At 37.5% G+C, this 121568-nt stretch overlaps 4 protein-coding genes across 9 annotated transcripts; 2 read left to right on the top strand and 2 right to left on the bottom strand.

The window, feature by feature from the left end:
* The first annotated feature begins 2779 nt into the window (after positions 1-2779).
* LOC124387789 (phosphatidate phosphatase LPIN2-like) lies at positions 2780-19019 on the top strand. Of its 5 annotated transcripts, none has more exons than XM_046852360.1 (20): positions 2780-2962; positions 4574-4762; positions 6268-6363; positions 7475-7668; positions 7861-7959; positions 9596-9719; positions 10274-10799; positions 11293-11392; positions 11508-11680; positions 12541-12634; positions 12735-12804; positions 12911-12994; positions 13097-13170; positions 13524-13665; positions 13764-13912; positions 15425-15511; positions 15667-15819; positions 15931-16045; positions 16814-16917; positions 17206-19019. In XM_046852360.1, the coding sequence occupies exons 1-20, from the start codon at positions 2795-2797 to the stop codon at positions 17354-17356; spliced, it is 2892 nt and encodes a 963-aa protein (XP_046708316.1). In that variant the 5' UTR covers positions 2780-2794; the 3' UTR covers positions 17357-19019. The 5 variants fall into 5 exon arrangements, with proteins under 5 accessions (XP_046708316.1, XP_046708317.1, XP_046708315.1 ...); XM_046852361.1 differs by having other exon boundaries at positions 9593-9719; positions 11296-11392; XM_046852359.1 differs by having other exon boundaries at positions 9593-9719.
* Positions 19020-19403: 384 nt separating this feature from the next.
* Positions 19404-36507, bottom strand: emilin2b (elastin microfibril interfacer 2b). The gene is made up of 8 exons (XM_046850777.1): positions 36297-36507; positions 35741-35863; positions 33326-33513; positions 31615-33120; positions 24245-24406; positions 24074-24121; positions 20528-20659; positions 19404-20451 (listed from the first exon to the last, which is right to left on the bottom strand). The coding sequence occupies exons 1-8, from the start codon at positions 36440-36442 to the stop codon at positions 20135-20137; spliced, it is 2622 nt and encodes an 873-aa protein (XP_046706733.1). The 5' UTR covers positions 36443-36507; the 3' UTR covers positions 19404-20134.
* An 816-nt stretch (positions 36508-37323) lies between these two features.
* smchd1 (structural maintenance of chromosomes flexible hinge domain containing 1) lies at positions 37324-75580 on the bottom strand. Its single transcript, XM_046851566.1, has 49 exons — positions 75168-75580; positions 73323-73398; positions 72805-72963; positions 72581-72663; positions 72347-72480; positions 71395-71509; positions 67811-67930; positions 67517-67683; positions 67340-67430; positions 66693-66909; positions 65201-65306; positions 64634-64817; positions 60487-60558; positions 60227-60352; positions 59614-59727; positions 57832-57938; positions 57228-57310; positions 56527-56637; positions 56340-56414; positions 55412-55537; positions 55149-55293; positions 54931-55030; positions 54708-54780; positions 53769-53905; positions 52854-52988; positions 51735-51968; positions 51492-51637; positions 51303-51388; positions 49896-50014; positions 49304-49465; positions 48822-48950; positions 48236-48315; positions 47781-47941; positions 47584-47699; positions 47438-47499; positions 47172-47259; positions 45672-45803; positions 45275-45427; positions 45021-45156; positions 44421-44540; positions 44228-44313; positions 42829-42951; positions 42529-42710; positions 41340-41449; positions 40513-40583; positions 39387-39561; positions 38305-38472; positions 38018-38128; positions 37324-37670 (listed from the first exon to the last, which is right to left on the bottom strand). The coding sequence occupies exons 1-49, from the start codon at positions 75327-75329 to the stop codon at positions 37663-37665; spliced, it is 5976 nt and encodes a 1991-aa protein (XP_046707522.1). The 5' UTR covers positions 75330-75580; the 3' UTR covers positions 37324-37662.
* Positions 75581-77162: 1582 nt separating this feature from the next.
* On the top strand, positions 77163-85666 carry mettl4 (methyltransferase 4, N6-adenosine). 2 transcript variants are annotated; one of them, XM_046852631.1, is made up of 8 exons: positions 77163-77538; positions 78708-78773; positions 78916-79276; positions 80611-80680; positions 81551-81719; positions 82459-82565; positions 83181-83263; positions 85374-85666. In XM_046852631.1, the coding sequence occupies exons 1-8, from the start codon at positions 77218-77220 to the stop codon at positions 85523-85525; spliced, it is 1329 nt and encodes a 442-aa protein (XP_046708587.1). In that variant the 5' UTR covers positions 77163-77217; the 3' UTR covers positions 85526-85666. The 2 variants fall into 2 exon arrangements, with proteins under 2 accessions (XP_046708587.1, XP_046708585.1); XM_046852629.1 differs by having other exon boundaries at positions 77170-77538; positions 81551-81725.
* Positions 85667-121568: the final 35902 nt, after the last annotated feature.

Genomic DNA, 121568 nt, shown 5'->3' with positions numbered 1-121568 from the left:
GTTTTGCATATATAGGGAAAATTTCTGCCAAAAACCTATCACCCTCACTTTTTCTGAGGCTGTGAAGCAGCCAGTAATCACAGCCTTTGTTTAGGGTCAACTACCTCATTGCCCACCAGACATTACATTCCACACAGCTTACCCAGTGTGGGGACAAGCCAGATTCGAACCAGCAACCTCTGAGCTCAGAGGCAAGGCTTTTATCACAAAGCCATCAAGTCCCACAACACACCTGCTTTTTTTGGGGGGTTTATCATTTGTTTCAGGCTTCAAAGCAAGCAATTCAGAAACAGGATTCGAACCCTGAACCCCACCAACAGCAAAATACCAGTCTTAACCCACTGAACCATCGGGAAGGACTGGCTGTGATGATTGTTTAGAGCAGGTCTATCTTTTCTTTCAAACCAACAACACACGAATATAATGCTAAAGACAGACATAGGAAGCAAAACCATGACGTGACTAGCAGGGTTCGAACACCATTAGCAAGGCACCAGCATTAACCCACTGAACCATCAGGAAGGACAAGCTGGGAAGCTTGTTTAGAGCAGGTCTATCTTTCTTTTTAACCCATCAAAACAAGAATATGAAGATGTAGGAATCAGGAATTTAACCTACCTCATGACTAGCAGACAGAAAGCCAGGTTTGAACCCTGACCACCAACATTAGCAAAATACCAGCCTTAACCCACTAAGCCATCAGGAAAAAACAGGATAGGAATCTTGATTAGAGCAGGTCTATCATTCTTTTCAAACCATCAACACAAGAATTTAACGGTAAAGAAAGATGTAGGGAGCGAATCCTTATCGTGACTGGCAGACAGAAAGCAGGATTCGAACCCGTAACCCCACCACCAGCAAGATACCAACCTTAACCCATTGAACCATTGGCAAGGACAGACTAGGAAGCTTGATTAGAGCAGGTCTATCTTTCTTTTCAACCAATTAAAAACTAAATTATATCGCTAAAGAAAGATGTAGGAAGTGAATCCTGATCGTGACTGGCAGACAGAAAGCAGGGTTCGAACCCTGAACTCCACCAAAAGCAAGAAACTTGGTTTAACCCACTGAACCATCAGGGAAGACAGGCCAGGAAGGTTGTTTAGAGCAGGTCTATATACCTTTAAACCATCAACACAAGAATATAAAGCTGAAGAAAGATTTAGGAAGCAGGAACATAACCTACATCGCAACTAGCAGAAAGCAGGATTCAAACCCTGATCCTCACCATCAGCGAGGTACCGGCCGTAACCCACTCAACCATGGAAGAGATAAGAATGGAAAGCATGTTTAGATGAGGCACAAGCCTTAAACCACTGAGCGACCACTGCTGAAAAGCATGTGTGGTTTTTGGAGTGTTCATACTTTGTTTCATGCCAGCGCAGTAAGAAAGAAGGCATGTAGGACTGGCTTTGAAACCTTATCACCAGCGTGGACTATATTAAGGACCATGTTCAGGCACAAGCCTTAACCCACTGAGCTACCACAGAAGTGCTTTTTTTGGTGGAGTTATCTTTTATTAAAGACCAGGAAATCAAGAAATTAATCCAACACAGAAAGGACAGAATTAAAATGTTTTCAGAGTGGACAAGGTCCAGAAGTTTTATTTACCAACACAGCAACCAGGAATCAAACTCTCAAACTCATCCTTGTGGGGATACTGACATTAACCCACTAGGCTATCACATCCAGCCATCCATCCATCCATCCATCCATCTATCTATCTATCTATCTATCTATCTATCTATCTATCTATCTATCTATCTATCTATCTATCTATCTATCCATCCATCCATCCATCCATCCATCCATCCATCCATCCATCCATCCATCCATCCATCCATCTATCTATCTATCTATTAATGAGGTGAGGTCCAGTTAACAGCTAAAACAGGTGGAAGTAATAACTACTTTTTTACTTAAGTACATGTCAGAGCCAAGACTTCTTTACTTTCACTTGAGTAAAAAAGTTTAATCAGTACTTCAACTTTTACCCGAGTATTTTAAAACATGAGTATCTGTACTTCTACTTAAGTAAAGGATGTGTGTACTTTTGCCACCTCTGGTCTAGAGCACACCGATGTAATGGAATAATGGTTTATAAATGGTTTAGAAAGATTCTAACTGAATGCAATTTACGCACTTATTTAAAAAAAAAAGTACTCAAGTTCAGTCCAGAGTTACCTCCAGGTTATTCAATATACCACTATACTCCTGATCACTATATTAAACCATACTAACCAGAGTGGAAACTTATACAAACCACATTGTTGTTTTTTATCCTGAAAATATTTTTTCCTTATTTAGAACAAATTTAGTTTATGATTTTATTATGGGGATTTCAGGGAAGGATTTTTCTCACATTGTTGATATTTGTTGGATTTTATACTGTACGTGTTTAGATGCATTCATGATGTTATTACTTGTGATTCAGAGAAGGTTCTCAGGTTCTCAGATGGTTGATATTGGTGGGATGTAAATAATAAATTAATCAAAAGCTAAAAAAACATAATAAATTAATCAAAAGCTCCTTTGCACAAACAAATGTCAATATTTCCAATCAAAATGGTAATACTTATAAGAATATGAGCAATGTGCAGACACAAATGTAATAAATACACACACACACACCTGATAGTCGCGTGATCGCACAGCTCTTTATTCCCAATCCGCACCCACACTTCGGTACTTCAGTACTGAGCAGAGCAGGGCGCTACCGTGGCCTCTGTGGCACCCAGCACACTCTTCAGTACAGTAGTATGCGGTGTGGTACTTAGCCTCAAGGTTGAGTCACATGCTTTACAGTCAGAGTAGTGTGAAAGCTCTGACACAGAGCACAGGAGCTAAACAGACTCTCAGTGACAGGTTTTTCTTACAAAAAAAAAAGAAGAATGTAAATGAAAGAACCCTGAGGAGGCTACAGGAGTACAGGAGGAAGGTGTGCAACAAGTTGGAAAACCAGGTGAGATGAAATTCAAGAGCGTTCTTGTGAATAGATTGTGATTTTAGTAGTTTGTGAAAAAATAAACCAGTTATTATTGTAAAGATCATATTATATTATTCTAATAATGTTGGTCGTCATTTTAGAATTGTACATTATTATAAACTAAACTATAATATGACTGGTAAGCATCATATGTGGAAGATTAGATTCTTTCCTCTGGAACAACATATGATCTGCAAGATAAATAGAGAAAGAGAAAGAGAGAGAGAGAGAGAGAGCGAGAGAGAGGGGGGAGGGGGGTCTGCTTAATCTGGATAAACAGTCTAATGCTCTTGAGAGGTTTCCACTCGCTCACCTGATGCTGAAGGGCTTATAAGCCCAAGGTCACCCAATTAATCTTCACAGAAATGACACTTCTGTCAATTTCAGCCTTTCTACTTAGTGTGAATTTTAATTTATAGCTGCATGTCAGGTCTTAAATGCCTTACATAGGTCTTAAAAAGTACACAAAGTATACTACGTAAAATCCATTACAAGTTCACACAACACTGCAGACAGAGACAGGATGTGGTTAGTGCACAAGGCCTTTTCTGTACATGTCTGTGTAAACATGCCAGACGTGCACATCTGGCATGCAAATGCCACTAATGTATAGTGTGTATTTAAATTAATACAATCAAAATGTGGTGGATTACTGATATCAACTGGTCAAGACAACAAGATGTCTTTCTGCTAATAAGAGTGTGTGGGCAACATATATGGCTTGGTCAGAGCATTCACTATTATTGACTCCTTGACTTCAACACTCCAAACTGTTTGTAGAATCTCAGATAGAAAATTCACTTTTCAATACAAAAGCAAATGAAATTCGTCCAACAAGAAAGCCATTTCATTGAAGGAGAAAGGATGTGGGCGTAAAAGATTTGGAGTTTTAGTAATAGTTAGTTTCACTTCTCATGAAAACAAGAAGGTGAGTTATGGTCTCTACTCAGTAGATTTCAGGGGATTTTTTTAGCGTTTTAGAATTTGTTTAAGTTTTAACTTTAGTGTTTGTGATGAAATGTATTTTCTTGCTCCTTGCACTTCTGGCATGTTAATGTCTATTTACTTTATTTAAGACTCATAGGGCATAAGGTTGTGTTGTGAGTACTGACATACACAAAACACATATGCACATGTGTCAAAGTCATCTCCACTGTTCAGAGATTAGGGATTAGTTCATTACACTTTTGGGCATTTGAGCAACTGTAGCAATTACACTATTTTGCATTTTATTATACGCCAATCTACACTCCGCCAGGATTAAAATAGTCCACACAATATTCTAAAACAGTTCAACAGACAACATTTAAGTTCTATTTGTTTTCAAATTGTTTTGGTTTTATAACTCAAACCCTGGTTTGTTTATGAGAGATAATAATCTGAGCGCTTTAGTTAATTTATACTTCACAAAGGATATTTCATGAGCCTTTTACAGCTGAATGGTGTGCGTTCATGGATCTGTCATGACTTGGAGGGGAAAACATTTTACTAACAAATATGCAAGCAGAAATTTGCATTGAGTAGCTTCTGCTTTACTTGTTCCAATGATCCAACGTCTCTCTGGCTCTTTTCTGCTCTGTTTTTCAGGTGGTCAGAATGAACTATGTAGGTCAGTTGTTGGGGACAGTCAGGAAGCTGTATAAAGGCCTAAATCAGGCTACTCTTTCAGGCTGTATCGATGTGGTGGTTGTGAAGCAGCTTGATGGATCTTTCCAGTGCTCACCATTCCATGTCCGCTTTGGCAAGCTGGGAGTTCTGCACTCCAGAGAGAAAGTGGTGAGTGGATTGCAACGGCATGATGAAACAACATCCATTTATGAACTATTCATGTTTGTTTTAGTCACAGCAAATATATAAGATTCATTGTGCATGTATAATAGCTCATATTGATTGAGGACCTTTTTGTAAATAGAGGGTTAGTTTGGTTTCAACAAAAACATTTTTATCCACATAATATATTATCTATTTATTTTATTTAATGGGATATAGTCTAATAGGTTTAAGAGGTCAGTTTTACACTAAAGTGTCTGTATTGTTCTAATGGTAAACAGATTCTCCATTTAGCATAAGGTGCGTTCACATGGAGCACTCGGTTTAAGTCCAATCCAATTGAAAATGCTTCATAGAAACACCTCAATAAGAAAAAGAATGCCCAAAACTAATGTAATCGTTATTTGGTTTGAAAGGGGTGGGATAAACCTTTCTATAAACCAAACAAAATAAAATGTATGCTATGTAAACGCGTAAACCGATTTATTTTTTAAACCCTTACTTGAGAGACAAAATTCAAATTCAAATGCCTCCTCTTAACCTGGCATCTGTATCAGATCTCATATCAGCCAATTCATCATTCCCTTGCAGAGGATATACACAAATCTTTTACTGTGCTCTTGTGAACACCGAATTGATTTGCCATGACACATTATTCAGCACAGCTTTCGAGTTTGTATGAAACAACCGTGACACGCATAAACAGGGGAATTGGATTTCTGATGGTCTCTTCTTCTAGGGCCATAAATCCGAACAAACGTTTAGTTTCCAGTCCAGGTTACTAAATCCCAGCAATACAATCCCTCCCACCAGTCCTTACTACAGACCCTCATCCACACGCTTCTGCTTTGCTGCTTTTTATTGAGATGCTCCTTAGAGATGCACAGCCACCAAAAAGCTCAGCTTCTAGCACGTGCCTTGTCATAACTTCCAGCAGAAGTATGCCTACAAATTCATGCTGTTGCTTGTTTAAGAGCAACACTTTATTTCAGCTAACGTCTCGTAAACAGTCCACTGAATCTTTCAATTCGGAATGATTTTAATCGGAATGACAGAAAGGTGTACATGTAAACGTGGCTATAGTGTACACGCTGTAAATAAAGTTCTCCAAACTTCAATAATTTGCTTAATTAAAAATAGCACAGTGGAACCTAGGGAAGCACTGTGGTACAGCAGACAGTGTTGACAGCTCCAGGGTCCCCAGGTGAGTGTGTTTCCTCTGGCTTTCTTCCACCTGTCATTACATTTTATAGTGGCTAATATTATTTAGAGTGATTATATGTTATTTAATGTGATATTGCTATAATTAAATAAAAGCAATTAGCTTAAACTTTTTAGATAAAATTGCGAACATGAAATAAAAATGTCGGTATGAGGCTACACTGTAAGAGAGCTCTAACTATTTCAGCCTAACATACATATGCAATGATGAGTTATGTTTAGGATATATAATAGATGTTTCCTTGTCACTGTATTTTCCTTTAGACTGTTTATTTCCTCTTAATCTACAGATTGACATTGAGGTTAATGGGTCTCCAGTAAATCTGCATATGAAACTGGGTGATAACGGGGAGGCTTTCTTCGTCCAGGAGACCCAGGACACTGATGTAAGCCAGCTTACAAAGTCTGTGTATTGTAAAGGACCCAAGCAAATGTTTTAGATATGTAAAAGTGAGTGAGATAACTAGCTGGTAAAGCAATAAGCATCTATATACCGTAATGTCCGGACTATTAAGCGCACACATATATAAGCCGCACCCACTGAATTTGACAAAGATTTTTATTTTGAACATAAATAAGCCGCACCTGTCTATAAGCCGCACAAAACTAATGAACTAATGAACTTTACACAGGCTTTAACGAAAGACAGTGACTGTTACACGGTGTAACGGGTGAAATATGTTGCGCTTCCTTTAGGAGCAGAGCGGCATTTTGGGAAAAGCCTGGAGCCGTATTTTTCCGCTATTACCGCATGTGTAGAGGCCGAGGAATATGTCCTTATTATTTTCTGATGCTCATTTCTAAGTTTCTTTGACTAACCCGTAACGCTGTTGCCAAGAATAATAAAAAAGCACGAGTTTTGGAAACCTGTCTGTGCTTACATGATTTCTGTTGCAACTGGAGTTAGCGAGCTCTCCCTTCACCCAGACTCAACGCGTTACAACGGCTTGTATCTAAACAGTAGCCTACCAAGAAAGTCATTGTTCACTGTCTTCCTCCTTCCTTTCACAACTACTGTAATTCTCTCAGGAGTTTATCTTTGGCATCCTCGTGCATTTAAAAAAAACGTTTTTTCTCCCGATGCCGTGCAGCTCAGAACACGGGCGAGGTGCGTTTTTCCCAGTTTCCGTTCGGAAATTTCATTGGTCTAATGTTATGGGCTTCAGTTTTTTGGCTTGAAGTTTGTGAAACCGGGAAAAACCCAGGAAAAATTCATCAATAAGCCGCTTCGTTGTTTAAGCCGCGGGGTTCAAAACGTGGGGAAAAAGTAGCGGCTTATAGTCCGAAAAATACGGTATTCTATAGCCACAACTACCAGAAAAATTGTCAATGTCATTTTCAGGGCAATTCGACTAACAAGTGTAGTCTTTATTTTGCACAATAATCATATGGCTTAAGTTTTTTTTATTTATTTTTTGCTTTTAGCATCTTATAATTGAAATTAATCTTTAAATTCATTTAACAAATGAAAATAGTTTTATGGTTTTGTAACTACAGGAATTGGTCCCTGACCATCTGGTTACATCACCGATCCCAACTGAGGAACCAGTATTCTGGAGCCATGACTCTCACATGTGTGAATCATGCTATGAGACAGGAGTAATAGAGGATGGAGGGGGTGCTATGATGAAAAAGAAGAAAAGAAGAAAGCGAAAACACAAAACAACTGAGCAGAGGAGAGAACAGGCAGAGTTGAGTTATAATAATTAGAATAATAATTATTATTAATAACAATCATATGCTGAGCACGGTATTAAATCAGACAGGTAGACGTATTCCAGGGACATAGGACATGTGTTAGCCAAAAATATATATTGTATTACATTATCCTGTTATAGTTAATACTGTTAAACAAAAACTTAGCTGTGCTTTTGTGCGTGCAGGATGCCATCAATCAGGGATTCAGCTGAACTCAGACAGCAACTTACTTCTCACTACATTGATAACTACCCACTGTCTGATGGTGATTGGGCTCCAGACAGGTATACACACACACACACACACACACACACACACACACACACACACACACACACACACACACACACACACACACACACACACACACACTAGCCTTGTAACTAACTAACTAGCTTCCTCACACACACCCTTCCATACTCCCTCACTGCCTTTACTGAAATTTAGCATATGGAAGAGTCTCCACAAGGTGGTGCTCTAACCTTGCATACAGTCCCCTCTGAAGGTATTGGAATGTCAAGGCCATACTGTAGTTTTGTCAAAAGGACAGTTTGGTTTGTGATAAAAAAGAATGAATATCACACAACAGATCAGAATTTATTTCTTGATATTTACCTATTTACATATCTAGATGTGTTTCAGTAATAAAAAAATAAGCGATAAATCATATAACAACGTATTTAATAATGTGTATTCTTGGTTTGAGCCCAGGGTTTTGCCTGTGACAAAAACATTTATAAATCTAATGGATAAACCAACATAAAGACCAGAGAGTTTTTTATGGGAGAAAACCAAGCCATTCTGAAGCTAAAAGAGAGAAGAAGAGAGGGAAATGCACTCAGACCTATTATTTATCAGGAAACTAAATTTTTCATCATCTCCTGATCTTAAACCCAAACATCTTCAGTGTTTTGGTTTTAACAACAGAACCAGTTATGCTGTATCAATACTTTGACATGAGCCTCTCTCTATATATATTTGTCTACTTTCTTCATTATAATTTCAGTAGATCTTCGTCATAACAAGCAGAGAAAGTTCTAAATGTGAAAAATGATTTTTGTTCTTATATATCAAGTTAAGTTAATTTGCTGTGAGTGTCATTTCATCCATGTACAGTACAGTATACAGTGAAATCAAACAGTAGTTTTGGTTGATATGCATTGGGTTGATATGCGAACTGCAGCAGCTCCAGTGAGAAGGGCGGCAGGGTCTTGATGTACCTCCTGACTAGCATCTCGAAGAACTTCATGATGATGTGTGTAAGTGTGATGACTCGGTAGTTATTGAGGCATGACACTGAAGTCTTCTTTGGCATGGTGACATTGTTTGTTGCCTTCCAGCACGTTGGAACGATAGCACTGCTCGGAGAGAGGTAGATGTTGGTAGGAACAGTTGGTCTGCACATCCTTTGCGCACTTTGCCAGGAATGTTGTCTGTTCCAGCAGCTTTCTGTGGGTTGTGTCTGTTTAGAGCTTTCCCTACACAGCATCTGGTCGTTGGGAGGAGGGGTGCTCTTTTGCTCTTCAAACCGAGCGTAGAAGCTGTTCAGATCATCTGGAAGGGAGCCATGACTGTCACAGGCAGGGGATGTTGTCCTGTAATTGGTGATGGCTTGAATATCATGCCGCATGCGCCCCGTGTCACCTCTGTACTTGAAGTGGTTGTGGATTTTCTGTGCTTATGCATGCTTTGCCTCTCTGATAGCCCAGGACATTGCTGTTATTAGGACCACTTTGTCACCTGCTCTGAAGACACAGTCTTGTGTCCTCAATAGGACATGCTGTTGCTTTAAGCATGTTTTAATGCATTCATATCAAGGTTTGTTATATTATCCTCAGAATCCAATCTAGTAAAAACATTTACATGCTCACTGAAAAAACCTATATACAAACACAAATGTATTGCATATTGTTTCAGTAGGAGTGTTTCAGAGCCCAGCTCTCCAAAGAGTGATTCAGAACTGGCAATAAGGTCATCCAACAATGTCAACCACCATGACAACCATATGCAGTGGACTTGGGGAGAACTTCCAGAAACCACCAAGGTACAAATTCAGTGAATCTGGCGAATCAGTCAGCATGTTCTCTTTATAGACATATCAATCTAGGATGTCTAGTGGATTAGTTTTGTCTACTTTTTTTCTACTTATAGTCTGAATACATTACTGGTACATTATTTCTGTCAGAAGCTTTTATTATACATCTGGGTGTAACTCTGATTCCATATGATGTCACTGGGTGTAACATGGCATGCTGTATTTTTTGGATGTAGTTGCATGTGAACAGTTAGTGTACAGTATAAATTGCAGAAAAGCATGTTCCTGTATGCCATCACACTCATGAACAGTTAAACATAAAGTAATAATTGCACAAAAATCCAGAGTTTTTAGTTTCACTTATGTATCTTGTGACTTACTGTGTAACAAATCTGTGTAAGAATACTTAAGACTAAAGACTTTGTATTCTGATTCTGATATTAGTATGAGATTTTAGCATAATATAGGTGTAAGGGGAAATGGTTAATGTGTGAAGTGTTTTTTTTACATTTGTGTCTAAGTAATTCATTTTATTTTTCTTGTTCCTTCACAATGGCATTTAGTCAAGTAGTAGAGAATGGATGGAGTCTTTGAAGACAGTCAGCATTACGCCAAATGACAGTACTCACTTTCGGGTCATCGACAACATAAAAGCCTGGGCAACAGAAATAGAGCACAGAGGAGAATCTGTCCAAGCAATCATCAAACCTCAGCCTGAACCACCCACCACCAAACAAGAACCTCAGCCACAATCCACAATAAGCCAAGCAGACGTTAAAATACCTAAACAAACACCTTTTCCAGATAGATCAGAGAATCACGCTGAACCTAACTGTGATCCACAAACACAAGTAAACGAGTCTTGTACCTGCAATTCACAAACTCATGTGCAACACATAGTGTGTCAGACATGTAGACGGGACCAAAACACGCCCACGTCTGAACAATGTACCTTAAAGTCTGATTCCTCAGGGTCAAACCATGATTCTGTTAATTCACTTGGGGGAGGCCTGCTTCCTGTTTGTGTGCTTCAGACTGCTGCTGTTCATCCCTTGGGTGACAAAACAGATCCAAGCTGCAAAAGGAAAGGTAAAATTGGTTACAGTATGGTACAATACACACACACACCAAACACATTTTTATAGAATAAATATATTACTGATCACTGCTCCATTTCGAATATGGATGCTTATTCAATAAAAATATTCCCTTTCATATTTGCCTGCAAATGTGTGTGGACATCGTGTGTAGTTTATTACATCTCAGATATCTAGAGATCTCGTTTATTCATAAAAACGAGCTCCATTCTGCAAGAACAGGGATGTTGTGATGTGCTAATTTAGCCACAAGAGCATTAGTAAGGTCAGGCACAGGTGTATCTTGAGGAGGAGACATCTTCATGGAGTTTATTCTGTGTATAGTAGACAGATTTTAGCTTTTTAGTACCAAAGAAGGGAAATTATTAAACTTTAATATATCTGTGTGATAGTCCGGTGTCTACAAACTCTTCTGCATATACTATAGACACATCCATGTGGGTTTGTTTGTTTGTACAGTTAATATGCATCTGTGTGTAATAAAGTAGTGAGAAAAAGGAGTCAGCATCAAGGTCCAGAAGATATCTACCTGGATGACCTCACAACACTAGAGCCACATGTTGCAGCTCGCTACTTCCCCAGAAGGTACACTTCTTTCAGCATTGCTGTGAAATTATTGTATTTGGGTTTTCTATGACATTAAAAACAGTTTGCCTATATTTATAGGTGTGTACAAATAGTTTTGTATATGTGTGTGTAGTGAGTCATCGGAGCAGTGGCAGCAAGGGTGTATTCGATCTGGTTCTCCTCAGTCAGTGGGCAGCGCAGCGGCAGACAGCGGGACAGAATGTCTGTCTGACTCCACACTGGAGCTGCCACCTGTATCGCTGTCTCTCTGCGGAGGCATTGGAGACAGTGATTATGTTAATAAGGGTACACATGCATTTCGTACAATATTTCATTAATGAAAATCATTTCAAACGTGGGAGATTTCAACACATTGTGGTAATGGCACCAATATTTAGCTGGCTGTCCTTGCTTTAGAAAATATATTTTTTCCTAATAAGTCTATGTTGAAAGTTGAATTATAACAAAATAGCAAAATGGTTTGTGGAAAGGTACATTTTATACTCGCCATATAAGTGTGCTAAGCACAAGAATCAGTATAAAAGTAAGAATCATAACCGTTGAAGCTTCACTCAGATGCACCCAGATTTGCCCAAGCATGTTCCAGAACCTGACAAACTGTGCATCCTTAATGCTGAAATAAAGGTGTTTGATTTGTGCTAAATTGTTCAAAGTGAGTAAACTTGTTGACCCAAAATTACAAATGACTTATTTATTTTTAATAAACAGTTAGTTGCACAGTCTTTTTTTTTTTATTATTAAATACAATGATAGTATTTTACTGTGCAAGTCGAAATAACTTTAGACCTGTAAGAACATCTGCATTACATTAAGGATGAAAAAACATCTGATTCATTCATGTAAAGCAGTGCCTAATTGTACTGTTTAAATAAGTTGCTCATAGGGTGGATGTATGTCATTTTGATGCCGGCTTTTTTAATTTATATGTCAAAGAAGAATGCAAAACCGAATTTTCCCACATTTCAGGGTGACAACTGTAACATGCACAAAGCCACATCTGTGTGTGACTTCATGTCTATTAAAACAGAGGCATAAAGTCCAGATGCAGACGTTTCTCTTCTCACAGGGTGTATGAATAATTGTGCTATGCCATGTGTTTTGCAGTTCACATTTTTACAGATTGAAACTATGTTATTATATTACAGAGAAGTTTTTTAAACATATAGTCACCTACCAGCAGTTTGTTGACAACCCAGGCATCATTGACAACCCAAACCTGGTTGTAAGAATTGACAACAGGTCAGTTAACAATTAAACATTTATAGTTGGAATTATTTCATTATATATTTAAGATTAGAAGTATACCTGTGGCCTCCAAGCTTTCTGGTTATTCCCTCAGATACTATAATTGGACTCTGGCTGCTCCACTTGTTCTCTGTATGCAGGCTTTTCAGAAAACCCTGCCCAAGGTTTGACATCAGTACTCATTATGCAAACATTTTTACAGCTCTTAAACTCAGTAGAAGTCTTATATCACATATTACACATGAGTGTTGTGTTTGTTGTGTGATGCAGGCAGCTGAGGATGCCTGGGTGAAACAGAAGATGCCGAAAAAAAAAACCCGCTGGTGGTTCTGGAGGAAGAACATTGTACAACAGGTATTTATGTGTTACATATGTGTATAAACAGTACTCTGTTTAGTTTTGTAGTACATTTGAAATAGCTGGATTTTTTATTCAGATTTTTTTATTCTTATTTAGTCCGAGATCAAACAACCAGCATGCAATGCATTTCGTGGAACCCAGCACCATTACCATGACAGTCCTGATTCACAGTAAGCACAGTTGCTTCTGTGTAGATGCTTAAAAACATTAATTATTATTATTATTATTATCCTTTTGTTAAAAAAGGTAAATTAAAGCATGCATAATCTTATTTAGAGCTCACATCTTTGCCAGTCTTTTGACACCTTTGTCACGTACTGTTCCAAAAATGGCTTCCATATAAAAAAATAAATCATGCAAAACTATTATAAAAAAATAATCTGAAAATTTTTTTATTTAAAAAACATTCAAATAGATTTTTACTACTCTATATACGATATAGATATACAGTGTGGTTGCAAAGCGTATGTTTCCATAAATATTTAGCATACAGTACAATGAGCGATATTCCAATATTTTCCAGGCAGATGGCATGTGCAGACTCATCCACTGATGAAGACTCTAAAGAGCTGAACACAACTGCGTTTGCTGGGTCCGTCCAAGCAGCAGGCCACACACACACGCACTCTTACAAGAAATCATTACGGCTTTCATCCGATCAGATAGTAAGTGGCAAATTCCAAATTCGTTTCTCAGACATGTGAAGTAATCGAGAAAGTGATTGAGTTTTCCTGATCTGCATAATTTCTTATATCTATGAAAGGCGAGTCTGGGCCTTAAGGAGGGGCCGAATGATGTGGTGTTCAGTATCACGACGCAGTACCAGGGCACATGTCGCTGTGAGGGCACCATCTATCTGTGGCATTGGAATGACAAGATTGTCATCTCCGACATCGACGGCACCATCACTAAGTATGCTATCATTATCATAGTATTAATGCAGATATCAAGGGATATGCCTAGCATCATTGTTTCAATAGTCCTCAGACTACAGATGTTTAATTTAAAATGTGGATTCTCCTCGCTGTTCACTGAGTATTATCAGTGCTCTACAAGCTTTCAAAAATATCCACAAAGGGTAATTTGATTATTTTTATATATTGACAGGGCTTGTAGGACGTTTTGGAGACAAGGTGAGGAAGCAAGATTGAGATGGTTTGGACATGTGCAGAGGAGGGACATAGGGTATATTTCGGTAGGAGAATGCTGAGGATGGAGCCACCAGGTAGGAGGAAAAGAGGAAGACCAAAGAGGAGGTTTATGGATGTGATGAGGGAAGACATGCAGGTAGTTAGTGAGAAAGAGGCAGATGTAGAGGACATGGGGGAGACGGATGATCTGTGGTGACCCCTAATGGGAGAAGCCAAAAGGAAAAGAAGTTGTTTAGCACTGCTTTAGAAATAATATATGAGTTCATGTGTTAGAAGTGTGTCTATTGCTACATTAATGACTTTGTTTTGAAGATGCATTCAAATACTATTAAATATAAATAGGAAAATTCTTTGGTGCAGTGGCACTATGATAGGATTAGACCAGTTTCTTTATTTCAGGATCACAACACAATTTAAATTCACAACTATTTTTTTGTATTATTTAATATGACATCTACCACTGTGCCATCAGAAACACTGGCAAACCCAGATAAAACAAGAGCTTCAAAATAATCTCAACTGTCTTTTACAAATTTATTTATTTTTGTTAACAGATTTTGATCGATCAGTTACCTAAAATACACCATGTGACCAAATGCGGACACCTGACCAACCATACTTATTTATTTGTTGAACAAACTCCAGATGTGGTCAAAAGAGATCAGTGGACAAACTTATTAGTGGGTATTCCTCAGTCATTTGTTACAATGCGAATTACATTTTCACTTCCCTGGAACTAAGGGCTTTTCCAGCATGACCATTCCCCTGTGCACAAAGCAAGTCATGGTTTGAATGTTTGAAGTGGAAAAAACTGACATGTCCTGCACAGAGCCCTGACCTTTTGAAGACCTTTGGAATAAACTAGAATACCGACTGCACCCCAGATCTCCTTGTCTAACTTCAGTGTCTGATCTAGCTAATGCTCATGTGGCTAAATAAGCATAGTTGAACACAGCCACATAATATTGTGCATGCAACTTTCGCAGCAGCATGAATGTTACTGTAACAGCAAAAGGGGACTAAAAATTGACAACTACGTATGGCTGTGATGGTCCGGGGTCCACAAAATTGCGTGCCATATAATGTAAATGTCCATACAATTTAAATCTCTTGGACCATCTTATATTCAAAAGCAGGATTGGGCATGTCTATTAATTTATAGTCATGATTTTTTTTCATGTGAAGATTTAGTTTTCTAATTAAGTAGTTTATGTAGGAGTTGGTATAGTCATGTGAACACTGTTTTACCATTGTATGGAATTGCTTCTCTTAGGTCTGACGTATTAGGGCATTTCCTTCCACAGTTTGGAAAAGACTGGACACATCAGGGCATTGCCAAGCTCTACCACACTATACATGAGTAAGATACTGTATAACACCACACAATATATAGCAGCCATGCAATTAATTCATAATATATCATGGATATTTTAAAACATATGTATATAAGGATAATCCGGTACCTTATAATCCAACTTCCTACAGAACGTACAGCTTTTGTGTGTTATTTTACAGGAATGGCTATAAGTTTTTATACTGTTCAGCACGTGCGATTGGGATGGCTGGTATTACTAGAGGATATTTGCAGGGGGTTAATGATAGCGGCACCATTTTACCACGAGGACCTCTGATGCTTTCACCCAGCAGTCTGCTTTCAGCTTTCCACAGGTAAAAAAACCCCACACAAACACTTCCCCAAAATAAAATTAAATCAAGCAGTTTAGTATGAAGCCTTATTATAGTACAGCTTTTGAAATGAACTTTTACTCTGTTTCCAAGGGAGCTGATCGAGAAGAAACCGGAGAAGTTTAAGATCGAGTGCTTAACTGACATCAGAAATCTGTTCCCTTTGAACACTCAGCCGTTTTATGCAGCCTTCGGCAACCGCAGCAATGTGAGCTTTTAGTGCAGTGTTCCTTTTCTGAGGCTTCTTACAGCCGCATGGTTCTTTACAAACCATGTTATACGTCCTGTTGCGCAAGTGGTCTTTAATCTCTCGCTTTACTGTGTTCATACTAGTCCGGAGTCACAAACACAAGCTGTTTAATTGAAATGATAATGCAGCCGCAGAGAGGACTTGAGCAAATTAAATTGTTCAAATGAAATGCTAAACATTTTAAATGTATTGAATATACTGTAGTCACTTTATTTTAATTCTGTAGTGTTCACCCAGTGAATGCTACCTCACTGTTAATAGTTTATGTGATGAAGAACCTGTCCTGTTTTTGAGTGAGTAAGATACAAAATCAGATGCAGGTATTGGACATCTACAAATAATGTATGTCTCTAGTGACCAGTTTTTTTATTGAAGGCAGGGTGATGAGATATATTATTATAATGAAATTGTGGGTGTTCTCTGTACATTACTTTTAACACTGACAGGTGATTAGAAGGTAAAAAAATATTTCTACCAAATCTATTATTTGAATGGTGCACTATTGTTTTGCTGGCACTTGCAGGTATATTTATTACTACACATTGTGGATATTATAATGTTAACATATTTGTTATATTTACCCACTTCATGGCAACATATTAAACAAAAGCAGGTGTTCTAATCAACTGAGGATTCTCTGTACCATATTTGCATCTAATTTAAGTGTATACTGTATTTCTTTTGCGAGACATGTAATAATGCTCAGATTTGTCAATGAACTTCCAGGATGTGTTCGCCTACAAGCATGTGCAAGTTCCTGCATGCCACATATTCACAGTGAACCCCAAAGGGGAGGTCATTCAAGAGCTGACCAAAGGCAACAAGACATCGTAAGTTTATGACTTGACATGAACTGTCTTCTAAAACTCCTTCTGCTTTAAGGTCCAGTACAGACTGAATTAATTTATCATTTAAATTCTAACCACGATAACTCAAAGCATTTCAATTCACTGCCTTTAATAATGTTGAGTATACAAATGTATGCAATAAATTACAGTATAATTTTACCTGTAAAAAAACTGTTTCTTTGAAATTCATTGTCACGTTTGTCATTTTATAGCATGATGATTCTAAACATGTGGCCTTGGTGATGAACTTTTACTACGTATGTTTTACAGGTATAGTCGCCTCAATGAGCTTGTAGATCATGTTTTCCCTCTGGTCGCCAAAGAACAAAGTGCTGCCCTGAATTTTCCTGACTTCAGTTCATTCTGCTACTGGAGGCAGCCTGTCGCTGAGATCAGTCAGGAAGACATCCTGTTACTTTGATTGATGGAGACTGGAATAGATTTTGGAAACAGTTACTGTTTGTAAGGATTCAACCATAAATAAAAAAAAAAAGGTTATGAATATAATTAAATGTAACAAAGAGCTCTTCTTCAAAGAGCACAAAAAACTCATTTTAAGCTTGATTTTAGATGTGAAGTTTGATATTTTAGAAACTGTAATAATGCCTTGAAACAGGTTTAGAACATGTATTTGAGGATTTGACAAATTAATCTATAATAAAAAAAATATTTTTTAATATAAATGTTTACAGCATGTATGGCACTTTAAAGGTAAAAGCCTTGAAGTCTGTAAATGTGATCTTAGTTCAATCCTAAAATCTGAATAGTGTCAGCGTGGGTTTATTCTGGGTTCCCTGGTGTCTTTCCTCCTCCAAAGAACATGCCGGACTCAAGTACACACACAAAAAAGTACACATACCGTTCACTCAAGCAGAAGTACAAATACTAATTGTTTTAAAAGACTCTGGTAAAAGATAAAGCTCTGACTACATTTTTATACTCAAGTTAAAGTAAAGAAGTTTGGACTCTGACATGAACTTAAGTAAACAGTAGCCATTACTGCTACCTGTTTTAGCGTCACACTGGTAACAGTATTAATACAAAACGAATATCAAATTTTGTTATCTTATGAATGAATCCAGGCTAAACCACCACCATATAGAACACAAGCAGAGAGAAGATGATGATGATCAGGTGATCAGGAATGTGTCTGTTCTCAGTCATGTTTACATCACTGACTCCCTCTGTCTCATTCACGTCAGCCCCATAATTCTTGTTGCCTTCAGCCCTGCTCATTTTTAGTTTTGTAAACTAGTCCACATCTGTGGTGTGTGATAACCAGGAAATGATACAACAGTGGTAGATTGAAAAACCCCACAATGACAGGAAATCGGTTGATGGGCTGAAAACGGCACACAATGAGAAGAAAAAATATTGACGTCACCAAATATTGAAAGTAAAACTCAAGTAATGAGTCTGGTTTGAAAATGTAAGAAATAGAAAGTACAGATATTTGTGTAAAAGATTTGAGTGAAAGTAAAAAGTTGTAAAAAAAATAAATAAATAAATGGTAAAGTACTGAAACCAGACAAATTTACTTAAGTACAGTAACAAAGTATTTGTACTTGGTTACTTCCCACCTCTTTCTGGACCTCAAGAGTGTTCTGGGACAAGCGTAAAGTAGCTACTAAAACTGAATGTATTTAAAGGCAGCTTTGGGGATAAATGTTCATGTAAATAGCTGTATTTAGTTGTATAGTAGGTCTTATTTGTATATAAATTAGTTTTTTTGTCAAGTTTCATGTTTCCATGCTGTTTAAGTTCTGTGTGTAATTTTTTTTTTATGTTAAGTCAGAGTTCTAAATAACAGTTTCTGACTTACTGTAGGACTGGAATTTTAATGTGTAAATATATATTTATTAGACCAAAAAAAAGAAAAAAAAAAAAACCAAACTATAAAATGCTTAATTTGCAATAGGAGGTTTTTTGGACAGTTTCTTGTGCTTGATAAAAGTTGGATATTTTACAATGTGCTCTCATTTATAGTAACATGAAAACTGTCAAATTCCTATAAATGACACCACAGTTAAAAAATAAATTAAAGTTAATTTATATTTGTATTTGGTTTTACTATTGCAATAAATTGCAATTTTTGAAAAACTTTCTTTACGTAATATGCTTTTTGCTAATTTGTTTACCCCATCCGGTACTGCAATTTAACTAAATTACAGTGAGAAAGGGTAAAGATGGATATATTTTACATACAATCTATTACACAGTTTAAACAAGTACCTTTACACACCCACATGATGACTCAATTATCATCTATAAATGAAAATTGTTTTAAAATCTTTAAATGAGATTAACTTTTTTTTTTCTTTTCTTTGACAATTTATTGCGTGGGTAGTTCAAATAATGGAGAAGCCCCCCAAAAAACATCTTGAAATGTATCCTTTAACTATTTTGTTTGCAACTGCTTGTTCAAGCATTGAACTTTTATAAAAACACAGACAAGACTATTTAAAAAACCCACTAGTGGCATTTATTTAAACAGGAACAAACCTATATTTTATCTGCGCATTTTTTGTGAAAAACAAGATCACATTAAACCTGGTGTACACAATATGGTGTAAAAAAAAAAAAACCAAGAAAAACATTCTGTGATCTGAGGCATTGATGAAAGAGATCAGAAAAGAAAATCCACACATCTTAAAAGCATCATTAAAAGCATGAGTTGCAATTTGCCTGGTAGCTCGAACCAATCTGGCGATTTTCCTTGAACCTCTCTTATCAACAAGGTTTTCTTTCAAACAGAACAGAATTCTGTCTAAGCCAGTTTAGTGTAAAAAACTCAGGAGATAACAGTTTTTAAAATACTCAAACCAGCTCATTTGGCACCAACCATCAAGCCACAGTTACAGTCACAAAACAGTTTTTCTTCCACACATTCTGATATTTGATATGAAAATGAACTAAAGCTCTGCATTGTGTTGCTCTCACATCATTAGCTGATTGGATAATTGCATAAATGTGCAGGTGTACAGGTGTTCCTATTAAAGTGGACATTGAGTGTAGTGGTTTGACACTAAGAATTAAAATATTTATGGACACTGACATCTAGTCTCTTTAAAATCTTTAAAAAGTGATATCTAATATCTGACCTCTACCCTGATCTTGGCAGAACTATTCGCACTGTGCATTTCTATGGCACTCCAATAATAAAAATCTGACTCGTATGATACATTCTTTTAGTTTTACGTTATCTTTTAGCCGCCAGGGGATACAGTAGAACACCACTAAATGTGGAAAAGACCTCAGTGGACGATGAAATTGCCAGAGTCCCTGATGTCTTTACAACGCCCACTTTCTGACCTTGTCTAAGGTCAAGGACGAGGCTGGCAGAGGCAGAGCCTCCACAGAGGCACCCTGTAGAGGTGTCCCCCTCTGCTCCTGCTGTCTCGAGCTTCTGGATGCTACGATTGGCCACTGAGAGCACAGCTTCCACTCGTTCTCCTTTCTGGGCCGTTATCACGACACTCAACAAGTACAGGCCATCACTTGGAACAGTGAATACACCTAAAACACAAACAGAAGTTTTTATTTGTCTATACAATAGTAATATACATATACTACACTATGTATGGGTGCACACCTGTATGTGGGTCATAGTGATTCCCATCGTTCAGCAGCACTCTGTTAAAGCGGATGATGCCGACCGCTTCAGAAAACGGTAAGAGGGACAGACCAGTCGAAAAGGACACAGGACCACTTAAAATTATAGGACCTAGTCAGAAAATGTTAGTAACACAATAGAAAAGATCATATTGGTGTCCTTTTTACACAATACCCTATTAGTAGCAGTGTAGGTACAAATATACATACAAAATAGTTATGTTTTATAGCAACCACTAAATCTATTAAAATTATCATTAGTAAACCATAAAACTAAACATTTTATGTATCAGGTTGCACATGAAACCATGTCACAATATGCTAAACTTAACATTAAATATATGTTTTATATTTGCTCAATAGGTTTGTAATGATTTCACATTGAGTCAGGGTGTATATCCGAACAATTACCTCACCGTCAACTTTTTCCAACATATCGAAATTTTGGTGTTCATTTTTCATCTGTTTTTGTGTCTGGCTTAAAGAACCTTCTGCAATCTTGTCCCTCTGGACTCTCCCTACATCGCACTATAGCAATCTTTGTTTCTCTGTGCAGGGGATGCGAATTACACTGAAAGGTATTTCGCTATGTAATCCTCTATAGTTCTGAACACATTATGTTGACTGACAATTTTTTAGCATGTTTCAGCTTTGACCATACACAGCACCAATTAAATGTACAGAAGAACATGGTATGTTTGGCTAAGTGCCATTATAATGTACTCTGCTGCACAAGAGAGATTTTTTTTTTATCACTACACTGCCTTTCCATGTATCACTCAGTTTTCAGCTTTTAACAGCATTATGATAATCATAAATAAAGACATTATGTAAAATATTTTAAAATATTTTTATGAGAACGAACTTCTAATTCTTCTTTCAGCTTCTCCCATTAGAGGTCGCCACAGCGGATCATCCGTCTCCATACCCCCTGTCCTCTACATCTCCATCTTTCACACCAACTACCTGCATGTCTTCCTTCATCACATCCATAAACCTCCTCCTTGGTCTTTCTCTTTTTCTCCTTCCTAGTGGCTCCATCCTCAGCATTCTCCTACCGATATACCCCATATCCCGCCTCTGCAAATGTCCAAACCATCTCAATCGCACCTCACCTTGTGTCCAAAACGTCCTACATGTGCTGTTCCTCTAATAAACTTGTTTGTAATCACTCGCAGTGAAAGTCTCAGCATATTTAGCTCTCCTACCTCCAGCTCCTGTCTTTCAATGCCACTGTCTCTAAACCATACAACATTGCAGGTCTCACCACAGTCCTATAAACTTTCCTTTTCACTCTTACAGATACCCTTCTATCACAAATCACTCCTGCTATCACTCTTCTCCACCCACTCCACCCTGCCTGCACTCTTTTCTTTACTTCTTTAACACACTCTCCATTACTTTGCACTGTTGACCCCAGGTACACCTGAACTCCACTGCCCTCCCTCTCATTCACACACATGTACTCTGTCTTACTCCTACTAACTTTCCTTTCCCTTTTCTCCAGCGCATACCTCCACCTCTCCAGGCTCTTCTCAACCTCCTCCCTACTCTCACCACAAATAACAATATCATCTGCAAACATCATAGTCTATGGAGACTTCTGTCTGACCTCATCCGTCAACCTGTCCATCACCATTGCAAACAGGAAAGGGCTCATAGCCCTTCACTGCTGTCACACTGTCCTCATACATGTCCTGCACCACCCTCACATACTTCTCTGCTACACCTGGCTTCCTCATACAATACCACAACTCCTCTCTCAGCACCCTGTCGTAGGCTTTCTCTAAATTTACAAACACACAATGCAATTCCTTATGTCCTTCTCTATACTTCTCCATCAACATTCTCAAAGCAAATAATGTGCCCGTGGTGCTCTTCTCTCAGCTTCCACCACTCTTTCCCATAACTTCATGGTGTGACTGATCAACTTAATTCCCCTGTAGTTACTGCAGGTCTGCACACCTCCCTTATTCTTAAAGATTGGTACCAGCACACTCCTTCTTCCATCTCCTTGTACTCCTGTCTACTTTTCTTAATACTCTGTCGATCCCAACCTTTTTCTCCTTATGCTCTCCTGCACTTCCTCATTCCACCACCACGTCTCTTTGTCTTCCTTTCACTTTTCCAGATGTCACACCAAGTACCTTTCTAGCTGTCTCTCATCACTTCTGCAGTAGTTGCCCACTCATCCAGCATCTCACCACCAAGCCCCTGTCTGACCTCTTCACTGAACCTTACACTAGTCTTACTCCTTCAGTTTCCACCATCTTACTCTTCTTTCAGTCCCCACTCTTCTCCTCCACCTACAAAACCATCCTACAGACCACCATTCGATGCTGTCTAGCTACACTGTCCCCTGCCAACACCTTACAGTCTCCAATCTCCTTCAGGTTGCATCTCCTACATAGAACATAGTCCACATGTGCAACTTCCTTCACTCTTATGCGTCACCCTATGATCCTCCTTCTTCTTAAAATAAGTGTTTACCACTGCCATTTCCATCCTCTTAGCAAAATCTACCACCATCTGCCCTTCCACATTACTTTCCTTAAGACCATACCTACTCATCACCTCTGTTTCCTTTACCAACATGCCCCAGTCTGCCCCAATCACCAATCGTTCATTCCTAGGTACACCATCTACCCCTTTATCTAACTCACTCCAGAATTTCTCTTTTCCCCTCCATCTCACAGCCCACTTGTAGAGCATAGGCACTGATGACATTTTTTTAATCACCCCTTCAACTTTCAGCTTCACGTTCATCACCCTAACAGAAACTCTCTTTACCTACACTCTTACTGTACTCTTCCCTCAGGATCACCCCTACACCATTTCTCTTTTCATCCACACCATGAAAGAACAGTTTAAACCACCTCCAATGTTTCTGGCCTTACTCCCTTTCCACTTGGTCTCCTGAACACACGACATATCTACCTTTCTCCTCTCCATCATATCAGCTACCTCTCTCCCTTTACCAGTCATAGTACCAACATTTAAAGAACCTTCCCTGCTGCCTTTGTAGACGTCTTCCTCCTCTCCTTCTTCTCTTTCTGCCAACAGTAGCCCAGTTTTCACCGGTACCCTGTTGCATAACAATACCGTGGAGGTCGTTGGTAACCCAGGCCTCAACCGATCTGGTATAAAACTCTGGTTCATAATCCACACGTTTGATTTGGCACGTTTTACACTGGATGCCCTCCCTAATGCAACCCTCCCCATTTTTCCGGGCTTGGGACCGGCACTAAGAGTGCACTGGCTTATGCAACCAGAAACTACTTTGGGGAATTAATTTTTTTTTTTTTGCTCTATATACACACAAGTATGAACATACACATTCAATAACATTTTCATATAAATATATTAATAAAAAAAAAAAAAAGAAATTCATGAAAAACACTTTTGAAGGTCAATGAAATAATACCCTATAAGTCAATTTAGCTGATGAATGTCTATATTAACTGTATTGATCTGTATGCTGCTACTAGGCCACAGGCACTTTGCAAAAACAATAAATAAAAAGTACCTGGACGTATATGAGCTGTAACAGAAACTGTGGATGATGGAGAAAAGCCTGAAGCACACACACAAAACATGTCATTAACACTGCCAAAGCACACTAAGATGCCATTAAGACAAATGGTAGTAACAAATTATGACACAAAAAACACAATAATGAAGTGTAAAAGCTACTTACGTGGAGCTATAGCAGAGCCCTTAACAGGTGTCTTCTTGTCATTGCTGCCCTGAGGGGGGCTTGATGAAAGCTTGGTTCCAGGTGGACCTGCTTCTCCAGACTCTAAAACTGAAGCAGTTTTCTCTAGGACAACACTAGATTCCTCCAAACCAGAACGAGCACCTGGAAAATTAGGAGAAAGCAAGCAGTGAAATATAATAGCAGTCATGATGAAGCTAACAGATGTTGACAGGACTAATTTCACTTTTGCCCATTTATTTCCAATAGATCCAAAGTTCCAATCACAACTTCACGCTGTTTAATGTGTGTATAGTACAGTGTTTCTACACTGTGTGTAAAAAAGGACCAGTTTGACCAGGGTTGCCAGGGTTGGGCAAAGATGCATCGAAATTTATTTTTAAATAAAATACCAAATACCTCAACTTTAAGTGTATCAAAATAAACTAGAAAATACAGCAGCTACACCATGTATCAAAATAGACTACTGTATTTTTGTATTTTAAAAATACTAAAAAAAAATACTTCTATAAGGGAACATGACATTTTTCACAAACCTTCCATTAATTGGCCTGTTTGATCTGTTCTTTCACCATTACACTGAGGTGATTAATTAAACAATGTTTGATAGAAATGGCTTTTCTCTGGCCAAGTCACATAATAAATCTGACATGTGCAACCATTTAACAGATCAAATATTCACATTCATATCCCTGTGAACTCCCAGATGAAGGTACATTTTAAAGTAACCAACAATTTAATGTTTAACAGTTTGCAAATTACTAATAATTGTATCCTGATTGTATTCTTGGTGTTTGGTAACGAAGGGCTACTTTGCATCAGCAACACTGACTCAATGACAAACAAGCCATTTATAATAAAATAACTGATGGCACCTGTATTTATAGCAATTTGTTTCTAACTAATTAATCATTTGATTGTTAATTATAAATATAAAAATTGGCTATGTGTCAGGCACATGTGTTCATTGCAATGGTATGCAAAATCATAATCCTACATCAGCTACTTCAATTATGGTACAATATTCAGCAATCAAATATTTATTAATCAATAATTGTACACCTATTTGAAAGCTGCCAGCCTGCATGTTTCTTACCTTCACCACCTTCTTCTATATGGATCATTTTTCTGTTCTGATCTCAACACGTCTGGGCAAACTACTGATTAGGCACCAATCAGAGGCCGCATTTTTATGATGTCATTATGTAGACTTCTTACAAAGTATTTTACAGCATATTAAAGCTACAAAAATACAAAACACTAAAGCGTTTTGATACAAAATATGAAGCCATTTTAATTAACCCTATCAAATACCAATTGCACAAACATTTTATATTTGATATATGTTCATAAATACTGCCCATTCTTGCCCAGTGCCCCCACAACTGGAATGTACAGTTTAGATCCTGTGACAGTTTCTATAAAAAATATATTTTACATATAATTTATATTTAAACATTTAAAGGAAACAAATCTGACATTTTTTTAGTTTCATTATAAATGTGATATATTCCATGCCATATAAAATATAAAGAAAAAATTGTCACAATCTATTTGGATCCAATTGTCTTGTAATGTAATATGTAACATGTAATATGTAAACTATTTTGTGATGGTTATTTTAATTTTTGGTAACAACTGTGCATTGGTTTACTGAAAATATCAAGGATACATACTGTATATATGGCTATTTATTTAATATGGCTTGTTTACGTACCTGTACATTTAATTAAACTGTGTGGGCATCTGGAAACTTGCACTTCAGCAAGAACTAGCATCTAGGTTTCTTAAATTCAGGTGTTTGTTGGCATATTGCTAATTCGTATTTGTACATGGGATTCTCCAGCAGTTACTTACAATATAGTATCTTTTATTTGTTTGCACATCACAGGACATTTGCCGCTTTAGACAATAATACGACCCGATCATAAAGCTACACTAAATGGACAAAGGTTTGTGGACACATAAGCATAAGATTTGTATGTGCTTTCTGAACATCCCAGTTCTTATTTGCTGTTAAAATGAATCTCCACTTCCTAGTTCAATTGAAGGAAAAATTTAATTTATGTAAATGTAATCTTAAACATTTTTGTGGTAACAGTTTGGGAAAGAACCATATATGGCTGAAAAGAAAAAGCATATGTTAATACTTTCTTATGGTCTACTGCTCTGGTTGACACCACTTTAAAAGTAATAAAGGCAAAAAATAGTTCTGGCAAACCAACATATTGTACTCCCATGTCGTCAAGCCACAAAAAGCAAATCTAAAATGCTTTTTTCTGTTTAAAAAAAAAAAATATCTAAATGATTGTGGGTATATTCGGCCCACACACGTCAGGTTGTTCTCTAACTATCCCTGAGCCAGTACTGAACACACCACGATCAACCACAGTTAGCAAATTGTGATGATGTTCACTGCTGCTTGCTTTTCAAACAACACTTACTATGATGTAAGGCTGAGCCAAACGAATGACCACATTAGGGCTTATTTATAGGTTAGTCTCGCTCTATATCTTTCCCTGGAGGCTATGAGTATGTATTTGGCATGGCTATAATGCAAAAGTTAAGAAATAGGAGAGGCTCAGACAAATTAAGTGAAAGGTTTCGAGGAGTAACTTTGCAGTTGTGCTCCTCGATGATGACAGTATTGAGCACACAGCTGGACTAAATTATTCTCCATACACCTAAACACAGATAGGGTTTAAACATTGATTAACAAAAAATAAAATAAAAAAAAAAGTTTTATATTCTTGACATTGTTTCAGACATTTTCGGGTCAAAGAAAGAAGATATTTCTTCAAAGGAAAATATCCTGTCATATAGTTTGACTGCTTAAAAGCAATATAAAGCTTGGATATATATTGTATATGTAGCACACTTCCAAGAAATGATAAACACTTCACTGGTTAGTTTTGCGGCTTACCAATTGGTCCCCACAATCTGTAGCAATGGATCAGCTGCTACTGAACGGTTGTGGTTAATGATCTTGTCTGTTTGTCACTCACATTCTCTCTCTCTCTAGTGCTTTCATTCTTTCTCTCTCTCTCTCTCTCTCATGTATATACAATGAACAGCCAAAACATTACAATCGCCTGCCTAATATTGTGTAGGTCTCACTTGTGCCACCAAAATAGTTCTGATCCAATGAGGACATGACTCCACAAAACATTTATTGGGCACCAAAATGAGCAGCAAAAATGTTCTTTAAATAGTGAGGTGAAGCCTCCATAGTTCAGATTGTTTGTCTGGCACTTCCCACAGATACTCAGATTGAAATCTGGGGAATTTGAAAGGCAGATTCAACACCTTGAACACTTTTTAGTATTCCTCAAACTATTCTTGAACAATTTTTGCAGAAAGCATAGCTGAAAGAGACCAGTGCCATTATGAAATACTGTTGCCATGAACTGGTGCAGTGTATGACACCTGATTCAATGTTTAAGTAGGTGGTATCCATTTAAGTAGCATCCATATCAATGTTAGGTTCCAAGGTTTTCCTTGGAACATTGGCCATTGCATTGGCCATTTTTTACACCGTAGTTTATCCTGGTGTCATTTCTGCAGGTAAAAGACTTGCATGCAGTCAGCTGCCCACATGAGGTAAACCAAAATGTGATTAGGCCATCCCACCTTCATGTATTTCTCCAAGGTGCAGATCTGATATTCATATGGCAATTTTAAGTCTCTGTGTTATGGACAGGACCCAGCATTGGCACTTCAGTGGGATCAGACCAGCCCGGTCAGCCTTCACTCGCCATGCGCATAAAACAAGTCGTGGTCGCCCATGACCCTGTTACCAGTTAACGGGTTGCCCTTCTTTGGACCACCTTTGGTAAGACCTAACCACTGCATACCAGGAAAACCCCACAAAACTTGACTCTCTCGCTCACACACACACAGCTTTTGGAAAATGGATTTTCGTTGTCCTGCAAGGTTTATATCTAAGCCTCATGTAAAAACCATCTGCTCCTGCAAATTTCTAGTCCCTCTACTTTGAACAAAAGAAGCATCTGTTTTGATACTGCAGTGGGATGTAAGAAGAAACACACAACTTCTCTACCTTTCCATCACCATACCATCAGTTTTCATCACTGACTTGTTTAACACGTCATGTCATCGGGTCACTAACCATCTTAAACCTTGAGGTCATTTAGCTCTTCAAAAAAGCCACCTTACATCCTTACAACCATAGACATGCAGTGTGTATGAAATCACACCAGTATTTCAACCCCAATTCCCAAAAATGCAAAATATAAATAACTGGATGCGATGATGATTGGTACAAATCCCAAACTCGTATCCTAATCACAATAGAACATAGAAATCATAGCAAATGTTTAAACTGAGGAAATTTTGAGGAAAAGTGATTTCAAGTTTTATGACTGCAACACGTCTCAGAAATGTTGGGATAGGGCCACTATGTAGCATCCCTTCTTCTTTTAACAGCAGTCCATATATAGGGAACTGAAGAGACCAGTTGTTTAAGTTTTGGAAAAGGAATGTTGGTTGTATTTTTCACGATGTGCCAAATGTTTTCAAATGGTGAAATGTCTAAACTGCAGGCAGGCCAGTTCAGCACCCAGACTCTACCATTAGAAAGCAGTGCAGCTGTAATAGATGCAGTATGGGATTTAGCAATGTCTTTCTGTAATATGCAATAGCCCACCCCCCGTCATCTGGATGCATGTTTCTTTAAAAGCTGTACAGACCTTTCAGCATTGATGGTATGGGGCTGCATTCGTGTTTATGGAATGGGCAGCTTCAACACCTGGAAAAGCACTATCAGAAATGCAGGCTTTTGAACTGAGAGCTGATAAGACAGATGATCACTCTTCTCTTTAGTTTAGAGGAAGCAGCATCCATGGTTTCCAAAAATGGAATTTGAAATTTCAATTCATCAGACCGAAGAAGTTTTCCCCTTAGCCCCAGTACATTTTACCTTTGGCCTAGAGAAGACATTGCCATTTTTTGATCATGTTCACATGTAGCTTCTTCCATGCATGATAAATTTTACCCTGCATTTGTGGACGGCCTGATGAACTGTTCACAGTCTTTGGTGTTTGAACCCATGCAGTGATTTCCATTACCAAATCATGCTTGATTAAAAGCATGAGGGCCTGAAGATGACAAGCATCCAATATTGATATTCACTTGTCCCTTTTATGCACAGATTCTACAATTTTTTACATTTTTATGTACTTTATATGAGATCTACTAATGAGATATTTAAAGTCTTCGCAACTTAATGTCGAGAAACATTATTTTGAAATTGCTCCACAAATTAACGACTAATTGAAGATTTTTTTATAATGTTACTGAACTGTTGCCAATTTTAGTATAATCTTTAGTAACCCTTAGTTTTCAGTCTTTTGTTGCCCAGTCCTAACTTATTTGAGAGATGTCCAAATTCAAAATGACATTAATATTCCTTACAATTTGACATTTTCTTAGTTTAAACATTTGATGTTTTCTTTGTTCCACTATGAACAAAATGAGATTTGCAAATCATTGCATTCTGGTTTTTTTTTTTTACATTTTATCCAATTATTTTGGAACTGGGGTTGTAAGCTTTTCAAATAGATATTCATATTTTGAACAGAGAGGTCTAGATTTTAAACAAGGAGTTATTGTGAAACTCTTTGTCTTACTCACATGCTTATTATCAGGGCAAAGCTGATAGCTTTTCTTGAAAATGAAGTCTGGTAATCAGGTGACTCCAGTACTTCAGATAAAATGTCTATATATAAATATTCAACTGAGAGTGGACAAAGCAGACAGCACAAAGAAACAACAGCAGCCATAGTTCAAAGGTCAGGAAGGATCTTGGCGAGAACCTCAACCTCAGTACCTCAAAAACTTTCAACTGACTTCAGAGCAAATAAAGTGCGCACTCAAACTAGCAAGTGGCTCTCATTTAGCAATTTTAAGTTATGCACAAGATGTAATCCACAAAACAGAAAATAAAAAATGATAAATAAAAAAAGTGAGTGCGACCAATTCATTTGTAACACAGCCCACTAAAACAAAGCTCTAAATGGTTCGTTTACACTCTTAGTGTTTACTAACTGTGGGGTTATAAAACTTATACAGGGTGCAATAGCAACGTGTTCTTAAACAATCATTACAGTCCAAACCTAATTTATACTCGCTATTAAATTTGGTTAAATAAAAGCGGGGGAAGTGTAACTAAGAGTGAAGTAATTATCTTAAAATGAGAACACCACCACAAATGACCCCCAATTCTTCAAATGCTGGAATACTGCCAAGACATCACTGGCTTTTTATGGTTTTAAATGCCCATTGGCTAATCTTTACTGTTTTTATAATCCAGGTCAAATGAGAAGCAGATTTTTTTCCCCTCTCGCTCACATTCTCAAGCTCTCTTTCACAAAATAGAGCTCATGTTTGGCTCAGCTCTGGGCTACATCTTGTTAAAAGCAGGCGACATGTGTCCAATCAGAGTACACAGAAAACTATCTACCTACTTTATAAGCACACATGCACTCCCATTTATTCCAACATATTTCCTAGGCACTTCGAATAACTGTAGCTAAAAAGCTAAATGTCCTTATAAAATATTTGGGCCTCACGAAGGGTTAAATACATTTTCACAAACACATTAGAGGCACACAAAAACCCAAGTAAAATAATTTTCCAAGTAGTAACCTTTAGGGGGGGATTCCTAAACATTATCTAAGCGTTACTTCCAGGTGGTGCACAGCTGCTGTTCAGGGTCTCAACTAAATAGTGAAAGTTATACAGTCTGAATGAATGTCATTATAATTTACGGACACATTTAAAATACCGACATTGTACAAGTAGATTATACATTGCAATATCAAAGCTATTAGCGACTGTTCCAATTAATTGGATACATTAATGTGCTGGTTGTCATATTCTTTTTTTCTGCAATAAACAGCTTATTTAATGTTCAGCTTACAGAAAATTATATATAAATAAACATTTGTTGAAATAAAGAAAGAGTATCGGGGGGATTGAGGGTCAGTGCTTTGTAGTGGTCAATAAGTTTCCCAATACAGGACAGCAGGATTTTAACTGATACCAATGACTAGTCTTGTAGATCCAGAACATTAAGAGTATCTAGAAATGGTTAAAAAATGAAATAAAAGCATGACATGTCATTTGTTAAAATTTAACATTTGGAAAACTGTTTTGGTATAACAGGAATAAAGAAAACGTATGGAATGCTGTTATAGGAACATTTCCATCATTTCCAGTGAGCCACATCATACAACACCATCATTGCCTGTTTCTTGTTTGTTTCACTGTTGTGTTTCATCCCCCTTTTGTTCGGTCAACTTCCCCATACTTGTTACTTATTTGATACATACCTGTGTACTGCGGCATGTTGGTGGTTCCATGCTGCGTGCCCACTGTGGTGTGTGTATGTTCTCTTAGTGTGTTGATGTCTGTAGAGTGAGTGAGGACAGTACTATTGAGCTTTCGGACACAATTCCACAGGCCATTGACATGTTTGTTGAGTCCATCTTTAATTCTCTTAAGACTGTCTGACATTGGCTCCAGTCTACCGCAGACCCTTTCAACAGTGGCCACCCGTCCATCCATTCCAGACAACATCTCTTCCACTTTATTGGCTGATTCTTGATTCTTCCCACATGCTTCCTCCAGTTCACTAAGTTTGTTATACAGACCGGCCATATGACTTTGGCTTATGGACTCATTAAAAACTTGGACCGAGCTCTCCAATTGCGTAACATGCTGCATAAGGGAGCTCACCTCTCCCCTCATACTCTGCATTTGATATTCCATCTCTAATATATTTTGGCCATCAGTTGGCATGGTGTGCAACTGCATGTCGCCAAAGACCTGTACAGCTGCGCTGATCTTGCTCTCCAGAGTTACGTTTAGTGCCGCTTGTTCTTTTGTTATCTCACTTCTCAACTTCTCCTCAAGTTTGAGGCAATGCTTTTCTGCACTCTTTTCTGCTATGTTAAACCTTGTGTTCAGTGCCTCCTCTAAAGCCTTCTGTTTCGTGTTTGTCACATTTATAGCACTTGCTAAGCTCTGATAGACATTCTTCAAGCTCTGGATCTCATCTTGAAACTGTGCCACCTCCAATCCACTGGAAGTGCTGTTTGAAACGAGGTGCCTGAGGTCTTGAATGTCCTGGCGCAGTTCGGCCTCTTTAGATTCAAGGAGCTCAGTAAGACTTAGGTAGGAATTCTCCTGCTCCTCACACTGCTCTTTGACTGATTCCACTTTGTAATAACAAGAGTTTTTCAAATCAGCCATTTTAATATCCATTCCCTCTAGCAGCTCATTACGAAGAGCTTGAAGTTTTTCATCAATGTAAGACTGGCATGAGCACTCAGTGGACAAGGTCGAGGAAGGGATTGGAACCGGGGTACCACTGGCTGCACCTTTCAACTGGTTCATCTGGTCTTCAATCTGCTGGAGCTTAGCCTCCAGGCCCTGAATGGTGTGGGTGTTGGTGCTAATTGCATTTGAAAGTTGGGTGACCTGGTTCTGAAGCTCATTAGGAACTGAAGGAATTGTAAGGTCTGGGGGCAGAACAATGCTCTCAGTGACTCCAGCCAGTGCATCCTGTGGCTGCCGCAGATGGCCAAGTAGGTTCAGGATGATCCTACTTGCATCTTCTTGGAGATCTATACGCAAGTTAGCATTGGCAGTAGTCATGGCAGACTGCATGTCAAAAACTGTTTGAGAAAGTCGCTGTACTTCTTTTTCTAAATCTTGAACTCGATGACTATCATGTTGACCCCAAAGATTTCCCGACTGTCCACCTTCAGTCCATGGGTGCCTGGTTTGTCCACTTTGCCCAGGTTGTGTCATAGAATGAGAACCAGGGGAAACATCTAACCCAAATGGGGAAACAGAATTTGCATTTTATTTCTAAATAAATGTATGCTTAAAACATCATCATGAATAAAACCACAAAACCTTTACATACTCATGCATTGTAACAAAAACAATTAACAAAAGTCTTCAGATCTCCTACATGTCCTACTTTCTCTGACCTTTATAAAATTTCTCAAACTTCTATAGCAGCACAAGTCCTACCAAGTACATTCTGTTGCGGTTTGTGGACTGGTAGCAAATCTGGCCGTGGTTCCTGGAGAACTTGAGGTGGCAGCACATCTTTGGACTCCATGCATTCATAACCACGGTAACCTGGGCAACACCTCCACTCCAGTTCAGTTACCTGCTTGTAGCCAACTTTGTACACTGGTCTTGTTATAATGCGGTATCTAAATACACAAATGGGAAACTATCAATTAAAGACAGACATCAAAATATGAATGTTTACGACAGTACATATTCCAGTTAAAGTTAGCATGTCACCTGTAAATTCTAATATTCTAATATCCCATGGAGGATAATTCTGGGGTTTTTGGTCTTTGGGGAAATACAAATTGCACCTGATCTAGTATGGATGATCGCTTGGTCAGCATAGGCAGTCGTAAGCCCTTATACATACCAAACGTTTTTAAAAAGAAACAGTGCATGACAGCAATACATAGCCCGTAATTCATTCTGATTTAATTCAAGTCTAAAGCACATCTGGAGAAGCTTGCAAAGCAGGGGGTAGTGATGTGTGTGTTTGAGAGAGAGAGCATGAGCTCACACACAGCACATGCAAAACAAATGCCAGAAGTCAACCATAAACTCACAGAGGACAAGTCATTCTGGATGCCTTACATAAGTGCTTCCTATAATTTTCCACCTCCGGGATCATTTAACCAATCAGTTTTGACTTTGAACACCACCCAGAAAAATGTATATAAGCGCTAAAAATTCAAGTAAATTAATTTGACATTAAATAGGGAGAGATCATTGTCGTTTGACAAGTAACCAATAACTAGTTCTCATGCATTGACGTTGTAAGCTGGGTGTAATCCTTTACATAATTCCTAATGTAAAGTTTTTTCCTCCCAAGTGTACTGACGTTCAAATTTCTCCTTTTTTCAATCCAGTATTGCTGCAACAATCCCTGGCAGATCCCATGACTTCAGTGTACAATTGGCTGCTTTAGCTGAGGCTCTACAGTGTCCTTTTAATGTTATCGTAAATAAGCTTCTAGAAGACATGAGCAACTGCTTCTTGAGAAGTAATCAATATGGCTGACGCGGCTGTACCGTGCTGCCTATACTTAAACTAATGTCTTGGTGATCTACGGTGACCTCAACTTCAGTCATTTCCTGCAATGAAAATGATGGAATCTGTAACGTGTTGCACATATACATGTACTGGGTGAAAAGACATTTTCCGTCTTTTGTCAAACAGCATGTGGTAGCAAGTGTGTGCGTGTGTTTGGAGATGGAGAGGAAAAAGTGTGTTATAATTTGATTACTTAACTTTGCACAATATTTCTGCTTACCCCAAATGTAATCAATCAATGTAGTAGTATGCCCAAGACGTGCACAAGGCTAATGTAGTTAAAAAGGAATAAGTCGAGTCTACTAAAAAATAAAAATAATTATTTAAAGTCCTAGTGCAATTCTGAGGTAATATGATTCAAACTTGATAGCAATATGGTCCAGGCTCTTCAGATGGTGTTTAGGGACCCCCTCCCCCCAGGGGTCCAGTTGTTGTTTTTACCCCCCTTTTTTTCCCTGACAGATTTTTCCAAGTTTCTGTTCCAAACTTTCAGCAGCAAAGTCAAAACAGTAGTGTTTTATGCCATTTTTCTAAATACAAATAATAAAATAATCTTCCTGCACATCTTGTTATGTTTGTGTGTGAAGTCCAAAAAGCTCTCTGAAAGCTTTATTAGTCAGAAGGGCAAACAACAGACATTTTCTATACATTCTTTGAAATTTCAAACAGCTGCCATTGCGTAAAGGCTCTGAGGTACAGAAGGCAGTGGAGAAAACTTTAGAAATGCGGTACCATATTGGAATAAAAACTTGTGTGAACTAACAGCTCACATCAATTGAAGCACAGCGATTTGACTTTTGCAGTCTAACAACTTGGACGCAAATAGATGAAAGCAAGCGGCAAGTGGAATTTATTGTTAATTTGATTTCTTGTCATCCTGTTCCTTTACTGATTCATGTAATTGTTCATGCTAGTACGAAATCGGTTTTGCTCCGTCTACTATGAAGTATAGACGACTTCTCCTGTGGGAGGTGGTAGCTCAGGGGTGAATTCTCTGGTTTACTGATCGGAATTTTGGATGTTCAAGCCCCGTAAATGGTGGCCACTCTCGGGCCCCTTGAGCAAGGCCCTTAACGCTCTGTGCTCCAGTGGCACTGTAACACGGCAGACCTTGAGCTCTGACCCCAGCATCCTAACATCACTGTGCTGTAAAGTACAATTGACAAATACAAAGCATCTTTCTTTCTTTCCTTCCTTTCTGTTGCCCGACTTCACAGTAAAGTCGGAGCCAGCATGAATCTCTGGCCTTTTCATTACTTGAGAACCCAGGTGAGCGATAAAAGTGTGTACCTACGCATATGTTCTAGGTGAACTTACATTCCAGTTTGAGTACAGTGGGGCTGATGTTCAGGACAGGGTGCACTGTCGGACTCCACACTTTCGGTCACTTCACGCACAGCGCACGTCACATTCTTGTGCACTACGAAGGCACACCAGTTTCTGTCAAATACAAACAAAAAATAATGCAAAAATAATGATTGAATAACTATGAGCATTTAGCTCTCTTATGCAAATGCTCCTCAAATTAAGATGAATATATGATGTGCTCATTCAAATTGTGGATATGAACCAAACACATGGATTAATAGGAAATATAGAAGAAAAACACCACTCTCATAAACTTGACAAACTTTCATCATTAAGGTTACTATAGGATCAGGTCGTCAAAATATTTCGTTCCTTAGGAACACATAATTTAGACATTATTTCAACAAGGTATAAAAAGACAGAGTAAAGGAACAGATGATGCACCCAACCAGTCGCGTAAAGTAAAAAGCAAAGTTGATAAATAGTTAGGAAAAAGGAGAAACACGTGTTCTAAGGGTCAACATCTGGCTAAAACCTTTCTGCACTCTGAAGAAAAGACACTCACTTGTTGCGTTGTTTCGGGATCGAGGCGGAATACGGAGCGCCTTGGAATAAACTGTATCTGGAAGGAGTCGCGCAGGTTACCGAGAAAGTCAGCAGAAGAAGAAGCGCTGCAGGCGGTGACCAGAAGTAAAAGCACCCACGCTTCATCTTCAAACAGCTTCAAGATCCAGTATGAAAGAAAAGTCCACGTTGCTGGTGGTGTGTGAGGCTGACTGCTGTTCTGAGCGCGCGCGCCAGTGAGTGAGTTGTACAGATGTTAGCCCCCGACACACCACCCCCTTCTTCTATATAAACACAAGCCATGATTCAGACCTGTTCACATGATCTCAAGGTTTCCCAGTAAAAACTCCCATCAACTGACCTGTGCAGTTTTCACAAAAAGCCAACATTTCGTTAATTAGATTCTTCAAATCTACCCACCGTAGATAAATTTCCATGTGCGCATGCGCGAGAACAAGACCAACCTTTAAATGTCAACCACTGCATAATAAACTCTGAAAATCTACCAAAGTGACTTAGAAATTCTTCATTTATTTTTCTCGATTACAAAAAAAAAAAAAATAGAATAAGTGCTTGTACTTTGATCTAGGAATGAATTATATATCAAACTCACTGCTCAATTTCTATTACTAAGCAGCTGCTACGACTTAATGATCTGGTTCCTTGAGTTACTGGATCATTGCAATGCATTAGGATCCCGTTCCCACAAATTCGTTTTTAATTTTGGAGGAAATCCCCAGCTGGGCTTCGTCATGAACACCCCAACACATCACTTAATCCTGAGCAATCCTGTGTATGTACGCAGAAGGAAAAAAAAGGATTGAAGAACGTTCTTTTAAAGAAACCAAAATCACCAAAACAGAAAGGTGTTACTGTGTGTACAAATGTCCCCACGCATGCCACTAGAGCAGTTCACAATAGTGTTGGTGGAAATGATTTCAACAAACAAAGCTGCAAAGTTTGACTCATGTTGAAAATATAACATATGAAGTGTCATGATTGTGTTCAGTAAAGAAACGGAGCCTGAATCAAGTAAAAACATATATTTTTTTCCTGCTTTAAATACAAAAAAACATAAAAAGGTCAGTGTGGACATGGTCCATAACGTAAAAAAATTCTCTTTCTGTTCAAGGCAAAGAGAAACAGTTTGACATGTAGCAATAGTAGTTCCTTTTACACATATATAGATAGATATAAAAATATAAAAAAAAAAAAGTGTTCCAACTAAAACAGATAGACTGCACTCCCGGATAGAAAATACTTCACATTTAATAAACTGTTTTGTTTTCTGTTTTCAAACACCTTCATGCTGCAGCAGTCAAAAAACACACTTTATTTGGCACTTATTGTACTTCTGAGATGGTCATTTAAGTATCTGTAAAAGAAAAGAAAAAAAAAAGACGTATTAGTTATTACAATATGAGTTTGACATTCAAGGTTACACAAATCTCCATTCAATGAAAACTCAGGTGTTAAATCTTGCACAATTTTGACACTAAAATCACAGTCTAGTAATGTGTGTCACACAAGGAATGGAATTTTGCTGGAGACCCCATTAGCTGCAGTTGTTTAGCTTTTCTACCACCAAAAATAAAGAAATCACAGAGTAGCTAATCCTAATGTTGATAAAATGTTGCACACACTGGTCTACTGTTGAAGCTCCCGATCACATGATTAGAATGGCCGGACTGAATGAACGAATTTGTATAAAAAGCTTTATACCCAGTAGTCTGCGGGATTTACGTCGAGGCCGTTTTACCGAAGGAGACCCCTCATCCTCGTCTTGAAGGTTCCTTTTTCCTGACCCAGGGGAGGTACGCACAGGAGAGCTGACTGTAAAGAAAGCAAGTTTTAACATGCAAATCAACTAAACGCTTCGAAATTCTTTTCTTTTTATCGGTCTGTCCACCATCTATTTTCCTGCAGGACCAACCTGATCATTAACCCGTGGCTCCTTTAGAACCCAAAACGCATACTACACATATCACTCGACAAAATTGTCCACTCACTTTCGTTCCCAAGCTCTTTCTCGATTTCTCGGAGCGCCTTCTCTTGTTGTTGGAGCTCCTGCTTCTTCTTCTTCATCTGAGGACTCTGCAGATACTCCATGTGCATTTCATAGTCAGCTTTGACTTTTAATGCATTCTCTACTGCTACAGAGTACTGCTGTAGAAGCTCTACACAAACACAAACACACACGTCAGTTCTTCTGACCTCTTTTCCAAATGTGTTGACATTTAAAACGGTTTTAATTCTGCGTAAGCACGTTTCTCGGTTGATGACGCATCATGGACGCTTTTCTATCGGGTGTCTGATCAGAAAAGTTTAGAAACGGAACGAGAAACACGTGAGAAATCACAATTAGCTATTTGGTTTTCTTTAAGCACACTGTATTTCTTGCTGCGTTTATAAACGAGCACCTTACCGTGCATGAACTTTGCATGCAGACACCCAAGGCAGAGTTAGAAAGTGGCCTATACAAAACATCCCCATGCATTTCTTCCATCTTTTTCAGAATGAATAAAAAGCTGAATGGTGTGTAAATATAATACGAACGGTGCATGAATACACCATATTGTCCACATCATAGAGGAATTCTCCCAGTTCAAGACAGACTCTGCTCTGATCGTTTCCTTGAGATCCCCAATATGTAATGCAAGTTAAGCAGAAGTGTTCAAATTTGCCATTTCAGAAACTACAAACATATCTAGATTTTGGCAGAACACACACACACACACACACACACACACACACACACACACACATTTCTACTAATAAAACATGAAATAATTCCCTAATAGCCACACATGAATGGTATTCATGAACAATTAATTAATGTTTTGTTAAACTAAGTATAGAGTTAAAATGGTGCCTCTGTCCTAAATAGGACTGAAATACAGCCATGCACTGAAAAATTATAAAGGATAAATCATAGACATTCATAAACAATCAACTTGAATTGTGCAATTCACAAAGGGAAAAAAAAAAAATCTAATAAAAGATTCAAGCAAGGAACAGTGTAGGTTTCGCAAACCCTTTACACAGAGGTGACGAAATGCCACGAAGCAAGAGTAAGTCAGTTAAGAGTTACCCTTCTGCTTGCAAATGGTGTGATATTCCTGAGGCAGTGGTGCTCCAAACACGTGTCCTCTCAGCTTCTCTATTGGTGGAGCTTTGTTTTGTAAACCGCCAAACTTGCCATTGCTACGGATACGTTCCCCTTTCCGTGTCAGCAGAGTGGGACACTGCATCTTACACTGGACAACCTGGACAGCAAGACACAGCCGAAAACTTTGGGTAAAAAGTAATTGTGTAAATGCTTCTATAGCAAGCAATAAAATGTTACTATATTTTTGATGTATATTTCCAGGGTTTTAAACATATTCCATCTGTATGTCAGTGTTTACAGAACTAATATTCTCTCATATGTGACTGTTCTTTGGACACTGGTTTCACTGGTCGATGGTGTTTATGAGCTCTGTTAAAGGGGACCCCTGTAATACGCTGTTGTCGGAGTTGTAAGATCTGGCACATGTTCACATTTGTGTGTGTTGAAATTCTTATATTTAAAAAAAAAAAAAAAAAAAAAGGTTTGTTATTTTTATATAATCCAGGCTACCCATAGGATGCTTTTGTATACGGGAGGCAGGTTACTACAAGGGAAAAACACAGGGCCTCTGCTTTCCACAATGCTTTCAAGCTGTGTAGTTCAACTGCTGCATTTTTAGGACAATCTCATTAAAAGAAAAAATCAATCATTGCAAAAACTGCAAGGAAAATCCTCTAGCTTATACTGGACACGAATGGCATTTAGGTTTGCAATCAAATGAAGATTTTCGCTACATAATGCACACATCCGTAAATACATTGATTGTCTCACGTTCACTTTTTGAACTAGTGTCTGCCTGAGTTTTCCTTTAAACAGGAAAAAACATTTAACTCTTACCAGGATCTGTGGAAACTTCTTTAAATATCACCAGGCACAGGCCAACGTGCATTCAATAGAACTTATATTATAGCTCTGAATCGTTTTTTTTTCTCCACTCAGGTTAAAAATAGCCCTAGTTACATCAATCTATTGAGTCAAAATTGCATCTTGTTTGTGGCATCATATTTAATGTCAGAAATCATCCTTACACACACACACACACACACACACACACACACACACACACACACACACACACACACACACACACACACACACACACACTTACCCCCTTGCGGTAATGGTTAGCGGAATCCAAATCGTCCACTATTATGGTGTCACCAAGAATATTGGCAAAGACTGGAGAAAAAAAAATAAAGATTTTTACCTCAATCATACAGTTTTTTTTCCCCTGTTTGTTTTAACTTCTCTTTCTCCCCCACACACACACCCCTGGTGGCAATTTGGACTCTGAAATGTAGTTTATAGAATGATCACACACAAGGATTACCTTTGGGTAGTGGAAAAAGAACAAAGTGGGGTTTTGCTTACATAAACACTGTGCAACCTTGTTAATACCAAACATATACGCATCTGTAACAACTGAAATCTAATTTATTTAAAAATCTAAATTCCCCCCCCTAAAAAAATGGAACACATACAAAACACAAATCTAGATTTAAAAGACAAAGGGAACATTGTACTGTGTGCACAATCCAGACTCCAGGGGTTCCTTCACAGTAACGCATATACATGCAGCATTTTCTAGTTACAGAAGTCATTCCCTGCACGCGGCAGAACACAACTACCCCCAGCCATGGAAGTAAATGATGGCAGCCCCCACGCTGAAACTGTCATCTGGAAACAATCTGGGAGGGGAAGTTAATCTACTCACACAGCAGAACATCATGCCGCATAACATCATGGGCCACTGCTATGAAAACCCAACACAGTGGGAACACTAAAGCTACTAACCCACTCACCACCCTACATGACTCAACCTGGAATTAATGATTCAGCTCAGACTTAAATCTGTCCATCATTAATGGCTTTGGGGAGGATAAAGAATGCAGGAGAAGAGTCATGTGTGACATGTGTGTTGCTCTGAGAACTTACCCATGGTGCAGCTTTCTGCATGTTCAGGAAAAATTAGCAGATCTCTGACAAACACGGGGTTTCCTAATGGACGGAACAAAGTTTGACCATTCCGGATGTGGGGCAGTGGCCTAATGCAGAAACACACATAAAACCAGTCACGCGCACACACAAAAGCAGCGACAAATAATATGAGGAAAAGCTGAAAAGCTCAGTGACTAAGCCCACTATATACACTTTTAAACCTCATTCACCAACTTGTGATGAACATTCCCTTTAATCCAAACCTACTAGTAAATGTGTTTTTTGTTTAAAACCAAAAACTCCCCCACATAAATAGTTAGATGATTTTTAACAATGAATAAGATCACTGAAGAAATTTTTATTTATTTTTTTTAAAGAAAAAACAAGTAAAATAAAGGGGGGGTGGGGGAGGAAATATCAGTTTATGACCATCATAATTTTACTTAGAGTTAACAAGGAACTCCCCTTACAGGCTTTACTTAATATTAAATCCAATTATATCTATAAAAGTGCCATATTTGAACATTTTCTACACTATAAAATTAAAACTTGCTGGAATGAGAGGAAGAACACTTTAGTTTCTAACTGCAGCATGTCCTTTATCATTATCTTGTGAATTGTTGTACATCTGCGATAGTATACACTCGACCTTGACCTTAAATCTACTAAAAAAATAATCCTATGCACAATTGAAAAAAAAAATCAAATAAAAAAGGAATACATCATAATGCATTACAAAGTCAAAAGGATGTGGATACTCCCTTCTTAAATGAGGTTTTGGCAAGAAGCATAAGCTCTATCATACACCATAAACAGATCCATAAACAGATCTGGCAATAAAATGTATAATACTGAAAACTAACTACCAGAGTCGTCAATGTCAACTGTATCTCCTGTCACTGTAAAGTTCACCGCTGCTTTGTTTGCATGGCTCAGTGTTATTCTCTGTATTCAATTCTAACCCATGTTATGCAATACCATTGCAGCGTTATATATAAACATACATTCATTACACACCTCTCTAAAATAGCAGCTCGTGATTGGTGTGTAATTGCAGGATAATGCATCTGAATATCTGAATGCGTCTTGCAATTGTTTCACATCTCATTTACCCATTTCCCTACCTTTATTCACTTCTGCAAAATAGAACCCGATGGATATTCATTGTTCATTATATTAAAGGCACCTGTTACTTTGTTTCCAGAATATCGTCTCAAGGGGCATGACTTGTTGTCGTCCTTGTGTTTCATCGTAGATTTTTTTCGCTGCAGCTGTGGTCACGGTGACCACGCAGTCCATGTCGCCAAGAATATGCCAGGAAATGACCTTTGCTTCGTCGTCGTCCTTCACCAGTGCCAGGTGTGCGATCTATAAACCAAAACAAATGCTTCTAATTACTTTTCTAAACCAGAGTTAGAAATAAATATGATTTGACCATCCCATACAAGAGTTTTAGAAAACGAGTCTACCACATGTACAGACACACCTTTCCTAGAACGCCTTGGCTGCCTTTGAAAGGATCAGGCATGGTGCATTTTCGCTGAGGCAGATTCTTCAGCCTCTCCAAATCTGCAGTCATCTGAGCAATTAAGCCATCAATTGATGCCACCTAAACACAAGCATACAAAGAATGGTTTAAGCTTTTTTAGTATTTGGAGTCGGGTCACACGGTTTTAAATAATTAAACAATAACAGCATTCAAATTTAAAACAAAAGATATAACAGAACTGTAGAACATTCTACATGAACACTGAATACAAATACTCAACTCAAACAGACTCACACTCAAATATTTTCCCTTATATACAAAGATACTTGAATAATAAATGAAGGTAAATAAGGAGACCAATTGCTGGATTTGGGGGAAAGAAACATTTTGGCTGATACAGGATTCTAGCTGCTCATCACTCCTGGGTCTTCTTTGTCATATTATTTGTTTCATGATACGCCAAACGGTTTCAAATGGTGAGAGGTCTGTTGCTCTAAAACCTGTATAAACCATTCAACATTGGTTGTGCCTATCCAGATGTGAAAGCTGCCCATTCCATAGGCACCAATGCAGCCTCGTACAGTCAAGAGACGCTAGCTTTTGAGCTGAGCACTGAAACTCATGGTCCTTCTCCCCTTTAGTTCAGAGGATGTGACGTCCATGAGTTCCAAAAACAATTTCACATTTTGTTTCATCGAACCAAAGAACAGTTTTCCACTTTGCCTCGGTGCATTGTAAAATCTCTCTGGCTTTCTGGATCATGATCACATACGACTTCTTTTTTGCATTATAAAACACAGTGTCCTACATTTGTGGATGACATGGCAAACAGATATTTCCGGAAGTGTGCCCAATTCAGGGACTTAAAAACAGCATGATTATGTAATGTAATGCAGTGTAGCCTGAGGGCCCAAAAATCACACACATCCAATATAGATTTCCGCCCTCGTCCCTTACGCACAGAGATTTCTCCAGATTCTCAGAATGATATTAGGTAAATTAAATAAGATATGCACATTCTTCACAATTTGATGTTGAGGAACATTATTCTGAAATTCTTCCACAATTTGCAGCCACAGATATTTGCAGATTGGTGAGCCTCTGCTCAGCTTTACCTCCGACTCCAAAATACTATTTTGATAACCAGTCATGTTACTGACTTTTGCTAAGTAACCTAATTAGTTGCAAAATGTTCCTCGTCATGTTCTTTATAGTAACTAACATTTCAAGCTCCCCCCCATCCCAACTTCCTTTGGAACGTGTTGCAGCGATCAAATTAAACAATACTTAATTTTTTTTCATTTTCCTTAGTTTTAACACTTGATATATTTACTAGGTTATATTGTGAGTAAAATATGGGTTGTAAATGTGCGTAAAGAAATAGATGTTATCATACATCAGTTAATTTTGAAACATCTACGCTGCTTTTCTTGATCTCCTGTTTCAGCTGAGCTTCTTTAGTACTCGCAGCTTGCACTTGACCTAAAAATAAACACAAACAAAAACCGAGAGTAGTTCAGGACATAAAGAGAATACTCTACAAACAAGACATTAAAACAAAGCAAGTGAACAAGGAATTTAGCACGTACCCTTAAGCTCAGCTGTGAGTTGTTTGTTGGTCTCCAAAATATCTCTGTAGACTTTAACAGACTCAGACAGACGGTCTTTCTTCGCACTCATAGCAGCCATTAATTTCTGCTTCTCTGCATCTAAAAGACCCAAAATCTTAATTGCATTTATGGCACTAATTTGTACATATTTACATACATATAAAATAAAAGGTTAATTCGTTTATTTCCTGTTACTTGAGATAAAAAAATTGCTTAAACAAACCTGGTTGAAGAAACCATTACAGAGTAAATGCTCATTTGATTACATCTGGAACAACTTTTACTTATTTTAGCCTTTAAGTCATCCAAGTGAGTAAAAAAAGATTAAATTATAATGGGATGACGAGGTACGGTTTGCTTGAGACCATCATAAAATTTGAATTATTGTGAGAACCCATGATACGTTGCACTTTGAAACTCTAAAAGGTCACCATGATACTAGTAATATGATATTTATTAATAATCCACAAAACTATTAAATATAGCTTCAAAACTAGCACTAACAAGGCCAAAATCAAACAAACAAACAAAAAAATACAGGTTAAATGCTTCAGCAGATGCGAAGATCTGCACACTGACCATTGCAGAACCTGAAATGCAAATTATAAGGAGGGATGGTGTTGGCTTTTGATTTGGGGCCTTCAAGCACGGGACGAAACTGGAGTGCGTACTCGGCTCCATCAGTTCCTGGACTATTCTCCATAAGCGCCAAGGCCTAGAGACCACACAATCAAATTAGCATCAGATTCTCCCATGGTCATCACTAATATTCCCACAAACAATGTGTGTTTCAGGGTGTGTATTTTCCATTTGCCACACACACACACACTTACCGTGATAACAGTCTCCCCATTAATAAGATCGTATGTTAGACTCTTGGCCTTGTTTTCGAACAGAGGAAGATCTGCATCGTCATCATCAACAGCTGTCACAGTCAGAATCACCTTTCCTTTAATCCCCATACCTGCTGGGTTATTGTGTTCATCCTGTTAAGCAAAACACACACAAAACCTGTTCAGTAGGGCTGCACGATTTGGGAAAAATTGTCACGTTGCGATTATTATGGTCAAGATTGTGATATGCGATTGCGAAACAATAAATGGTCTAATGAGTCCACTTGATTTGTTATTAAGGAAATTACACAGATTAGTAATAATGCTGAAATGTGTATTTGTGGAACTATAAAAGATTTTCAAAACGAACTGACTGAAAAAACTCAAAGCAACTCACCATAACTTTCAAGCATAGCCTTTCAAAAAGCGTACGGTCAGCTAGATTGCTGCTGTTGGAGACCACAGGAGTTGAGGGAAGTGTGTCTGGGACCAGTTTAAATGGCTTATTGGCAACAATACTCAGAGCAATCTGAAGAAAGAAAAAAAATATATAATAAATCTCATTACACTGTGCCGGAACAATTGGCTGATATAAGACAAAACACAAACAAGGCACAAAAATACACACAACATAAATGTGGTCAAAGCACAGCAATAGATACAGAATCTAGATCTAAATCCAGAATATGTGCTACAAGTTGCCAGCTGTGTCTTATACATACACAACTTTGTGCTGAGGTGAGCGCACACATTAGACTCACTTGCCTTGCATCAAAATTCACCAATTAGACCTGTAAAGGTTTATGTTGCATATAATATCTATTTACAAGAAATACTACAGTGTGCCATGTGCATTTTTGACATTACCCTAAGGAGAAATAGTTGTCATTAACCCTGTGAAGCCTGATATGAAATAATTAACAGAAGATTCTATTTTTTGGAAATTTAAGTGCTTATGGGGTCAAACAAAATGTAAACAAAATAAAATACATTTGTGACAGTAAATGACAATTTACTGATCACAACAAAATGTACTGTATATTTTATAACAAACAAATAATGATAATGGTTTTTGGAATGTCCACTCCTACTAAGGAGTCACTTGAATTGCCATCCATAAGCATGCGGATAATTTCAACAATGTTTTTTTTTTCTTTTTTCCCCATCTGAAAAATAACGTTTGTGTATTCTGAATTTCTAACAGATTGTGATAATTATTTGTTTTACTGAACAGACATTAGCAAGCTACAAAATTAAATTGGATGTACAAAAATCAAATTTCCACTAGTATGGAATCAGTAAAAATTAATTCCAAGATGACCATTTAATTCTTAGTTTAACAAATAATTATAAATTATTTATTTGTATTGTATATTGTATTTGACATTGTAGCAGGAATAATGCAGATTGCATCATGAAATACATTGATGACTAAGCTAAATTACCTTTTATATATATATATATATATATATATATATATATATATATATATATATATATATATATATATATATATATATATATACACATATATATATATACACACCTGCTGTATCATATTTGATACACATTTAAAAATTTTACTATAACATTCTTTAAAAAATATGAATTATTAGTTGCTTTAAAAAAAGTACATATTCATAAAAAAGAAAAGAAAATAGGTAACAACTTTTTCAAAATCTGCAAAAAATCTAGCAAGTCAATTTATGAAGGCAGCCATATTGGAAAAACCTGCCTAAAGCCTGCCACTGACTGCAGAGCACAGATAACTCCAATAGAGGGCAGAAGACAAGTCTCAGATTGTATTCAACAGGTTTTTGAGGAAAGTATTGTTGATGATGCAGGTGGTGCAGAGGTCTCAGAAACTAATGTATCAAATATAAATATCAAAGCTTACCTGGCTGCTCCAGATGGGCTTGTTTTTGTTTACAGCAAAAACAAACTGCACCATGTACTTTCCTACACGAGAAGGAATCTCTTTATCTCTGTGAAAGAATGAATAATGCATTGTTCATTTTCAAAACAACAAAATCAACCCCTAAAAAAATTAAAATAAATCACAAATAATAAATAAAAAATTTGCTGATTAACATCAGTTATAAGAGCTGTTGCTTTACACAAATGTATTTAACAAAAAAAATACAAATTTAGGGTCCAAGTTACCTGAAATAAAAGTGGTCATCGTTTTCCTTTTCTTCGGGTTTGCTGCATTTAAGTGTTATTGCCTGAAATCATCAGTGCACTTCAGATGTAAATCATTATAATCGACTACAGTAGCAAGACAACTAATAGGTCTGTGTGTAACTCACGCCTGTTGGAGGGCGAGCTCCTGAAGCCAAGCCTGGCCACAGCAGCATGGACAGACTGGATGGACTCAAATTCTTCACAGGTCCACCCTCTTCAGAGAGTACAGTTACTTTGAACACTGTAAATAAATAAAGCCAACAGCCAGGTCAACTTAGAATGTGCATTTTAAATACTTAATCTCTTCAAAACCTTTACACACCAGGGAAAACCTCTCCGGCTTTTAAGATGGCATCAGTGTTATATTCTACACTGAGCTTAGCTGGATTGTTGGGATCAGGCATCACACACAGCTTCACAATTGGGCCAGGAACAGTATTACTTGGACTAAAATATCCCCGAAACTCCAGTGTATTCTCTCCGCTGCAGAGAGAAAAAAATAAATTGCATAAATTTAGTCGTTAATTACACAAAATATTCAGAATTGCTTTGCTAGTTCTTTATACCTACATTAGCACTTTCCAAGTTTGTAGAATTCGAGTTATAGTTATATTGAGTTTGTAATCTTGCGTACCAGTGTAGATTTATTCATTACTAGAGATTTAAAGCACGTTTGTACGTCGCTCTGGATAAGGGCGTCTGCCAAATGCCGCAAATGTAAATGTAGTTCAACAAAGTTAAACGAAACGGCTTTAAGTGATGCCGATTTCTACTCACATTGTTGCCGTTACGGTCTTCAGTATGAAGCTAACTTTTCCTTCCGTATCCACAGGCTGAGACATCACAGGAGATTTAACCTATAAAACCCACACACATACAAACATGTACTCAGTTTTAGAAAAAATTTAAATCTGACTATACAAAAATGTCAATTTCTGTTAAAAAACAAAACAAAAATGCTGAATTACTTTGAAAGGGAAAATAACATTACACAATTCAAAGTTATTTTAACTAAAAGTAAAGACTATAGCATGAGCATGTCGTTGGAAAACTGCAACACAAGTTCGTGCTGGCATGAAAGTTCTTTCCCCTTGAAATTATGATGAAAATTGAAGTTTATATTGCTGAGAAACATAAAGCATTAGGCCCTCTCATCTGAGGCTTTTCCTGTGGTGGAAAACATACATGCTCGCTTTACTTGTTTATAAACTTGCAGCCAGAATAGCTGTTTGAGCGATGCTTGCATTGTGTTTTACATTTGATCTCTGAATCTTTGAACACTGCTATAATAATTAATATTAATAATAAAGGATAACAAAAAATAAATAAATACATTTTCAGTGCATCAATATTGAAGCGCTACCTTGAGCTGAGGTGTGAGAGTTTTTATTGCTATGACAACACGCTGATCTGGAACAGGATTCCCCCAGTCATCACACAACTGTAGCACGAATGGAGTGTCCAAACCATGTCCATTGATCACATGTGAGGGCTACAATCAAACATACACACAACATCTAAACTGTGGAGAATTTTAAGTGAATTAATCTACATTTAAATCTCTTAAAAAAAAAAAAAAAAAAAAATTTTTTTTAATTTATTTACAAAAAATTCAATCTTGCCAATAATTGTTTCAAATACTGTTTAATAAATAATGTTATAATTAAATACTGATTTTTAAAATTTTTACTACGGCCTGTGAATTACACATTCAACCTCAATTACTATGATCACTAACAATGTATTTGCTAAAATCGTCAAAAAGAACAAGGTCAAAAATAAATCCACGGAGAAAATACAAGAGGCGGGTAAAACCTTTATAGCTTAATAGCATGTGCAACTTACCTCTTCTGGTGCCTCCAACAGATTGATTTTTGTTGGGGGTCCAGCAGTGACTTTTACTCTGACTAACTCCTCAAAAGTCTGGTACTTAAAACTCAACTCCCTTACACCAGGTAAGCCTCCTGCAAAGCGAACGCCAGTCACCACCATCATTCCTGTGCTGGTCTACACACAGACAACGTGCAAAATAAGCTTCATATACAAAATCATTCAAGAATTCCTAAATGGGTCGAAAAGCACAAAAGCATATGACGTACATGTTCTCCTTTAGCATTATGGTCTTATTACAACAACAAAAACAACAACAAAAAAAGCACACTGTATTAATACTGTTCATTATAAAATCCAGTTGTTACAAGAAAACAGCTTTTTATTGTCATATGATTTAAGAAATTCTTTGCAGTTAGACACTTACAGCCTTTTAAAATGTATCTTAGAGCCTCAACAGGACTGAGCACATTCTTTTAGTTGAACATAAACTTTATTAATCCTTTGTATTGCAAACAGATTCTTGAATCTTAATCCAACAACAGCTTTTTTATTTTATTATTGTAGCAGCAGTAAGATAATATATTTATTGTTTAAGTCTGTCTACCTGCCAGTCGAAATTCAGGGCTGATTCATCAAGGTTATCTGCAGACACACTGACTGCGTTCATGCGCTCAGCACTTAGAGCATCTGTCTTATTGCCATACTGATCAATCACCTCAACATCTACAAAAAGGAAGAGAAAACTAGGGTTAAATAACTAAAACTGAGAACTTTGGGACAGGGAGGTGTCTATGGTGAATCACCATGTTTACTAATGATTCATTATGATACAAGCATGTAATAGTTGATCATTTTAAACTTGGTTTTGGTGAAGCAAATCCATTCATTAATTCAACTCATCCCAGAAAACAAAACAAATAGAATAGGGGTGCCAAACTAATTTTAGGTAGCAGGCCTTAATACACTCTGTCCAATTTGATGTAGCCAGACTGGGGAAAAGAAAAAAAAAACTCTAATTTGCAATATTTAATTGCACAACCCTGCACAAAAGATAATGAACATATGAAAACACAACTGAATAAAAAATTAATAAATAAACCCCTAATTAATTCATTTTTCAGATGTTTAAAAATTCTTGACAACTGCTCAACGTTTGTCCAGATCCCTTGTTTACTGCTCTATTTTGGCCCCACTATCAAAGACCTTTCTTTTCTCAAAATCTTTTATTAAAATGATGCTTTAGAAAACAAGTTTTCATTAAGAATAGAGAAAATCATAAAAAAAATAAAAGCATTATTCTTTATCTCCCCTGGTCAACAGACCATATGTTCGACACCCCTACAATAAAAATTTGGGAAACACTGGATAAAATGTGTCTGTAATACAGTTTAAGCATTTAACAATTATTTGCAGTCTGGCAAAAACCTGTCAGATGTTGCAGTCCTGAAATTCTAGTAAACAGCCAAAAACTATTTAGAACATACATTAGCATCTCCACGGAAATCTGCTAGATCAGCATTTGGCTTGCTAGTGACCCAAACGTTTTACATCATATTCTAGCTAAACTAATATAGATAGAGTATTATTGAGGATCCATATAGATAATAGCAATAATTCCAATTAATTTTTCTCTTAAAAAAATAATATTGTATAAAATATAAAATGACTATTCTATAGGCTATTCAGAAGTCTGGCCCATTGAAAAAAAAGTGTTTTTCTGGGATACCCAAAAATCTTTTTAAAAAAGGGAATCTCTATTGAAGGTCATTTTGTAGTGAAATTCTTTATTTTATTTTTTTATTTTTTTATTTATTTTTTGACTGAAACAACTAAGTGATCCTGAGGTAAATAACTGATCCATTTGAATCTAGAATTGCATAACGGTGATTAACGCATGAAAAGACAAAAAAGATGAGCATTAAATGATTATGCACTACCTATAATACAGGAGCTTATTTTATCAATGAATCAGTTATAAATCTGGAATTTGGATGACTATGATAAATCTTACATATATTTCCAGATAGAGTCTCTCCCATCATGACAGTTGTCTCACTCAGAACAACCCTCAAGCGTTCAGGCTCATCTGGCCGTGGGCTATAAAACACAAACACAATGTATTTTTGGAAATACTATGACATAGCAAAATGAAGATGAAAGCTATGGAAAGAAATTCCTTGATTTCAGTCATCAGTCTTACACAATGGTAAAGGATGTATCAACCGTTTGCTGATCCTGAAAAGCCACCTGATAAAATTGTTCTCCATGTACGTTTGTGGGGACAGACACACATGGTAGTCTTCCCTTCACCAATTCTGCAGCTTTAACATCTGCAGCCCAGTTCACCTACATGCGTACAAGGATATTTAAACCATTTCATCAATTTCTTTACCACTCTTATACTTATTCATGAAGAAAAGTGAAGAAACACTCAAACACCTACCTTTATGTTATTGACAAGTTTGTGTGTTAAAGCCACCTGCCTGCCCCCCTCATCATAGAGTTTAAAGCACAGACTCCCGAGTGCGTCACCTGCCGTCCAGTTAATACGCTCCTTATTCTGAATTACCATCACATCGGCTGAATCATCCTCCTTTCTGTAGACCTCTATACGGAAAACACGGGTGCTTGGCAAAACACGAACTGTTCTCTCAACACAAGCCACTGACTTCTGATTCTGTAAATATATACACAGACAAATTCATGAATATCTGCAGAGATTTAACTTCAGAACTAACCACATACAGTGCCATCCACTAATATCAGCACCCATGGGAAATATGAGCAAAGAAGATTGAACGGTTTTGACGACCCCCAACTGAAATGAATTGATAGGAGTGCTACAAATAAATAAATAAATACATTTTTTTTAAACCCTGCTGTGTTTGTTTAACCACTTTTTTTCCCCCCCAACAAATGATCAAAGGGTTGAAATACAGACATTTTTTCACAACCTATTTTGCTCATATTTAACAAAAGGTACCAAATATTAGTAGAAGGCATTGTGAATAAATAGCTACAAGCTGCCATTTTGTAACCCACAAATTGCATATAATATTGGCTTATTTATATAAAAATCAGTTGGAAAATTGTTTATTAAATTCTTTTTTTTTTTTTTTTTTTTTTTTTTTTTTTAAACAGGGGAACGAGTGGCATCAGAATAGACCAAGTTTTAACACTGGTACAGTCACACCAATTTAAAGCAACTGCGGGGCTAAAGAATAATAAATCAATACAAGTCAACTATCATCTTTTTCCTTTTAGTATTTTATCTAGAAACATTCTTGAATGGCTGGCGGTTTGTGCTTCTCACTTATAAAGATTTGGAATACAGAGAATATAGAACACAAATATGATTAGATTTGCTTATATTATATATAAATATACACACACACACACACATATATATATATATATATATATATATATATATATATATATATATATATATATATATATATATATATATATATATATATATATATATATATATATATATATATACACACACACATACATATACATACATACATACATACACATACACACACAAAAGTCTTACAGGAATGCCAAATTTTGCTGTGAGGGTACGCTCTGTTGTGACGTTCTTCAGCTGTATTGGTTTTGCTAGCAGACAACCAGTTCCGGTATTACTGCAGTCAACCGTGTCAGCAGGCAAATCAGAAGTTCCAAATAACTGCACAAACACACAAAAAATAGATTTAAGGATTTTATGTATGCTGTGGTTCCACTTCAGGGACAAAAACCTTTTACTTTTACAAGTTAAGATAACAAATATACCTTTATTTACCTTCCCTGGTTTATTTGCTACAAACACAGAATAACGCAAGCACTAAAATCCCTGAATCAAATACAGTAAAACCCTGTTGTACGAGCAAACGGAGATAAATTTGAACCTATTTCACGAGCAAATTTCAAAGGCACCAGCAAACCCGCGTTGCCGGTTCCCCGCTTTCGGCAGAGGGAAGCATCAGTCGCTTAGTTGATGACGTATCACTCGGTCACTCTCGTTGTTCAGTGCAGCAAAAACATAACTTTTATTTTAGCGTTCTATTTTTTATTTTCACTAGAAATCTTGAAAATGTCTCCCAAAATTGACCTACGAGCAATTTTCAGGAAGGAATTATGCTCGTCCAACAGGGTTTTACTGTACTCGACAACCACATTTTCTATAAACCCTATGGCTATGATAAGAGTAATTGTAACAATAACGTGAAAAATCCAGCATGTGAAACAATTTTATTTGTAATAATATTCATTTGAAACAATTTTACTTCAAGGCATTAAACGCTACAAAGCTTTGGTTGCTAAGCAACAAATTGAGAAAGGTAGGGGTATTCCTTGAGTTTTCTTAATCTTAAGTCTAGAATAACAAAAATGTAAGTATTGAGATTTCATTTTACAATGGTTTAGAATATCATGTTTGGCGAGTGTGTATGCTTAGACAGGATGTTACCTGGCAGCGGACAATAAGTTTGGAATGCGTTGTGATATTCTGGAACTCATCATGAACTTCTACTCTGAATTGTGCTGGTGTACCATTCTCTATGCAAACTTCTTCTTTTGGCGTCACCACCAGCTGATGCGGGGGGCCTTGTGAACACAGAACATCACGAGATCTTACTTGAACAACTTTTTACGAAAGAATCTTTATATTAAGAGTGTACAATAAAACATCTTAATTGTTGCTTGAAACTACATATACATAAGTTTGATGCTTGCACTTTGTGAATGTGATATTTACAAGGACAATCTCTTTTGAAATCCAAATTACTTAGAAAAAAAATAGAACATTTCTTATTTTATATTACCATCTTAGGAAACGATCGGATGATCCATGAATGACTGAGCACTCGAGAACTTTGAGGATGGATTTGGACTGTAATTCATATAAACAAAACAGTCTACTACAATTGCTCAGAATCCCAGGTTGCATTAACAGTTATGCATTTAAGCACCCATCACTGCACAGCTTAGCTATGATGGAACCGTAATGAACGGACATTCGGTGCCACCCAGATGAGGATGGGTTCCCTTTTGAGTCTGGTTCCTCTCAAGGTTTCCTCAGTTAATCTCGGAGTTTTTCTTTGTCCCTGTCACCACTTGTTTGCTCATTAGGGACAAACTAACAATTATAAGGAACAAACTTAAAGGGACGAGAACTATACTATACTAGAGCTTTTACACAACTTTATTAGCGCGTTATACCTGTAAAGCTGCTCCGAGAAAATGTCCATTGTTAAACACGCTATTGAATATATTATAATATCAGGAGTGCTCCACATTTCTATAGTTAAGCACATACTATACATCATCCATGGTTTCATTGTTTTTATTGAGCATTTCACTTTGTGTGTGTGTGTGTGTGTGTGTGTGTGTGTGTGTGTGTACTTACCTGGACGGACGCTAATCTGGAAAGACTGGCAGTCTGGGGTGAGGCCTGTGATCTTTACCTTTACAGTGTGTATCTGTCAATGGTATGTGGGTTAAATATCAACACAAACCCACCATTTAAATTCTGTGGTACCTGATAATAAATCTGCATGCTAATAATACTTTATGTTCAGTTTAGAAATTATGTAAATCTAATCAATTTGGATAAATAAGCACACACTGACCTTGTCCTGATGGTTGGTTAGTGTACCCATGGCTCTCAGGTCTTGTATGTTGAAAGTAGCTCCATTTATTGTTGTCTGTTCATAGCTCAGGTTCAGTGAACTTGTGTTTATTATTGAGAAAGGAAAGAAATACCGATCTAATGAATCATGGGTTCTTGAACCACAAAACTCATTAAGTTACAAACTATCTTTGTAGAGAATGATTTTCTGCACCCTACCTGCACTCCAGCTGGGGATTGACGCCGGAAGGCGGCTGAGTTGGATGATTGAATTCATCTGTAAATTGCAGTGGCAACACGAAGGGCACCCCTACCTGAACAGGTGACGGAACAAAGCCCACTGAAAAAGTAGCTGCAGTGCTCTCTGAAAGTAGAAACCGACACATTCTGAGCTTAAAATCTCCAAATCTGCTTTATATGCGATAGTTCAAATAAATGACAATAATTATTCAAATGCACAGAAACACTTAAAATTGTGTTACCTTTAATACCGAAGTTGAGGGTAAAATTAGGCAGTTGTCTTCCAGCCCACTCGCTCGTCGGGGAATCGCCATCACTCTGTATAGCCTGCATCTGAAGTGTGTATGACCCCAGCTTATTAAGATTTTCTGAACACACAAAAACACAAATAAGATCCAGCTAAAAGCAAAACGAGTAAAAATAGGTTATTTATTTTAGGAAAAGTACAAATGGGCTCTAAATGACATCCAGATTAATATTCCAGATCTTTTCTTTGCTTTATCGGCTATGCGTATTTTCACTTCCATAGCTTGCGTTTCTTTAGCACTCTGCTTCATATTGGATTATTCTTTTTAACACCACATGCAGTCTACATGTGAAACACACAAGCTCAAAACAAGAGTTGACATTAATTTAGGGCTCTTAATGGGTTAAACAATTAATTTAACAATCTTCAGCTACATGCTTTAGCATTTTTGGTCAAAAAATAAAAACAGGTCTGTTTAAACACATGATGTATTTCTAACTGACCGACCTTCAGATCGAAATGAAGGCTGAAATTCTGATTTATTTCCATAAATTATTATTTAAATAACTTTTCAGTCCTCAAACCCAAATATCTTCAGATGTTCCAATACTTTGGAAGGAATGCACTGTCTCACATCCTGCATTTAGTTAATTTTTAATTACATCTGAGAACGATTTGGGTTTGAAATAAAGGATGTCATTGTAGGGGATACTTTCCATTCGTTTTAAAAGGTGTGAAATGCTACAAATTATATGGCAGTTACATTATAATCATAAGCTACAATCAGTATTTTTGAGCCCGCAAAAATGAAACCTGATACAAAACTAAGCCAGGGTTTAACCAAACAGGTTCCAACCGAGCAGAAGTCAACCCTGTTACTGAAGGTGTATGTGTCAATTCTGATGGTGGAATTAGGTCTTTACCCATTTTTCTGAACCAGTACCCCCACTTCGAGTGCACACCAGTGTGGGAGTTGGTTTTAATATCCCCGTTAGGAGCTGAGAGAAAACAACAAATAAGAACAGACAAACAAACAATTATTACTAAAATATCGAATATGCTAATAATTTACATAATTATAATAATAGAAATCATTATAAATCCACTCACAGTGCCAGATCACCTTGAGGTCGATCTGTAATTTCTTGGAATTTGCATTTTGAATCGGCAACCGGGACATCGTCTCCCCTTTTTTATTCAAAATCTCAACCTGGATTGGACCTGATATTGGAAAAGGGAAACAAGTTACAAAAACATAACCACACTAAATTATGGTTCTTAGAAGCTAAGAATCGTAACGACAAAGTACACTGCGTACATCGCCAAAGGTTTGTGGGCACCTGACCATCTCACCCACTATGTGCTTTTGAACAGCATATTTTAGATTTAGTCCCTATTTGCTGTTATAACAAACTCTATTCTTCTGGGAAGGCTTTTCACTGGATTCTTTTGTGAATGTGGCTTTAGTAAAGACAGTCACTAATGTCAGTTGAGGAGACCTGGGGTGCCGTCTGTCTTCCAATTCATCCCAGAGGTGTTGAGTATGGTTCTGGTCAAGGTTTGTGTGCAGGCCACGCTAGTTGTTCCACACCGAACTTGGCAAACCATGTAGGTCGTGTATACAAATTGGTCATGCAAGAGCATATTTGGACTGATTAATTTATTTCCAAAAGAAATGGCCAGTCTACAGAATACAAGACATTCTCTACAACTGTAGCCTTCCAACTCTGGGTCAACACTTTAAGGAAAAAAAAACATATGGGGTGATGATTAGGTGTTTAAATGTAAAACTTTGGTGTGTATGTGCATACCCATGTGAGTCCCAGCTGGTTTAACAGCTTTCTCAGTCCATGGGTTTCCCTCGGGCCAAACGATTCTCAACTTATCAGGAAGTCTATGAGGAAAAACAAATGATTGGCATTATTAAAGATTGGATTTCCACATGTTCATGCTTTTCCTGCATGACAAATGAGTGCTGCATTTTGTAATAGAATTAAAAAAAATGTTATTGCAAAACTGATCTCATTGGAGAAGGAAACTGCAGATTAAATTAAGGTTTTATGCACTTGTACATAATGCAAATACACTCAGCACTCAACAAAACATTTCAAACAGGAACACCTGTACACCTGCTCATTTAAGCGTTTCTCCATTCAGCCAATCACGTGACCACAGCACAATGCATACAATCATACAAATACAGGTCAAGAGCAGTAATGTTCACATCATAATGTGATCTTTCTGAAATCAACCGTGGCATGGTTGGCCACATGATTGCTACAGAATTGTGCCAGTATTCACAAAATGGATTGCGACAATTACAATAAGTGCCACATGGTAATTGGATGTCTTTACACAATCCCAGTAAAAAAAATAACCACCAACATGCAAAAGATAAATAGTAAAGTTTCTTACCTGTCTAGTTCATTCTCAATGCTTTCTTTGATGTCAGAATCTGTAGCCTGCCTGTCAATCTTAGCAATAGGGATGATCCTCTTCTCATTGCACAACTCCTTAGGTTCCTACAGACACGTGTTCAGGGTTACGCTCGAGACGTTGCAAGTGGTGCTGCACTCAGGCGGCATAATGATACCACAGTATATTTTGTCCCAATAAAAAGCTGAGTATTTATTTCTGTTTTGAGAAATAACACTTTGTCTAATAAGACTACAGCCTTATAGTTGGGGAAAGGAAAGAGCAACAGAAACAGAGAAAAGACGGGTAGAAGTAAACCAGCCTCCGAACCCTTACAATAAATATTCACAATACAAAGGATTACGGTCTGATAACATATATTCAAAAAGTGATTACACAGTTTAATAAATTTTTTTTGAAAAACAAATTAATTTGAATGGTTTTATTCATTTTCCCTGATCATTTTATGAATGGATTTATTTTTATACTGAAGTATTAAAGTATGGATTGTCTAACCATTCAGATTGTTATTTACTGTTTCTGCAAAAAAATATCATCACTGGTCAAGGCTAAAAATGTGATCATAACAGACACTGATTTATTCTTTCATTGGTGATTAATTTATGTTGGCATGTGGGCTCTTAGAGTAAGCTTGATTTCGTGGGTATTCACCATGACAACCGAAACGATTGATCGACCAATTGATAGACACGTGATACTGAAACCAACAAAATTCCAGTGAAAAATCCAAGTCAACATAGAAATGCCTACACAAGCTTTTGGAATGACCCAGTCTATCTAAAGGAAGAGTGGAATAATAATAAAAATTAATAAATAATTTTTTTTGCTAAACTGGTACACTCATGCTGTGTTACAAGATATTAGTGCTTTATCAACATATAAGGTACTGTATTTTCCGGACTATAAGCTGCTACCTTTTTCCCCACGCTTTGAACCCTGCGGCTTAAACAACGAAGCAGCTGATTTATGGATTTTTCCCGGTTTCACAAACTGCAAGCCAAAAAACTGAGCCCCATAACATTAGACCAATTAAATTGCCAAACGGGTTCAGGTGAACCAATGAAACTCTTTATAGTAAATCAGATGTGCTCCCACTGAATCGGGCCGCACCACATCATAAATATGGATGATGTTCCTCTGATGTTTGACCTGCCGCTCACTCGGACTGTCTACAGGAAATGCGAATCATTCGTCACGCTGAAAACAACCGGGCATGAAAAAACGCACTTCACCTGTGTTCTAAGCTGCACGGCATCGGGAGAAAAGCTTCACCGATGCTGATTTTTAAACGCACGACGATGCCAAAAGAAAAACTCCTGAGAGAAATTGTTGTGAAAGGAAGGAGGAAGACAGTGAACAATGACTTTCTTGGCAGGCTACTGTTTAGATACAAGCCGTGTAACAGACACTGTCTTTCATTAAAACCTGTGTAAAGTACATTAGTTTCAATGTAGACAGGCTTATAGACAGGTGTGGCTTATTTATGTCCAAAATAAAAATCTTTGTAAAATTCAGTGGGCTTATATTTGGGTGCGCTTAATAGTCCGGAAATTACAGTAAAAGGTTTGCACACTTTGGTTAAAATCTCTGTTTAAAATTGTTGCATTTTATTGCTTGCTTTCTCAAACACCAAAACAATACATTTATAATATATATATTAATTCAAATGCAAATTGATTTCAATGATATTAGGAGACATTTTGAACTGTTAACTGACCATGATTATGCCTTTAATTGTAATTATTTAACAACTTCTCTTACCAGTGCAATTTGGACATGCCCCCCAGTGGCAAAGACATCATCTTCATAGTCCCCATAGAGCAGAAAATGAACCACTGTACCATATAGAATAGGCTGAGTTTTTATTGTCTTCACCTAGGAACAAGGAACTGGTCAATAAAGTTATACCAATGCTATATTAACAAACAGTGTTTATGAAGCAGCATGTGCAGAATAAATGCTGATTCAGTAAATTTGTGCTATTCTAGTTCATGGCTGAAACCTAATGTGGTCGTTTGCTGTTGGGGTTTGTTTTATTGTGCTTTCTGGAGATACTTTTATGCGCACTATGGTTATTGTGAACTTAAACGTTATAGGAAATCAGAGATACCTCAAAAATACTTAAACCAGCCAATGAGTTCACATTTTGTTCCCTTCTTTTGCACGGTCAGGTATGGCTGATTTGAATATGCAACTGTTCCAAATCAAGTAAACATTTAGTGCAGCCACATAGAGACACGAACATTTTATTTAAACGTAAAAATTTAAAATGACCTAATCGCTAATCTCGTTCATCGATTCCAATCACCCGTTTCCATTTTTCATTATCTGTAGCACATCCATGCTTTTACCAATGTTTACTTTAACTCCTTACCTGCTGTCCAGTTTTGTAGGTTTTACCATCCCACACAATGGCTTTGTACTTAGCCCATGGTGACTGCAGGCGTTTAGGCTGCACATCTGTGCGTGTTATTGTACCTTGGAAACCAAGGAACTTCACCTATAATCCATAGGAACACAGCACACATGCCCAAGTCCAGAAATTAAGTAATAAAACGGTTAAAAGCATCAGGTCCTAGCATTCATTCAGTGTCTTTATGGAGTATTAAAGGATAAAGGCAAACACCCTCATACCTGTTTATCGAATTTTTCATGGCACTCTTTCAACCAATTTGTGAACTCACGGTTGATCTTCACTCTTTGCTCCTGTAAGAAAGACAATGGCATCATTACAAAAATATAATAATTAAAGTTTCATTTCATTTTAAGTAAAAAAGGTAAATGAATTTACACAACATTCATAGTGTTATGTATGTAGCTGACAATGTTTGAGGGGGAAAATTCAATAAATCCAGCTTTACTTTCTGAACTCTTAGGCAATATACTTGTTTAAAAATAATAAAAAAATAAATGATTAAAAAAAATGTGCTTTGCAACAGGGGCACGTTGGTCAGGCCGAATCTTAGTCAGATGATATAACGGTAAACTAATATTCTTTAAGTAGGCCGCTCAATGCCTGCTCATTTATAAAAAAATAATTGATTTAGTTACTTGGTCATAACTTGCTAAGTCAGTGATGGTCAAAAATCTGAATGTCCCAGACATTGTGCTCTATGCTCCATCTGTTAATGAGCCTTCAGTCTCTACTACCCTGGTCATAGATTTGCAGGAACACCAGGCTACATAACTAAATATAAATTAATCAAGAATTTGACAATTATTTGCCAGGCAATTATCAATAAACAAATGTCACATCTAAAACAAATAACAGAAGAAATGTACACAATATGATCAACATAAAACCAAATATTTTAGAAATGCAGTTTACACAAGAATTGTTAAAGAGTCACTGTATCTGGCAATAGAGACACACAGAGAGACTGTGTGGGAAGTTCTGACTACAGAATGTTTTGCCAAATTTCCTTAAATACCCAAAACATCATAAAACACTCGTAACTCGTAAATTCAAATTATTTAAAGCTTTGCAAACCATTTTTAGGGACAGAAATTGACCTAAAAACACAAATGTCACATAGCGTAAAACCAACACCTAGTAAGGATCTTCTCAGGGGCAACCCTCATGTCAGTAGGACAGAATTTCCCCAAACCTGAGGTCTGTTCTACTGAAATGGAACTGGGATCATAATTCCAATCACACTGAAACCTTTAAAATGATACCAAATATGGGGAGGTAAATTGCAATTATCACATTATGCAAGTAAAGTAGCTTGAACTCCGGGAACTCCTAAGTCACATTTCCATGACCCGGCCATCTCCCCAGGAGGGGAAGAGGGGGCTCAAGGATGGGTAAACAGGCAGTTGAACAGACGGCTTTCTCTCCTCAGATTAAAGAGCTCCTCTCCTCAGATTAGAAAGTTTATTGTTTTGTAGCCTGGCAGTTTTCAGGGTCTGGGATCATAAAGGGATCTGACCAGCCTCACAATACCTTATTTTAATTATAATTAATATACAACAGTAGTAGTATTATACTCAGTCAACTAAAATAGGGCTGCACCTACGATCATTTTTAATCATTAGTCAGGTAAAAAAAAGTTTTTTTTTAATTAGATGTTTGCTTATTATAACAATAGCATAATTCGGGGTATTAATGAATAAAAGCATACTTAAAATAAAATAAAAAAATGCAAAATCCACATATCGAGTTTAACTCTCTAATTTAGACATTTAAAAAGTTTATAGTGGCTGCTTGTTGAAGTGCATGGGGAATTCCTCCTTTGAACAAATTCACTCCTGCTGGGTTTTCTTTCTGTAAAAAAAACCTTGAGTAAACCTTCATTTGAATTGTATTTTGCAGAGATATATATATATATATATATATATATATATATATATATATATATATATATATATATATATATATAAAGATTCAATAAAAAATATAGCTGCAAGCAGCGATGGCGGCCTCGCACATTTGTGTATCGCTATCGGTGCCTCCCAGAAAACAATGCACGGTGGGCAAGTGCATCAAGTGGGTAAATATCAGTGGACTATTTTATGTTGTTACTGACCTATTTGGGGACTGTGGGTAAAAGAAACCCCACATTTTAAACAAACGGGGGCGCTAGTGAGACACTTAAGAGACACACTCTTGTCCGACCTTTTTGTCCACACCCAACAGCCGACAAATGTGATGTATGTGTCAAATTTCAAGTTAATCTTAGCATGCCAAAAGCCTTAAATATGCCTCAAATTAAAGTTAAGTTTGACGCATTGCCATGAGAACAGCGTTCGAGATATCAAAAATCACGTTGCAGTTTATCATCTACAATGTCTCGGCATCATGTTGCTTAAGTTTGGTGTCAATCGCATGAATATTCTAGGAGGAGTATTTAAAAGTTCACCGCATGCACTTATAAAACAACCCAACATGGCCGACTTCCTGTTGGGCGGAGCTAATAGGTTTAATTGTGAAAGTTGTTCGGGTCGATGAGATCTATATGCCTACCAACTCTCGTACATGTGCGTACATGTTTGCCTGATCTGTGCACCAATATTTGTTTTACATTACAGGGGCGCTACAGAGCCCTATTGCCACGCCTATGTTCCAGCCTTGACCGGTCCTAATGGCAGACGATTTTGACGTCTGTGCCAAATCTCCGGTGTTTTCGAGCATGTTAAGGCACACAAAGTGCATGCCAAATGCTTAAATATGCCTGAAATAAAAGTAAAGTTTGAGGCATTGCCATGGGAACAGTGTTCGAGATATCAAAAATCCTTCACAATTTATTATCTACAATGTCTCAGCATCATGTTGACCACGTTTGGTGTCAATCGCATAAATATCCTGGAAGGAGTATTTAAAAGTTCACCACATGCAACTGTCAAAAAATCCACCTTTTGTGACTGACACACTTCCTGGCGCCTGTTGGTGGCGCTATGTCCGAGATTCACAATAGGCACATCGATGCGATCGGAATCCTTGGCAGAACATATACACAGCGTGTCATCTGAATAAGACATTTTTGCTTTAGATATTAAACACTTCCTGTTCTCCGACCGCCATAAATTTGTCGCCGCCATGGCAGCACCGTTCGAGATATCAAAAATCCTTCGCAATTTAGCAAGTCCAATGTCTCGCATCATGTTCGCCACGCTTGATGTCAATCGCATGAATTCTAGGAGGAGTATTTAAAAGTTCACCGCATGCACTTATAAAACAAACCAAAATGGCTGACTTCCTGTTGGGCGTAGCTCATAGTTTAGAGGGCGAAAGTTGTTCGCTCGATGAGGTCTATATGCATACCAACTCTCGTACATGTGCGCATAATTGCCCGATCTGTGCACGAATGTTTGTTTTTAATTACAGGCGCTACAGAGCCCCCTGCCACGCCTGTATACCAGCCTTTCTAAGGCCCTAGTGACAAAGGACTCTGACGTGTGCCAAATTTCAAGAGTTTTCGAGTATGTTAAGGGACCTCTAATGACCAATGTGTGTAAAAAAAAAAAAAAAAAAAAAAAAATTATAAATTTAAGGAAACCAATAGGGCTTTGCACCTCTGGTGCAGGCCATTCTGGCCTGCTCCTCGGTGCTCGGGCCCTAAATATATATTTTATATATAAATATGTTAATGTCAGAGATAATGGAAAAATGCAGCAAACTAACAGGTTTAATTAAATAAATAAATATGCATTGGTGTACAAATGCATAAGCATTTGCTGAAAACCACAACAGTGACTAAAAATCTAATCGTTTACTGCTGCTGTTATTTGCTGCTTTTAGATTTAGTGTTTGTTCACACGGTTTAATTGAATCAATCACTATGTCGCGAGCTGATTGTGCAATCTCGTTACAAACTAACAGTTTATACAATAGCACTTCATTACACTATACCATTTTCACATGATGACGATTATACAGACTTACCGTGCTGATGTTTCGCCTTCATCCGTGACTCCAGAGTTTTCTTTTCATGTGCTCGTGCATCACTGTGGTACTTCCATTCCACACGAGCTCCACTTTGCATAACTTCCAGGTAGTTTTCTTTGAAGCGTTTTAATATAAATTGCTCCCATGCCTTGGATGAATTAGGACACACACTTCTTCTTGCTACCAGTAGACCTGTACCGTCTGTCGTTTTCACACGTAGCTGTGTTATCTTACCGTCATGCTAACCCGTAACGTGAGCAGCCCAACTAATCGAGATCGGCATTCGTCGACATCGAATTTTATTATTGAATATTATCGATTTTATCTATTAGTTGTTGCAGCCCTAAAAGGAAACAGAATGAACAAAGAATCTTGTGTAGAGTTGTACTTTACCTGGCCATTGAGAACTCTTGTAAAGATGGTCTCTTTATCGCGTAGCTGTAACTCCAGATCCATAAATGTTAGTTTGTTGGTGCTGACTTGAAAACGATCATTAGTGAAGAGGACGCCTGAGATCCTATTATAACATTCTAATGGGACTGAACTGCCCTTCTTGGGTCTTGCACACCAATCAAACCTAAAACAAACAATAGTTTACATTATAACTTACATCATAGTAACACAAATAAAGACAAATTGAAGATACAAAAACATTCATAATGAGTTTTACATATAAATTTTACATTTACAGACCTGCCAACCCCAAAAAGTAAAATCACGTGTTAAAATCACTCCCGATTCATACAGTATTGTTGACTGGACAGGGTTGTTTCTTACTCTTTGTTCAAAATATTCTAAGAATCAAGTTAAATCAAATTTTAAAGCCAGTTCTGAATTAAATCAGATTAATTCAGTAATAACACTAAAGGCACAAGAATTAGCAAAAATGCTAAATGTATTAAGGTTTGCAGGCCTGATTTTATTATAATGGTATTAAACAAATGTAGTAAAGGTCATTACTCATTAACAGAAGAATAAGGAATTAATCGTCCATTCCAAAAGCATTCAAAGATGGGTCTTTTGCCTCGGCCCTCAGCATGTGAAACAAAACAGTCTTCATCAATATCTGGAGGTAAAAGAAATGTGGAATCAAAGGCATGGGTTGTTAGTAGATCAAATATTAAACAATGTATTCAAACTGCCAGCCACACACCCTAAAAATGGACTATGGATGTAGGAAAATTGACCGTGTTTCTTCTTAACAGTGACATGATTAAATACCCACAATCAGCTTGGCAACCTCGTGGCATTTTCTCATCAGCTTCATCAAGTAGTCACCTGGAACGGTTTCCAGTTCACAGGTGTGCCTTGTCAAGATTTAATTTGTGGCATTTCTTGCCTTCTTAATGTGCTTTAGACTATCAGTTGTCTTGTGCAGAGGAAAGGGTGAGTTAAAAGTCAATAGCCCGATTAGTTTTACTTCTGCTTTACAAATCCATATTGTGGCAAAGAATAGTTAAGTAATATGAAAAACAGACCATCATTATTTAAAAAAAATGAATGTCAGTCAATTCAGAAAATAACTTAAAATGCATTCCCAATTGCAATCTCCAAAACCATCAAATTAAGACCAAGAGCTACCTCTGCTGCAGAGGACAAATAAATTAGAACTACCAGCTTCAGAAACTGCTAATTTACATATATTCTTCTCAGAGTGCAGGTGACAGACATACATCCACTGTTCAGAGTAGACCGTGTGATTCAGGCCTTCATGGTTGAATTGCCAAAAGCATAACTTTAGAAGAACAAACAGAAGAGACTCTCTTGGGCAAAAAAAAAAAAAAAAGGAATAGAGCAGTGAAAAACTGTCATTTGGTCTGATGAATACAAATTTGAAATGTTTGCCCACGTCTTTGTTAGAAATAGACAGTTAACAGTTCCTCAATGTGCAAATCCTACTGTGAACCATGGAGGAGGAGTTGTGTTGGTGCTTTGCTGGTCACATGGTTGCTCATTTTGTTAAAAGTGAGGGCACACTTAACCAGCACGGCTTCCATTACATTTTGCAGCAGCATACCATCTGGTTTGCACTTAGAGGGACCATAATTTGCTTTCCAACAGGACGACTCCAAACACACCTCTAGGTTATGTAAAAGCTATCTGTTCAAGAAATAGAGTGATGGAGTAATAGATCAGATGTCCCAGCCTTTACAATTACCCCATCTAAATCCAAGTGAGATGGTTTGGGAGGAGTTGGAGAGTAAAGGAAAAGCAACCAACAAAAACCTCTAGGAACTCCTCAAGACTGTTGGAAAACCAATGCCAAATGCATGTGAAAGGTATAAAATATAGAACATATTTTAGGTTACTCAACATGCTTTTGTTTACCAAACAATTCCATGTTCTTTCATAGTTTGGATGTCCTTAGTGTCAACATTGAGGGGGTGGGGGGAACAAAAAAAAGTAATACAGTAATACAACATAGAGGTATGTTTACAACCATGAAATATACCTGGTGTTGCTGCATATGGGTCCTCTGGATAGGTTTCCCTATCATAAAGGAATGGATGATATCGAAGCAGTCCCTCTACTTTGGCATCTCCTTCTTTGCTGGCTTTAAACTCAAACTCTGCCACACTGGAGTTTATATACAGAGTTTGCATGTCATCATCAATCTCTTTTAGATTGAGAAACCTTGGCAATCGAGGAGATCGGTCATTGAGACAGATCTGTGGGAAAGGGGGAAAAAAAAAATCCTGGTCTTATTATTTAGTTAACTGTTATTCAATGAATTAAGCTTTAAGTAAATATTGAAGTACAGGAATACTAAAATTCAATTTGATGAATTTTATGACCATGTCTGCTATAGCAGGCACATTTGAAAAAAAACATTTTATTTCATTGATTTATTTTTTTATCTAGTTATTTTTATATTAAACTTTATATTAATTTAGTATCCACAACATAGTAAGAGGAAGGAAAAAAATCCTGATGACAATATTACGCAGGTTTCATTAAACAATAAAATGTGTGTGGCGGCGGGGGTGCGGACAAGAGTCAGTTTGTGAATGGATCCTATTGGTGATCTAGAAAGGAGAAAAGAGCCTTATAGGAGAAAGATGCTGAACTGGATGTGTGTATCATTTAAGATTTACATACCTGAATGTCAATGTTGGACATATTTTCTGAAGTTCGTGCATCTCTCATGTTATTTCCATGTATGCCATGAACATAGTAATGATAGATATGCCTTAAATTGAAAAAGAAAAGAAAAAATTTAATTGGAATCGACGGTATGAATCAGGGGCGTGTAGGTGTTCGTTCTCTAATACTCACGCCAGCTCTCTGGTCCATGAGATGAAATCCTGTTTTAGGTAGGCCACATGTTCTGGCTGGACTGCAGTTATGACTATAGTTGTAAAACTGTTCTTGCCGGACTCTTCCAGAACCAGAGATTGCAGGAAACGCTCTTCTTCCACTCTGACATGAGAGTCATCTCCTGGCTGTGCATTAATGTGTAAAAAAGAGGTGTTAGATAAGTAATTAAATCACAAATACACACATGATAATGGAAAAATAAGTAATATGCCATTGAGCTTAGACATCATTACATTACATTACATCGTTTACCTTTCTATTCCGAATAACGCCGGAATAGATTTCTTTGTTGTTTTTCTCCTTCTGCTCAAAGTCATCTTTGGACAGTACAAACTCGTGTACATCTGGAGAGCCAACTGGCTTGCTTATAATCTATATTAAGCAAAAGATATATGTAGAAAACGGTCATGTCCACTGACATTTTTCAGTTGGCACAGATAAAATTACACCGTATTGCATTTGGAAAGAAACATGAAGGGTTTGAAATGATCCCACCTGTTTTACATAAATTATAGATCAAAAACAAAAACAAATATTAAAAGTAGGAATTAAACATTTTTATGAACAATGATTGAGGGTCCTATATGTACAGTATCTCACAAAACTGAGTACACCCCTCACATCTTTGAGGATTTAAGAATTAGAATGGTTGCTTTTCATAAAGAGTTCTTTGCCATGAGTTGCCAGTATGAAAGAATTGTACTCAAAGCACCAAATTCTAACTGCCCTTATATATGATACACAAATTTGTATGGTCCTGTCAAGCAGAGAACAAAAACAGGAACATGGTCAATGATGTGGCTTTGCATGGTTAAGCGACGTACAGCTGATATTTCTTCGAGTGTACACTTTGGTTGCCAGATATTAGACAATAATGGCTGTATGTTGAGTTATTTTCAGAGGACAGTAAATCTATACTTCTATACAAGCTGCACATTGACTATAAAATATATCCACGTCTTATTTCTATAGTATTGTTCCTTGAGAAAAAAAATACTAAAATGGTTGCTGAAATGTGAGGGGTGTACTCACTTTTGTGAGATACAGTAAGGGATAATTCACAGCTCTGTGCGGTAAGACTCGCGGCGGTGGTCTGTGTGTGTTTACATCAACATGGAATGGTGTAAGAATTCACCACTGCTATTGTGCTCTTGAGTGTAAATTCCATCTAGCGCTAATGCTAAGGAAGCGCTCAGCGTACTCTACGGGACCATTAGCGAACTAAAAAACACACACACCCTGACGGACTGTTTATTGTCGCCAGAGATTTCAACCATGCATTTCTCAGGACTGTGCCCCATAAATTTCACCAGAATGTGGACCTTGCAACCAGAGGAGAAAACATGCTGGATGTTGTTTACACAAACATCCCAGGCGCATACAGAGCGAAGCCCCGCCCCCACCTCGGTTACTCGGACAACGTCTCTGTTATGCTGATCCCAGCATACAGACCACTCAATAGGCGTTCAAGTCCCGCTCGAAAGCAGGTGAAAACCTGGCCAGCAGGATCCATGTCTGCTCTCCAGGACTGCTTTGAATGCACTGACTGGGACATGTTCAGGGAAGCTGCAATCAATGGCAATTTCATCAACTTGGAGTACACGTCAACAGTGACCAGCTACATCGGCAAGTGCATAGATGATGTGACCATCTCCAAGACCATCACCACACGCTCCAACCAGAAGCCGTTGATGACCGCTAAGGTGCGTGCACTGCTAAAATGAAGAGACTCCACCTTCAGAGCAGGGGACAGGATGGCCTTAAAGACAGCAAGGGCCAAACTGTCCCGTGCCATTAGCAAAGTGTGCACACGCTAAGAAAATCCACAACCACTTCCAGGACAGCAGAGACACCAGCCACATGTGGCAGAGCATCCAGGCAATCACAAACTACAAGAAAACTTCACCTGCTTGTGACCGTGATGCCTCCCTCCCAGATGCGCTGAACGACTTCAACAGCTGAAGTGAGGAAAACTCAGCTAGCAAAACAGCTAGCGGATGTCTTTACAGCTAGCTGATGCCTTTACCGACATCTTCAACATTTCTCTGAGCAGCGTCGTTGTTCCTACATGCCTCAAGACGACAACCATCATCCTAGTGCTGAAGAAGTCAACAGTCTCCTGCCTCAATGACTATCGTCCCATCGCACATACACTCATCGTGATTAAGTGCTTCGAGAGGCTCGTCATGAGGCACGTCAAGACCCAGCTTCCACCCTCACAGTCCAGATCGGAAACAGCATCTCCAGCACCACCACACTGAGCACTGGGGCCCCTCAGGGCTGTGTGCTAAGTCCACTGCTGTTCACTCTGCTGACTTATGACTGTGTAGCAATGCACAGCTCGAAACACATCAAGTTCGCTGATGAGCAAGAACGATGAGTCAGCATACAGAGAGAAGGTGCACCAGTTAACAGCCTAGTTTGGAGCCAACAACCTGTCTCTGAACATTGGCAAAACTAAAGAGATGGTTGTTGACTTCAGGAGAACACAGAGCAACCATTCTCCACTGATCATCAATCAAAACTCCGTGGAGTTCGTCAGGAGCAACAAATTCCTTGGTGCTCATCTGGCAGAGAACTTCACTTGGTCGCTCAACACCAGCTCTATCACCAAGAAAGCCCAGCAGCATCTCTACTTCCTGAGAAGGCTGAGGAAAGCCCATCCTCCCTCCCCCCATCCTGACCACGTTCTACAGAGTGACCATTGAGAGCATCCTAAACAGCTGCATTCCTGCCTGGTTTGGGAACTGCACCGTCTCGGATCACAAGACCCTACAGAGGGTAGTGAGGACAGCTGAGAAGATCATCGGAGTCTCTCTCCCCTCGATCACGGATCTTTACCCTCCTGCCATCAGGGAAGAGGTTCGGAAGCATTCGGGCTGCCACATCCAGACTGTGCAACAGTTTCTCCCCTCAAGCCATCAGGATCCTCAACACAGAACTGAACTGAAACTCACGCGCACACACCCGACTGTGTGACTGATCTGTACAACCCGGACTTAACACACACTTACTTTACACATCCATGTCTTCAGTACCACCCATATTATATAACACATACAAACTGTTCACATGCTGTTTTTGTGCATACTTTTTGACTGCTACTAATCCTGTTTTGCACAAAGCTTTTTGTTTATATTTTGTTAATTACATGTTCACTCCTGTACTCGGTTCTCTCCTACACACTGCACTGTGTAATATACAGCAGGTTTACTGGTGGTGCTATTTTGTGTATTTGTCCTACACTGTCTTGTGTTGTCTTTGCACTGTCTGTTTTGCACTGTTTGCACAAGATGCACTTTATGTGGCGAGGACACTTACTAGTCCTCATCTCTGTTTCCTGTTATGTAGCTTTATGTTGTAAATGCAGCACCAGGGTTCTGGAGTAATGTAGTCTCATTTTGCTGAGTCAGCTATATGACAATAAAATTGGACAATTGCCAAGAAAGACAATGTTAATTCCTTCTCTTACTTTTTATGTTGTGAGAAATAAAGAATCAAGTATGTCAGTGGCACAATTTACTAACAATGAAAGCTGTTTGTGGTAACGCCTTGTGTCATTTTTCATTAAATTTCTCAGTTCAACATTATCATCTCCAGTTCATCCAAATCAATGTGCCTTAACTCACTTACCAAAATTTCAATATTCACCATAACAGTAAAATGACATGGAAAAATAACCAATTTAGATAAGTAGGGTCATTAGAAAATGTTTACAATAGCTGACTTATTCTGTGTGCAATGTTACCATGGCTCCAGGTGTTTTAATTCATTTAGAAATGCTGATCAGCTTTTATATAAGAGAGACAGAGTAATGCATGTGGTGTGGCACTTACCCGTACACTCTGGCCTATATAAAACACAGCCTGTTTGCCTCCAACGCCAAAGTAGGAGATGTCACTATTCAGACTGCGAGGGACTGCACCGGGACGCACATATCTTAATTCATCACTATTAATAAATAAATAAATAAATAAATAAATAAATAATTTGCAAAACATTCAAGAAAAGAGTATTTTATAAGAAACACCACAATACAGCAAGTAATATGGTACTTGCTATGACAGGTTACTGAGTATATATTAAGAATGTATTAAGACAATTATTTTACACAATTTATAATACTTAATAGAAATAAGAAAAAAAAATTACAAAACAAAAACGCTACAGCACCGATTATTACATACACTATCAGACTCAGAAAAGTTTGTGGACACCTGACTATAAGAGTCGTATGTGCTTTTTGAACGTCACATTCCACACTTAATCCCCATTTGCAGTTTATAATAAACCTCCACTCAGATGTTACAATATTTCGGATTGCTGGTGTGAAGATTTGTGCTTTTTCAGCCATAAGCATTAGTAAAGTCAGGTACTGATGTATAGTGAAGTGGCCTGGGGTGCGACCCAATTCATCCCAAAGTTGACGTCTGAGATCTATAGCAGGCCACTCAAGATCTTTCACACCAATCCATGTAAACAATATCTTCATCAAGCTGGCTTTGTACACTGGAGTACATGAGGAGAAAACTTTGTGCTACAGCCTTTAAAGACTTTACAATTGCATGCCTTCAACTATGTGGCAACCGTTTGGGGAAGAACCACACGTAGTTAAAAAAAAAATAATAATAATCATGTTTCCGAAAATAGTTGTCATTTTAGCTGAATATGTTAATTAATAATAAATAAATACATATGCAAAAAGCTCGGCTAGAACCCGTTAGTGTCATTACCATGATTATGAAAAGTTTTCATTAATAAAACTGTGCTTTCCAGAGTACTGTTTACCTTCGAAACGTGCGGTCATCTCGGGTGAATTTGGAAAGGCGATAAACTGCCCAGTTATTTAACTCTTTAGAGGTCATTCCACGGCCATTATCCATCACTACTACTGCCGGCCCACCCTGAGACTCATCAAAATACTGACACAGAGACACATTGAAAAACAGAAAGCAAAAACAACAGTCAATGAAATCCAAGTTTAATGATTAGAGTCTTTTATTATTCCAAATAAACCTTTACCAATCTTATGTCGATGTTCCTATTTCCTGTGTTCTGCGAGGTTGCAGAAAGTGCGTTATCAATAAGCTCAGCAAAGGCGTAAGCTAAAGAATTAAAACACACACACACACAATTAACAAACACATTCCATTAATACAGAAGAAAAAAAAAGTTTAATTTCAAATGACAACGAAAAATTCGAATGCTATCAAATGCACAGGAAAAAGAGGGAATAATGTACTTACGTAGTGCCTTCTGTCCTTCGCTGGCGTAGTACTCGTACTGGCCGCTCTGCACAATAGTGTGGAAATGAGGAACGTATTTAATTCTTTCTTCAGTTGCCACAGCCAACTCCTGATCCACAGACTGTAGCAGGTGTAAAGTTTTCCCATCTGACAATTCATCTACAAAGTCAGAATAAATGAATGATTAATAAATCTAGACATTTCTTTTTACTTCGTTGCTCAAACATCCACATCAGCGACTAATCAACGGGTTTTAAATCATTCGGTCAAAATAACTATAGGACTAAATATACTCAAGATAGATTACAGTGGTGCTTCATATAAGGTACTTACAGACGAGGTACTTATATGCATCAAGATAAGATAAACCTTTATTCGTCCCACAGTGGGGAAATTTCTAAAAATTATTACTGTTTATATGAAAATGTATTTTTCGTGAAGATCAAACATTGATGGTACCAAGTTTCAGAAGGATTCAAAAGTTATGATCTGATGGTTATTGCAGAATTGTTTCTCACCGTAAACATCTGAATCGATCTCCCGGCGATCGGTTGTTGTGATCACAAAACTTTCCTTTACTGAGATAGAAAATTCCTGAAATGAAAGTGGCACTAGTGTTAACATCTTTCAGTGGTCAACAGAGTTTTCTGTTTTCAGTTCTGGTGTCAAATGGTACACTTTCATATAAAAAATAATAATAATAATAAATGATCAAAAGGTATTTGAAAATTCTTATAAACAACAAACAACAACAAAAAAACTCTAGTTGCTATAAAATATACAAACATACAAAAAGTATGGTTGCTACCGGAATATTAACATATACATGTGCATATATTACAGGAAACTGAAACACCAGCTCATTATGAAAGTTTTTAGTAGAGCAAACGGCATCCCCATTACCATCAGCATGGAGGTCCTACATCCAAGGAGCTCTCTCTTTAAGAACCCCCACCACCCCCAGTATTCCCCTCAACACTGCAGTAAGATTTACAATTTCCTGATAGTAACATGGTTCCTGGGTCTGGGCATAGCATTACTGATTCTTCACTATACTGAACAGTGAATACTTTGACTCAGCAGAGGTATTTCCCCTGAGGAACCTTTTACAGGTTCTAAATGCACGGTTGTCCTACGGAAAATAATTGAAACACATAAAATGTGCATTTTTGCTATCCGAGTGACTTATTTGTTGTTGCTTTTGTTGTATTCAGCATGGTGCTGCCAAGAGTAGAACTAGAGACAGCTCAAGGTCTTTCGTTCGATTTTAGAGCTGAAGTGAAGATAGCCCTTTCCACTGTCCATGGATTGTCTCAGATTTCCTCCAGAGTCTCGGATTTCCTCCACTAATAATAATGATCCAGGTAGGCAGTCTGGCTACTCTAAAGGGCCCAAATACATGTAAGTGCGATTGTGTGTGTTTGAGCAATGCCCATACAGGGTCAATGGTACTTTTTCCACCCCCACTGATGCCGAGTTCGTTTCTGGACCCACCACCACCCTGACCAAGAAGTCGTGGTTACTGGAGATAAATGAAAGTTCTTGCTCAGTGATTATGAAATACTGTTGACACCTATTACATCTGCCACGTTCAGAAAAGGTCACCTGAGACTCATCATTGGACAAGATGACGTGTTTGGAGGAAACGGAGACACAAATCAGACATTAGATCTAGATCTCGATCTCGAACGTTCCGATCTAGAAGATGAACTATAACTGTACAAAAGCGACAGACGCACGTTTGATGAAGTATTTCGTCTGCTGTAACGTGGCTCCAAATGTGCGACTTTTGACATTTTGAATAAGACAACAAACCATGCAACTAGTTCAAAACTAATGGCACCCTTGCATCTCTCGAAACCTACAGCGATGCTGTTACAGGGCTGAAATTCATACCCTATTTACAGTAAACATTCTGTCCAAAAACATGTAAATTGGTCCATGATGGAGGCAGGAAAACCATGCATGAAGATTTTCTGCCAAGGATGCAAGTTTATCCATGGTGTATTTACATAATCATTCTACTTAATAATTTCTGGCTTATTGGATATTACTTTTGCTTTAGACCCTGATAACCAAAAAGACATTGGAAACATGTGGACATGATCTTGTTATGGTACATGGTAAAGGAATGGCCATAAAATAAAAGTTAAGTGAGTGGGACCTGATTACAGAAGACACATCCAAAACTTGAGAGTTTGTTAACTAGTTTAAGAGATGAGTAAGGTTTCTTAGGAGGAGAGGAACCACTTCAGCATGCAGCAAAAGTGGTGGTTGGTTGCCACCAAATGCAAAATACAACTAACGAGGTTTAAATGAAGCTAGCTAGCTAATTTAACTCCGACTACCGGAAATCCACCCACCTTGCGCACAGCACACAGGAACTGCTTGTAGTTCATACTGGTGACATTCAGCATCTTCTCCGAAGCTTCTTTATGTTGAGGGCGACAATCAAACACCCAAACCACCCTGCTGCCATGAGAAGCTTCTTCTGGGGGATCTCCCGATGCCGATGCCGCCGCCATGTTTCTATTCCGCTAAGGTTTCACTTATCTGCTCCAAACGCCTTCGAATATACACATTTCCCCCTCAACCTGAATTAAATAGCTCACCTTTCCACATCCAGAAATGTTCTTCTAACTGGTATCTCTTACTACTTTGACATTTTATGGGTTTTAGCGTTCCAGCGCTCTGACCAATGTCCCAGGAGAGGAGCTTTTACACATACACACACATCTCCTCCGTCCACGCTCTCGCGTTTTGTACCCGTGTTATCGTTCATGCTCCGGCTGGGTTGCCACATCCTCTCAAAAGACAGAGGAAAGAAAGTCGAGTAGGGTAAATGTTTTTACACGGTCTACAAACATTACTCTCACAAAGCAATAGTAACAATAATAAATGCTATCTTGCATAACGTCGTTGTAATTCAACAAACTTGTAATAATGATCGGTGTTTTTATTACTACTGGCAACCATAGTGAAACGTTAGCGCGGTTCATTTTTGGCATACTATTCAAACACACTGCATCATCAGCATCATCATCATCATCATCGTAATCATGATGGTCATCATTATTTTCCAGTTATGTTTAACCATGCAACTGTTGTAACAACGTTCTACTAGTTTGCATTTTATTCAAACATTATCATCATCATTATTATTTGCCCCAAAAGTGAAAACAATTCAACTTTGACTTTGTAAGTACTGAATTCATGTAGTGGAAAGAACAATGGCTCCTATAAAAGGGCTGAAAGACATTATTTTGGATTCTTGGTCCCAAATCTGAAGTTTTTGTACATTTCTAAACAAATGTGAATACTTTCAGTTTCACACAATCACTCCAAAACATTGACAAATCATCATCATCATTATCATCATTATCATTATTATTATTATTATTATTATTATTATTATTATTATTAACTAAAAACTTTCTTTCGGCTGCTCCCATTAGGGGTCACCACAGCGGACCATCCGCATGTTTGATTTGGCACGTTTTTACGCTGGATGCCCTTCCTAACACAACTCTCCCCAGTTATCCGGGCTTGGGACCGGCACTAAGAGTGGCTGGAGTTGGTTCCCTGACCGGGGATCGAACCCGGGCCGCAGCGGTGAGAACCGCATCCTAACCACTAGACCATATTATTATTATTATTATTATTATAATGATGATGATGATGATGATGATTTTATATATATATATATATATATATATATATATATATATATATATATATATATATATATTATTACCCGGCCATTAGGGTTGCACAAGCCAGTGCACTCTTAGTGCCGATCCCAAGCCCGGATAAATGGGGAGGGTTGCGTTAGGAAGGGCATCCAGCATAAAAACATGTGACAAATCAAATATCCGGATCACGAACCAGAATTTCATATCGGATCAGTCGAGGCCCGGGTTACCAAAGACCGCCACAGGTATCGTTAGCCAACAGGGTACCGGTGGAAACTGGGGCTACTATTGGCTGACAGTAAGTTAGCTATTACTAATGTTAGCTACTTATTCTGTTTATCATAATTTGTCGTTACGTGTCATATTTTCACTATAGTCAAAGTTCTTGCATGTAGAATTTATGCAAATTTATTTCATTTTATTTTATTTTTGATCAAAGGAACGAAATGACGAAGAAAGATTTCTTTGACGATCCGATCTTCCCATTAGCTATTAGCTATAGTTGGAAAATGAATCAACGCTTTTCGACCAATCATATTTGAGAATTAAACATCAGAGTCATGCAGTTCAAAACAGTACGACCCTAATTTCGGGGTGAATATTGCGTACTTGGCAACACGTGCAACGCCGCCTCGAGTACGGCAGGAAGCGAATGTGGTTTTTCTGTAGTAGGAAATCCTCTGTCTCTTATCAACAACACACAAAATAAAAGCCCTCACACATGTTGTGCGTTAAATGTGGTTCATGGATTCAGATCGGTGATTTAAAAACCATCTCCGCTCTGCATGCACGTTTTTATTTCATTTCGATCTTGTGCTGTTCCTCCTACCAAATGTCTGTCCTGCTGTCAGATGATCGTGGATGGCTGCTGGACGCATGTGCTTTCATAAACGAAGGATTTCGGCGGTGCTACAGTGTCAACAAAGGACATTTCAGATGCTGTTTCAAGAAGCAGTACTTCGATATACTTAAGCCCCATATAGTCAGCAGTTCCATGTGCCAGACTACTGGGGATGCCAGAATCGATCTAAAGACACGAAAGGTAAGATCACAGAAGAGCAGAAACCATGCAAAACACGTTTTGCATCTGCTTCCCCCTTTGTGATTTTTTGGGAACCATTTAATAGATCATGAACATCATGATCAGGACCAGGACCAACCCTTCCTTCAGGACCTGGACATGTCCCATGTCAGGATATGTGCTGGGAGAATTGTGAATTACCCCTCACACCTCAACACCCCCTGCATACAGTCTGTTCAAACTCCTTCAATCTGACATGTGATACACACTGATCAAAACAAAGCTTGCTAGACTCCAAAGAAAGTTTTTCCAGGCACCCACAAACATTTTAAACACCCCTATTACCTGAGTCTTTACTATTACTGCCTGCTTACTTTGTGCAATATCACAACTATGTGCAATATTTTTTTATCCTTCAGCTATCTGGACAATCACTGCACTATAATGTACCTTCTGCCATTGCCATTGTGTATTGGCTTCTATGCTTGACTATTTGGTAGTGTTTCAGTTATGTGTAACCTATAGACATTAGTCTATGACAGTGGTGTCAAACTCTTACTGGGTCTAAGTAGAGGTCCAAACATTTAATAAACAACAAGACAGACAGACAAGATACAGAATAACGTATGAAAATAAACCTGTAAGTCGAAGCAGTGCATTTCGCAATTTCTGCATTCTGCACTGTCAGTTCATTACGGTTTGCTGTTAGGTTCTTTGCTGGGGGAACTCTCAGGATAGAGTGAGATTATGTTATAGTTTATCACTTATAAGTATTTGTAACTAATAGAAACACAATATATTGTGAATTGTATTGGCTCATCCCAGGTTAACACAAGGTTACCAAGAAGCACAATTATTTGTAAAAAGATTACAAGAACATTGGGGGAACGTTGTCTGAACCATCAAAGATTACCGCAAGTTTTCAGAGAGTCTATAATTATTCAGAAGAATGTTTTGCTTAAAGCTTTCATAGTGAAAAGTAAAAAAAAAAAAAAATACAGGAATTAAAATTTTTCTCAGAGCATTCCGGAAACCCAAAACAAGCATTCCCAGAATGTTCTGGAAACAAATAATTACTTCATGTGAATTAATTTCATTCATTTGCGGCTAGTTAGTCTAGTCCAACAATTCTCGATAAATTAGCTTAGTTTTTCTGCTAAATTTTCTGATGTAACCAATTTCTCTTTTAGAAGAGGAAACGTAAACGAAGTGAGCTGAATCAGGGGGAGTTAGATGCTGAAGAATACCACAAAAAGGTAACTTTTATTGAACACAGGGTTCAACCTGTTTTCCAGAAAAAAAAAACAATTTTGTGTGAAATTTTAATAGATTCAGTAATTCCTGATTTCTGACATTTTGAAAATTGCTGCGCTCTTTCATTTTGCCTCTGTACACCAGGTCAGGTTGTTTGTTCTGGAAGGCACTCAGTCTCTACTGGAAACTGGACATCACTGTGGCTATCTGACAGAAGATTTACTCACAGTGCCACCTAAACAAATGTCTGTTCATGAGTGCCAGCTGGCCGCACTATGCGACATGGCCAAGCAGATGCTTGAAATGGAGAATTCTGATGCCCCACTAGTGCAGACTGTTAATGGCCATGCAGACATGGATGCACACCTTGATCTGTTCTCATGCCTCACAGAAAATCCGGATGACATTGCCCGGGAGGTAACGCTAATGGGGGAGACGTATTTCCTGCCTCCCCAAAGCCGTTTCCTGTTGTCTGATGTCACCTGCTTACAACCCCTTATTCGCAGTAAGTGTATTCGTAAGCCTCGGCATGTGCATGTGTGTTTTGTAGCTAGATTAGGTTAAAGTCAGAGTCATTAAGTAATCTATACTGACATTTCTTTTCAGGATACATATTACTGTTCATGAAAACAGTATTTGTAGGTACAGTATTGTAGGGTGCCCACCCAATAGCCCAATGACAGAATCCACTGAAGGTATGCTGCGTGTTAGTCTTTCTCACGCGGCTGTGAAAGATTACTCAAATAAATTGCACTTTGTTATATGAATCCAATTTTAACCTCTAATCTGACTCCAATTGATCATAAAGATTGAACTTGAATATCTCTAATTCAAGCTGAGCACCTTATTGGTTGTATTTCTTCTTTAATTTTAATAGATTATTATAAGCATTCCGTCTTTTCAAAGCAGTCCGAATCTTAGTCAGAGTATATAGCGGTATACTAATATTCCTTAAGTAGGCCACTCAATGCTTGCTCATTCATAAAGAACTATTGATTTAGTTACTTGGTTATAACTTGCTAACTCAGTGATAGCCTCTACACATGCTCACGGACACAGACTCGCCAGACTGTACCTTATTCAAAGGATATAACGGTAAACTAATATTCTTTAAGTAGTCCGCTCAATGCTTGCTCATGCACAAAGAATAAACTATTTAGCCACTTAGTTATAACTTGCTAAGTCAGTGATAGTCAGAAATCAGAAGGTCCCAGACGTTGTGCTCTATGCGCCATCCGTTCATGAGCCTTCAGTTTGTATTATCCTGGTCATAGATTTGTGGTAACACCAGACCACATAATCAACTACTAGATATAAATGATTTCAGGAAATTTCAGAGTAATCAAGAATTTGACATTTATTTGCCAGGCAAATGTCACATCTTAAACAAGTAAAAGAAGAACGTTACATAACATGATCAGCATAAAAACAAATATTTTAGCAATGCAGTTTACACAAGAATTGTTAGAGTTACTGTATCTGGCAATAGAGACACACAGAGACTGTGTAAAAAGTTCTGACTACAGAATGCTTCCCTGAGTGTTTCGCCAAATTTCCTTAATTCCCAAACCATCGTAAAAACACTTGTGATGAAGTGATGAAAGCTTTGCAAACCCTTTTTGGTACAGGATGTGACCTAAACCCTTATGTCAGTAGCACAGAATTTCCACAGAGGTCTGTTCTACTGATATGGGGCTGAGATCATATTTCCAATCACACTGAGAATATATATACTTTTAACAAACAGTCCTGACAGAGTAGCAGAGCAGGACTAGCTGCTGGGTTGTTGATTTCTTGCACTTGCAAAAAGTATCCTTTGTTTTGTTTTTTTTATTGTAGGTGGGGACAAATATGACCTAATAGTTCTTGATCCCCCATGGGAAAATAAATCTGTGAAAAGAAGCAGCAGGTAAGATTAAAACGTTATCATGAAAAGGTATATGTGCAAATAATGTATTACTGTAACTTTGATGTGGATTAAAAATGGAAATATTTTTAAGCAGAATCTGGATTATTGACCAAGTGTGTTGACAGACACAAAGAATTTGGTTCCAGTTGTTGGTGTATCAAAAGTACACATTCATAAATATCTAACTCGCATCTAACTCACTCCGGACATAAATAACAACACTGTACATTCAGCTTATAGACAAGACTATACAAAACAATACTGATTAAATAGGACCAAAACATACAGAGTATATGAGATCAGTAATGTACATAGTGTGAGAGTGCATGGTAGTGCAAATAGCAGTAATGTGCATCATATAAGATAAAGAAGTTACTTTAGGACATTTATTACAATATACAGCAGCAATAGTGTGTCTAAGTAATGAGTGACTGTTCTTGCAATGCAGTACTTGTAGATGTGAAAAAGGGCATATTATTGAGGTCAGTTTTTAGTTGGTATTGAGTGTGATTGCCTGAGAAAACAATTGTTCTTGTGCCTGGACGTTTTGGTGAACAAATGTCTGTTTCACCTGCCAGAGTAAAGGAGTTGAAAGAGGTTTCCAGGTTGTGTCCATTATGCGAGAATGTAAGAGCAAGTAATTGTCATTATTAGTATTTGATAATTCTAAGTGCATTTTACATTTATATAGCGCTACATGAATAATTATATGTTTAGGTCTAATATGTACAACCGAAGACAATCATGCAGTTATTAGTTAATTGTCAGCAACTGAAGTTTTGTGATTATGACTATATCATTGAAGTATGCAGACTGCAGATGAAACTAAACTATAACCCCATGCCCCCACCCCACGACACTAAATTACAGGTACAGTTTTCTGCCATCCTCTCAGCTTAAACAACTTCCTGTGCCAGGGTTGAGTGCAGCAGGATGTGTAGTGGTTACTTGGGTAACCAATCGCCCCCGCCATCTCCGGTTCATCAAGGAAGAGCTGTATCCTCACTGGGGAGTAAAGCTGCTTGCAGAGTGGCTCTGGGTGAAGGTCGTTAAACCGTCATGCACACAAAACACATTGAGCTTATGCAGATACAAGTCAAGAGTTTTCCAAAAGATGTTATCTTAAAGGTGACTTTATTGTTGGTGCCAGATGTGTTGGTTTTAGTATTTCATAAACTTCTAATTTTCTCATACCGCAGCCTCTAGAGTTTACTCAGAATGGTGCAGAAAACATCCTGGGGTGGAGTATCTGTAGGCTGAAATGCCTTGTTCATGAGAGAAATTAGAGAAGAATGACCTGACTGGTCTGAGATCACAGGAATTAATAGTAACTCAACACAACCAGGGTGATCAGAAATGCATCTCTGTATGCACAACATCGTCGTTTCATTCATGTCAGCTGGGAACCGAGGTCTGTGGTGATCATTTCTGAGGCTCCCTTTTAAATACTTCCTGGTAACCTGAGCCAATCTGGCCATTTTTCTCTGATCTCTCTTATGAAAAGTAGCATTTCCACTTTCTGATCTGTGGTGTGTGAAAATCTCGAGATTAATATTTATAAAATACTCAAACCAGCCATTCTGGTACCAACAACCATGTCAAAATTCAATATTGATATTGGAGCTCTTGAGATGTATCTGCATGATTTTTTGCATATCGCCAGACTGTGTCTTTGTGGTAAGCGTGTGCAGTTTTAAATGGCACCTTAGAGTCATAGTTGTAGTTATTATAGTAATTTTTTTCTTAAATAACCGATTTTTTTGTGTTGAACTGTATAGGTGACACAGAAAGGAGAGGTAGTTTTCCCCCTGGATTCGCCACACAAGAAACCTTACGAAGTGTTATTACTTGGAAGGTTATGTGCTAACAGTGACAGCACAACTAGGTAATGACCTGAACTAGAAACATTTAAGAGACATTAAGTTTACCTCAGTGGGATCTATCTATCTATCTATCTATCTATCTATCTATCTATCTATCTATCTATCCATCCATCCATCCATCCATCCATCCATCCATCCATCCATCCATCCATCCATCCATCCATCCATCCATCCATCCATCCATCCCCTCATAAACACTGGTAGAAAATGTACTTTTAAAAGTATTTATCAAATTCTTGTTTTAGTTTCTGTAATTTATAAATGGCTGACTTAACATACAACATTTTCTTTCTATCCCAGTATTTTAATTGGCCAAAATAATTCAAGGCAGCTTTCGTAGAGGCAGATGTTGTATTTATTTGAAGGGGGAAAAAAGCTTACATTTTTGGCGAATAGAAAACATCCGTTTTCTCTGTTAGAGGGTCTGACTCACATCCTTGTAGGTGATTACACTACCTGGTCACATGATTTGTACACCGAATACTTGACTGAATCCTGGTCATTTACACACAACAGGAAATTACACTTGTCAAGTTTTTTGTTCACAAAAATGGTGACGTTGTATGCCTGGTCTTTAGGTATACCGAATTGTTCAAAGTCTTTCCTATTTGTTTCAGACCTCAAGAGTGTGAGATCCCAGAACAGCGGCTGATTATTAGCGTTCCCTCAACACTTCACTCTCAGAAGCCAGCTCTGTCAGGTATACTGAACTTTTGTCAGGTCTATGCATAACACCAGATATCAGTCAAAATGCATATTAGACAAGTATGTGTAGTGAGTACAAATAGCAACAACATTTATTCTTACATCAACCATCACTGTCAGGTACAAAACAAGTACATACAGTAGCATTTTCATGTTGATCAGACACTGTTGGCTTAATAACCCCAATGGCATCCAGTCATGAATTTCACTCCTTACTTTAAAGCCTATTTAAATTCTTGGCCTGAATCGAAATCTCACTGGGAAGAGTTTGAGTGACAGAACTGCGCTTCAGTTGTCTAAAATCAGATGAATGCTCACATTTCCTCCTTCAGAGAGCAAAGAAGCTTGAGCAGATTGTGTATTCAGTTCACCGCTTGACAATTCTAATTGGTCAAACGTACTTAAACCTAACCAGCACAAAGATTTTTTTTTGTGCTGTTTGTCTTTGCATAAAAAAGCTAATATTTGAGAGGAATGTGCTGCATATCATTACACAATATTGATTGGAGATTGAAAAACCCAATGCAAGTTGCTAGATTAAGTAATATTCATGGCATCTTTTAATTGCTAGGTTTGAAACTGATTACTATCTCTTATATAGTGCACCATACAGTATATATACGGTGTCCAAATTCTTCATTCCTTAATTTGTTCACTCGTTTGTGCACATCTGATGTTTGGGACTTTTTCCCATAAAGCAATGATGTAGCCTATATTTAAATCTGGACACCAGAGTTCAGTAAATAATAAGTATTTAGGAACATTTTGTAATAAAATGTAACCAAAGTGGGCATGATTTTAGTTTTGGATTTATGATCAACTATGATGTATGACATTTGTTAACAACATGAATGAATAAATGTGCTGATATATTCATGACGTCTTAATACTGAAGTTCATGGTTTTGTTGACATTAAGATAAGATTAAAGATTAAAACCTCATATTCCTGCACAATGCACCTCTATATTTGCACACCATTCATTTCCTCTGAGCTCTACTCACCCTCATAACTGCACTTTTTATAAAACAGAATGCATTTATATATATATATATATATATATATATATATATATATATATATATATATATATATATATATATATATATATAGTACAGACCAAAAGTTTGGACACACCTTCTCATTCAAACAGTTTTCTTTATTTTCATGACTATGAAAATTGTAGATTCACACTGAAGGCATCAAAACTATGAATTAACACACATGGAATTATATACATAACAAAAAAGTGTGAAACAACTGAAAATATGTCATATTGTAGGTTCTTCAAAGTAGCCACCTTTTGCTTAAATTACTGCTTTGCACACTCTTGGCATTCTCTTGATGCCTACTTTGAAGAACCTACAATATGACATATTTTCAGTTCACTTTTTTGTTATGTATATAATTCCATATAACTCTTTGAATGAGCAGGTGTGTCCAAACTTTTGGTCTGTACTGTATATATAATATATGCATTCTGTTTTATAAAAAGTGCAGTTATGAGTAGTGAGTGTAAATAGCAATATATATATATTGCTATTTACACTTCTGGTTAGATTCATATTATTGTCTATGTAGGTTAATCAAATAGAATAATTTAATAAAGTACCATTATTTTATTTATATATATATATATAGAGAGAGAGAGAGAGAGAGAATAACCAGCACGACTTGTTTATTTTGTATACAGGGAATAAAATATATGCAGCACAAATAAACAATTTATTTACAATTTAACCATAATAAATGTTAGTTATAAAATAAAGGGGATTAATCAGCTAGTATTATGTTGTTAAAAAGAAAAAATATATAATTGTGTATGATAATAGAAACTAAACTGAAGAAATATGCTGTCTATTTCTGAGTTATATTTCCATTAGTTTCACAGATATTCAAGAAAACATAATTAAAAAAAACAACTTTAAAAGATTTCACAGTGTAGTTTATCTCATTCTAAAGGTAGCACAGCCATTTCTTAATGACTGATAATGAAGACACTGATGTACTGAGCAGAACTGTACTTTTCCATGTTGATGAGAACAATTTAGTAGTATATTCAGAGTAGATCCTATAAAATTTTTATACTTTTTTATTTTGTTTTAGCTGTTCTGAAGCCATACATCAAGTCTAATGCTAAGTGTCTGGAAATGTTTGCTCGAAGTCTTCAGCCAGGTTGGACAAGCTGGGGAAATGAGGTGCTCAAATTCCAACACCACAGCTATTTTACAACAGAGAGTGTGGAGTGTGACACATGACACATTTGCTATAAGTACAGAGTCCAATCAGCATTTTGACACTGGAGTGAATCAAAGAACAATTTTATAAGTATAAACCTTTTAATATTGAAAATATTGTCAAAAAACAAGATTAATATTAAACATTTTGTATAATTTCTTGCCTGTTGTTGCTTCATTTGGTTTGTTTATCTGTAGGTGTTTGCTGCAGATCTTCACATTCTGTAAGCCTCACATTTACAGCATTTGGCAAATGCAGCTTACAAAAGTATTTTTAAGTATCAATTCATACATACTGATTCATTTAGGACATAGAATAACATCAGCCAAAAACTTGGTTGGGAAGGAGTATAGGAAAACAATTTTTCAATGAGAAGTGTTAAGAAGTATGTTTCAGACGCTATATAAAGATTGCAAATCATTCTGGCATCAATAGGAAGTTTTTTGCACCACCTAGGTGCCAGAATAAAGGAGAGTTTGAAGCATGCTGTTCTTGAGAGATGTTGAGACCAGTCACACAGTGCTGGATGATGTTCTAAAACAAGATTCTCCAGTTAGGTCTCTCACTCTGCATTGGTTTCCATTTACCCTGGTTTGAGAGTTTCTTCTGTAGCCCCAGTGTGTATTTACTTACCTGTATATTTTAGTGTTGCCCAGCTGCATATGTGCTTCTTGCACTTATTCACACACGTGCACGCACACGCACACACACACACACACACACACACACACACACACACACACACACACACACACATTTGCTCAGCTTCCTGTGAAGAGAGGGAAAAAAACATAACATCAGACCTAAAATGCAGACATGCCTCATCAACCATCACTGCTTCACCCTGTCCCCTATATCATCCCTCCCACTGCTGGCTCCTGCTAAACCCATCTGCTATGTGCTTATTTAAAGGATATATAAATCAGTCAAAAAGTGGAGTCACAAAATAATTGAATGTGTAAAAAATTATTTTATGGCGTTACTTTATGCCATTAAAATGACTGCTTTTTGTTTTATAAAGAGTGTACATAATGATCTAGAGATTAAATTATGTTCATTCTTATTTATGGTGTTTGGCTCTATCTGCTGGTCACTCTGTGAGACCAGTAATCATTCAGTTTAGAAGTACATACAGACATATGGTTTTACAGGGTCTTATTGCCTATTCACAGTGTTAAAATTAGCCCAGTTTAATTATTTAACTTTTGCTATTTACAGAAAAAAAAGACATTTGAACTCAAGAGATGGATATGAAATGATGGATTTAAACTTCATAGTTTTAATTTCTCATCAGGATGAATACGACACATTTTAATGTGAACTCACCCATTTTTTGTTTAAACATAATGGAATATGTGGCTGACAGGATTGATTGATTTAAGAATTGAATAGCTTTGAAAGTCTACTCTTGGTTTGTGCTCTTAGTATACTAGATACTGTGTCTGGGAGAAAAGAAAACTATTATGATAATAAGCAAGGAGGGAAAAATTAAACAGAACCTTTGCACAAGCATTGGAAAACAACTACCACTGGTCTACTAACAAGCAGACACTAAACAGTTTGGCCAAGAAAACAACAGCCGTTGTTGACAGGCAATTTCTGAGAGCTGTGAAAAAAAAGGCCATCGTCTGAAGAAGACTTTAAAAGCTAAAATATAGCCAGTCATCAGCAGAGTTAGATATGAAAGGCTATAGAATTGGATGCTCTGCAGTTATTTTAAGTAAGTGATATACAACTTCATTTAAAACCTGTTCCTATACTTTTTCTCATGGCAAAAAATAGGAAGGTCTGCCACCAGCTGTGCCATGCTCTACGTTGTTGAACACCTCTAGAAGTATATATCAGCCTACGTGGATGCTAAAATTATTTTTTTTTCCTATGAATCTTCATTGGCCTTGCTGTTTTAATACTTATTGAAGAGATTATATATATATATATATATATATATATATATATATATATATATATATATATATATATATATATATATATATATATATATATATATATATATATATATATATATATATATCGTGTGTGTGTTTATATATATATATATATATATATATATATATATATATATATATATATATATATATATATATATATACACAAAAATACTTTTTAAGCTGAATGTTGTCAAAGGCAAGCGTAATATATTTAACAAGGCCAATGGATTTGTAATTTTACTGATAAAGTGTAGTCTATTTGTCTTGTTTCTTCATCTATCTACTTGTACCAGGGTAGAATTAGTCTGAATTAGTCTGAGTGCACTGAAATACACACATACACAGGGTTGAAGTGTTATTGATCTGATTGAGCGTGTGTAGGCATGAGTCCCTGATGGCGTGGTGATGGCGAAAGCACCGGCTCTTCTGTGGTTTCCAAACTAAATGCATTGGACAAAACAGACACCTACTTAGCTTTTGTCCGTTTCTATGGCAACGCCTATACAAAATATCCCCACTTGTGCCGTGACATTCCCCAGTGGACTATACCCACACAAAACCATATTGACCCAGCCGTTGTCCTATACTGTCCACTTGACTTTGTTTTTGGCTTAGTGCCCTGGCAAGCAATATCCGTTCCTTTAGCTTTTTGTTAAAAAATTCGGTTTTACAAATATATTCGATTTTATTCGATTTTTAGTCATCACACAAACAGAAATGATTATTCAGGAGGTTCTGTGACATATTGTACACAATAGACTACACAAATAAAAATAAATGTTTTTTTTTTATACTCTATTGTATGTCAATAAAAATTTAAATAAAATTAAATTAAATAAAGGGTTCATTAGATGAGGCTGGTCTTTACTTTTGACACGACTGTGAACATGAATATGTTTGAGGTCATCTTTTTTTTTAAAGTAAATGTGGAACCTATTCAAAATTGTCAGGATAATTTAGCAAACTGTATAGTGTAAAATCAACCATGACCAAACTGATAGAAAGTCAGGTTTTATCTGGCAACCTACGAGAGTGGATAGAGGAACTCTCACACAAGAAATTCACACAAGCCTCTGAAAAATGTGGTTTGCGTCTGATTTCCCCAGATGTTATCTACGTAGAAAACCGTAGATGAGGTAGTGTGTGTGTGTATGTATGTGTGTGTGTGTGTGTGTGTTTGTGTGTTGGGGGTGATGATGGTTGGGGTTGGTGACTGCAACCATCTAATCATGTATCATGTACAGTGAAGGCTCACTGATGTGAACATCATCTGGGAATTCTCTAGAATCTAGCATTCTCTAGCATGTGTAATGAAAATCGCATGAAACAGACTTCATTAAAGATACTAAATTAGACTGGAAAACTAAATACTGCACAGCAAACAGGTTTGAAGGATTTTTTTAAATTCAGTTTCATGGAGGAATATACTGTATGTCAATACAAAAGAGGAATAATTACTATACATAGGCCTTATTCCAACACAATTCTTTTCCTGTCAACTGTATAAACTATAAACTGTATCACCTATGCAAGTGAGCAGTATAAATCTGGACAAAGCAACAGATCCAAAGAGTTGAAAGGGTCAAACGTGATGTATTTATTTGGATATTGCTGACAATATACAGTGGAACATATATAGCTGATGATGTATGTCATGCAAACTCAAAACAATACAGCAAAACAAGTTGAAATTGAAAAGAATGCTCTCTTTCTCCCTTCCTCCCTCCCTCCCTCCCTCCCTCTCTCTCTCTCTCTCTTTCTTTCTTTCTTTCTTTCTTTCTCTATCTGTCAAAAAGTTTCAATTTAAACAACATCAAATTCATCTCACATCATTAGTGTCTAAAGGGATATGGAAATAAGAATTCAGTGTGCATGCCCCTCAGTCAGATTGTTGCTTCTGTCAAAAAAATGTCAGTGGACAGGTGGACAAGGCAACGTGACATCATTTGTAATAGGCCCATTAACGTGCTGACCGACAGGAGGCAAAATCTGATGCACTGACTCATTCACAGTTTGATGCTTCTGTTCGCAGTTTTTCTCAATTTCTACAGCATACACACACCCACACATACACCTATGAACTTATTTTTTTATGCTTTTTGAAACAATAAAACATATATCAGTTTTATAAATAAAATAACCAAGTCAGTATGCCTAGTACTTTATAATTGGGGGAATTCATTTGCATAATTGGTGGGAGTAATAAAAACATTTTTGGTCAAATAATGCGTTAATGCATGCTGATGATGATTGCTTAACATCCTTGTTTTTTTTTGTTTTTTTTCTAAAATAAATGTAAACTTTAACAAGTAGTAACTTAATATCATTCATTTGAACTTTTTGAAATGTATGCTTTAGTTGTAGGTATAAATAGATGTATGCAAATGTGCTATTGCTTCATCTTGCCTCTAGGGGTGCACAAGCTGCATGCATTTTGCTTTTTGACTGAAATAGAAAAAAGGCAAATAAACAGTGAGTTGTTATGCCTCATATAAACACTCACTGTAGCTGCTCTATTTAATGAGCATTTTTTATAATCAGTTTCCAACATTAAATAATAATAATTAGAAGAATGCAGATAACCATTTTAGATATTGAACATAATGTTACATTAAAACTTGTTTTGAACGCTTTTCTCGACCATGAACAGATGCTTTATATCACAGTCTCTTTTGCAGCCTTTTACTCTTAAAGTGTCTTTGTCTGCATCTGTGTGGCTACAAGTTTCTTTTCTTCCACAAAACCATGTAGAGCTCTGAGGTTTGACCTTCACCGAGCCGTCACTTTATTCACAGTCTTTTTCTGAAGCCTTTTCTAACCCCCTCTCCTGGACTGCTCTCAAGTGCATAAAACATTTTCATTATGAAAATGTGCAAATTCTATTGACTCTATTGATTTTTCAAACATATCCATCACAAGCATTTGCATACTACCTTATATAAATGTGTCAGGCATTAGCTATTAAAAACTTAATTATAATAATAAATATAATAATTATAATAATTAAAAAATATTGCACTTCTACCTCGATAAAGAAACAAGTAATGATGATCTGAACAATATTATAATACCAAAATAACAAAATATACCTGGCAATTAACTCCTTTTTATTATGATACATAGATAAATAGATTATTATATAATATTACATTATGATCTAAAGCAAGCTATGAAGTAAGATTACACCGAACATCTACTAATTATTTTTAAATGTGTAATAAAAGACACACATACATAAGACATATAAGAAGCATAAACCGTTGTTTTGCAGTCTAGATAGATTTTTTTTCTACAATATCTAATAAGACTAAAAAACACAATGATAACCATCTCTGACAGTTTTCTTTTTATTCTGTTTCTTCTTTTTCTTCTTGAAAAGCTGAAAGCTGAACAGACTCTACCAAAGTCTACTTAGGAAACAACATCCATTTGAACAATTTTTTTCCTTCGAACACCCTTCAGTCCTAATACATATCTAATACAAGGCATTTCTTTTCATGTGAGAGTAATTCCACTATGCTATACACATTTATTTATCTACAAATCTAAGCTGTGTCATCATCATCTTTTTTTTATCCTCATCATCTTTTTTTTATCCTCATCATCATCTTCTATCATGTACCAATAAGAAATTGCAAATTGAAATTTTGTTTTCGTGTTTCTCCTATACTGCTACGTTGAGGTTCCAACTAGAGAACTAAGCTATTAGCCATTAATCTGCTTATTTTTTTCTCTGAAACATTAAAAAATGTATGTGTGGTATAAACATTCACCTACAGTGATGAGTGGGAATAGCTTTTAGAGTAGGAAAAAAAAGATAACCGAAGAGGATACAGCTGAATGTACAGTGCCATTCACTAATATTGCCACCCATGGTAAATATGAACAAAGAAGACTGTAAAAATTGTCTTTATTTTTGTAACTTTTAATTGTGAAAGTTTGTTTGTTATTTAATATCCATTGGAGTGAAGTATTTTTGTGAATTTTTAAACTATAACGGAATTTTTTTCACACTTCTTTGCTCATGTTTACCGAGGGTGCCAATACTAGTGGAAGGCACTATATATATATATATATATATATATATATATATATATATATATATATATATATATATATAAAGAAAGTTACTGTATGTGTGCGTGTGTGTGTGTGTGTGCGTGCACATATTTGTTTTATTAGAAAGTGAGAGGTGGAGTTCCCTGAAGAAAAAGTGGATCCATTAAAAACTCAGCAGCATTTCTGGGCTCCAATGGAGTCAGTGAATTGAAGTTAAACCTATTGAGGAACTTGTTATGAAATTCTGTGTTGCTCTACATTAGGAAACTCATGACGTTGATTAAGACAGTTCATGATTTAACCCTTTCACACTGGCAACTAGATGAGGATGATAGAAACATTTTGCTTAACTGAGAATAGTTCACTATTGGTGCTAATGGAAGGTTTTACATGGAGAATATGCAGTTTTGATACACCTTGGTGACTTCCCTGATTTGAGAACAATAAAGCATTGATTCCTTCTTTACATAGCTCAGAAGAGTCTACTTTCTTACTCGGATACCGGATCCCTTGTAGAAGTTAATACATCTAGTGGTTTAACTTTTTTTTATTATCATCCATAGTGATCACCTCATGACATACTATATAAAGATGCAACCAAGAGAAGATTCATCCTAATTACTTTCTTAAATACTGTCTGGAGATGCTCAGTGTAATTGGAAAAAGAAAGCAAGTATCATCAGTGAAGTCAATTACAAGGCTCTACAACATATCTCTTAGTAAGATCATTTATGAAATTCTGAAAGTGGGTATTTACCAGGCATAATTACGTATACATAATGTCCAGATTTTCTAATAAACATTTCTCATGTCCCATTCTCTACACTTTAAGTTATATGCACAACAAAGATCACATTTAGCCAACTAGTGGTCTCCAATACTTTTTGAGTGTCTAATGTTCTAAATTTAATTTTCTATACAATATGGTCTGATAGAAGTAAGACAGTAATTGTGTTGTTGATAAAGGTGATATTACTGCACTGGGTGCTTAACTAAGGTGAAATAAATTAGAAGGTGCATGTTTGCCTCAGGATTCTGACCAGGAAGATATGTTTCATTTGACCCACCAGATACTGATTGTTTTAATAGAGCAGGAATGACCTACAACAATAGGCCAAGTGTAGGCTGGATAAAAATACATGTGAGTAGCAAGACGGATTGTTTGTGTCATCCTAGGTTGAGTCAACAGGTATTTAAATGAGGGTTGCAATCCACAGGGTGATAAAAAAAGAAAATCATTTCATATAGTACAAAAGCATAGACTAATAGAAATAATGTTTCAGGGATCATATGCACAATATCATTCAAGGGAACCTCAGGATATAGTGCAAAGTCATGGTGATGATGGGCCACGGTTGTCCACAATACAGATGTAGGCCTCTCTAATATCTTTGCTTTCTTTCCTCTTGTGAAACATTTGCTCCATTTACACAGGTTATTGGGGTGTAAGTGGATGAAGGCGATCATTTTCTGAAGGCATGACTTATTAACTCTGACTCTTCATTGGGAATCTTCTTGTATTCACATGGATTGACAGATCAATGAGTTAATCCAGCTGGGGTGATCTGAACTCAAACCCTTTCAATATGCTATGATAAGATGTGCACTATAAATTGTCTATAAATACAAGGGTTGCCAAAGTTGATGTAGATTAACTAGACGGGACTGGAAACTGACCTTAACCCCAGTGAAAACCATGATTTAAAAAATAGCTTTTTACCTGACATTACTGCCAGATCTCTGAATCAGCACAAATTCCATGCTGCAAAATCTAGAGCAGAGGTGCCCAAACTTTTTCCTATGAAGCACCAAAAAGTGATTGGCAGCTGTTGGCCAAAGAAATATTGCATTATACCACATATTATATACAACTGAAGTTGCCATGGTTCCCCTCATTTATGATTTCATAATATTTTAAAGTTAAACAATAAGTAAGTGTAATCTGTTTAAGTATTGCAGATTTCTTTTTAAAGTTCTAGTTTAGTGAAAATTATAGTACAGTAAAAAACATCTTAATTTACTTTTATTTAATGTGCTTTGTATATAATGTTTTAAAAAATACTATTAAGCCAAAACTATTTAATAGAGGAGTAAGTATGGGCTAAAAACAAAAGCCAAATGTCATTATCAGTGATGGGGCAGTGGTAGAAAGACTATGTAGAGGGACATTTTTGACTTTGTAGGTAATCATCAGGGTTTTTAATTAACATCTGATTATCAGCTAATGGGACACAAAAATAATGTGATTTGTCAGAACATGAGGAGATCACAAGCCATGCATCTGTATTTTGATTCACTAAGTGATCTAAGTGGTACTAGTCTAACCATGGTCTAATATTTTTAATGCAAAGAGAGACCTAAGAAGTTGAATCAACATAAACTTTTATATTATGCTCAGTAAATTGTATATCCATATCCACCACTCACACATCATCGTTATGCATGTGCATGTGCATCCATAGAGACATCCATATTTATATGCATGTGCATCCATACTATACAAAGCTCTTGTATGTATTCACTTTTAAAATATTTAGACATGCAATTGAGAAACAGAGTTAATATCCATGCATGCAGACACTCTACCATGACTGGTATCCATGATGCCAAATGTGCTACTCACAGACACATCCTGTTTCCATGGTAATTACCAGCCTAGAACTAGAGCTCAGTGACTCAATGGTATGAGGGTTGTAAAGTAAAGTGTGATAGAATTTCTGAGCCATCCTTCTCGCTTAACTCCAGAATTCCTGTATATACCTGGAATTTGGATAACTATGCTGAAAATAGAGGATAAATTGATAATGGCAAATGCAACAATTCAACTTAGCTTTTTTAACCATCAACTTCAGCTTCAACAAACCATTCTTTTAAAAAATGTATGTCAGAACAGTAAAAAAAACATACTCTGCAATTCCCTATTTGCATATTTAATTTCAAGCATTATATTTTACTTATCATGTCTTTACATATACAACATATAACTAATATTTTGAGTGTTACATTCCAGTCCATTTCTGCGTCTGGTAGCTGATCACATTTATCTGTCTCTCATTGTCTGCCTGCATTAATACAATGTTCATTTCATTATGAAGTTTTGCCAATCCTTACAGTTGGCATTAAATTACTACTCTTACCTAAGGTAGTCTGTTTTGTTGACTATTTATCTAAATTATTGTCTCTGGATAATAAATTCTGCTTGGAATGTAATGAATATCAGTATGGTTAGTAGACTGAATCATAAAACCTGCCATTAATAATGTTAATCATTTGATACACAAGCTTTCAACTTTTGTACATTCCATAACTGAAGTCCTCTATAATGATTGATTAGGCTCCACCTGTACTCACAGCTACAGCTTTAGTTTTCCAAAACCTTCTTCCAGTGCTCACATAAAGATCTGTGAAATGTAATGCAATTAAGTATATTGCCTAGAGTAGCTAAGTGGTCTAGTGGTTAGGATGCGGCGCTCTCACTGCTGCGGCCCGGGTTCGAGCCCCGGTCAGGGAACCGCTGTTAGGGTTGCACAAGCCTTAGTCCCAAGCCTGGATAAATGGGGAGGTTTGCATGAGAAAGGGCATCCAGCGTAAAAACATGTGCCAAATCAAACATGTGGATGGTCCACTGTGGCGACTCCTAATGGGAGAAGCCGTAAGTAAGCCTACTGTAGCTAAAAATAGAGTGTTCATTATACTTTTTTTACTCATTGAACAGCTTTTAAACATCATGGCCTGAGCTAAGATGTACACATAAACAGTAATGGTATTTGGTTAATATATGTGCTATTGACATGAAATTGTTTCCAGATGTTGGCAACGATCCATGCAATCCACATACATCCATACAGTGACACATGAAATTACTGATTGATTTCAGCTGGTGTCTTGGTTTTTCATGCCTTTTTGCATCTCACTTTTTCCATGTGTTCAATACTTTTTCCTTGTGTAATTTCACATTATAACACATAATTTATGGGCGTGTATGGTTTGATTTCTTTGCATGTGTGGATTGCATGGGTTGTTACCAACAACTGATTAAGATCTAATGTCAATAGCACCTTTAGAAATATATTTACTGAGAAAAATGATGATGTGTTCAATACCTATTTTACCCGCTGTATTTGTTGTTTGGTGCTGGCTGCTTCTGCTGTTTGAAGGAGGTTGAAGGAGTTTTTTTTTTAACTTAACTTAACTTAACTTAACTTAACTTAACTTAACTTAACTTAACACCCAGTGCCTACCACAGGGCTCGTCACATCCCATTCTGTAAAACAGTCCTTAATGACCTTAGGATTATATGGAACCCGACACATTTTCAGTAGTTTAATACTAAGACATGAGTTGCTTTTGTTGTTTTTCACCACTGTGTGCAGAGTTTTGGATACTTTTTGCTAGTTTTGGATTCATCAGTATGTTACATAGACAAAAATGCATTTTGAGACTATTATATGCATTTAAAGAAAGAGAGTTTATAGTCTTCCTCCACAACATTCTCATGCACTCTGTCACATCACGTTGCACATTCACATGTAGGTATAAGAATAGCTGGATCCCAAGGCTAAGAAATGTCTTTAAAATCTTTTGTAAAAAAAAAAAAAAAATCTATTTCTTGTTAGCAATAAAAGTTTGTATACTGTAATTTACTAGATTGATTCCAAAGAAGCTACAATATTTCCCATTCTTTTATTTAAATAATTAATTTGTACAAAATTTTTGTGCTTGTAGAGTTGCTTGTAGATTGTTTCCTTTTGTTTCCCATCATCATAGTTCTTGACCAATGTTCCACTGTGCATTTTTCTCAAAAATATTGATATCTACAAAGAGTGTAGACACTGGGCATCAACTTAGACCATAATTTATTTGGTTAGATTTTTCATTCATAATCACACATTCTCTTGGTGTAAGAAGAACCTTAAATATATGGGTGCATTCAAGGTAGGCAACAGATTAAATCTTATTTTATTTTAAATCGAACTGATATATTGGAGAATATCACCATCTTTTTTATGTACACCCAGGCCAGTGATACTCTCTTGATGGATGTAAAGCCTTCGAAAATTGGAAAATGACTGAGATCTATTTTGATCTTCCTAGCTTAATCTGTCGACTCAGCTCTAGATTTTCAATTAGAGCATTGTGTACTAAGGAATAAGGTCCTAAGAAAGGGTGGGGTCAGAGTCATACATGGACAAGGTTTAATAGAAACCACCAAGACTGACCCCTGTTTTATTTTCTATTTATTTAGCTTTTTTTTTGGCTACTGAAAATCATTCTGCATTGTCTGTTTGTTAATAGTCTGTAGTTGCAAGAATTTAACAAGAAAGAATATTATAATTAAGATGGCATTAGATCTGTAAAATAACTGTTACTGTAACTTACAATACCTAAAGTCTACAACCATCAACATAGAACATAGAAATCAACAGAGATGGCAAAAGTACACACATCCTTCACTTAAGTAGAAGTACAGATACTCATGTTTTAAAATTCTCTGGTAAAAGTTAAAGTACTGACTATACTTTTTTACTTAAGTTAAAGTTAAGAAGTTTGGTCTCTGACAAGCCATTAGCCATTATTAGTACCTGTTTTAGTGTCACGCTGGTAACTGGACCTCACGTCATATTAATATTAGGGCTGTCAATCGATTAAAATGTTCAATTGCAATTAATCGCAATAAAAGTCTCTGTTCTCAGTCATGTATTACCTCTGTCTCATCCACATTAACCCCCTACTTCTTGTTGCCTTCTGCCCTGGTCATTGTTAGCTTCATAAACTAGCCTACGTCTGTTGTGTGTGAGAGCCAGGAAATGATAAACCAGTGGTAGATTTAAAAAGCTGGGCAAAAATGGGTTGAAAAACGGCACGCAATGAGAAGAAAGAATATTGACATTTTATCAAATAAGTAAAACTAAAGTAACAAACCTCATTTGGAAATGTCAAAAAGTAGAAAGTTCAGATATTTGTTTAAAAATGTAATGAGTGAAAGTAAAAAGTTGTCCGAAAAATAAAGTACTTATATTTAAGTAAAGTAAAGTAAATCTATTTAAGTACAGTAAAGTATTTGTACTTTGTTACTTTCTACCTCTGGAAATCAACCCATGCCTTTTAGAATGGTGTGAAAAATGAATGAATATCTCCAATCCCCTGATATATTTTTAGCTTGATAGAAGACAGTATGATGTCGTAGGAGCAAGGCCCTATGGGAAATGTCAGTGTCTGGAGGTCTCAATGTGTCAAACCATGCATATTGCCACACTCTCACTATCTCATCTGCTCCCTCTCTTTCAGACGCTTTCTTTCTTTCTTTCTCTCTCACACACACACACACACACACACACACACCTCTGTGCCTCCTCCTACTCTTCCTCCTCCTCAGAACCTTATCTGTGAAATCATCAATCATTTGCTGGTGCTATAAAAAAATGTGAAGCCTGTTTAATTTTGGTGACTTTATGTTTTAAATAAGGCCACAGACATTTATGAAGCATGATGTACTGGAACAGATCTTGACTTTGATCTTTGATCATCTCCATTATTATCTGTTTTAGTTCTTTAAATTTGTAAAGGATATTTATGCATTTTATATATATAAAAAAATAGCATTAATATAGGCCTATTTAGACAGCTGCAACTGAAATGAGAAATCTCTGACTCCAACTCTCCAAATTTACCGTAATTATGCCACAATCAAGTTGCCATACAAACCTCACTGAATGTGCAAAATCTCTGGGTGTGTCTAAAACCTAAAATCCTGTTTTTAAGAATTTATTTTGAGGCAGCAAGGCAATAAGTCATGTTCAAGTCAAAATTCAATGTTTTGATAAATGCTGCTTTCTGAGGTTTCTTTGTATGGTTAATTTTTCAAGCCACCATGTTTGAATTTTTTTGCTATCCTACAAACCTTATATAGAATGTTTTAGCTGGCCTGTAAAAGATGGTGGCAAAAAACATTAAGTGAGAGGAGCTCATTCATGGACAAATATGTTATTTGTGATACTTTTTTGTTTTTCTATTTGAGATTTAATTTTATTTCTGGTGAGGACTGGCTTCTGTAGTCAGAGAATATTCAATCCATTTCCCCCAACATCTTCTTAGTTTCAGATGCACTGGGTTATAAGCAGAGGTGGGAAGTAACGAAGTACAAATACTTCGTTACTGTACTTAAGTAGATTTTTTTGGTATCAGTACTTCACTCCACTATTTATTTTTCAGACTTTTTACTTTTACTCATTACATTTTTACACAAATATCTGTACTTTTTACTTCTTACATTTTCAAAACAGACTCGCTACTTTAGTTTTAATCCAGTGATTTGGTGAAATATTATTTTTTTATTTTTTTTAGTACGGACTCTCACTCACCACAGAAGGCAGTAAGAAGTTTGGGGTTAATGTGGATGAGACAGAGGGAGTCAGTGATGTAAACATGACTGAGAACAGACACATTCCTGATCATCATCATCTTTTCTCTGCTTGTGTTCTATATGTGAATCTTCAGCCTGAATACATTCATTAGGTAACAACATTTTTAATTAGTTTTGTATTTATATATATATCGAGATAAACGAAAATCAATATGGCGGCAATATATTAACGTGCTTGAAATTTCTTTATGTACATGATGTGCGTTAATAAATGAGAATGTGCATACACGTGTTTTTGGAGGTTTTTTTTACACTACAGTGTTGCCGCGATTTGTTTGATGAAGGCATGCTATAAAAATACATACAGTACATGTTTATCTGTCAGGAATTCACCTGCCACGCCCCCTTCAGCCCCCTTCAGCGTGTCAGGTGCTTTCTCGGCCGCTTTCTCTGAAGCTCCCGGCTTCAATCGCGCACATATGGTGCTCGTTTAGCATCATCACCAGCTCCTATTTAAACTTCCACACTCTCACCGGCCGTTATTGTTGGTATATGTTGGTTCATGGCGGTCGTTCTTATCGCTCATGTGTATCCACATGCCTTCCCACCGGCACTCTCTCAACGGCTGCTCTTTTCTTTCCAAAGCGCATCGCGGATTCCCCTGATCCTGCCGTTGTTAATTCTATGCTTTTGCTGCTCATCCCACATTGCCTCCCATTCATCGCATAACATTTAACAACAAAAGGCATATGTGCACTACTAACAGCAGAGATTCACCAGTATACAATACAACACCAGTAGCATCTGTAAGGCTTGATTTTTTCGCCACTTTCGCGAGTTCTTCTGCGGCTGCACAGTGCCGATCGAGATAACCAACATTAAATGGCAAAATCTTTCCCCCTTGTGCTCGAAATATTAGGGTATGGCGATATAAAAAAAGTCGACATAACCGATTAAAAAATGCTTAGACAAAGCAAGAATTTGGCGGTTCCACTTCAAAAACGTTGACTTAATAGGGTTGTCGAGATAACCGAGGTCAAAATAAGTGGGTTCCACTATATATATATATATATTTGGCTGTCAAAATTAAAATGATTTTAAACAGCACAAATTTTTTTCCTTGTCTATAATTTTATATACATAAAAGCTTCCTGACTTGACTTGAAGAGGTGCAAATATAAAGGCACTGATATAGCCTTTATATTTAATCACTGTACATATGCTTACATACATATCACATGCTGTACATATGATACATGTTTAACACCTCCAAGCTGCCAGTTTTGGGCACCTGAGCAAGCCCTTAACTCACTACTGCTTATTTAGTAAATGAGATCATTAAGAGTCGCTCGGGATAAACACTTCCAACAGGAAGTGGCTATATCTCGCTATCTTTGTCTCTCTATTTTCTCTATCTAATTGTCTCTGTGTCTCTTTTAGTAAATGTCTCTGTCTCACTGTATATGTCTCTCTCTTGCTGTCTCTCTATTTGTTTCTCACTCTTTCTAAAGCTGTGTCTGTGTCTCTTTGTCTTTGTCTCTGTCTTTCCTGCTTATTTACATGTCTAACAAAGTTTTGAGTTTTGAAGTAATGCCATTAGTGATCTATGATGAAAGACTTCCCTGGTTCGATTCTTACCTCTAGTTTCATATTGAACATTATAAGAAGTTTTTAAAAACAGAACAATGAAAGATCATTAAAATTGGTTGCTGGCAAATCATGGTATATCAGTGGTGCAGGTGTTGGAGATGTGGTTCTTGTACCTGAGTCACTTCTCATAGACTTCGAGTTACTGAGAGAATGAACAGGAAGGAGAAGTGTTGACCCTCTACCATCATGATCTAAGAGAAAACACTGGTCTTCTAACTATAGAAAAGCCAAGAGTCCAATAAGCAAAGGCTTGTTTGCCTCTCCTGTGTTGGTGTAATGGTCAGTGAAGTGGTTGCTGCTATCTGACTCACCCGGTTCGATTCCTACCCCTTAGCTTTCCTTTAAATTGTTTAAAAAGTTTTTAAAAAGAACAAAAAAGGTCCTAAAAATCAGGTTCTTGCAGGAGATCCTGTGGCTCAATTGGAAGAGCTTTACCTCTGGGTTGAGAGGTTGCGGTTCAAACCCGGCCAGGGCTCAAAGTTAAGAGTGTGGAAGGTTCTGGTGGCTGTAGTAAGGAAGGTGTCAGAAATGGCTGCGTGGAAGGTTGGATGTGGTTTCGGAGGGCATATCCTGAAGCAGGGGGGCAATATCCGGGCATCGGCCCCCCTGGTGTCTGAGTAGCTGAAAACAGGGGGTTATGAAGCAAAAACGTCCAAAAAAGTATCGACTTAGTTTTGCATATATAGGAAAAATTCTGCCAAAAACCTATCACCCTCACTTTTTCTGAGGCTGTGAAGCAGCCAGTATTCACAGCCTTTGTTTAGGGTCAACTACCTCATTGCTCAACAGACACTACTTTCCACACAGCACTTACCCAGTGTGGGGACAAGCCAGATTCAACCAGCAACCTCTGAGCTCAGAGGCAAAGCTTTTATCACAAAGCCATCAAGTCCCACAACACACCTTCTTTTTTTTGGGGGGTTTATCGTTTGTTTCATGCTTCAAAGCAAGAAATTCAGACCAGACAGAAACACAGAAAGCAGGATTCGAACCCTGAACCCCACCAACAGCAATATACCAGTCTTAACCCACTGAACCATCAGGAAGGACTGGCTGTGAGGATTGTTTAGAGCAGGTCTATCTTTTCTTTCAAACCATCAACACAAGAATATAATGCTAAAGACAGACATAGGAAGCAAACGCATGACGAGACTAGCAGGGAAAAAGCAGGATTCAAACCACGATTCACACCATTAGCAAGGCACCAGCATTAACCCACTGAACTATCAGGAAGGACAAGCTGGGAAGCTTGTTTAGAGCAGGTCTATCTTTCTTTTTAACCCATCAAAACAAGAATATGAAGATGTAGGAATCAGGAATTTACCCTACCTCATGACTAGCCAGGTTTGAACCCTGACCACCAACATTAGCAAAGTACCAGCCTTAACCCACTAAGCCATCAGAAAAAAACAGGATGGGAAGCTTGATTAGAGCAGGTCTATCATTCTTTTCAAACCATCAACACATAAATTTTACAATAAAGAAAGATGTAGGAAGCAAATACAGATGTAAGTAGCACAAGTTGAACCCACATTGTAAATAACAGGAAGAAAGCAGGACTTGAACCATGAACCCCACCACCAGCGAGATACCAACCTTAACCCATTGAACCATTGGTGAGGACAAGCTAGGAAGGTTATTTAGAGCAGGTCTATCTTTCTTTTCAACCCATTAAAAACAAAAATATATCGCTAAAGAAAGATGTAGGAAGTAAATCCTGATCGTGACTGGCAGACAGAAAGCGGGATTCGAACCCTGAACCCCACCAAAAGCAAGAAACCTGATTTAACCCACTGAACCATCAGGGAAGACAGGCCAGTAAGGTTGTTTAGAGCAGGTCTAGCTACCTTTAAACAATCAACACAATAATATAAAGCTAAAGAAAGATTTAGGAAGCAGGAACATAACCTACATTGCAACTAGCAGGATTCAAACCGTGATCCTCACCATCAGCGAAACACCAGCCTTAACCCACTGAACCATGGAAGAGATCAGACTGGGAAGCATGTTTAGATGAGGCACAAGCCTTAAACCACTAAGCAACCACTTACTTTGTTTCATGCCAGCGCAGTAAGAAAGAAGGAATGTAGGACTGGCTTTGAAACCTTATCACCAGCATGGACTATATTAAGGACCATGTTCAGGCACAAGCCTTAACCCACTGAGCTACCACAGAAGTGCTTTTTTTGGTGGAGTTATCTTTCATTAAAGACCAGGAAATCAAGAAATTAATCCAACACAGAAAGGACAGAATTGAAATGTTTTCAGAGGGACAAGGTCCAGAAGTTTTATTTACCAACACAGCAACCAGGAATCAAACTCTCAAACTCATCCTTGTGGGGATACTGACATTAATCCACTAGGCTATCTAATCTATCTATCTATCTATCTATCTATCTATCTATCTATCTATCTATCTATCTATCTATCTATCTATCTGTCTGTCTGTCTGTCTGTCTGTCTATCTATCTATCTATCTATCTATCTATCTATCTATCTATGATGTGAGGTCCAGTTAACAGCTAAAACAGGTAGCAGTAATAATATTTATAAATAAAATAAAATGCTTTTTACTTAAGTACATGTCAGAGCCAAAACTTCTTTACTTTCACTTAAGTAAAAGAGTTTAATCAGTACTTCAACTTTTACCCGAGTATTTTAAAACATGAGTATCTGTACTTCTACTTAAGTAAAGGATGTGTGTACTTTTGCCACCTCTGGTTATAAGACAAAGGAGAATAATGCATCATCAAATGCCTTTTAAGAAATGTATTAGTAGAAGAAAAAGAAAGAAACACCCCCTTCATTACTTTGGTTTGAACCAAAATAATAGTTGCATGGACCCCATCAACTTCTATAAACCACCAAATACCATTGAGATATGGAAATAATGTGATCATTGAGGAATTATGAGTGGTAGGAAAGGTTTTTGTGTTTGGCTTGAGTTTATGACAAACATGACTTATTGAATTATTGTCTCCCTCAAAGTTTACATTAAATATTAGAGGATCTGATAAATCTTGGTTACCTCTGGGACACACGTGGTTAGAGATTTGTGTGCCCATCTGATTAGGGCATTGTCAAAACATGAAGGTTTTATCAGATTTACAGTGCTGTTGAATTGGTTGACTTCTGAGGTCATCAGTGATATCATGATCCCAACTGATAGCAGGTCTCTGGCACGATTGTGACAGGAGAATCAGGTTTGGGGATGGGAGAGCGAAGATTTAATATAACGTATCACTTTTCTTCTTGAAGTCTTGAAATGGCTTAAAAAATGTAACCATACAATAGCTTGTTGAGGCATAAAGCATTTGGCATTTTTCTTAAATCTTAACGGTATTACAAAGAGTTACAAAGAGGACTGGTGGTGATTGCATTTTAAGGCAGTTGGAAGACATTTCTGCTTGGTGCTTTTTTAAGCAGTGATATAAAGACTGTAGTCACTGTGCTAAAGTTTTTTATTAATCTTTCATTTTGTCTGCTTTGTGGCAATGTCCTTGACTACCCCATTCTTGGTTACTACTACAAAAATAAAATGATGAAGGATGGAGGAATTCAACTTGCTCTGTGTTGATAAAAGAGTTGTTTTTCAAGCATCTCTAAAAAACTTGTATATGCATAATTTGTGATCTACATGTATAATGTATCCTTGAAAGAGTTTGAATATATTGAATATGAAGGCAATGACAAAGTTGCTATGCATTTTTCTGAGCATTAACAAAAATAGTTGAATAGACCATGCAGCATAACTAAGTAGTTATATTGTCTGGCCCTTGTCCAGCTCATGAATTCTGATGAGATTGTAAGCACTCTGAGTTTTGAGAAGGCAGATCACTGATGTTGTAGGTTGAAATTACAGGTTGAAACTGTAATAATAAATACAGGGCTCATAAAATTATTCCACTAATGCATGAGATGTGAAAGGTCTGCTGTAACTTTGACTATGTTTTCTGTGCATGATAAAGGTAATGAAATGATCTAGGTGAAGTTCATGCAGGCTGGAAAGGATACATTTTTGGAGTGTGGTGCACTGAGTGAGGCAGTGAAATGGCTCTAGGGAAAAAGCACTTCACAAGGACACTCTGGAAGTGTTGATTTGCATGGATGTGGAATTGGCTTACTGTTGTGAAAAGACCGATTTTGGTTTTTCTCCTTTCAGCGTTATAAATCACCAAAATATTAAAGGAGTTTAGTGACATTCTTTCCCAGGTTTATGTTTATAGTTAAGCTGAAAGTATGTTATAATACTGAAAATATGCACATCAGTATTCAGACCTTAGGGATATCTGCATGATTAAGCACTTACACATGCTGTTTGGAGTTTGCTGAAGTCAGAGTCTCTGTTACATACGTTTTTTTGTGTGGCATCGGTTTGAGCATGAAGCAGTTTTTGGCAGTTTAAGGTACAAACCCGGTTCTGAAAAAGTTGGGACACTGTACAAATTGTGAAGAATTGTGAGAGCTACACATTCCAAAAAATTTGATAGCAATAAGAGGCCGGAAAAGTTAAATGTACATATAAGGAACAGCTGGAGGACCAATTTGCAACTTATTAGGTCAACTGGCAACATGATTTGGGTATAAAAAGACCCTTTCAGAGTGGAGGTGTCTCTCAGAAGTGAAGATGGGCAGAGGATCATCAATTCCCCCAATGCTGCGGCAAAAAATAGTGGAGCAATATCAGAAAGAATATCAGAGTAAAATTGGCAAAGAGTTTGAAGTTATCATCATCAACAGTGCATAATATCATCCAAAGATTTAGAGAATCTGGAACAATCTCTGTGCGTAAGGGTCAAGGCCGGAAAACCATACTGGATGCCTTCGGGCCCTTAGACAACACTGCATCACATACAGGAATGCTACTGTAATGGAAATCACAACATGGGCTCAGGAATACTTCCAGAAAACATTGTCGGTGAACACAATCCACCGTGCCATTCGACGTTGCCAGCTAAAACTCTATAGGTCAAAAGAGAAGCCATATCTAAACAAGATCCAGAAGCGCAGGCGTTTTCTCTGGGCCAAGGCCCATTTAAAATGGACTGTGGCAAAGTGGAAAACTGTTCTGTGGTCAGACGAATCAAAATTTGAAGTTCTTTTTGGAAAACTGGGACACCATGTCATCCGGAATAAAGAGGATAAGGACAACCCAAGTTGTTATCAGCGCTCAGTTCAGAACCCTGCATCTCTGATGGTATGGGGTTGCATGAGTGCGTGTGGCATGGGCAGCTTACACATCTGGAAAGGCACAATAAATTCTGAAAGGTATATCCAAGTTCTCTCCCATCTCTCCCATATCCAAGTATGCTCCCATACAGATGTCGTCTCTTTTAGGGAAGACCTTGCATCTTCCAACATGACAATGCCAGACCACATACTGCATCAATTACAACATCATGGCTGCATAGAAGAAGGTTCCGGGTACTGAAATGGCCAGCCTGCAGTCCAGAACTTTCACCCATAGAAAACATTTGGCGCATCATAAAGAGGAAGATGCGACAAAGAAGACCTAAGACAGTTGAGCAACTAGAAGCCTGTATTAGACAAGAATGGGACAACATTCCTATTCCTTGAGCAATTTGAGCAACTTGTCTCCTCAGTCCCCAGATGTTTGCAAACTGTTATAAAAAGAAGAGGGGATGCCACACAGTGATAGACATGGCCTTGTCCCAGCTTTTTTGAGATGTGTTGATGCCATGAAATTAAAAATCAACTTATTTTTCCCTTAAAATGATACATTTTCTCAGTTTAAACATTTGATATGTCATATATGTTGTATTCTGAATCAAATATTTAAATTTGAAACTTTCACATCATTGCATTCTGTTTTTATTCACAATTTGTACAGTGTCCCAACTTTTTTGGAATCAGGTTTGTATTTGCATTGTAACAATAAAATTCATGCTCAGTTAAAGTTGATATTTTTAACGAAACATGTTGGAGAAAACATATTAAACACAGGCACTGCTTATTTGCTATGAATAACAAATGCATCGAGCCATAGCAAATTAATCTTCAGTCAGCATACTTTTTAAAAACAGTTATTATTTTTATACAGAAGAGCACACTGATAAAAATTTGCATCATTGTATAAATTTGACAAAACAAAATAGCAAATTAATAGCAAGTTAAAAAGCCTACATTTCACAAACACAGGACAATTTCATGACCTTAATTCCTAATCTTTCATTTGTGTGCAATTTAACTGTTTTACCATGTAAACAAGTAATATAATAGGTCCTGACATCCTTATTTTATAATCTGCCAAATAATGAGTACTAATAACTATATTATCATTAAGCTTGTGAGATATCGATTTCCCCCATCATAATTTTCTATTTAAAATATCATGTTTTTATTTGACAGAGAAAAGGCTGGGTATAATAATAGTAACAGTATATTATGGTGTGAACTGAGGCAATCCAGTTCCAGTTCCAGGAACTTTATATCAGTGAGATCAAAAAACCTGAACAAATCATTCACATGTCGAATGGCTTAATGAAACAAGACAGTGGGGCATGTTTGGTCTGTGGCCACTAAGTTTGACACCTCTGGTCTAGATAATATTCTAATTTCCTTTGTACTATTTAACTATTTCTACTACAGAAGATCTAAAGGTGCCAAATGAGTGAGCAGCTTATTGTGCTTCACCAGGCAACAATCATTGGAACTGCAACATCATTGCCCCAATGATCTAAACCAGAAAACAAAGGCTTGCATCTGACTGTTCTTTCAAAGGAGCACACTTGGGAGGGGATACAAAAAGGTTTTAAAAAGATCAATTGCTTGCCAAATTTATGCACCTATGCACATTCACTGCAAAAATTGGGAACATGGTGGGTGATCGAAGAATTGGGGTTTTTGGCCATTTCAAACAACTGGTGCACTGAAAGCATGTTTTTAAAATCTTCCAAAAAAAAAACCCTAGCAAAATCCATGATCACATTGTTTGACACTGTTTTATCAAACAATAACTTTTTTTCTTTGTGCAAATTCTTTAATTCAATGGGAAACAACTGCAAAATATTTATGACTGTGAAACCATCAGAGATGTGCCTTAGGTGTTAATGCATAACTGTTTAAAACAGTTGTGTATTATATGCTTTCTGCAGTGAATAAATCTCCAGCTCCATTAAACACCAGTCCCACATGCATCAGGGAATATATCTAAGACACCTTCCTTGATCAGCTACAAACATGTTTGAACCCCCTATTTGGGACCAGAGGAAACATAGTAAGATTATAGAATTCAGCAATCATTAACAACCCTATTTTATTGCACTTATCAGCACATATATAACCCCCCATTTACCCCACCAAAGAAACCAGCAAAAAATAAGTGTTATATTTTAAACAGAAATCATTGCATATGATATTAGACTGTACCATGCTAGAAAGAGTGGACTTTCTTTCTTCCAAAGGCTTCCACTTGACCAGAACATGGGCCATACAAATGCCAAAGGGGGAATAGCAGTATCAAATTGATATGATTACATGTTCAATGAAAGAACGTTAACAAGAAAAGAGGGGAGTTTGAGTGTCTTGTTTAACTTTCTCGCCTTATCAGTATCTAATATAACCTCTTTATTTATTTTCCATCTCTAATAAGGAAATAACTCTTTATATGGAAACATGTTCCTGAGATTCATTCCATGCATTTGCTATATAGTGTTAATAAATCTACTTTCTATCAAACCATTTCAGAGGGAGCGAGCACTGTCCATGCAGCTGAACTCTGTAGGTTCATTTTATTCATATTGTTCTGCAAAAGGTGTTATGTGGTTTGAGTGCTGCTGGGCTGGAGGTATGGCATAAACAACAATTAAGTCTAAACCATATCGAAAACAAAGAGGGAAGGACAATCTAATAGGATCTTGCCACTTTGCTATCTAATTTAGTCAATATGTCTTTTGGACATAACATACTGGTTAAAGTATACCACGTCAAATAATATGTTACCTTATAATTATATATGGTTCCTTATAATTATACATTATTAAATGTACACTCTTGCAGGGAACACAACAATGGAATTCAATCCTAATGTATCTATTGAACATTCATGATCAATGAATTGTAAGTATTGCCTCTTGTCTAATGTGGGGAAAAAAACCTCTGGTCTTGATTAACCAGCCTGGAGCTAAGTGAGATGAGGAAAGAGGAAACCTGTTGTGAAGTATAAATAAGCATGTCCTGTAATTAAAGCTAAAAACATTAGATATGTAGTGTTGATGTGTGAATTAAGAATGTAGATATTATTAGTTATAGGCTCTTTAGAGATTCACCAGAGGACAATATCATTCAAACATGTTACTTTTTTCAATCTGAAGTAAACCTTAAACAGTCACACAAAGCAATTACAATGAGTTTGACCTCTCTCTCGCAATGTGAAAGTCTGATAGATTTGGTGCTTCATCTGAAATGTGGTGTTTAGATGGAGAGCCATGACTGTGGCTGAGAGGAATTAGGGGAGTCTGACCCTCTCTACACACAATGCTGTGTGACTGTGCATAAGTATGGAGCAATTGGCGAATCTGTCAGCTTCTGCCCTCTTCAACCCTAATCAACTACAACCATCAGAATCATGAAAGAGACCGAAGAGACTGAAGAGTGGTGGGGATGGTTGAACAGAGTCGAACTGGTGACATCAGGGATAGGAAATTAAAAAAACTTTAAAACAAGATCGATCAGATAAAGATGAACAAAAACGAATTAAAGTAAAGTGAGCTATATCTACATTTCAGTCTATCAGATAAACATCGAAATGTTGAATATTCCACAGCCCACTCTTAATATTTTTAAAAACAGCTATAAATATTTATTGAAAGTGGAACCATATGAGAGGGTGAGAATTTGTAGTATTTTTACATTCAAATCAGTACATTTTCAACAGTATATTTACAAGTAAAACTTATATTGAAACTATTTGTTGCCAGTTGATTTAAGTAAGTATATGATGTTATTATGTGATATCTCTTTGCTGTTAACTGCACATTATAAAAACAAATAATTTTTAAAAAGAAATAAAAAAAATACAATGTCTCCTTGTATCTCCTCCATCCAAGAACAAAAGATTATCTGGAATGCAGTTCCATCACCCTCAGTACTTTGCAGAAATGATGGACCGCAGGGTAGAAACTTGCAGCGGCTGTGACCTTCAACATTTTGTATCAGTATGCATTACCCCTGTTACCGTCAGCAGCAAAAGATGAGACTTAACCTGCTTCACAGAATGGCCAATTGCCAAACCTGTCTAAGATATTTAGACATTAATGAGGTTTTTAAACCTTTACAGTATGTTTATTTAATGATACCCGTATTGCCATCTTAGAGGTGGCATTTGAAATAGGTCTGGAATTCTTACGCTTGCCAAGCTTTTTTGCAACATTTTGAAAAAGAGAATTATCATTGTTCAATGCTTAACATCTCAATCTTTGTATCAAAGTAGTCCAAACTAAATAGTGCCTTCATAACAACAATGTTATCTGATCACTAGTTAGCCCAATTCCCCTGAAAACTTTGCAGAACACCATAAATACAGAGCTCTTGGTAATAAAACTGTAATTAGAAAAATAATGTGAACGGTGTAAGGCAGCATTGGACTCCTTTGTTGTGCACACTGAATACCTGAAGTCTAACCCAGACAAGACAGACACTGTTGTTCTATAGATTTCAGTTTGCCATGTTGTACCAAGTAGATTCAACGAACACCAAAGATGATATCCACATATACTCATATCCACCGGACTCCACCAAGAGATGAGACAACATGAATGGGACCCACAAGACCCACCAGCTGTTTAATAAAACAATGTATTCGTGTGATGTCATGGATACCAATATACATGCTGTGTGCTACAAAGCCAGAGATTCTATTATATTTGACAAATTTATCATAACCTTGGTCAGTTGTTTAATTGGACAATAGCTATTAATTGCTTTAATTGGAGTCTTGTTTAACTGACAGCCTTACTCACGGCACTTGAAAATACGTAATTGTTTCTAATTCTGTAAGACATTTAGGTAACACATCGCCACAGCAGATCATCCGTCTCCATACCCCCCTGTCATCTACATCTGCCTCTTTCAACCCAACTTCCTGCATGTCTTCCCTCACCACATCCATAAACCTGCTCCTTGGTCTTCCTCTTTTCCTCCTTCCTGGGGGCTCCATCCTCAGCATTTTCCTACCAATATACCCCATGTCCCTCCTCTGCACATGTCCAAACCATCTCAATCTCGCCTCCCTCGCTTTGTCTCCAAAATGTCCAACATGCGCTGTCCCTCTAATAAACTCATTTCTAATCCTGTCCATCCTCATCACAATCTAGCTGTACTGGATAAACAGTCCAAAAATTATATAATGTTGATTAATATTGGAAGAAAAGCTGTATTATTAAAACCTTGTGCTGAATCTATTAACTACAGCATGAGTCTGTAAACATTAAACACATTATCCCCAAGAGGATGCTCTCCAACAGCACTGCTGGATGTACAGTACTGTGCAAAAAAAAGAAGTACAGATACTTATGTTTTAAAATATTTACTACACTTTTTACTCAAGATAAAGTAAAGAAGTTTGGGCAGTGACATGTAGCTCAGTAAAAAAGAAGCTATTACTACTACCTAGTTTAGATTTATGGCATTTAGCAGACACCCTTATCCATATTGATTACATCTGATTGGTGGAGGGTTAAGGGCCTTGTTCAATGGCCCAGTAGTGGGAGCTCAGTGGTGGGATTTGAACCTGTGACCTTCCGATCCAAAGTCCAATGCCTTAACCACTGAGCTACCACCTTTTAGTTAGTTCATTTATTAATTAATTAATTACATTAATTGTGCACCAATTAATCACAATTTTCTGTTCCAAATGTACCTTAAATTAATACTTTTTATGTATTTAATACTCTAATTAACATGGACATGAAAAAATATGGATGCTTTATGCAATTGTATGTTTATTATTAGTGAAACCAAACTCAACATAGAGCATGAAGACAAAATATTCTTGTAAATGTTTAAAAGTAATTATGGTGTTTTAAATGACTTAAATTATCAGGACACGAAACCTTTGCTATTTTTCCACACGGATGGTTAATAAGGGGAGAAACTGTACCTCTTATAACTTTCATAAGGATTACATAATCAGAGAATATTTGTTTTCGATGTGAATCGATTTATTTTATTTTATTTATTTATTTATAGACATTTCAAGCTTTATATTAATATATTTATTATGACTGTGAAGTAGTAAAGTTAAGTTCTGATACTAGAAAAATCTACTTAAGGTACAGTAATGAAGTATTTGTACTTTGTTACTTCCCACTTCTGCAATGAATGAACACAAATTAAAAGTTTTCCCGTAACTTCAGCCACAAATGCACTGCCTACATACATAATCTCTAGCAGAGCATCATAATTAACCTAATAAAACGATTCCGGGTGATTTTGTTTGTGCATTACAGTTTTCCTGGGGATTTGAAATGAAGGCAAATGGTGTGTTTTTGTGCAAATTGTACGGTAAAAAGAAAACACAAAAGTATAAATGATTCATGAAAAAGCTTAACAATTGTTTTGAACTGTTTTGGCTGACCTTTTAATACAATGTCCAGATTTCCCCGAAAGGTCCATCAAAATAAATGTCCTTGTAAGAAGATGATAAAAGGATGATAATAGGATGAAATTATGAGAATTTATCTTTTAAGGAAGGTTTTAACACTGAAACAGCAACAATAGTACTGTCAGGATTTACACCCAGGACAGGTTTCTGTTTTCCTTTTGTGTGTAGATTTTTGCGTTTCTCTCGTCAGGGGCTGTTAAACACTATTCAAAACAAATCAAATTGTACTAATTAAACATGTATTTTTATTATTAAAACACTATAGACTAAACACTATAGAATTTTATTAAATTGTATAACCTGTAAATAAGCATATGCCCAACATTGTGCATGTGCACAAGGTTTTTTCTTAATCTAATTGAGAAAATTGTCAGACAAAAGTGTCAAAAGTACTGTTTTTTTAATTTGATTATTTTAGAGCCACACCAAACCTATTATTCCTACCAGAATTTTATTTGAATCAAGTTCAGTCAGTTTAGTTAAAGTGTTTATATTAAACCATTCAATCCAATTAAACTATTATTTCATTGTCCATGGTTTATTTGGTTGCATGTAAATGTACCCCCTGAAATGTGCAAAAAAATTGTGTGTGTTTGTGTGTGTGTGTGTGTGTGTGTGAGAAAGAGAGCGATCGAGATCGAGAGAGAGAGATCAAATTGGAAATAAAACAGACACTGACAAACCACTTAAAAAAATTATTATTTTTTTATAATTAAGTATTATTTAAATGCAGTGACAACAACTAACTTTTTTCCTAGTTTACCTTCTGCTTTATTTTATAAATGATTGTTGGAATCTCACTTCAGTGAGCTGCTGTTGCTTAATGTGTCAATAGCTTTTATTAAAAGCTTGAGCCACCAAGCCAATAAAACTCTGACACCTTAATTGAATTTTGAGTGACAGCTCAGCTCTATTTCAAGATGTGGGAAGAGATCAATTACAGCGAGTACAGCAAATGACAGAGTTAAATCGAGTCGTTCTTTAGCTCAGTGTGTCTGCAGTAAGGGATTTCTATATAACGAGTTGAATTTCTAGACTAATAATTAATCTCGAAAAGAGATATAAATCAAATTTCTAGATGGCAACTACTTTATTCACACATGATTGATTGTTTATTATGACCCACTCAGGTTCACCTGTTTTGCAGTCATAAGGTTGAAAGAACAAAAAAGGGAAAGACAAACACTGAGATTTTTTTTTTTACAAACTTTAAGCATTAGACAGGAAGGATATTTGTGTGTCACTGTATGTTTGTGTGAGTATGTGCATGCACTACCAGAACCCCAGCAGGAGCTTTGTCTCAGTATAAGGGCAAAGTCAAGTCCCTAAATACCACTCAGCCAGACATACCCATCGCTTCAAGTGACCTTTGACCCAGCAAGGCTCTTTTGGCTGATGGGATCCGATTCGACGGAGAGTTCAAAGCACTGAACGGTATTTGACAGGCCCCCATGGCAAGCCACTGGAGGCTGGAATACAATACATTTCGTTATAGTTTCAAGTCAGACACTTGCAGTTAGCAATGGCAGAGAACAACAAGATTTAGAACACATCACTGTGCATGCTAACAAGGAAACAACTACAGTATTTCACAGTCTATAAGTTATAATATGGACCAGTCTTTCTTACATTGATACGTGTTCTGTTTGCTTGTGAAGTCTGAATCAAAGTCCCAATTTTTGTAATTTGCAGACAAGGCTTTAACAAGTGAAATGAACAATGGACATTAATCTTTATCAAGATGATATCTACCCAATGTCTAGTAGCAAAAATTACTATTACATTTCTGAGGTTCTATTATAGAGAGACTGGATTTCTGAAAAAGTTTTGAATGAGGGCAGCATACAAAAGGTCACAGCAATTACAATTCCCAAACGAATCAGTGAAGCGAAACAATGTAGGACAAAGTCTCTAGGTTATGTATGTAACCCTAGTTCCCCGAAGGAACGAGATGCCAAAACCCCAGCTCCTTCATGTGGGCGAGAAGACATCTACAACTATCTGCTCTGATCAAGCCAATATCAACCATTCGTCGATATAGTTTAGGATATGGATGCCTTGAAGTCTCAGGAAAGCCAGAGCCACATCCACTTTGTGAAGGTGCGGGGTGAAAGGGCAATGCCAAAAGGAAGAACCTGATATTGGTAAGCTTCGGCCCTAAAAGCAAACCTCAGAAACTTCCTGTGAGAAGGGAGGATGGATACATGAAGTATGCATCCTATAGATCTACCGTGACGAAACAATCTTCGGATCTGATCTGGGACTTAACCTGCTTGAGGGTCAGCATTTTGAACCTGAGTCTCATTATTGAGCGGTTCAGCTGACGTAGAGTTCCCCTTTTTGGAAACTATGAAGTACTGGCTGTAGAACCCGGACTCTTTGTCTGATGGAAGGACCACATCGAGGCCTACTTCCTCAGGAGAGTGTTTACTTCCCGTTCCATGACCAGAGCCTGATAGGTTCCCATCAGGGTGGGACAAACCCAGTCGAAACGGGGCAGATGAGATCCAAACTAAATTGTATAGCCTCGATCTACAGTATGCAGAAACCACCGAGACACATCTGGCAGAAATCTTAGAGCCGAGGCTACGCCCTGGTGCAGCTCTAGTGGCCTTGAAGGAGGCAGCGATTTCTTCTGGTCCGCTACGATGCTGGGTGGAAACCGAGGAGAGCGTTTGCCGGAGCTAGCCATAATCCAGAAGCAAATCTCTGACAGAGTGAGCCATAAATGCCTCTCAGTAAAGAGTAGGGCGGCCATGGACTGGCCAATGGCCTTAGCTGTCTTTTTAGTGGCTCTGAGAGCCAGGTCCACCGCACAGTGGAGTTCTTGCCCTGGCCGCCTGGGATGTCTCCAACATCCAGCTCTCGCAGCAGGTCAGCTTGGTACGCCAGCAACACTGCCATGTGGTGCAGGCAGCCAGTGGCCTGACCTGCCAAGGCATAAGCCTTCCTGCCAGCGGAGATGTAGAATGCAGGGGCTTGGTGGGTAGTGTTGGGGGTTTAAGAGAGGAAGTGATCACTGTGGAGAGATAGATAGCTAGCATCTCTTCAAACCGGTGTTCACTCCATAACTGTGATCCCTGAGCCCCATGGCAAGCCACTGGAGGCTGGAATACAATACATTTCGTTATAGTTTCAAGTCAGACACTTGCAGTTAGCAATGGCAGAGAACAACAAGATTTAGAACACATCACTGTGCATGCTAACAAGGAAACAACTACAGTATTTCACAGTCTATAAGTTATAATATGGACCAGTCTTTCTTACATTGATACGTGTTCTGTTTGCTTGTGAAGTCTGAATCAAAGTCCCAATTTTTGTAATTTGCAGACAAGGCTTTAACAAGTGAAATGAACAATGGACATTAATCTTTATCAAGATGATATCTACCCAATGTCTAGTAGCAAAATTACTATTACATTTCTGAGGTTCTATTATAGAGACTGGATTTCTGAAAAAGTTTTGAATGAGGGCAGCATACAAAAGGTCACAGCAATTACAATTCCCAAACGAATCAGTGAAGCGAAACAATGTAGGACAAAGTCTCTAGGTTATGTATGTAACCCTAGTTCCCCGAAGGAACGAGATGCCAAAACCCCAGCTCCTTCATGTGGGCGAGAAGACATCTACAACTATCTGCTCTGATCAAGCCAATATCAACCATTCGTCGATATAGTTTAGGATATGGATGCCTTGAAGTCTCAGGAAAGCCAGAGCCACATCCACTTTGTAAAGGTGCGGGGTGAAAGGGCAATGCCAAAAGGAAGAACCTGATATTGGTAAGCTTGACCCTAAAAGCAAACCTCAGAAACTTCCTGTGAGAAGGAGGATGGATACATGAAGTATGCATCCTATAGATCTACCGTGACGAAACAATCTTTGGATCTGATCTGGGACTTAACCTGCTTGAGGGTCAGCATTTTGAACCTGAGTCTCATTATTGAGCGGTTCAGCTGACGTAGAGTTCCCCTTTTTGGAAACTATGAAGTACTGGCTGTAGAACCCGGACTCTTTGTCTGATGGAAGGACCACATCGAGGCCTACTTCCTCAGGATAGTGTTTACTTCCCGTTCCATGACCAGAGCCTGATAGGTTCCCATCAGGGTGGGACAAACCCAGTCGAAACGGGGCAGATGAGATCCAAACTAAATTGTATAGCCTCGATCTACAGTATGCAGAAACCACCGAGACACATCTGGCAGAAATCTTAGAGCCGAGGCTACGCCCTGGTGCAGCTCTAGTGGCCTTGAAGGAGGCAGCGAGTTCTTCTGGTCCGCTACGATGCTGGGTGGAAACCGAGGAGAGCGTTTGCCGGAGCTAGCCATAATCCAGAAGCAAATCTCTGACAGAGTGAGCCATAAATGCCTCTCAGTAAAGAGTAGGGCGGCCATGGACTGGCCAATGGCCTTAGCTGTCTTTTTAGTGGCTCTGAGAGCCAGGTCCACCGCACAGTGGAGTTCTTGCCCCTGGCCGCCTGGGATGTCTCCAACATCCAGCTCTCGCAGCAGGTCAGCTTGGTACGCCAGCAACACTGCCATGTGGTGCAGGCAGCCAGTGGCCTGACCTGCCAAGGCATAAGCCTTCCCTGCCAGCGGAGATGTAGAATGCAGGGGCTTGGTGGGTAGTGTTGGGGGTTTAAGAGAGGAAGTGATCACTGTGGAGAGATAGATAGCTAGCATCTCTTCAAACCGGGTGTTCACTCCATAACTGTGATCCCTGAGCCCCATGACGTTAGAGTATAACGCCATCATGGGGCTAAAGGGTCAGGCAGAGAAAGGCTTCGTCCAGGACCTGGACACCTCGGTTTGCAGGTCAGGGAAAAACAGAAGACCTTGATGTAGAGGTTGTGACACCAGGAGTAAAAAGCACTCGTAGAGCTTGCTGGACGAAGGGGCTTTCAGCTCATTGGCCGGCCAAGCTATATCCAGCTTATCAACGGCATGTGTCCAGCTTATCAACGGCATGTGTCATGAGCTTCTCCATGAGCTTCTCATCTTCGGGCTCAGTAACCGCTGCCCCCACTCTGGAGAGAGTTAGCTTCCTGGTCGTGATGTCACCCTGCCGGTGACACCGTGCCTTCTATTAGACAGATTACACACGTGATTCAGAGCGTGGACAACATGGAAGCGTTCCCCAAACATTGCGACGCAGCTCGAGTTTCTAAAAGGGAACACTTTTTCTTGACAATTCTCACATACTGCCACAACTATAAAATGACAAATACAGTGTCTTTCTAACACCTCTTCACACACTTCGGCAACCTACTAGCCGTGGATATGGTGGTGCACTGGAAAAACCTAATTGTCACTATATTAATTTATGGCAGAATAGATAGTCTTGGATTGAGATTAGCTGGTGCCACATTGACCACATCAAAGTGAAAAATGGGCATGTAGGGGTATAACATATTGCCACAAAAACTGTGGGCCCAGCTTAATAAGACATCAGCAATTGCAACATTGCAGCCTAAGATAAAAAATTGTAATTTCTGAGACTGGTGGGATATTGGTTATGTTTAATTATTTGCACCTCAGCAGCCCACTTATCTAATCTCAATAAGGAGAATCTTATCGGTCCTTTGGTGGGAAAATTGCCAGAATGCCTTAATTAGGCCAGTTACCATCCTGATTTTTATGTTGTTAATAAATTGGACAAAAAAAAAGTTGGCCAAGGGGCATTAGGGTCTGCTTTTCCAAACAGGTGGGACTATCGCTGCAGCTGGGTAGAAGGGTTTCTTATTATGTCGTGGAGAGGCGTGATTTGTTGCTGTTGTTTACCCACTCACATTGGAGAGTTGTAAACGTGTGCTGAGGCCCATTGCATACATAAGGCAAAGTTTTCTGACATGAATGGCAGAGAGATGCATGGGACGGGTTCCGCATTTAATAGATAATGAATACAAATCAAAGTAAGCAATCAAAGTAGCACAGCAATTCCTAAAATATGAATTCTTCATAATTAATGACTTTGGTTCAAATTTGTTTCTATACAAATAAGCATAAATGAGACCTTTAACGTTATGATCTGACCTGCTCTGCTGTCATCATAATCAAATTATAATTGTAACAATAACCTCAACTAACAAATTGATCTTAAATCTTTCTTTAACTAATGATTAAGCAGTTTGACCTCCTCACCCACACCAGCTCTGTTCTTAAGCAAGTATAACGGGTTCATGTTCTGTCTCATTAAAATCTTTTTCTTTCAGATTTTAGCTGACGGACACTGCTGAGCCTATCCAATTAAAAACCATCCAACTTTTTACACTCTCTCTCTCTCACACACACACACACACACACACACACACACACACAATTAGTGATGGCTCACTGCTGGCATTTAGACCAGAATGAATCAGGTCATTTAGTATCATGTACCTGCCCTAAGACCAGTCAAATAACACCACCATAACCCTGCCATGACACCTTTTTAATGAATGTGTGTGTGTGTGTGTGTGTGTGTGTGTGTGTGTGTTAAGTGAGTGAGTGAGTAAGTGAGTGAGTGAGTGAGTAAAAGTGAGAGAGAGAGATAGAGAGAGAGAGAGAGAGAGAGAGAGAGAGAGAGAGACAGAGACAGAGACAAAGAAGCATGAGAATAGAGAGACAGAGAGCATGAGAATACGTGTGTACAGTCATGGGCAGAGATAATTGAGGTAAAATTTGTGGATAGTTTTTACTGAAATGCAACTAACCTTCACTTCATTCAGTTATAAGATAAATGGTATGCTTTATAACAGAGAAAATTGAAAAGGGGAAGTCTGTGTTAAGAAGAACTAGATAATATTAGATTTCATACTGACTGCTGGAAAGCAATCAGTTTGTTTCATGTCCCAAACATAAGAGTCTAGCTGAGCATTAAGCATAATTAAAATGTAGCATACAGTAGTCGATTTGCATTATGGCATTTGGTAGACACTATTCTGCAGAGCGAATTATAGAGATTCTTTGAAGTCTTTATCAATAAATATATCCTCATACCCATTCACTTTGACAAGGTAGAGTAAATAAACTTTCTTTCGGCTTCTCCCATTAGGGGTCGCCACAGCGGATCATCCGTATTCATGATCCGCATGTTCGATTTGGCACGTTTTTACACTGGATGCCCTTCCTAACGCAACCCTCCCCATTTATCCGGGCTTGGGACCAGCACTAAGATTGCACTAGCTTGTGGAACCCTAATGGCTGGGGTTGGTTCCCTGGAGAGTAGTATAGTATATAAAATTATAGAAGACAAGTAATTTAAATACTTCATGAAGTCATAGGTCTTTTGTCAGTGTTTGTAGCCAGTCACATTAATTCAGCTAGCTAATTTATTCCACCACCTAAGCACCAGACAAGAGCCAAGATGCATGCCCTGCTGTACTGAGATGCTGACAAAAATGGATGAGTATAATTCTATAGATCACTGATATAAGAAAACATGAAATACTTCAATAATTAAAGTGCTCAAAACTGAGTACCAGAAAAAGGAAGACAACAGCGCAACAGAGTATTTAGATTGCGAGGGGAAATACAGTATTTGAAATAGTATATTATTTAAGGTTAAAGAGATGTAGAATGATGTGTTATTGGCCTTTATTCATAGCTAAGTGCTCCAGAAGCTGCACCGACATGAACATCAATTGTATATATACGTGGTGGTATCAAAAAGTTTTGAGACTACCTCTGATTACAAAAAGGTATCTATGTTTACACACTATCACCTTACACAATAGTCCTCTTGCACAGCAATACAGTGCTCCCAGCATTCCTGCCACTTCTGGAATGTGTCCTGAAATCTTTCTTATCAAAGAGTGTCAAGCACCTTCTGTCTTATTGCGCTGGATCTCTGCAATAGTGTCAAAATGGCGACCTTTGAGAGATCTTCATCTTCAGGAAGAAGGCAAAGTCAGCAGGTCAGTGCTCCTTGCGACTGTGAGTGCAGCCTTCTGTGCTGCCATCTGTTGGCATGTTGCAAAACTGAATTCCAAACTATTTGATACCACCTTGTATATATACAGTATATTGATTGATTGATTGATTGATTGACATCCTGGTGTATTCTTCCAGTTTTGATGAACAAATGAGCCAGCAGGACAGTTGAGGTCCATGTCGGCAGCTTCTGCACCACTAAGCTATAAATTTGGCAAAATAACACTTCTTTTCTTCCTTTTTAACCATAGTGGATACACACTGACTCAACTGGGAACATGCTACAGAAGAGGCAGTCACCTTCTTCTAATGTTGATTTACCACAGCTGCAATTTCTCCCCGGTAGGTCCATCACTGCACTTTGTGGTAGAGATGAGTGCTTGCAAAGTGAAACTAGAGACCATACTTAAGCTCTGGTCAAGTGTCATTTAAATGCACAATTCACCAATAAAACTACAGTGTGGGAAATCCTGGCTATAAAGCTAGCACTCGAGGAGTGGCATTGTTCACTGGAGGAGAGTCTGGCCAGGCTTTATTACTTACATGTTTCTCAGACCTGGAGTATAAAGTATATGCAATATTATATATATATATATATATATATATATATATATATATATATATATATATATATATATATATATATATATCGTAAATATCATAGACCCACCCATCCATCATACCATCCCTGCCCTATCTTTATATCCCTCATCCCTCACAGTTATAAAAGGCAAGTTATTTAAAACACCTCCCACATGATATAGTCATTCTCTGCTTAAAATGTACACTTTTATTTCACCTTATTACATTTCCTTCCACTAATATGAAAAACAATATCACTATACTATAATGCTTAGTAGGAAAAATACTAAGGAGGATGTCCAGCTTAATGGATGAAGGGGAGATGACAGGAGTTCTGGATAGTGGTTGAGTATTCAGTCTCACAAAAAGAGAGGTGAAAGACTGCAAACCCTTAGAAAAGGAAATCATTTTACACAATATAAGTAGTAAACCACAGTCTAAATGATTTACTTCAAACTCAATCAATTTATCAAGTCATCCTTTTGCACTGATAAATTAATTAATGCCCCAAGACCACCATACTCGAAACCATGTGGGAAAATCACAACCAACGGAAGTGCTACACATTAGTCTGTTAACTGAGGAAGTAAGACAAACACCTCAAACAAGGAAATCTGCTGAGACCACACTCTTCATTCCAAACCAAAGAACAGCATTTTTAAAACTATGCAGGAGAAAAAACAAGGAAAATGTGTCTGCACTGTGGTAAAAAAGGAAGGAGTTGCAGCAATAGTTTCAGTCTGCACTTCTGCAAGTAAAATGGTACTCACAGTCAAACTGTTTACCAACAATAATCAAAAATAGCAGTGGTCCCCAACCCAGGGGCCGCGGAAGAGCACCGGTCCATGGGTCAATTGGTATGGGGCGCACAGAAAGTATACATCAAATTAAATTAAATTAAATCAAATTTTATTTGTCACATACACA

The sequence above is a fragment of the Silurus meridionalis genome, chromosome 6, assembly GCF_014805685.1.
Source record: "Silurus meridionalis isolate SWU-2019-XX chromosome 6, ASM1480568v1, whole genome shotgun sequence".
NCBI lineage: Eukaryota > Metazoa > Chordata > Actinopteri > Siluriformes > Siluridae > Silurus > Silurus meridionalis.
This window is presented reverse-complemented; position numbering and strand designations above follow the sequence as displayed.

What these genes read in the sequence shown, in the direction of transcription:
- LOC124387789 (XM_046852359.1), top strand. Translation starts at nt 2,795, where the DNA reads ATGCTTTACAGTCAGAGTAGTGTGAAAGCTCTGACACAGAGCACAGGA. An exon ending in GTTGTAAGAATTGACAACAG is followed by an intron (nt 12,635 to 12,734) that starts GTCAGTTAACAA and finishes TTATTCCCTCAG; the next exon opens with ATACTATAATTGGACTCTGG. An exon ending in CTCTACCACACTATACATGA is followed by an intron (nt 15,512 to 15,666) that starts GTAAGATACTGT and finishes GTTATTTTACAG; the next exon opens with GAATGGCTATAAGTTTTTAT.
- emilin2b (XM_046850777.1), bottom strand. Translation starts at nt 36,442, where the DNA reads ATGAAGCGTGGGTGCTTTTACTTCTGGTCACCGCCTGCAGCGCTTCTT. An exon ending in ATCCCGAAACAACGCAACAA is followed by an intron (nt 35,864 to 36,296) that starts GTGAGTGTCTTT and finishes TGTATTTGACAG; the next exon opens with AAACTGGTGTGCCTTCGTAG. An exon ending in GGGCTCTGCTATAGCTCCAC is followed by an intron (nt 24,122 to 24,244) that starts GTAAGTAGCTTT and finishes TGTGTGCTTCAG; the next exon opens with GCTTTTCTCCATCATCCACA.
- smchd1 (XM_046851566.1), bottom strand. Translation starts at nt 75,329, where the DNA reads ATGGCGGCGGCATCGGCATCGGGAGATCCCCCAGAAGAAGCTTCTCAT. An exon ending in GGAACATCGACATAAGATTG is followed by an intron (nt 72,481 to 72,580) that starts GTAAAGGTTTAT and finishes TCTCTGTGTCAG; the next exon opens with TATTTTGATGAGTCTCAGGG. An exon ending in CTCTCACACCTCAGCTCAAG is followed by an intron (nt 48,316 to 48,821) that starts GTAGCGCTTCAA and finishes TGGGTTTTATAG; the next exon opens with GTTAAATCTCCTGTGATGTC.
- mettl4 (XM_046852629.1), top strand. Translation starts at nt 77,218, where the DNA reads ATGTTGTGCGTTAAATGTGGTTCATGGATTCAGATCGGTGATTTAAAA. An exon ending in CTTACAACCCCTTATTCGCA is followed by an intron (nt 79,277 to 80,610) that starts GTAAGTGTATTC and finishes TTTTTATTGTAG; the next exon opens with GTGGGGACAAATATGACCTA. An exon ending in TCAGAAGCCAGCTCTGTCAG is followed by an intron (nt 83,264 to 85,373) that starts GTATACTGAACT and finishes ATTTTGTTTTAG; the next exon opens with CTGTTCTGAAGCCATACATC.